The sequence below is a fragment of the Saccopteryx leptura genome, chromosome 7, assembly GCF_036850995.1.
Source record: "Saccopteryx leptura isolate mSacLep1 chromosome 7, mSacLep1_pri_phased_curated, whole genome shotgun sequence".
In the NCBI taxonomy this organism is placed as follows: Eukaryota; Metazoa; Chordata; class Mammalia; order Chiroptera; family Emballonuridae; genus Saccopteryx; species Saccopteryx leptura.
Genome location: NC_089509.1, coordinates 101,111,482 through 101,253,951, shown reverse-complemented (window position 1 = coordinate 101,253,951; position 142,470 = coordinate 101,111,482). Strand labels below are relative to the sequence as shown.

The window sequence follows — 142,470 nt, the reverse complement described above, 5'->3', positions numbered from 1 at the left end:
GGCTCCATGGCCTCCACCTCAGGTGCTAGAATGGCTCCAATTGCAGAGAGCAACGCCCCAGATGGGCAGAGCATCGCTCCCTGGTGGGCATGCCAGGTGGATCCCGGGTCGGGCGCATGCGTGAGTCTGTCTGCTGCACCCTACTTCTCCCTTAGAAAAAATAAAAATAAATAAATAAACAAACAAATAAATAAATAAATTTGTACCTATAACGGCATATAAACTCATAGAGAAAGGAAATTCAAAAACCCACAAATGTCTTCAGGGTCAGGAGTAAGGTGCAATACACTCTACTTTTTAATTGATATTTTCTGAATTCTTTGAATTTTCTTATAATAATCATATAGACCTGGTGTGAATTTTGAATCAGTAAATCTTTTTTTTTCAATGACAAAGACAATGGCCTGTTGAGTGACATTTAGTATTAGAAAGTGTTCAAATTTCAGTTTTACTCCTTTTATTGGCCACATAAACACAGTAATTCCATTTTCTAATCTGTAAGGTAGAATAGAAAACAATACTATTTAGCTAAATTTCCTTGTGGTGAGAACCAAAACAAGATAATACTGGAGAAGTGCTTAGCACACTGTGAAATCTCAGAACAGACACAAGGGATCCCAGAGACAACTAAAATCCAGTTTTTGTCCCTCCAAAAGGTTACAGTAGTTGGAGAACAGAAGACAAATAGCTAAAATTGTCAGATTTAGCAAATGTCCCAAATATTTGTCCCAAATATTGCATGGCACATGCTTATGCTATAAAAATACTTTGTTGTGCCTCTGAAATTCAGATTTAACTGCATGTCCTATATTTATCTGACAACCATCAAAACAGTTCACTGCAATTACCAGTACTCAGAACTTAGTTGAACAGCAAACAAATATACACTGATAGATGGATGATTGAGGGTATACAATATGTCCAATTTTAAAGCTAGAAGAGACTTGAGAGCCTATCTGGGTTTTTAGGTGGGCCGATAGAAGCCAGATGAGTTGCTAGTCCATATAGCACATTTGCGTGTTATAAAAGCTCAGAGAAGTTAGCGGGGCCTGATGTCACAGACCAGCAGAGGCCAGGCTGAAATAGGGAACACCAGTACCAATGTCAGCTCTTTCTAGACACCAATTAAACGTACAAATAGTTGTTGCAGGCTTGCCCTGGCTTGATGGTTTATATTTGCATACCAATGCCAGATTTACGTCCTTCTCCTTGGAGCTGAAATAATAGTAATGTAGACGGGAGGCTTCCCTCTTCCCGTTTCTGATCCCCTGGAGAAGGTTTGACAGGTCTTTGGGGAGGGAGATTTGACAGCCACCTCAAGAGCATGCCATCACTCAGATTAATTACATCGAGAGCACTGTGATAAGAATTGGGAGAGATGCAAGACTTTGGGTGGATAAGGAGGCTGTTCCCTCCTCTGTGCTGTCAGCCCGCGAAGGTATTTGCATATCCAAAGCACAGAGGAGCAATGAGAAGGTTTATAAGCCACGAAATTCACCTTCCTGAGCGGTTCCATTCTGATGGACTTAATAGCTTTGAGTCTGACAGTTCAGTTTTTCTGCCTCCTTTCATCTGCCTCCTCTAACCCTCCTCCTCCGCCTCCAAACTCCAAGTGTATTATAAAGACAGAAACTCCAGTATTACTTCTACATGGCGCATCCCATAATTTGGTGTAAGTTTTCTCTAAGCGTCTTAATTTCTCAAGCTGTTTGGTCTTGGTGGCTGTGATTACTTCACAAGCCTCTCTCAGATCCGGCACACTTTCTCCTAAGACGGCTTGTAAATCCTTTGCAAAAAGCATCGCCCTCGACTCCCTGCTCCTGTTTTCTTAGACCTGTAAATTTTCACTTTTTCGGTTCTTTTAATATGTCAAGTTCCAGTTTATTCATCCATTCGTGCATATATTCATGTAACAACAATTCAAGGAGCTACTATGAGCCACATACTGTGCAAAGGCACTGGGGTTGCAACAGCAAATAAAAACCCAGAGAGGCTAATCTTTCTTCATAAAGCTGTACAGTCTATTTGGTGAGCCAGACCAATAAATAAATAAACAAACAAACAAACAAACTGAATGATAAATGCTTAAAAGACCTAAACAGAGGGCCCAAATAGACACTTTCAGCGGTTCTCAACCTGTGGGTCGTGACCCCGGCAGGAGTCAAACGACCAAAACACAGGGGTCGCTTAAAGCCATAAAGCCATCGGAAAATACATATTTTATTTAAAAATGTATTGTATAATAAATATGTATTTTCCGATGGCTTTAGGCGACCCCTGTGTTTTGGTTGTTCGACCTCCGCTGGGGTCGCGACCCACAGGTTGAGAACTGCTGCACTAAAGAGATCAGGAATGGCCTCCTTAAGGGAGAGCATTGAAACTGAAACCGGAATAGGGGGAAGAGGCAGTGATGCAAATGTCAGAGGGAGGAGGGCTCCGAACCAGGGGAAAGAGAGCACATGGCACCCAGGCACGAAAGAGCTGAGTGTGTTTGAGGAACTGAAAGAAGGCCAGTGTGGCTGCAGGCGGTGTGAGAGGAGGAGAGGGGACCAGAGAGGCAGATAGGACGGGTAATTTCACTGTCCTGCAGGCCACGGGAAGAAGTTGGGATTTAGGTCTGAGAGCAAAGGGGAGCCCTGAATGGATTCACCCTGGAATGGTGTGCTCTTGCTGCTGAGCAGAGCCTGCTCTGGATGAAGGTAAGTGGGCCAGCACAAAGGCCTGCTGGGAAACCGTGCAGGGGTCTGAAGAAGAGATGGGTGGTGGCCTGGCTAGATAGTTGCTTTGGAAAGCTGCCTGGAGGGGAGAGGCCAGCATCGTGTCTCTTTCTCAAGGAGTCTGAATGTCTCAGTTCCGTGCACGCACGCGCACACACTTACACACATTCACACACTCGGAGCCTCATCACAATGAACATGAAGTCTGCTGAGAATGTTGGGATAGTAAACTGATCTTCCTTGTGAACTATTCTTTTTCCTTTGTACACTAGGCAGCTTCTTTACAGGAGTATGAATTGGAACAATTACATTCTTTCATGATTACTAGTGGAAAATGGAGGCAAAGAGGAGCTAAGTGCAAGGATATAGAACTCCATCTCGGGTGTCCTACCGCCTACTTCTCCTTCCCATGCTGCTCCATAGATTCCACAGCAAGGGGGCACCACCAGATTTGACCGATATTCTACACTTGATATAGTTTTATCCATCCCACAGGGAAATTCCCCAAGCTGTGTCTACAGATGTGATCATTTAACTTTGAATTGTCATTGGCTTGGTGCAATATTCGTGAAAACCACCAGAGGGCAAATAATAGTCCATGAAAGCCAGCCTGTGTCACTGTCACTGGTCTGTGGCCTTCTTAACCTCTTCGTTCTCTGTTATTTACGCTTTGTCTTCTAATGCCTTTCTTGTTATTTTTATGTTACATGTATTAGTTTTTTATTATTCTTTTTTTCTCTCTACTCCTCTAACCCCATATCCAGCCTGCCCACAACTAATGCTATTTTTAGTCGTTTGTCGTGTGTGTTAAATTGCTCCTTTTCAGTTCCAAAAGAGTACAAGTGGAACACGTTAGATTTCCCTCCCCTAGCCTTTCCCTCCTTCCCTGCTTCAATAGAAAAAGGAAGGAGATCCACTCCTGACCACCCCCCCCAAAAAAAAAAATCACACACACAAACAAAAGGTGGCTCAATTGTTCTGTGGACTTTTTAAAAAAATTTATTCATTTTTAGAGAGGAGAGAGAGACAGAGAGAGAGGAGAGAGAGACAGAGAGAGAGAGAAGGGGGGAGGATCTGGAAGCACCAACTCCCATATGTGCCTTGACCAGGCAAGGTCGCTCAATTGTTAAGGAATTTCAAAAGTAGGGGAAATAAATTTACGAGGCCTTAAGGGCTGCATCCTGTCTCCCTGTAACTAAGACAGCCTCTAAATAACCATCCGAAGTGTGGGGTTCCTGTGGGTCTGAGGGAAGGGCCGCTCCTTCCTTCCCTGACGCCAGTATTTCACATTTCTTGCTGTCGGAAGATTCTCTTTAGTGTCCACTCCAAATTCTCTGCAAGTTCAGATTTGTTCTGTCCACAGGAAGAAGATATATGGAGGTGTTTTATGTTTCTGTTGACCTGAGGGGCTTGTGATCAATTCCTTTCCACGGAGCCGTGCTGCAGGCTGGAGTTTCAGGCATTAGTAGTGGGCTGAGGATGCGAGGTTGGCCAGCTGCTTCAGACAGAGCTCTTTACATCTGCATTAGATGGAGGCACGCTCTGACTAATCAGAGAAGGACAGTCTCATTCATCACGAGGGCAAATCATCCTAATTGAGCGGTTAAGAGAACGAATGCTTTCTAGGTAGTTTACAGTAAGGGGCCTCCTACTCCTGGATGCAATAATAGAAAACCACGGGCCATCAGATCCATTTGGGAAAGAGCATTAGCATCCAGTCCACTCTCCTCTTTGGTCCTCCAGCACTTGTTTCCTGGAAATCAGCTCCCTCTTAGCAATCAGTTCAATATACTTAGAGTTTTTCTTTTCCTTTTCTCATGTAAACTTCTGTAAGAGGAGGAACTCACTTCTTAACCCTGCCTGTAGAGCAAGAGATGTGTGGTCTGAAGTTGTCTGTTTAATGGAAGCCAGGCAGTGGAAGGTGGGACTTACTTCCATCATGTAGACATAGAGAGTCATGCAGGAACATCTGAAAGGCTTCTGCATGTGACACTTACCGAATTTCTTCCCAGCGCCCCCTTCAGCTTGCTACAGGCACATCCTTCTCTGCTGAAATATAAAGTTACTTGCTTTTTGAAAAAGTTTAAAGTTCTATTTTATGTGGTCAGTCAGAGAGATGGCATTGAAATATAACCATTTACAAATCTCTATCTGTTTTGAACAGGCAGTGCATTCCCATGATTCTAACTCGACACACGTGTAAGAGCACAGCAGTGAACTGTTTTCTTCCTGGGGAAGCAGATGTAACACAAAGTTCTATAAGCTTTGACTTCAGAGACCTTTATTTGCATAGGCCTCTTCGAGGGTCCTGTGCCAAATTCTGTATTGTTTTTGTATGTTTTTTCTTTAAACGTCCACCCATACCCAAACTGCATGAGCTTTGGTGCCTTCAACATTTCAATCTGCCTCTGCCCCGATTCTTGTCACTTAACCGCTACATTCCCTTCTCAACAGGCAACAAATACCATCACTTTTTTCTTTTTTTTGCATACTTTCTGGTGTATTGCCTGCACATTTCAGTAAAGCATATTGATCCCTCCATCCCTTTTATGTAAATGGTAACATGCTGTACATATTGTTCTGCACTTTGCTGTTTGCATTTGTCTTGAAGTAGGTTAATTTTTCATATTTTGGTTTCCTCACCTATAAAATGGAAATAATTGTACCTATTCCAGAGACTTCCTGTTAGAATGAAATGAGCCTGGCCTGTGGTAGCATGATGGATAGAGTGTTGACCTGGGACACTTGAGTTCACCTGTTCCAAACCCTGGGTTTGCCTGGTCAAGGCACATATGACAAGCAATCAATGAACAACTAAAGTGAAGCAACTATAAGTTGTTACTTCTTGCTTCCTCCTCTCCCCCCCTCTCATCTTCCTGTAAAATCAATAAGTAAAATCTTTAAAATAAAAAAAAATAATTAAATGAGATCGTGTAAAGCCCTGAGCCCATTGCATGGAACATAGTAAGTTATCAACAGACGTGAGTTGTTATTCTAATGTTAACATTTAAAATATGCTACAAAGCTATAATAATGAAAGCAGTGTGGCCCCAATAAGTAATAGCAGGTGAATGAGACAAAATAAGAAGCCTCTACGGCCCAGCCTTCATTATTTGTGTGCAAGATGCTATTGTCCATTGAGTGAAATACAAACCTGAAAGAAGAAGTCTGTCTCGAGGAGCTCCAAGCCCAGGAAAAGAGAGCAGACATGTGGCAAAACTGTAATACAAAAAGAAAACACTGCTGTGGAGACGGGTGAGCTCCTTGCTGGCTGGTGTGACCCCAGGTACAGGGAGGGGGAGGGGGCGGGGGGGGCAGAACACCAGGAAGGCTGCTTTATCTGAACTGGCCCCTGAAGGGTAAGTAGGGATTTGACATCCAGAAATAATAGGGAAGACGGAGGTTACAAAGATGATTTGATCTGACAGGATCACAATGCTGAGGAAAATTTGGTTAATTAAATGAAATAACATTTAAGAGAGAGAGTTACAGATTGACAGGATATTTTCCTGAATAACATCACCTTTGGGGGCCTTTTGACAAGTCTGCACGAGGAAGGGAGGGCCAGGAGTCCCAGGTGGGGGTGTTACACGGACTTTGAATGGATTTGGCATTGCAATCTAACTCTCAACTGCAATTAAAGCGGGGGAGGGAGTATCAAAATTAACAAAACCAATCCCTCATGAACAAACTCAAAGTCTAAATCCTCAGCTAACGCTTTATCAATAACATGTTCTAATTACATTTGAGGCTTTGAAACTATGTTTCTGTATGATAATTGCTGTAAAGCAGATTTTAGTCACAGGGAATGAATTGCACAGAGGAAATAGAGAGCTTATTAAAGAGTATCATTTGATTGCAACTGCAGATCTTGACAATGCTTGGAACAGTGGGCAGCCCATCCCTCTTCTGCCACCGCCCCTATATGTCAAGCATATAAGTAAAGTAACATTATGTGTGCAAAATGGTCCATAGGCCATCTAAGCACTCCTAGGGCTAGCATTCCAGCCACCTATTCGACAAAATGGAGCTTATATCTCGATCCCAGAAATTCAAAACCCCTATGCTTAAGTCAGCTTTCAGACAAACACAGGGCCCAGAGAAGAGCCAGCACCCCAAGGCCCTGTCATTAGACTGAACACATCTCAGACCTGAACAGAGCCCCTGGAGCTGGCCCACCTGGCATGTGTCGGAGGAGCTGCCTCTGCCCATCTGGGACCTCTCCATCTAACTTCTCCTCTCAGATTTCCCCGGGTCCCCCAATCCATGCCCAACCAGTGTGTGCTGCTTGCGTGATCAGCAAATCATTTAGGGAAAAGCCTTTTAATTAAGAGGAGAGCAACACATTATTAAATCAGATTTATTTATTATGCTGCCATCTGGCCAGAACTCCTCCCAGCCCCCTTCTCCTCCAGGCCTGCACAGGCACAGAAAGGGACAAAGAGAAGGGACCGAGAGGACGCGCCTGTTTGCCTGAACTTGGGAGCGGACCCTCTGTGCCTTCCTGGAAGCAGGGGGAGGGTTCTCCGGATCTTGTCCTTACTGTGGATACTGAGCCTCCGTTTGCTTGCCTATGAAACGGGGACAGTGCTGCCTGCCTCCATACCTGAGAGACGGGTGACACGATGCCTGGCACGGTGGAGGCCCTGGGGAAGTGTAAGTTACATCCAGAGCCTGTAAAGAGCAGCTTGTTGTAAGGCAGGCGGCGTTGATGGGCAGCGATGGGCAGCAGCGGGGCGGCAGGAGTGAGACAACAAAGAATTTCCACCCGGTAAGACCCGCGGGTTCTCTTTCTGTTGTGACCCACGGGGGCATCCGTCATCCTCTCCCCACAAATGTGGGGAGCTCAGGGAACCCAGGCCCAGTGCTTGTCCGTCCCCACTCCCAACCCGGATGTCAGGGGCCATCCTAAGGGAAGTGCTCCCGGAGATTCCCGAGTCTGCCCTGGGCGTGACCAGAAGCAGGGCTGAGACACTTAGAGTTGAAAGTGGCTACGACATGGAAGAAGTGAGGGGGGGTGTATTTCAATAGGGCACAGTGCAGAGAGGACTGCGCTGGAAGATGTAAGGAAATGGATGTTAGTTCCTAAAAGTACGCTCGCCACCAGCGTGACCGCTGTGAGTGAGAACTAATAAAGGGATACTGGAGACGGGAGTTACCACGCGCATTTCTGTAGCGATGCGATTTCCCACAACAGTGAGCAACTCCTGGTAAAGCATTAAAGCCAATAAAGTATAATCTTCCTGCCACTTACATAGTCGTGTCCTTCTTAGTGAATATTTGGAGGACATTAAAAACATTTTGAAAAGTCCTGCTGTTTATATATAAGACCAAATCACATTGGAAAGCTCGGGTTATAAATGAGATTTCAGCCCTATAAATATCTAGTGGGACATTTGAAAGTTGTGTGGAGCACAGGGCACGTGCAGAATTGTCACACACATTGCAAAAGATCAAGGTGCCCGGGCCCCACCTCTACCCATTTGCCAGGAATGGGACTTCTACTCATCATCAGGACAACCCAAAACACTCCCCACTTTTTAAAAATGTCCCCCCCCGGGGGGGGGTTAATCCTGTGCTAGACTAAAGTGTGAATCAAATTAAATTGAATGAAAAATGTGAATCAAATTAAGTTAAATGTAAAAAATTAAATGATGACCGATACATTTTATTTTTTTATTTATTTTTTTTTCATTTTTTTTTTTTCATTTTTCTGAAGCTGGAAACAGGGAGAGACAGTCAGACAGACTCCCGCATGCGCCCGACCGGGATCCACCCGGCACGCCCACCAGGGGCGATGCTCTGCCCACCAGGGGGCGATGCTCTGCCCATCCTGGGCATCACCATGTTGCGACCAGAGCCACTCTAGCGCCTGAGGCAGAGGCCACAGAGCCATCCCCAGCGCCTGGGCCATCTTTGGTCCAATGGAGCCTTGGCTGCGGGAGGGGAAGAGAGAGACAGAGAGGAAAGCACAGCGGAGGGGTGGAGAAGCAAATGGGCGCTTCTCCTGTGTGCCCTGGCTGGGAATCGAACCCAGGTCCTCCGCACGCTAGGCCGACGCTCTACCGCTGAGCCAACCGGCCAGGGCATGACCGAGGCATTTTAAATGTAAACAAATACGCCCGAGACAATCAGGGGCTTCTGAACGGATGTGAGTTGATATGAAAAGATTTTTGTTCATTATGTTCGGCATGGTAACAAAATGGTTTTAGGTAAAAATACAAACATGCATACAATAATGCAAAAAAGTGAATCTCAATAGCAACCATCTCAATACACTACGTCTACGAGCTTCATAGAAAATACTTCCTGGGCTGGCTGCTCAGCTCAGGAAAACTCACTGGTCTCCGGGAACTTCCTCCACACAACACTCAAGGTGAGCCCTCAGTTGTGAAGGGTGTATCACATACCCCTCTCCCCAGGTGATCTGGGGCGCACACCTCACCCATTCAGCACATCAGATGCCCTTGCACAAGAACTTGGCATTTTGGACTTAGCATGGGAGCCCAGGGGGCGAGAGCTGAGGCTCATCAATGGCACTCGGAGGGACATCCCGGGACTGCAGGGACAGAGGTCTGCAGGAGCCCTGTTGCCCACCCTTCTCGGGGTTCGGCAATTCAGCCTTTTCATGGTTTCTAAAAGACACCACAGAATCCATCCCCAAATTCCATTTCTTTATGTTGAAGCTAGCTAAAGTTGAAGGCTGTATTTACAACTAAAGAATCTTAAGATGTTTCCATTCTGGAGACAAATAACATGTCGAAAGAGGATTTGCAGATTAAAGGTCGGCTACCAGAGAGTAATGGCGGGGTAGGAAGCGATACCGATAAATCTCCCCCAAAACTCAACAAGATCTTCAACCAGAAACAGAAAAACCTATCCTTGGAGCCTCCAGATGTTTTGCAATACACCCGAAGGTATGGTCGAGCGAAAAATTGGCTAAATATATAACCAAACCCCGAAGGAAATAGGGAGTAAGAAATGCTCCACCTTCCTCACTAACCTAAACAGGGTGGCTTTCACAGGGAACTGAGAATATAGAAACTAAGGCAGGCAAAGGGGGTGAATAGATCCAGGCCGTGGCACAAACGGCCAAACCAGGCTGTGGCACGGAGATCCAAGCTGAGGAAAAACTCTTCCTGTGGCAACCCGGGCAATACAAGCTAACACTCGCGCCAAACCCAGACAAAGAAAGACAAGCGGGGCAGCCATTTTCCCCGATCCCCACGTCGGCCCACGCAGATAGTGGGCTAGAGATTCCTTCCAAAGCCCCGGGAGTGGGCGCTCGTGTTACCCCACAGAGAGGCAGAGTCAGAGGCCTTTGTGTGGGCCGAAAGCGGAATCTCCGGACCGCCCCAGTGCCCTGGGAAAGCCGCGCACGGTATGGAGCGAGAACTAATTCCAACACTGGAACTTTTCCGTGCTGGTGGGGGTTTCACTCAGAGGGTGAGGCGGCCGGCCTGATATCCTGGTCTGCACGCAGATAGTGAGTGAGAGATTCCTCCGAGTGCCTCGGCAGTGTGTGCCCGTGTTATCCCACAGAGGGGCAGAGTCAGGGGCCTTTGTGTGAGCCAAAAGCGGAATCTCGGGCTGCCCCAGCGCCTTGAAAAGCCGCACACGGGGACGAAGCGAGAGCCAATTCCAATGCTGGAACTTTTCCATGCGGGTGGGGGTTTCACTCAGAGTGTGAGACTGCCGGTCTGATATCCTGGTCTGCGCGCGCACATAGTGAGTGAGAGTTTCCTCCAAGTGCCCCGGGAGTGGGCGCCCACCTGTGTTACCGGACAGAGTGGCAGAACCAGAGGTCTCTGAGTGGGCAGAAGCCCTGCCTGATTATGCTAGCAGCTCTGACTGACTGAGCCTTACCCAGAGCCCTGTACTGAGTGGGAATAGAGTGGGGAGTTGCCAGCTCTTTGAGCCTCTTACTATCCAGGCAAAGGTCGGCTACCATAGGTTAGGTCCCTTGGAAGTGTGAATTGGAGAATTATTTGGTTCCTCAATGTAGTTCTATTTCGATAAACCCTACCTACCAAGGGAGATGCAGTTGAACTTGGCCAGTTGTCTGTCTTTGCATACATTGGAAATCATATTTAAATAGAATAACGGTGGTAGTCAGCTTCCAAAAGAGACCCCCAATGTTGCTTGCTGCTTGACATTCATGTTTGTGCTTAATCCCCTCCCATACTGAACAGGGCCGACCTATGTAACCAAGAAAATTTGCAACATATTGTGTGTGGAATATGACTTCTAAGATCAGGTCATAAAAGACATTGAGGTTTTCACCTTCTTCTGGGGAGCTAGTCCTAGTAAAGGGAGGCCAGTCCCTATGTCATGAGGACATTCAAGCAGCCCCACGGAGAGGCCCCTCTGGTGAGCAGTTGAGGCCTCCTGCCACCAGCCAGCCCCACCGTCCCACCGTGGGAGTGGGCCACTGTGGGAGTGATTCCTGCAGCTCTGCTCAAGCCCCCAGATGGGTACAACGCTAGCTCACTTCTCCATTGCAATCTCAAGCCTGAACCACTGCAAATGTGTGGTAGTAATGTTTGCTGTTGTTCAAGCCACTGTGTCTTGAGATCATTTGTCAGACCCCAACTGTTAAATAATCCAAACAAATCAAACTCTCACAGTGACCTACAAGCCCTGATGGTCTGCTGTCCTCTCCCCAGTTGCTCCTTTGACCTCCTCTCCTAGTCGTTGCCTCCTCTTTCATTCCACCGCAAATATACGGACCACCCTCATTGTTCTGGAGCGTCCCAGGCACACTCCTGATGCTTTGCATTTGTGGGTTTCTCTGCCTGAACCGCCCTTTTCCCAGACACTCAAATCACTTTCTCCTTCACCTCCTTCACATCTTAGTGCAAACACACCTTCTCAATGAAGCCTTGCCTGATAACTGTATTTAAAATGAAAACCCTTCATCTCACTTGACAATTTCATCTCCTTCTTCTGCTCCCTTTTCTCCATAACCCTTATCACTATTTAACATACTACATATTTTATTTATCCATCTTCTTTATCTTTACCTGAATGAGGGCAAGGATTTTTGTGCATTTGTTCATCACGTCCTTAGGACCTAGAACAGTGCCTAGCACATGCACACAGCATGCTCTCAGTAACTGTGTGTTAAGTGAATGAATAAATAAATTAATCTAGTTAGCTTTAGAAGAGGTTAACACAGCCCTGGCCAGTTGGCTCAGTGGTAGAGCATCAGCCAGGTGTGTGGATGTCTCACGTTCCATCACCAGTTAGGACACCCAGGAAAAGCAACCATCTGCTTCTCTTCCCTCCCCCTTCTCTCACTCTTCCCCTCCTGCAGCTAGTGGCTCAATTGGTTCAAGCACATCAGCCAGAGTGCTGAGGATGGCTTCATGAAGCCTCCGCCTCAGGCACTAAAAATAGCTTGGTTGCAACCATGGCCCCAGATGGGCAGAGCATTGGCTCCAGACGGAGGTTGCTGGCTGGATTCCAGTTGGGGTGCATGCAGGAGTCTGTCTCTGTATCTCCCCTCCTCTCATTTAAAAATAAATAAATAAATAAATAAAAAAGGGCAACACATAATATTGGTTTCTTGTAGAAAAATTCGAAAGTATGATAAGCCTTAAGAATAAAGTAAGAAACACTGATATTTGCTATGTATCTTTGACTGCTCTCATCAATGCCCTTTGAGTTGTAAGGAATTGAAATGTACTCTGGCTGACCGAAACAGAAGGACGTTATCAAAGACCGCAGTGGACTCCAGGGAAGCCTACAGAGCGCAGAGCATCCATGGCCTCAAGGGAACTAGACTCTAAAAGACACCAAACCTGCTCTTTCTGGCTCCACGGGGCCTCAGGATCTCCCTCCCACTGTGTCTCTGCTTCATCTCTTCACTGGCTCTGACATTCTGTCTCTAAAAACCACAGACCTTCACTCATCCATTAGTTCACACGGAATCCTTCTGTCTGCTCTGGAGTTTCCATGGCTTTTCAGTCTCAGTGGCTCAGTCTTTTACTGTCCCAATTCAAGATCCAAGAAGACTGGGAGTCAGGGTCACGAATCTACATTGGTTTGCTAGGGCTATCATAACAAAGTACCAAAGACTGGGTGGCTTAACCAACAGGAATTCATTGTCTCACAGTTCTGGAGGCCAAAAGTCCCAGATCAAGGTGTCAGTAGGGTTGTATTTTCTGAGGGCCATGCCCTCCCCTAGTTTCTGGTGGTTTGGGAGACTCCTCGATTTTCCATGGCTTCTTCTGCATCAACCCAATCTCTGCCTTCATTTTCATATGGCATTCTCTCTGTATTTATGTATGTGTCCAAATACCTCTTTTTATTGGATTAGGGCCCACCTTCATGACCTCACCATAACTTTGTCATCTGCAAAGATCCTATTTCCAGCCTGACCGGGCGATGGCGCAGTGAATAGAGCGTGGGACTGGGATTCGGAGGACCAAGGTTTGAGACTGCGAGGTCGCCAGCTCGAGCGCGGGCTCATCTGGTTTGAGCAAAGCTCACCAGCTTGGACCCAAGGTCGCTGGCTCGAGCAAGGGGTTACTCCGTCTGCTGCAGTCCCATGGTCAAGGCACATAAGAAAAAGCAATCAATGAACAACTAAGGTGTTGAAACGAAAAACTAATGATTGATGCTTCTCATCTCTCTCCGTTCCTGTCTGTCCCTATCTATCCCTCTCTCTGATTCTCTCTCTGTCAGTGTAAAAAAAAAAAGATACTATTTTCAAATCATGTCACAATCAAAGGTATGAGGTTTGGGATTTCAACATCTTTTGGGGTGACACAATTCAACCCATGACAGTCACACTGAAATAGTCAATAGATTTGCACTTGTAAATGGCTGGGCGTAGTAGAAGCAATTATATGTATCTATCTGGTACCAATGTTGTTTTGTAATAAACAATGTTGTTATGTAAATAAACATAATTTTTCTTGCTAAAATGGAATCATACAGCACAGTTTTTCCTTAACAATATATCATGAAATTTTTCTCATACCAATAGCACATTTTACCTTGTTCTTAATGGCTACATAGTATTATATTATGCAGATACATTATAATTTATTTAAACAATGTTTTGTTAGATTTTCCCTTTTTTCTTACTCTGTACAGTACTGCAATGAATATCTGTGCCTCTCAATCTTTGAGCACACTAATAATTATTTCTTTAGGATAAATTCCTGGAAGCAGAATTAGCAGTTCAAAGAATCTGACATTTTAAAAGCTTTTGATATATGTTATCAAGCTCATTTTCAGGAAGTTGTTGAGAATGCCTGTCTCCCAACATCTTTGCCAGTACCCAATAGAGTATTTTTGGTCAGCTAAAGTCAAAGAGATTACAAAATATCTTTGCCTTCTATTTTTGGACTGAGATTGAATTTTTTCCACATAGTTATTAGTCACATGCCTTTCTTGTTTGGGGAAATTGCCATACATTTACATTGCCTAATTTACGACTGGACTTACCCTTTTCTTATTGAGATGATCAATTTTCTACCTTAGAGATATTAACCTATTATATTGTTGTAGCTGTTTTTCTGTGGCTTTATGTTGTTTACAATGCTTCTGAAATACAGAAGTTTTGGACCTTATCAAAATTTTCTTTTGCATTTTTTCCCCCAGTACTTTTATGCTTAGAGAGCTCCTCCATCCATCGAGGGAACAAACAACCATGCCTATTTATTTTTATCCCCTTCCCAATGCTTTGTATATTTATATTAAAAATCTTGCAATTTATGTTCTCATTACCTCTGGTAGATTAAGTATGGATGCTAATTCTTTGCAAATTCTTTTACCTTTGAAAGGTAGAGTCTAATTTTCCTCTTCTTGAATCTGGCTTTAGAGACTTGCTTCAACATGGTAGAAATGATATCCTGGGAATTCTGAAGCTAGGTAGCGTACTGAGTCTCCATATAAGTCTGACAACCTTAAGCCACCATGTTGGAGAGGTCATATGTAAGCATTTGACCATTCCAATTGAGCCCAGAATTCTAGCCATTTGTACCACTGCAAACAGAGTATCACTAAGTAACTTCTGTCAGCACTGAATGGAGCAGAAGACGAATGGAGCCTTGCCCAAGATCTTTGTCCACAAACTCGTGATATATAACGTATGCAGTTATTGTTTTAAGACACTATAGTGTAAGGTAGTTTGTTATGCAACAATAGATAACTAAAACAATACCTCTTGCCTGGGTATTATAACTGAAGCTGTGAGACACACAAAAAAGTACTGAGTTGCAGAAAAATGGGAGAGTCAAAAGCTTCAACAAGAACATTCTCATCAATTGGTAATGACTGATATTAAAAGTAGCAAGGTTTACAATTGACATGAACTTAAAGCAAAAAAGGCAAATTAATCCCACTCCAGCACATCTTGAGAAAAAGCTTTTTTTAAAAATAATTGAACTGCATGGAGCATTTTAAATGTACCACACACAGCACTAAGCCCTTGACCCAGATTCATCTCATTTAATCCTTAAGCAGACTCTTTGCGGGTAGCTGCCATTATTGTCCCCATTTACAGAAGAGGAAATGAAGGCTGTGAGAGATTCAAAAACATGCCCAGGGTCACAGAGCCAGAACTAGGATTTGAATCCCGAGTCTGGGCCAGCACACTTGGCCACAGAACTCACCTCCGTTTCAGGGAGACGCTCAGATATTACTTGCAGAAAGTGCCCTTTTAGCCCATGGGCAGGTCTGGATGCCCTCTTCCCCACCAGAGCTTACCCGTAAGTCTATAACAGCAGAGGGTTGAGACGTTCTCTAACCTCTCTTCTAGATCCTGTAAGCCGGTGGTTCCTAAACTCTGAGCCACGGGCCTGGAAATATGGACAATGGAAATGAAGACAATGCTCCCCGGAGTCCAGGATTCAGGTGCCTTTTCCTAACTGGGGTCCTCTAGTCCAGACACTGGGAGGGGCGGGGCGAAGCCGGGTAGGCAAGAAGGTCCTGAGGGAAGGAGTCGTGTCTAGTTCAGCCCTGTGTCCCTAGAGCCCAGCGCAATGCTGGGCCCCTCGGGCCGTGTTTGGTGTTGTAAATGAAAGTGCTTCAAGTCACAGTGACCTGAGCTGAGACCCCAGCCCTTTGAGACCCTCAAACCATTTCAGAGAGCTTCCCATGGGTAAAGCATGCTGCTTTAGCCCTGTCCAGGAACAGGTGTATGAGGTCATCTCCCTCTGCCTTATCCTGAGCCACTGCTCTGGCCATTGACCCGTATGCTGTTCCTACAGGATGCTGCCGCCCTGTGATAGCCATTCACTCCGCTCCTCTGGCCTCGCCAAGGCGATGATGTTCACTGAGCTGCTGCTGGGTCCTAAACAAGTATTAGCCGCTTCTCTCAGCCGTGACGGCATCACCCAGACAGGCTGCAAATCTTAAGGAGGCTTTCCTCTAAGTCTGGGATTTATGAAAAAAATTATGAAAACTCAGAAATATTAAAAACTCTTGCTCCCTATCAGGCTCATCCTTCGGATCTGTTAACTTGCTTGGCTCCTGGCTTGCCTAGGCTGACCAAGGGCAGCCCTCCCCCAGCTCCAGCAGGCGTGGACACTAGAAATATCTTAGGGCTGCTCCTGCCTTTGGGGTACCAGCCGGAGAAAGATTCTACTCTGGGGAGAACACATATTTTTTATTTCCCAATATATGCTCCCCCTTTTTATATCCTTATAGCTAGCACCCAATTAAATTTGTGCCAGGGACCTGTGGTGGCGCAGTGGATAAAGCGTCGACCTGGAAATGCTGAGGTCGCTGGTTCGAAACCCTGGGCTTGCCTGGTCAAGGCACATATGGGAGTTGATGCTTCCAGCTCCTCCCCCCTCCTCTCTCTCTGTCTCTCCTCTCTCTCTGTCTCTCCTCTCTCTCTCTCTCTCTCTCTCTCTCTCTCTCCCTCCCTCTTCTCTCTACAATGAATAAAAAAAAAAAATTTGTGCCAGGATGATTGACAATGGGAGTATCCAGTCGCATTAAGGACAAGCCCTCACCCTGCCCCCACAAGGTGTATCTGACCCAGATAAGACAATCCCAGAATGGTGGTACATGAATCCATTCCTTCAATCAGGCTCTTTAGTCCTATCCCCGTGCACTTTGCTAGTGAATGAATAAATTATCTGACCCATTTGAGGCACCCACCTTGATTCCAACCAATAAGGCTGACACCAAGCATCTTAAGTATTCAGAGAGCTTCCCTTTCATGCCAGAGCCTATAAATTCTTAGCACAAGTTCCTACCCCGTGAACGTTACCTCCCCTCTCTTTTGGCTGTTGTGTGCTCCCCAAGCCCAGGACCATTAATCACTCCGCTGCCTGGCAGACTCTTCCTGTCAGCAAAGGTTCCCTGTGACTCTCCTGTCCATCTTGCTCCCTCTCCCCAGCCTCCGACAGAGCAGAACGAAGGGTCACACCTGTCAGAACAGGGTGGATAGAATCAATCAATAAGGTCCCGAATCTCTCCCACTGCCCCTCCCTGCATCCCACCATTGTATCCCCATACTTCTCAAGAGCATGCCAGGATTTTTTATTTGTTTCTGGCATTGACCAAGGGGAAGTTTTGGCAAGAAGGAATGGGAAAAAGCTTAGGGGACGACAACAACAATAACTGGACAGCCCTGTAGTGATGTCTGGTGCAGCAGAGAAGAAAATGTTCTCCAACTTGTGATGCGGACATCCTGGGGGTCTGGGGACGCAAAAGTCTGTGACCCATTGTGGGTTTTTGACTTCACGCAGGAAAGAATTCAAATTCAAGCCAACATGGGGTTTAAAGTGAAAGAGAGCTTATTATTGGCCTTAGCCCCGTAGCTCGGTGGGTTGGTACTTATCCTTACATGCCGAGGTTGCGGGTTTGATCCTCTGTCAGGGCACATTCAAGAATCAATCAGTGATGGCATGGATAAGTGGAACGACAAATCAATGTCTCTTTCTCTGTCTCTGTCTCTGTCTCTCACCCTTCCTCTCTCTAAAAATCAATTTTAAAAGAAGAGAGAGTTTATTAGTGAAGCAGTAAGACAGGGAGAAGTCTACTCCAGGGACATAGTAGCCCCTCCATTGTGGGATTTACTTCTTTTATGAGGCTCATTTAATTGAGGGGTAAGGTATTCAATAAGGAGGAAGAATATTCAGGCTTTTTCTGGGAAAGGGATGGAGACTTCTCTGAAGAACCCTGTTGGCCATGTTGTGCCCTTATATGGGGTTTCACTCTATGATCACCTAGGTGGTATCGTTTAATATGCTATTGTGTTACAATGAGCGCATTATAAGGCTAGGGGTTATTGCATGGTGAAATTCGTTACCTATTGGATGAATGGTAACCTATTCGTTACCTATTCGTTACCTAACAGCTGGTATTCTGCTGTTTCTAAGCCATAAATCCCTTGGGGGTTGGTCTTCTCAGCTCCCTGATATTCCTTGGAGCTCTTACTGGTTACAGCCATTTCACCACATACCCTATTTCACTTGGACCCAGATCTCCACAGGGAAAATACCTAACTAGGAGTGCAAAGAGGGCAAACTATGATGCATTGCTTGTAGACCTCTGCCTTATTTTCATGAAAGCCTGCTGCCTAATTTCTTCAAGGCCCTGGACATAGAGGCATGAATGAATTGAGTGACTGATGTCTCAGTAGGAGGCACAATTGCAAAGTAGGCCACTCTTCTCTTCTCTCTCAGCTCCTGGCAGTATTAGGTCTTTGTGCTAAAAGGAGCAGACACAAAGGCGTCCCTTCCATTCCCAGGAAACCGGCTTGAACGGTGACCTGCTGGGAAACACACTCTAGCCTTTGTCGTCCAAAACCCTCGCGACTCTAACAGTAGGAATTCCAGGCCTGATAAGAGGGAGGGTGTCCCAGGCAGGTGGGGAGAGCAGATATTTTTAGGCAACCAGAACCCCAGAAAACCCATCAAATCCCAGAAAGCCCTCCCACTCCACCTGTGTGTCAGCTTTAAATTTGGATTCAATTTTTTTGGTGGCACAAAAGATTCTGTGCCTCCTGCCACTGGGAGGGCCCATCCTCCCACTCTGCTGTCTCCAGTTATTCCACCCGCCAGCATCCAGCTGGCTCCGACTCAGCCTGAAGGAGAGCGGGCAGTCGGACCAGCCTCGCCAGACTGGCCATCTGTCCCAGCCCAGGGTGAGGGTCCCTCCCGCCTGTCCCAGCGCTTCCTGGGGCCGCGGACACAGCTGCTTCAGAAAGATTTGAAAGTGTGTGTTCTTATGGATGCCACTGAGGTCTGGATGCTGGGAAAGTCAGGAAAGTCAGGCTAAACACCCAGTTTCTGCACGAACTGTTTCAGAAAACGGGACCCAAGGTTGGGTAGGTGAGGCGAGGGTGAACCAGTAGGGGTAGAATAGTCAAGACACGTGGCTTCTGGTCCTGGTTCTGCTACTTCCTAACTGTGTGACCTTGGAAATCATTTCCCCTCTCTGGGCCTCAGTTTCCTCGTCTGTAAAGTGAGAAAGTGGGATAGGATGTATCTAAGTTTCCTTTTAACTTTTTCCTTTTGTAGGCCCAATATCATCTAATATGACCAAATATCTGTAGGAAGCATGTAGGCAAAATCTAGAATGAGTCAGCAAAATGTGAAATAATGTGTTTATATTTGAGGCCCATTCTTTCCTTAATTTTGTTGATCTTTTAGGCAGAAGTGTTTTTGTTGTATTTGGGAAAGGTGGGCTGGGAGAGGTGAGGTGGTGACTCATTTACTTTACCTGCCAGTAGAGTCACAGCCAAAGGGTTCAGATTAATTTGAGTGCACTGTCATCCAAAGAACTTATCTATTTTGTCTGCTGTGATGTGACTTTCTGATGCTGGAGGCTCTATTCCTATTCCATCTGTATCAGTTAGATCACGTTTTACTGCCAGGGACAGAAAACCCGACTCTAATGGACTAAAGCCAAGCAGGAAAATGTATTGTCTCCTGTGTCTGAACCCTTGTCACTGAAATACATTCCTTCTCTCACCTCTCAGCTCTGCATCCTCTGTGTTTCCTCACGTCAGGTAGGATTTCCCTTTGTGATCACACGAGAACATCTAGACGTTCCCCGGGTTATGAACATTCATGTTGAAGTCTGTGTCAGAGCGGTAACTTGAGCTGCAAACAGCAGACAATCTGGCTCAAGTTAGCTTAATCAATAAGGAAACTTCACACCTCACATGAGAAAAAATCCAAAGGCAGAGTGAGATCCACATTGCTTAATTAAGTGCCTCATCGATGTCCTCAAGAACCCAAGTTTTTCTATTCCTTCATTTATTTTTACTTTTTGACAGAGATAGAGAGAGGGTCAGAGAAAGGGACAGGAAGGGAGAGAGATGAGAAGCATCAATTCTTTGTTGCGGCACCTTAGCTGTTCACTGATTGCTTTCTCATATGTGCCTTGACTGGGGGGCTACAGCAGGCCGAGTGACCCCTTGTTCAAGCCAGCGACCATGGGGTCATGTCATGATCCCACACTCAAGCCAGCGACCCTCAAGCTGGTGAACCCATTTTCCAACCGGATGAGCCTGTGTTCAAGCCGGCAACCTCAGGACTTCAAACCTGAGTCCTCTACGTCCCAGTCCAATGCTCTCTCCATTGCACCACCACCTGGTCAGGCTCTACTCTTTCATTTTCAATATCAACTCTTTGCTCAAAATGGTCTCCCTCACGGTGACATAATGGCTGTTGAAATTCAGCGTCCTATATAAACACTGCAATGTGCAGGAAAAAAACCTACCTATTTCTCCAGCTCTTCCTTCAGAAAGAGGAAATGTTTCCAAGAATCTCCTAGAAGCTTACTTGTGTCTTATGGAACAGAATGGCCCCATTTGCTCATTCCTCAACCAATCACTGACAAGTGGAATAAAGTTCCCACGGTTAGCTTAGACCAGTGGTTTTCAACCATGTTATCCCACACGGGCCATTTGACAATATCTAAAGACATTTTTGGTTGTGACAAATGTAGTGGGGAGTTTTATTGGTGTCTAATGGGGAAAGGACAGGGGTGCTGCTCAGCACCCTAGAGTTCATGGGACAGCCTGACAACAAAGAACTATCTGGTCCAAAATATCACTAGTGCTGAGTTTGAAAATCCCTTGCTTAAATAATCACCGAGGGAGGAATGACTAGTGGAGAGTCAGCTGTAATATCTTCTACAATGTTCTGTCTGGAAAGTCACAAATAGTTCTAGCAAACTCTCACTATATTTTATTGGTCAGACTGCATCACATGTCCATCCCTGAACCAATTATTGTGTACAGGAGAATAAGTAGCAGTGGTTGGTTTAAGTCTAGGTGACATGTTCCACCTCTGAGCCAGGGCTGAGTCAACTCAACTTGAAGACAGGAGCTGAGAGTTGGGGAGGAAAGGGCGATATCCCAGAGAGAACTGGGAATGAGAGTGGAGGGGAGGTGGACCGATGCGGGAGGCCCGCCATGCACTCCTCTCACCGAGGACAACAGAGGCAAAATCGTGTTTGTACCCTGACTCAAAATAGCAGCAGCAGCAGTGGGAGATCAATGGGACTGTCTAGGACCACTCTGGGCTGGTGCCTGTGAACTGCCCATTGCACATGGTGAGTAGAAACCCTGTGGCATTAATCACCTGTATCCAGGCAGCACTTTTCACATAAAGAGGTGCTCAGTCAACCTGGCAGAGTGAAATCAGAAGAAGCAGAAAAGAGGGAGAGAGAGGAGGAGGTGGCAGCTAAGAAAGGTGCAGAAAGAAAGAGAGCTGGGGTACAGACAGGTGTGCTGTGTGTCCCCAACCCTAGATGACTTCTGTGCCCTGCAGCTGAGCTCTTGGGACTGCATCACCCAGGCCGCCTGGTCCTCTGGCTTCTGGTTGGCTTTGGTTAATGATTGGTGCCATCAGGAGGTGACAGGGAAGGAGGAGAGATTCCGATATTCATGGCTCCTGATTCCTCCCTGCTCTGTCCTGGATCTGGCAGTGTCTCTATCCCGCAATGCCCAGCACTTCTGTTGGTGGTTCCCCTCCCATGCTGCTGCTTTTCATTTATGCTCATATCACTACCTCCTCCCTTTTCTCCTTCAGGCCTAAAGGTGGCATTAAGTTCCTGAGGTTACTTTCTTGGGTGACTCAACACTTCCTTTTGGTTCCCTTAATTTTAATTATAGGTCTGTTTACAGTACCTTTATTAGAAAGTTTCTGATTGTGTTGTCTGGTTCCCTCCCAAAAAACCCTTATTGACACAGCAGGCAGGTGGCAGGTATAAGACCCACTCATGTCAGCTTGTCATACCAGGGTATCAGGAGCCCTGATCACACCTGTGAGCCTAAGGAATAGCCACTCACAAACTGTTCCTTAGGGCCTAGATATCTTGGGAAGCCTAATAGTTAAAATGATGGGGTCAAGGGTTAGTCTCCCTCTCTCTTTCCAGTTCTCGTCAACCTTTTTTCTCTACTATTTCAGCAAGTAGAAAGTGTGCCTACCATGCTATATTTGACAATGGTGACTACCATTTCTTGAACGCTTATAATAGGCATAAACTGTGCCACACACTTTATATGCTTTATGTCATGTAATCCACACAAGAAAGTTATGGGTTCAATACTACTGTTTTTCCCATTTTACAGAAGAGGGAACTGAGGCTCACAGAGTTAAGTAACTTGCCCCACATATAACAAGGTATGGGGCTATGGGGGTTCATATCAGTGGCCACCAATGTTTCCTATTCTCTTCATCTTCCTTGCTCCATGGGAAACTATAATCCCATCTCTCTTTGTAGTTGGAGAGGGTCTTGTGACTAGTGTTGCCAATAGGTTGTGACTCCAAGTGACAAGGTACCCTTGGGCTGACACACTTCAGAGCTGACACGTGATTGCTAATGCTGGCTTCTTCTGCCACTGCAGTCCCATGAGCATGTGTTGAGTTGGGGGCAGAAGGTGCTGTAAGATTTAAGCAGTCTGGATTGCTGAACCACTACATCAAGTCAGCTGCTCTGCAGAGTCTAACTTTTATTATGTTAAGAAATAGAAAATGTGGCTTGGCCTGTGGTGGTGCAGTGGATAAAGCGTCCACCTGGAACACTGAGGTCACTGGTTTGAAACCCTGGGCTTGCCTGGTCAAGGCACATATGAGAAGCAACTACAGCAACTAGAAGTTGATGTTTCCCACTCTCCCCTTCTCTCTCTCTTCTCTCTCTCTCTCTTCTCTCTCTGAAGTCAATAAAATAAAATCTTAAAAAAAGAAAAGAAAATGTGGTGCTGTTTGTTATAGCAGCTTAATCTAACCTATCTTTTTTTTTTTTTAACAAAATGTCATTGTCCTTAGGCACTGAGCAATACTGCTTCTCCCTGGGTCATTATCCAGGAAGATTTCTTGAATAGAGCTGTGGCCTTGAAAAGATGAAACAAAGGGGACCTAAGAAAGAAAAGTGATATTCACGAGGACTCTCACGAGAGGAATCAAAGATTTAGGGAAGAGGTTGGCAGAGAAGCATACCTATCTTTTCTTTGCTCGTTGTATCTATAAAAAAGAAAGAAAGAAACGAAAAAGAAAGGATTCCTTAGAAAACCTTACAGTTAGGGCCTCCAGGATTTTGCTTGTGGCCAGGGAATTCATTGCAGCTGCTCCTCACTGAAAATAATTTTGCAAGCCATGTCTAGGGAAGCTTAAATGGGAACACTCTCTTCCCGGGAAGAGAAGTTCTCTATGGCCCTCCCGCTGCAAGCAGGACAGAGTCTTTGCTTGGGTCACTTCCTCCCAGTGTGGCTTCTCTCTTTCATGGTTCAATAAAAACAATTTATTGGTTTGAGACTGTTTATTAATCTTAACCAACCTTCTCCTTTCAGCTTTCTATTACCCCTTACTCCCAAATCCCAAGGATCGACAGGTCATGTCTTTGTATCTAAGTCTGGAAAGAACCCAGGTAATGAGGCCAGTGTCCCCAGATCTAAAGGCACTTTGTGTAATAAATCACACTCCTTCAAGGTTACTAGGGAACCCGAGTTTAGTTTAAAGCGATTACATTTGAAACCAAGGTGCTAAAATGACCTCATTTTCTTGACTGAAGAAGATAAGATTTTCTAATAAAAAAAAAGTGATTGACAAAGTAGGTGGTCCCTACTGCTCACAGATTCATCCGCCTGAGGGTGAGAACACAGCGCTGGCCCTTACCCATGCTCCCAGGCGTGTGTACGTGGGGCCCCAAACTGCCACAGCCATGAGAGGACTTGCTAATTAGCATCATGTTTACACATTTATCGTTAACTATAATTATTTGTTTATTAGAACAGAGGTCTTCCTGTTTAGCACAGTCATTATGATCTGTCAGTAAGAGATCATGTTTTTGAATTTCACGAGTATATGTATATTTGCACAGATCTTGCCAGCCTTAGCTAGGACCAACTCTCAATGAAAACGTTCAGAGAAGGTCATTCTCAAAAAGGCACGGGGTTTTATTTCGGTTAATATGGAGTTATCCTGCCCAGCAGAACTGCAAACACTCTCCTGCGCCAGGAATTGGCGAACGAGCTCCTTGGTCCCCACTAGTCCTTGTTTCTCCTCAGCAGTGCTAGAGCCGGGCACTGTGCTAGGCATTCCCCTGCTATGTCTGCTCTCGGTCCACCTGCACCACAACCCTCTAAGGGTCCCACTTACTAAATAAGAAAACTAAGGCTCAAAGAGGCCCAGTGACGCTCATTGAGGGACATACCTCAGATCTCTCTCCAGGCCCTTCTTACTACAGAGAGCCAGCTTTGTACACAAACATGCTCACACATCCAACTCACATGCATGGTCGATCCCCCACATAAGTGCATTGGAAGAAATTCTGGCTGGGCTAGTTCTTCTGGGGTACATCCTTGGAGGAACTTCTGGGGCGGGACCAGGACTGGGGGGTAGAGGCTTGAGATCAGGAAAGGAGAGCAGAGGTCTGACAGCATGTTAGGCAGCGGCGCCAGGGGTGGGAAGAGGTCGTGTTTGCTGAAGAAGTTGAAGAACTCAGTGCTCGCTGGGAATCTGGGGAACCAGAATTCATTTGTTTGGCTATTGTTGGATGCACAGGGCATTGAAAATCATCAATTAGATCTCTGGTTATATTTAATCTTTTCTTGATTTTGCAGAGATGTTGGGGGGGCAGTTTGTGGCACATAAACTACCTACCTCCATTGAGGAGTTGGAGGTTGTCACCAATGTAATGGAAATAGCCAACTGTGACTGAGAGTTGACTACGTGGCAGACAACATAGGAAGGACTGTCCACAATTTTCTTATTAAGTCTTTATGTCACTCTACAAGGATGGTTACCTTCTGCTTGCAGATGAGGAAACAGGCACAGAGAAGTAAGTGAAGTGGCTATGTTCATAGAACCATGAACTATCCAATGAGGACTCAGTGTCCTACCTTGTCCACACTAACAGAATTCTGAGACGTGCCCACATCCTAAGCACCCTTTACTATCCGGGTTCCGATGAATGAGAATGCATCCTGGATTTCAAGAGGCTACTTTGTGTTTTCTTACATTTTTGTACTGAAGCATTTGGTATTTACTTACACATAGCAAAGTGCACAAATCTTAAGTGGATAGCTTAATGGATTTTCAAACAATTATATACTCACGTAACAGCTCTTACTCTCCGTAACTATATAAATCTGAAAACACTGTAGAAAATGTAGGTACAATTTTAAAAATCTTCAAGTATTCTTACTCAGGACACAGCGATACAGCATGCATGTGGATGGTACGACAGCCCTCTTGTTATAATTCCTAGAACCCGAGTCTTCCCTGTTTGAGAGGGTTGTGAATTCAGGTGCTCTGGGTGTGTGAGGCACAGATGGCATAAATCAGGATGCTGTGGGGCTCAATCTGAGTTCATATTCATTCCGCCTCACATCACATGCACAGATAAACCTTTGTGCTCTCCGCACAGGGAAGACTTGACATATCTTGTGAATTTCTTGCGAGAATAAGGATACATAAATTCAAGGCTTATTATTGCTATGTATGTATCTAAAAATCAATATTTCTATCTGTCTGGCTATCGACCTACATAAGCACCATCGGTAGCCATTTAAAACAGGCTCTTTTTAAAGCCACGTTGCATTAAGCGGGCTCTCTGTTAAAATGGGTTATGTGCACATGGCTGAAGTTTGCAGGGCGTATCAATGCGCACACGCGAACTGGAGAAGCTTGGGTATAAAGACAGACTGCATTTCTATTTAGGGTGAGGTATGCATGTGTACCTATGCATTGTAGACATCTAGAATTTTATGATTAGTCACATGTCACTGAAACAAGACAAAATGTTACCAAAGAGGGCAGGTCAGTGGAGAGTATTTCCCCCCTCGTTCTCTGGGGCCACACTGGGACGGACACATCAGAGACACACTCAGAGGAACCTAGGAGCCAACCTTGAGCTGAGACCACCTCTCCCTTTGCCCCAGCCTGACTCTGAGCAGCAGGCAGCTGCCCTCACAGCGCAGTGGAGAAGTCGATTCCGTCTTTCATGTTCACTGCCTCGTTGTGGGCTTTTTGAATATTTAATAACACCACTTGCCTTCCCAGAAAAAGAGCTCAAAGAAGCCTGCACCGTCATCGGTACAGGAGATGGGCAGCAGGGCTGTGGTGGACACAGAGCAGGCCGGCCAATCACTGCCCTCCAGGAGCGTCCCCCAACTGAAAGCTACAGATGGCTCTGGGCTGAGGATGAGCCAGAAAGAGGAGGCTACGCAGGTGGTTTCAGGCCCCAGCCAGGAGCCTTGGAGAGGAAGAGGAAGTGCTGAGCGGGTATCAAGTGACCAGGGACTGAAGTGAGAAGGAAACCAGACTTATTTTCTACTCACACATGAGGATTTGGCTTGAATTCAGGTTACTGCTGTGTATGCCATAAAATGCTGAAGCTAGAATGAATCATGTGACTCTTCTGATCCCAAGCAAACATTTTACAGACTGGGAAACCGAGGCCCAGATTGTAACCAGTCCCTGAAGTCAAATAGCTGACGGGTGGCAAGCTATTTCTATCACCCAGGGGTCTGGTTCCATTCTTGGCATGGTTAAGTTATGCTGCAGTATTTAACAACGCCACACTCTCTGTTTCTTAACACAGTAAAACACAAGTTTATTTTGCCTTTTCTTACCACCTATTTCTGCCAGTCGGCGCACATGCCAGTTGCTCATTCCCCACCACATTACCCTGTTTAGTTGCTTTATAGCACTCACCACCATGTGAAATTAACTTGTTTGCCTACTTATCTGTTTTCCACACTAGGATCTGAACTTTATGAGACCAAAGCCTTCATCTGTCTTGCTCCCTGATGAATCCCTCTCACCAGGAATAATCCAGGCTCCGCTGATGAACACATATCTATCTTCTCTGCATCTTTTCCACGTCACTATCTTGCCTCTTTTTGATACTGATTTTCTCTTTACTCACTCCTGTCTGGAGAAGAATATCCACTCACAGCAGGGGAGTGGCCAGCCCTGCTCCTGTGGTGTCTGATAACTGGAGGGTAGGATTCTGGCTTTGGAATTCATCTTCGAAGCCAGTGTTCTCCATGGTGAAACTCAAGGGCCACTTGTTTCAGAATCGCCCGAGGAACTAGACAAAAATACATATCCCAAGTCCCACGCTGGAGAAATACATCAGACTCTCTGGAGGTAAGAACCTACCCAGTAATTGGCACTGTTAACAAGCACCGAAGGTAATCTTTAAAGCACACTGGCTTGGAAGGAGCTCACCTAGGTCTTAAGTTCAGCCCACCAATTAAGCACACCAAAATACTTATTTTGCCTGGTGAGCACTCAACATTTACGCTTGCATTGTCTCAGGAATGATCAAACTCTGTTTGAGGTCAGAGTAGAGTACGTTGAGGTACAGAAAACATGGGCACTGTGACTGGCGTAACCTGATCTCTCTAAAGAGACATACCATCACTTTTGCTGTCTTCTGTTTATTAGAAACGAGTCACTAGGGTCCAGCCGACACTCAGAAGGAAGGGCTTACATAAGGGTATGAATACCAGGAGGTGGCGATCACTGAGAGCTCTTTCAGAAGCTGCCTACCACACCGCAACCTGAATTTTGAACCGTCTTTTGACACGGCAGATAGGTAATAACTGTATGGGGTACTGAACCTGACACCTGAAAATTTATTTTACAAGGAAGTGTTGCGTCCTAAGAACAACATAAGCTTTAGGTTGAGAGGGGCTTTGATGAGAGTCTCAACTTTAGTGTTCATGAACTATATATAACCTTAGACTTGGCCCTGGCCAGTTGGCTCAGCGGTAGAGCGTCGGCCTGGCATGCGGGGGACCCGGGTTCGATTCCCAGCCAGGGCACATAGGAGAAGCACCCATTTGCTTCTCCACCCCCCCTCCTTCCTCTCTGTCTCTCTCTTCCCCTCCTGCAGCCAAGGCTCCATTGGAGCAAAGATGGCCCGGGCGCTGGGGATGGCTCCTTGGCCTCTGCCCCAGGTGCTAGAGTGGCTCTGGTCACAGTAGAGCGACGCCCCGGAGGGGCAGAGCATCCCCCTTGGTGGGCAGAGCGCCACCCCTGGTGGGCGTGCAGGGTGGATCCCGGTCGGGCGCATGCAGGAGTCTGTCTGACTGTCTCTCCCCGTTTCCAGCTTCAGAAAAAAAAAAACCAAAAAAAAAACAACAACAAAAAAAACCTTAGACTTGGTTTCTCTGATCCTCTGTTTTCTTTTATCCCAAAAATGTGGAAAATACCTACCACCTAAGTAGTTTTGAGGCTCGAAAAAATCACTTGGGCAAGGCACATGTAAAATGCAGATTCCCAGGTTGCCCCCCAAGAAATTCTTATCCAGTAAACTTGGGGTGGCACCTTAAGAATTTCTATTTCTAGTAAGTTCCCAGGTGCTTCTAAGGACATGTGAAGAAGGTGCATGGCTCAGCACATGGTAACTATTAATAATTTGCATGAGATTAGGAATTCTGGAATTATTTTTGAGAAACTTTATGTTTGAAGGGAGTCAACTGTACTAGAATGGACAGTAAAGTGTACTGAGGATGAGAAGGTGTATAGTTCTTGCCCTTGTCTAACATTTACTTTGCTGTAGGATCTTAGGCACCGAGCCACCTAATCTTTCTGGACCTTTTTTTTTTTCTCAGCTGCTGTAAAATGTCTTCTCGCCTGAACACTCTCCGCCTGGGTAAAGAAGAAACAATAGCTGCTAAATGGGATGCTTCTAGCGCTCTCTGGTTGGAGAAACCAGTGCAATGGCCTCCATAATATATCTTTTCAAAACTTAGTATCTCTTAATATTTTTTCCTGAAGACTATTCCTTGGAGGCCCTCATTTCTCTACTCTTGTAATTCACATGACCCCAGCATCTCTGTATGTAATGAAATATATCTGAAAACAACCTCGTTTAAAAGAATAAATCTATTAAGGAGCTGAAAACTTTCTGGCGTGAAATGAAAAATATTGATTGCTTCTCACCTGTTAGCAGTGAAATCCCATCCAGTTAATTAACCTGCTCAGAGATAAAGTTTATTTCTGCCCTTCACCTTCAGCTCCAAATCTTTAAAACCATTAAACCAAGTACCTAGTCAATGAATAAATCTTCTCCCAGAGTGGCGTTCAGGGCCTTCTGTGATCTGGCTCTAGCCCACCTTTCTGACTTTATTTCCAGCTACTTACCTTTAAGTACCTTCCATTCTAGTGGAATGGGAGAACTAATGTATTTAGCATTTCCCGCAGCAACAAATATGCTTCCCTCCACTGAATTCTACATATTTTAACTCAGTTCAGATGTCATTTCTTGAGAAGGACTTTCTGGAGCTCAGGCATCTTAACCTTCCCCCACTTTTCCTAATTGCTGCCTAGTTGTAAATGTTAATTACCATCTTATTCTAAACACTCCCAAAACTTTGTATGCCTTTGTAAGCATTTATTATTTTATACCTCCTATTATGTTATGTAAACATTTATAATACTAGACTCTTGAGGATGCGATTCCAATTTATTTTTGTGTTCCCAACACCTTCCAACACAATGCCTTGCCTATAATTAGTGTTCAGTAAATATTTTTTGAATGCTTAAATGGAGATTCATTGATTTAACATTTTCTTTATTGTGGCTTTTTCTCTTGAGGCTCACAAGCACCGCTTCATCATCAGCACAGAGAGACTCTAACTCAGTGAAGTGCTTTTCAGTATTTACATTATATTTAAAACAGAACTCTCAAGCCTTTCGTTCTTTCTGAAGACAGTCCTTTTGTTGCTTCCCATCCTTAGCAGCCTTCTGTTTCCAGAAATCATTTTGCTTTCAGTGGAAGGGTTGGGAAAGACAGTCTTCTTAGGGATATCGTCCTTTCTATGACTCTGAATACAGGTTTCATATGGCTTTTTTATCTCCAGTCCCAATTTACTTGCATGCCACACTTGGAGCTAGTATTTTGCCAGCACAAAAACCAAATGATCAATTTTAGGTCAAGCAGATATTCAGTCATGTATGAGAGCCCTCATATGTATATGTCTAGCTTGAAGGGGAGAAATATGATAGCTTTGCTAAACAAAAAGCCATTCATTCATTTATTCATTCATTCATTCTGTGTTCATTTTCTTGATCACGCACCAGAGTTTAGGCACTATATGATGTGCTGATGATACAAGTATAAATACTGGGTCCTGCCTTCAAGCTCTGAGTCTTGTAAAGGGAGATAAATGCATGATGAGACTATTATTACAGAGTGTGACTTGCACAATGTCAGAGGTGGGCACAGGGTGATGTGGAGCACAAAGAATTTTCTTTGAGAGCGGCTGAATTTTTTAAACAAAGAAATTTTCTTTGCAGCACAGTGGTCATGCTGATATCAATAATATACACATTATTTTGTACTTGTTAATAGCATCAGCATCATCTTCAAATCACTCACTATGGGCCAGTTCTCAACAGCCTTGGTGGGTGTTGAAGCATGATTCAAACAAATAGCCACACTCAGCAAAGGGGTAAATATTTTTTTATTCATAGGGCTAAACTTCACGCCAATGATATTTTGGTGCAGAGATTTTGAATGTTATTTTATCTGTGGCTCCAGCATTTCTAAGGACATTACCACAGCTGTGTGGATGACTCATTGGGATAGCTTGTCCAAGTCTATGGCTCTGGAAGGGTGAGGTGATGGGGTGGGGAGAATGTCTATGAGAAAAGGCAAGAAAGCAATGTGCGAACATTGAGTATTTGTACAGACCACTTCTTATTTTTCTTGCTCTTCACATTTGGGGGCTATTTTTATACTAATTTCCTACTTTTCTGCTCACTAGAAACTTCTTGAGAAGAACAGGGCAGGGTGACATGAGTCAGATGCAGAAATAAGAAGAGAAATTCAAATCTATTTCAAATGACCTCCTGTCAATGTCTCAGTGAAAGGCTGGAAATATTAGTTAAGATGAGGCTGCAATATTACTTTAGACTCTTCCACTCTACGATAGAAAGAGGTCAATGGCTCGGAGTAATGAATGATAACTGTGGTGATGGTGGTGGTGGTCATAATCCATTCAACAAATATGCATTGAGCACCTACTATATGCCATCACTGACCTAAAAAAGAATCTCTGGAACTTAATACTTTCCCTCCGTGTTGGAAGTATTTCTTTTTCATTAGTTCCTAATCATGAAGGGCTTGTTCTCCATTAAGTCCCCACATCAGCGCGAGAATCACAAAACTTTCTCTCTTCCAAAGCTTGCAGAGTGATGTCTGCTTAAAATGTTTATATGAGCAGGGCAATGTGCAGGTTGAGCAGAGCAGGTTCAGATGTAGAAGTCTGTGTATGTGCCTTGAGGAGGGTAGTGATAGTGTATAGTGGGAAGAAATTCTACAACCATGCTATCCACCGATACTTTCCAGCTGGGGGTGGAGGGTGGGGTGGGAATACACGTTAATACCTGAATCGCTACCCTCCAACCTACTTGCCTTTCTCCCTCTTCCTCCGCTTTGTTCCCTCCTCCCTTCCTTTCTAAATCCCTCCCTCTCCTCCTTCCTTCCATTTCCCTTGGTCCCTCCCCACCCCTTTCCCTCGCTCAGTTCCTCTCTCCTCTCGCTCTCACTCCCTCCAGTCTCTTTCCCTCTCACCCCCTTTCCCTCCTCCATCCCTCCGCGGCGTCTGCGTCAGGCCCCCACCTGCCCGGCTCGCTGGGGTCTGGGTGGGAGCTGTCCACTCGCCCGGGGTGCTGAATGCAGCAGCAGCAGCAGCGGCGGTGGCGGATCGCTCGCTGCTCTCTTCGCTCCAGGAACATTGTTGCCAGTCTTCGGACGGTCAACTCACAGCCCACGCCGCCTCTCTTCCAGCACCACCCCTTTGGGAACTGAGCCAAGGGGGGCAGCAGCCGAGGCGGCGGGTGCTGAGCAACGGCGGAAGACGAGACAACACCTGGAGACAGCCTGGAATCTGATTTGCTTTCTCTCGCCTTTTTATAAGAGATATATTTATCTACGGTTTTGGGGGGAGTCGCGAGGACCTCGCCGGAGCTAAGTGCTGACTGCATCCCACCTGGGCCACGCTGCTTCGTTTCCCTCTCCCCACCTTCAACTGGCACCGCAAACAAGCCTTACCTCGTCGCATCTGCGAGGAGAGGTAGCAACAGCGAGCCCAGCCAGCCAGAGGCAGTGGAGAGGAGGGAGTGGCGGCTTGGGGGTGGGGTGGGGGGGGCGCGGAGAGCCGGCCGAGGCCGCCCTTGGGTGGGTGGGGGGGTTAGCGGGGACAGAGCTGCCGTGAAGACCCGGCGGCCGCCCTCCGTCGCCCCCACCCCTTCAGAAGCACTCTTCCCCGATTATTTGAGAATCGAATTCTTCTGCTGCTGCTAGTATCATTTCATTTTTATTACCCCCCCCCCTTTCTCGCTCCTCAGCCGCCCCCACCCTTACGCCTGCCTCGCCTCGGGTTGCATGGCAGCCTTGCCCCGGCGCGGGGGCTCAGGGCCGGCCCCCCGGGAAGGAGGAGAAGGAGAAGGCGGATCATGAAGCCTGAAGTCGCGGCCGCGCCGGACGGCGAGCAGCAGCCCGAGGACGAGCCAGAGCAGCCCCCGCCCCGGAGACACCCGGACGCCGACCGGCCGTCGCCACCGCCTCCACAGCAGCCTCGGCGGCCGCGGGCACGCCCGGAGCCAGACGAGGAAGGCGACAGCCGCCCAGCAGCGAAGGAAAAGGAGGAGAACGCAAGGCCACCACTCGCCCGCCTGGCCCTGCCCTTCTCCCCGCCCTTGTCTCTCGCCGGAGAGGACCTTTGATGGAGCCCCGGGGAGGGGGCCACGGCTTTACCGAGGGCCGCTGGGGTAGACCGGGGGCCGAGATCATGTAACTACTCCTTCCTTCCGTCTCGTCCTCCAAGCCTCTCTTCTGCACCCCTTTTCTCTGCTCCGGTGCCTCCTGTCCCTCACACACACCCTTCTAGCTAGGATCTTAATACTCAAGAAGAAGGTGCTCTGCAAGGGTTAAAAGATCTTTTCTTTTTTCCCCTTTCTTTCCTCTTCCCCACCTCTAGCCTCCTAATTGGCGTCCCCTTTCTGGGCAGCCCTTTGGCTGCCGAGGCAAAGCACAAGCCCCTGGCCCGAGTTCACCTGCAATCCCTCCCCCCCTCCAACTGCTCTCTTAAAAGCAAGGCTGGTGCTTCTGGGGTTAATTGCCCCAATTTTCTGCCCAGGAGAATTAAAACTCGTCCCAACCTCCCTTCTTTCCCACCTTACCTCAACCCCCCCCCCCCACACACACACACAACCAATCTTTTGCTACCTGAGGAAAACAATCTTTTCTCTCACACGTGTAGCCCTCAATTCTTCACTGAGCTAGCTTGCCCTAATCCCAGCTCAGTCCACTCCAAATTTTATTTATAATCTTCCCCACTTTTTTTTTTTTTTCATACAAGAAAAAAAAGAATCCTACTGCCTAGGAATTTGAGAGCAACCCAATAATCATCTCCTGGGGAACTTTTTAACAATCAGACCTTCTCAAGGCCCTAACAGCCTATCCTCAACATTTTTTTTTACCCCTCTGCCCCTACTGGTGCCCCCAAGTCAAAGGCAGAAAGGAGGCACCTTGAGCAAAGCCTCAAGTTGGACTGGTAAGGGTGGAGGGCTAGAAAACCGTTTATTACTGGGCTTTTCCAGGTGAAATTCAGAGTCAGTGACTTGCAGCCCTCAGTCCTGGGGGCAATTTATTTGTTAGTTGGAGGGGCTCTAAGAGGAGCCAGTGAGAAAGCAGACTCCAGCATAACACAGATACGCGGTGGACCTCCCCGAACCATCCTGTTTTCTGTCGAGACTCCAGCTGCCCTTTCCGGGCTCTCTGCTTCCACTGGGTACATGCTGATGCCCCTGAGCGGGCTGCTCTGGTGGTGCTGCTGCTGCTACTGCTGTGCCTGGTACCGCTGTGGACTGTGCACTCCGGCTCCCCAGATGTTGCGCCACCAGGGTCTCCTCAAGTGCCGCTGCCGCATGCTCTTCAATGACCTGAAGGTTTTCCTCCTGCGGCGCCCCCCTCCAGCGCCCCTGCCCATGCACGGCGATCCCCAGCCCCCCGGTTTGACGGCCAACAACAACACCCTTCCGGCTCTGGGTGCCGGAGGGTGGGCAGGCTGGAGGGGCCCTCGAGAAGGAGTGGGCAGGGAGACCCCTCCTCTGCCACCGCTGCCACCTTCTGTGGAGGATGACTGGGGTGGCCCAGCCACCGAGCCACCTGGCTCGCTGCTCAGCAGTGCCTCCTCAGATGACTTCTGTAAGGGGAAGGCCGAGGATCGCTACTCGCTGGGCAGCAGCCTGGACAGTGGCATGAGGACCCCGCTGTGCCGCATCTGCTTCCAGGGGCCAGAACAGGTGAGCCCGTTTCCTCTTTACCTCCTTTCCTGTGGTGTCTCCAGATCTTGCAGGTGGCTCGCTCCTCACCTGCTTGCTCTGGGGAGCCATTATGTTGTGTCTAATGTGTGGACTGTAAGTTTTAAGGGTTTCCTCAATGATGTTTCTTCTGGTTAAGTTTTCCCAAGAGGTGTCTGGTGTCTGACAGAGCCTGTTTGGTGGCTCAGCTGTATCCTGGTTTTTGCATATTTCCTTCCAATGCTAGTATTTTCAATTCCATGCAGAAATTCCATAAGTGTCCTCAGAATAGAAGATCCAGAAATCAGAAGCAATGAAATGATGGAAGTTGGTGGTCCATTCGTGCTTGTTGTAAAGACACCCTTTTATCTGATTTGTTGTTAGTGACATTTACCCCAGCCCATCTTCAGCCCCAGGTTCCAACTTCTTCGCTCCATGAAAGTGTGCAGAGATCTTGTCCTCCTTCCCTATCCTCACAGACGGAAACCCTCCGAGCCTGTACCTGTTCTTTCGTTTTGAGACTGCCCCCTCCCATATTATATTGCATTTTCAGCAGTGGGCTTTAGTCACTGCAGAGGAAATGGAGAGAGATTCTCAGGCCAAGAAGGCTACAGTTTGCTAAGACACTTCTTGGCAGATTCAAGTTTTTCATAGGTTGAAAGCAAATAGGTAAGTGGAGTGAGAGTGAGTTTAAGGGAAACAGAGAAGCCAGTAGGGAATCTTGTCATATCCATTCCCCTTTTCAAGCCTGAAGCACTTCAACTTAGATTGTCCCTTCAACTCTCCCAGTCCAGGATAGGGCATGGCAAGTACCTCATCAACCAGAGTCTTCCCAAGTCTGAGAGTTCTCACTACCCCATTCATTCAGATTTTCACTGACATACTTACTCCACTCCTTTGAGCTCCACTTCCATTCTAGTGTCTGCAGTGATGGATAGCACGTTCACATTCTTCCAGAGTCATATTGTAACAACACTTTCCATAGCATCCCAGATCTGAAAGTCCAATCTAGTCAGTCATGCTGGCGAAACAATATTCACTTGCACCTTGGGCAAGGTTAAGTGATCACATCAGCCACTTCTTCTCTGATTCCCCGGAAGTGAAGGGAAGACTTCTGGGTGCCCCCCCCCCCGAACAAATGTCAGTGCATTAGGATGCCATGTGGTGTTCCCAGGTGGTCCTGGTCCTTGTTGAGGGCTGGCTCTGTGAGAAGTTTAGTTGACATTTTCATTCACTTGATCTCTGTTCTGAATGGAATAGATGATGACTAGGGTCACAGCCTGGGCATTATGAGGGGAGGAGATGTAGGTCTCAGGGAGAATGAATCATCTCTGAGAGGTTGAAGGCTGGATTCCTCCTACTTGTGATGAGGATTGCCTGAAGTCCAGGTGAAGAACTGCCCAGAGTGGAGGGTTCCTGTTAGGGGAGAAGGTCCAGCATCCCTACTCAGTACCGTTCTTACAGTCCTTCAGCTCCGGTGTTGGGCCTCAGCAGACACGGCGGAATGGCTCAGCTGGAAGCGAGAGGACGGCTCACTTTGGGAGCACACCTGGTCAGGACCTTGCCCCTATCAGGAGCCTCAACTGTTCCAAAAGAAGGAATTGTTTTTGGTTTCTTTCTTCTCCCATCTGTGCTGGCTCAGGTCTGCATGTCATAGGGGCTTCTGGCAGGGCGGCTTCTAGTAAGAGCATCCTTGTCTACAGAGAACAGCAGGACCTGAAGCCTGTTTTGGATGGTATTTCACCTGCTGTGTGAACTTCAAATAGCTTTATGCTTCTGGGTCCCTTCTCCAACTTCTGTGATTTCAAGACACCTTTTTCTGTCCCCTCTCATTTTCTTATACGTGTTGGGAAGATCCAGGAGGTAATGAGCATAAAAAATGCCTTGAAAGGGATTAAAATATAATAGCATGTATTTTGATCATGAAAAAGCAGTATTTTTGTTGAGAAAAGAATGAAATCATTAAAAATATTTTGAAACACTCTCATGTGCTACAGTGTTGGATCAGAGATTAGGAGCTTTTCTTTCTTGTTTATTATTTTTATGATGTGTCATAAAGAAAGCATTGACTTAAAAAGCTAACATTGAGAAAGAATGGGTTCTATTATTATATGGAAAAAATAAGATATTGTGTCAGCATTAAGATAGGATCAAATTAAATATTTCCTGCATATAATTATTATATTTGGGGTGTTTGCTTTATCTGTACAGGAACCAGGAGATTATAAGAAGACTGTGATATAGAAGTATTAAGAGAAACGTAGGTTAGATAGAGAACACATTTTTTCACTTTTTTGTTCATTTTCCTCCATAGCATTTCAATGAGGAAGGGAGACAAAGAGGGAGGAGGCGGGGAAAACTTTCTAGAGAATGGAGAGAGGGAGAGAGAGAGTGGGGGTGGAGAGAGAAGCTGAGATTTCAGTATCTTCGTTTTTGTCCAGGGAGAGAGCTGTCCAGCAATTGCCCCCACGTGTCCTGGGAAGGAGTGCAGACAGTGTTTAATCTTGGGGCGGAATGTCTTGGTCCTTTCTCCGCCTAAACAAAGGGACCGAACAGCTCGCCAGTCATTTGCCACTATTCCAAGGGCTAAAGGACTGCCAGAAATGACATGTGGTCTCTTTCTGCCAAGGGCTTATAATGTATGTGGTGAGGGGCGATGAAAGGGTCCAAATAGCACCACGTATTTTTAAAGGGTTTTGTATTATTCATTCATCCACGCGTTTAATACCTAAGGAGTAGGCATCTACAGTGTGTCAGGTGATGTTGTAGGCACTGAGTATCCAGGAGTGGACAAAACAGATGAAACTGCTCTCCTGAATCTGACAGTCTAGTGGAGATGCAGAAATTGACAAACTACCAGATAAATCAGGTGAGTTTAGATGGTGTTGAGTGCCCCGATGAAAGTGAAACAGAAAAATGAGAGGGACAGGAATAAAAGGGAGAGCTTGGGAAAGAAGCAGCTACATGAGATAGCGCGATCAGGAGCAGCCTTCCTAAGCCCTCTGAGCCGACACCTGCGCGATGAGAAGGACCCCCTGGCGCATAGGTCTGAGGAAGGACACTCCAGATGGAGGCAACAGCAGGCGCAAAGGCCTCAGTGTGAACAAGCTGAGCATGTTTGAGAAACAGAGGAGAGGACAAGAGGACAGGGAGGGACAGGTGTGAGCAAATGCTCTGAGAGACAGCGTGGCTTCATACTGGAAAGTTGATCGAGTGCCCACTCTTTCTCTCAGCCATTCATTCAGGTTGGACAGGGGTCAAGGGTCCATGAGAGTGTGAGACAAGAGCCCAGTTGCCATCCCTTCACTCTCCGTCCCTAGTTCACTTCGAGGCACAGTGAACCTTGGTGGGTGAGCTGAGGTCTCTGAAGCCGGATGGCCCCAGTTTGAGTCTGAACAAATGGCATAGCCTCTCTGTGCCTCATTTGTAGAACCGGGATAAGGATAATAGGTTCCAGTTCATAAGGTCCTTCGGCGCATCCGATCAGTCAACATGGCTAAAGCAGTATTGTCACAGTGTGTTGTTGTCTCAGAAGCAAGGGAATATACCCTCTGCCTCATTGAAGAGGCAAAAGTTGTTTCCTGGCTCCCGGTCTGGCAGGAGTACTGCTGTGATCGTGGTCTGGTTGTGTTCGTAGCTTGTTTCTTGTGCACTCGCAGTGCTCTAGGCAGAGTGCTGCTCCTGTTTCCACCATCAAGTGTCTTTATTAAGTGCCAACCTATTCCTGCTGCTCTGCTGAGCAGGGTCTAAAGGCACAGGGACAATGTGGCCCTGCCCTCTGGGAGTTGCACAGTCTAACCCAGACATCACAGAGGCAGATCGAGATCAAGAACACGCAGTGAGTCGCAGGTGAATTACAGTCAAATCGGGTCCAAGAAAGGGATGCATGTTTCAAAGCGGCTAGTGTGTGGGGTGCCTATTCAGAGAGGCAAGTGGGAGAATTCGCTACCTTTTCTCCAATTAGTCAGACAAGGCTTCTTGCCTGTTGCTGCTTGAAGACCAAGTGAGATGAAACAGACTGAGTTTAGAAAGCTAGAAGCAGAAGAGATGTGAGACACAAGGGTACCTGGACAAAGAGGTGAAACTGCCTTCCAGGCTGGGCCAGCTGTGGAGCACCTGGAAGTGGGTACCAGGATAAGATCCACCATGGCCGTGGTGGTGGAAGGGCACCTGCTTTGGACCTGATGGGAAACAGGAAATGAGTCTGGCAGAGATTAATGAGCATAGTCTACCTCTCATTCTTCCTGGGGTCTGTGTCCCTGGAGCTCCGTGTTCAAAAGCAGTAGGAATAGTGTGGAATATTTTGTGTTTTGGGTTCTTGGAGAGTAAGAGAAGGGTCTTTGCAGAGCTTTAAAAAACCTGGAGACCTCAAGATGCAATGAGAACCCTGGAAGTAGAGCTCAAATAGAGCATTTTAGAAGAGACCCAAATGGTGCATTATTTTCTTACTACAATTTGACATTTCGCTGTGTGATTAATTAATATTTGTCTCCACAAAGAACAGACCCAGCCCTAACCTTCATGGACCCTTGGGCAAGAGTATAGATAAAGGCTCACATGTCATGGGTCAAGATGCTTAAAAGTAATAAATCCAGCAAACAAACTGTTAAATAAAGTGCATCTTATTCTCCTACCCTGACAAATATACCTGCAAAACATCCTGGAAGACAGGTTTGAATTCAGAACTGTTATGAGTCCTCTTAGCTCTGTGCCAGCCCGGTAGGGATATCTGGCCTTGGACTGTAGACCACTCTGGTGCCCTTTCCAACTGCTGGCTCCATCTATGATGACCCTTGGACACACGCAAGTGGACATTCCATCTGGCTTGTCCAATCTCTATGCATGCCACTCCCAAACAGCTCTCCCTTGTCTCTCTTCTGTTTAACTTGAAGAATCTTGAAGGTCTTAGGAGCAAACTCATGGCCCAAGAAAGAGAAATTTCAGAGTCCCGGGTAATTGGTGCATGTCCTAGAAGAGGGGTGTGTCTCCTTGACTCTGCAGACTCCTCGCCCTCCGGGAAGGGTGCAGCTGAAGAAGAGGCAGAGCGGGGTCCTCTAAAGCTAGAAACCCTCTTGCCTGGGCCTCAGGGGGGCACTGCAGAGGGCTGTGAAACCCCTGGAAGCAGCAACTTGGTGTATTTACTCATCCTTGGGTCATCAGTTCCCAATCTAGTCCCTGACACCTGCTTTTTACTCTAAAACAGGGGTCCCCAAACTTTTTACACAGGGAGCCGGTCCACTGTCCCTCAGACCGTTGGAGGGCCGCCACATACAGTGCTCCTCTCACTGACCACCAATGAAAGAGGCGCCCCTTCCGGAAGTGCAGCGGGGGGCGGATAAATGGCCTCAGGGGGCCGCATGCGGCCCCGCAGGCTGTAGTTTGGGGACACCTGCAGTCTAAAGCATTTGTTGAATGAATGTGCCGCTAGACTAGAGCTCATTCAGTGGGCAGCTCCACAGGTAGAGGCACTGGGGAGAAAAGACCAGGGGAAAAGGTACTGATATCAAAGGCGGGAGGTGTGCTGGGCAGAAGAGGGGGCAGAAGATACCTGTTCTGTGGGACCACGAAGGGCAGGGCCTTGGCCAGTGATGGAATTTCCAGAGACGCCAACTTGTGTTTTGCTATTAGACCGCACTTCCTACCAAAGCTGTGCCCAGAGAGGGCGGGCTGTTTGGGAAGGGGGCTCACATGGGTGACTGGGATTCGTGATCTTCAAGATCCCTCTGAGCTTGAGAGCTGGGCTTCATTTCAATGACATGTAATGGGAGGGTCCAGAGAGATTTTTAATCCAAGCAGAAAGAGACGAGCCTGCAGCCCTTTCCAACTCCAGGGGTCATTCTCATCCCGGGGTATCTAGTGCCAGTGTGTGTGGTACCCGGCACGTGCAAATGTGTCTTCAGCAAAGATTTCAAAGGACGGTCTCCACCCTGTGTTCATAAAAATCCACCAGTGTTCCAACTCTTCACTGGGAGATGATGTAAGAATGTTCATACCCAACCATTGGTTCCCTAGTATCTCCCAGATTTAGCTCTCATTATTTACAGGTGCACACATGCACATGCAAACAAATCAAACACTGAGTGCATCTGTCTCGCTTCCACGAACCAAATTAGATATTGGAATAGAGGAGACACCTGGTGTCTTGACAGTGGGGAGTGATTGTCACCTCAGTGGTCCGTAAATCCTCTAACAGTAGACACTTTGGGATAATCCTTCTTCTCTTTCCAGCCTGCATCTCCTTGTGGTGGGCTGGCTAATTTACTGGGTGTGGCTTCTAGCTGAGATCCCCGTACAGAGTCACTTTAATAAAACTGGTGAGGGCAAGAGTGAAACATGCATTTCAAAGGAGCCTGGGAGAAGAAAGAAGAGACATTGAAAATTCTCCCTCCCTCTCTCTTTTCCCCTCCCTCTGCCCCCTCTCTTTTCCAGCTGGTATGTTGGAGAAGCCCGGTTGAGGCTTGTGAGTTGGGGGAGGGAGAGTAGGTTTGACGGGGAGAGGATACTAGAAGGAGTGTGGGAATGAGCGAGCTGCTTCTTGTTTGCTGGGATGGAAGCCAAGTTGGAAGCGAGCCCGGACGTAAAGGCGCTGGCGAGTGGATGCTGGTCAGCTGCGCTGCACCCTACCCCCCTCTGAGAGGTGCCATATGTAAGACAGCGTCGACGTGTGCAGCTATGCTGAGTACACATGCGACAGCTCCCTCTGCATGGGTGAAAAGTGAGGTTAGGGTGCACATGGAACTGACTGCCTCGCGACACAATAGGGAAAACTGAGTGATACAAACTGTTAGAAAAATAGAGGGGGTTCTGCAAATAAGGCTTCTGTCCCTTTCCAGGACCCAAGCTCATGAGGGGAACATGTGGGCCCCAGTCTTGGACCCAGCTCACTGTTCTAATGAGGATTTCTCCAGGGGGCTGTGCTCAGAGGTGTTGAGGAGCACAGTTCAGATCAGTTTCCTTCTTCATGGAGAGGTTACTTTGGATGCGAACGAAGAAAATCAACATCAGTTTCTCCAAAAGAAGCCTGTTGCAGCCACCATAGCAGCTAGCCTAGGGCTGTGCATACAGTAGGGGCTCAGTGTTTGTTGACCCCTCCCCTCCTTCCTGGCACATGCTCACTCCAGACTGATATTTGGTCCCTCGTATACACATGGTAGAAGGTATATTTGTGTGTGAATGCAAGTTAAAGAACCAGGCAGAGGGAATAGGGATGAGCCCTTACAAGTCCTTCTACCCTGTCCAGACTCATTTTCTGATTCTACAAGGACACATGGTGATGATTCTTGTCCTAGTAATCATAGTATCATTACGCTGGCTGGAGACCACTTGGCCAGGAACAGAGTATTCTCCTTCTATCGCAGGATAATGAGAAGAAGAGAGGCTTCAAAGTCAGAAAGACATGGCCAATCTGGGCCCTTCCCAGCTGGGTGGTCTTGGGCAACTTACTTAACTTTCCTAGACCTATATTTCCTTGTTTACAAAACAGGAATACAATCTGAGCTTGAACACTTGTTGTAAGGTGTGGACATGTATGAAAGTCTGGGCACGCAGCAGCTGTTCATTAAAGGGGAGCGATATCCCCATTCTCTCAGTGTGACTCAGAGACCTGGCGTGGGACCCCTGGAGCACACTTGCTGCTCTTCCTACTACTAACGCCTTAAAGACATCAGATGCTGTTATCTGCAACCACAGTAAATCCCCAGCTGTTTTTGTGCCTGACACCAGGGATGCACATTTAGAACCAGTGTCTCTGTTCAGCAGACATTTGGCTCTGGCCTAACGACCCAGCTGAGCTTCTTTTTTCCCCTGCCTGGGTCCCTCATTCCCAGCGTAGCTGTCCTCAGCCATCTCCGTCACCACCACCACGTTCCTGACAGAGCTTTAGTAGGCAGCACTCTCTTAGCATGAACTGTGTAGAAAGACACTTTCCCAGGTTTCCCAGGTTCTGAGTCCCTAGCGGGCAGGAGAAGACCCTGCACCCAGAGGAGTGTGGAGAGGAAGTGGCAGGAAAAAACCCTCAAATTGTGACAGCAAGATGTTTGCATCCCTAGACTAGTGTCTCTGAGAGCCTCAGCTGGGATGGCTGCCCCAGACAGACATGACGTGAAGTTTAAATAACGTTGATCCTCAAGTGAGAACATTGTTCTTTTCAGTTTGCTCTCATGCCTTACGATTATGTCCGGGATTTTAAAATCTCATTGGAGTGATAATGTGTCTTTAACACCTTTCTAACACTTGTCAATCTCTTTTGTAAACAAAGAGAGGAGGCACCAGGCTCAGAGCCTTTGGATGCACTGTAATATCTAGCTAGACTTTGTTAATCTTGTTTTGTTTGTATTTGTGTGTAGCTATTCTTTAAAAAAAGAAAAAACTAATAGACTTTATATTTATTTATTTTTTTTGTGTGGCAGAGACAGAGAAAGAGTGAAGGACAAACACACAGGAAGGGAGAGAGATAAGAAGCATCAATTCTTTGTTGCGGCACCTTAGTTGTTCATTGATTGCTTTCTCATATGTGCCTTGACCAGGGGGGCTACAGCAGACCAAGTGACCCCTTGCTCAAGCCAGCAACCTTGGGCTGAAGCTGGTGAGTTTTGCTCAAACCAGATGAGCCCACGCTCAAGCTGGCGAGCTCGGGGTTTCAAACCTGGGTCTTCTGCATCCCAGTCCGATGTTTTATCCACTGCACCACCACCTGGTCAGGCTATAGATACATATTTTAAACAGTTTCAGGTTTCAAGCAAAACTGAACTGAAAGTACAGAGCTCTCATAAACTTTCCTGCTTCCCACTCCTCAGCTTGCCTCCCTGACCATCTACATCCTGCACCACAGTGTGCATTTGTTACAGTGGATGAACTAACATGACACATTGTCACGCAAAGTGTCTGTGTTTACACTGGGGTCACTCCTGGTCTTGTATATCCTAAGGGTTCTGACAAATGCATAAATGGCTTGGATCTACCATTATAGACTCAAACAGAGTGATTTCACTGCCTTAAAAATACATCTATTCATCCCTCTGCTCCAACCTGGAACTCTAGGCAGTACAGACTGGCCTTTTTCAGACTGTCATGTAGTTGGAATCAGACAGTATGTAGCCTTTGCAGACTGCTCCCTTCACGTAGTAATATGCATTCACAGTTCCTCCATGTCTTTTCATGGCTCGATAGCACATTTCTTTTTAGCTCTGAATAATATTTTCTGATACGGATGTTCCACGGCCTGTCTGTCTATTTATTCTTTCTTTGGTAAATGATACCAGTTTTTAAATATATATATATGGTAGTGGCAAAAAACTCTCCTTTATAAGTAAACTTATAAGTAAATATGTAAGACACTTAAGAAAAATGTTAAGTATAAAGAAGGCACGCGAATCAATTGAAAAGAAGTGACTGAAGTTTGGGTCACACTGACCTGAGCTGCACGCTTTCCAGCAGTCGTTCTGAGACATTCGTGGGGTGCCCAAAAGGGCCTCGGGAAGGGGCGATGCAAAGTCTCTGGCCATAGTTCCAGGGTGCCGCCCCGGAGTCTGCACGGTCAACTCAACCCGACAGTTCTGAAGTAGGTGATCGCTTCAGGAATACAGTGTGTGGGGCAAGTTTGAGGAGGCAGCTAAATGGGGAGGAGAAATGCCTCCACCCGCCCTGAGGTTCCCAGACATACAAGGAACAGGGGTGTGCGCACCGGAGAGGAAGGGAGGGCACCGGACCACGTGCCTGGAAAGGAAGTGAGGCGCGTCCCTCCACACAGAGGCGGGAAGGGAGGCCTCTTTCAGCTCGCTGTCCCTGCCTCCGTGACCTGACAGCTACGCATTTCGGGTAGGGGGGCCGCAAGGTGGAAGAGTCTCACCCACATGGGACTGTAACATGAGGGAAACGCAAACTAGACTTGCGTTAAGTCAGAGAGCACTGGGGGTTTCTCTGCTGCCCTGGTTCATTTGCCTGGCTAAGACAACCAGCAGTTCCCACTCCTGAATCACCGTATCACCCATGTATAAGACGCTCCCATAGAAAACATGCACCTTAATTTTGGGGCCCAAAATTTGGAGAGAAAAAAAAAAAAACAAGCGGAAAAAAGTGGGAAATGCACGTTAAAAAAAAAATCTATAACCGCTGTATAAGATGCACCAAGTTTTTAGACCTCAAAAAATTTTTTTAAAAGGGTGCGTCTTAACATGAGAAAATATGGTATGTTTGGAGGGAATTCTTGAGCAAAGTCAAATCAGGGGCCTCCCTGGGGAAGCCCCAGAGTCCCCCGGCAGGATAGGACAACAGATGTTACACAGCGCGCTCCCTCACAGCTCACTGAATACAAACAATGAGGTGCTTCTGCTCAGGAATGAACGACACCATTTTTGCCTACAACTCATTGGCTGGACCTAAAAACATACCTCTGCCTAATAGCCATAGGGGTAGGGGGTGTTGTCCTCTTGGGTGTCTGGACAGAGAGGAAATCAGGTCTGAGCGAGCGCTTCCCGTCTCCCCCTCCACAGTGTTAGTACCTCCCTCTTAGGGTTGTTGTAAGAGTCAAATGAGATCACACACTGCCTGACCACTGGAAGCACTCAATGAACAGTTTTGTGTTTTGCTATTTCCTCACTTATGAAAGGAGGAGGTTGTACTCAGGAACGTCCAGTCCTTCTTAGTACTGTTGTCTTCTTCTCAGCCACATCAGGTGGCAGCCAATCCTGGGGCTGGGATGAATCCTACCCCTGCCTCTGCTGATAGACTAAGTCTCCCTGGAAGAATGAACTTAGAACTGGATCTGGAAGTTGGATCAGGGAAAGAATTTGGAAAACAGGAAATGAAGACTGTTCCAGGCATAGAAATAGCAAAAGCAAAGAATCAGAAAGGCTTCTGAAGAAAATGAACACAGTGGATAAGAACAGGGGCTTTCGTGGCCAAGCAGAACTGCTTTTGAATCCCAGTGCTGTCGTGCAGTAGGTGCGGGACGTTGAGCAAGTCACCGACAGACTCAGAATCTTCCTGTCCTCCCTTGTAGAATGGGAATGGTAGCAGTAGCATCTGTCTCGCAGGTTGTCGTGAAACTCAAATGGCTCAAATGAGATAATGCAAGTCTTGGCACAGTGTGGAATACAAACATACAATAAATTCACAATTAATGTTGTTATCTGACCTCACCAGCTTTCTATTGTCTTCCAACTTCCTTTGAGAATTTCTGCGTTGGTGTACGAATAACTGTGGGCTAGCCTCAGGTGGAGCTGCCAAGACATTATGGGAACAGATGAAACTAAATATGCCCACACCCCGCTGGTAGCCTAAGTGAAAAGTACCTCACAAATCTGCATACTTTTTTTTCAATTGCATATGAAAGCCATTGTGATGAACACATTCAAAAGCATCCTATACTTTAGTGCAGCATTGTGTCAATAAAGTATTATACTATACATAGTACAACTAGAGTCACTAGAAGCTTTGGGAAACTTTAGACATGAAAAGGAATCCAAATTGAGGGACATTCTACAAAACAACCAGCCAGTACTTTCCAAAAGGGTCAGGGTCATGACAGATGAAGAACAATGGGAGAAATGTCCCAGACTGGAGGCATCTAAGGAGGTATGACAACTAAATACAATGTGTAATCTGGATTGGATTCTGGACCAGATAAAGCACATCGGTGGGGCAGTTGGTGACATTCGAATAAGGGGGGTAAGTTAGTTAATAGTATCATGTCAATGTTAAGTTCCCAGTTTTGATCATTGTATTACAGTTCTGGAAGATGTTACCTGCTGGGAAAACAAAGTGAAGGGTTTGTTGGAATTCCTGGTGTTTTACAAGATTTTTTTTAAGTGAATGTGAAATTATTGAAAAATGAGTAATTAAAAAACAAAAATCATTTAAATGTGTATGGGGGGAGGGATGTTCTCATACTTGGAAAAACTGGGAATTACCCGTATAGGAAAAAGCGCCTGGGTTTGGTGGTTACAAAAACTTGGCTTAGAGTCCAGGCCCTATTACTCCCTAGTTGCACGGCTTTGAGCAAATCAATAAATCCTCTGAATCACAGTGTCTTCTACCTGTACCATTGAGTGAATAAACAGACTACTTCATAGAGCTGTTGTGAGCATTTAAGTAAACAGCACGTACCACAGAGCATGAAAGGAGCTCCTGACACACATTAGCTTTCTCTCCGGTCTCTCCTGTCCCCTCTATCTAAGGAGGGTTACAAGCATGCCTTCCACGCTTTCCCAGGTCTAAGGACAGGGTCTAAGTGCTTTGAGAATGGCCCCTGAGCAGTGAAAAGGCTTGAGTGCGCAGGGAAGTTTCCCCAATATGGGATCTTATGCATATAAACAGAGTTAATCATCAGCAGCATAAACAGCATGGGCCATTAGACAGTGTGGTGTTTTGTTTTTTTTAACACTTTTAACCTCACACACCCCAAAAGCAGCACTTGGGCACACTGAGTGAGTGTGGGTTGTATATTTTGATTGATCCCGTGGTGATCCCTCCAGGAGCCGTAGACTTAAGCCTCTGTGGAGCAATGTGCTACTTAAGAAAGAAATGCTTTCGAGTGCTGGGGCTCTGAGTTTTCCAGCGTGTTTAGAAAACAGCTGTCCCAACTAGGCAGCTGCAGGTGAATGAGAGCAGGTGTGCTTGAGAGTGCAGAGGTGTCCACTCCTGTGGTGTGTGCATTGGTGAGTGGGAGTGAGCAGGAAGCCTGAGGCAGAGAGGGAGTGGGTGTGTGTCTGCACGTGGAATACAACTATTTCATTCAGAAGAAAAAGGCACTAGACGGTGTTGGTCCATTTGGCTGCTGCCGCCTCTTGCACATCTTTGTTCCAGAGACTCTAGTCTTTGCAAAGTCAGTGCTTACATTTTTGCAATACCTGAGGCCTTCTTTCTTGCCTCTGACATCCAGTAAGTGTTTGCCAGCAAAAACAAAAACAAATTAAAAAAAAAATCTCCAAACCTCCTAGAAACCATTCAACCAACCAACTAACTAACCAACCAACCAAATCATGGGCTCTGGAGAAGTATATGATATGATTTCAAACTTTCTTCCCTTCCCCTTCAAAAAAACATAGAGTGAGGCTCCTCATGATTTAAATTAATTTTCATCCTTCCTATGAATGCAATTCAAGTAGAAAAGTGTTTGTTAGTTGGAATCTATCTCCAAGTAATCCAGTTACTATAGACAATACAGGACTGGTTCTGTGTTCAAACATGCTGAAATTGGCTGATGGCTACATGGTTTATTCTATAGTACTATTTGCTCTACTTTTATATGCCTTCGAAATTTTCCATAACAAAAAAGGTATGCCATATTGTTTGGCTAATAAAATGTTACAAAAAGATGATTGTTAAACAGGTTTTTAAAAAGGGGAAGTAGAGCTAGCCGAGGGTGAACCAGACAGCTTTGGGCACAATGATGGCGAGGATCTGAGTCAAAGACAGACAGGACCTGAGTGCATCCCACTGGGCACCTCATCAGTCGCACTCAATGATTAAACCAACTTTGATGACCTCTTACGGGATCTTTCATCTCCAAAGATCATGAGTTAAAGATGAAAATGTTCTGTTGTGCATTTCTTTTCTGGTTCACCTGGTCTAGTGACAGCAAAAGGACCAATGTGACCATTCACTCAGGAGACAGTGAGTCAGCACAACTGTGTGCCAGGCTCTGAGAACGTGGCTATCAGATGGGGAGCTCAGAGTCTAGTGCAAGAGACCAGCATGCTAAGAAGCAACCACAAGGCAATAGGCTCAGGTCCTTGGGCCAGGGTTCTTGGACCATTGTGCTGAAGGACCACATGGGGCGCAGGGTGGGGGGTGACTGGTAGTGCCTGGGAAAGCTGGAGCAGGATCACCAGAGAAGCTACTCTTGAGTAACCAAGTAGCGATGGTAGGTAGAACTCTCCAGGTGGTAGTGAGTGCTGAGATATTGCAATACGAGGTCTGCCCTCTCGCCCATCATTAGAAGCATACTCCTCTCCACTCGGCCGAATCCTCTCTCCTCATTGCTTTTCCAATCGCCCTGCTATGCTTTAAGACCCAGTCCAGGCCCTGGCCGTTTGGCTCAGTGGTAGAGCGTCGGCCTGGCGTGTGGAAGTCTCAGGTTCGATTCCTGGCCAGGGCACACAGAAGAAGTGCCCATCTGCTTCTCCACCCCTTCCCCCTCTCCTTTCTTTCTGTCTCTCTCTTCCTCTCCCGCAGCCAAGGCTCCATTGGAGCAAAGATGGCCCGGGCACTGGGGATGGCTCCATGGCCCCTGCCTCAGGCACTAGAGTGGCTCTGGTCGCGACAGAGCGACGCCTCAGAGGGGCAGAGCATCGCCCCCTGGTGGGCATGCCGGGTGGATCCCGGTCGGGCGCATGCGGGAGTCTGTCTGACTGCCTCCCTGTTTCCAGCTTCAGAAAAATACAAAAAAAAAAAAAGACCCAGTCCAAATGTCTTCAGAGAGCTGAGTGGATCAAAGTGTGGGCAGGGTACAGAGCAAGGAGGGGGCATTTCCTCCTCTCTAGCAATTACTTCCTCAGTGCCAGCCTCTCTGAGCTTGGTCTTCATGGCTTTTCTGTAGGAACCCCATGGTCTGGCTGTGCTTGGGGGCCACCTGCCTGAAGATAACAACTCCACAAAAACTCTCTTATTTATTGAACTGGGTTTTCATCTGTTAACTGCAGGGGGGTATGGAAGGAGCCTGTGGGTCTAGGAGCTCCCTCACCTCCCATCAGGTGCAGAGATCCTCGTTCATATTGCTCTGGTAGGGATGGAAGAACAGACATTATTTTCCTAATTTTTAGAAGTGACAAACCTTTGTCACCTCAGATCCAGAGAGGTAAGGTGCCATGCTCAAGATAGGAGCGGAATCGCTGGGCTAGTGAAACCAGCATCCAGTAGGACGCAGGAGGAGTGTCAGGACACAGAGGGCAAGGACCAGAGGCACCTGAGCATGCCCAGTTTCTTGTCTTCCCTACAGTAAAGAGGTCACTCCCTGACTCCACATAATAAGGAGTGCTGAGCAGTCCACTCTCCCATTTCTTACTGTCATGAAAGAAAGTTAAATGCTCTGTGTGTGTGGTATGGTCACAATCAAGGATTGCCGGGACTTGGACCTCACCTCTCCATCCAGCCTCCAGGCTCATCGCCTCTACTTCCCATCAGACACTCTAGCCAATCCCTGTTGCCTGCCAGTCCCCAAATACATCCTGTGACTTTGCATTTTGATTTCCAACCCGGATATCTTTTCCCTCTTCCTTTACCAGCCCGAACCTTAACCTCCTCCAAGCCCTACCTCCCATGTCACCTGTCCCTTCCTACAGCTCATCTCGCGTGGCTGGGCTCCCATAGCCTTCATTCACCACAGGCTGCCTGCCCTGCCATCGCCATCGACCCCCTTTCCTTCTTTCTAGTAGACATGAACGAGCTCAAGGGATCTTGTTCCCCATGTTCAGTTCACCTTTTATTACTCACCATGCCTGGCAGTTGTAGGGCTTCCAAAAGGTAATGTAATTAATGAAATCCAAACCCATTAGGTATTTGAATACTTTCATGGATCTACTCAAAAAGCCTTTTTTTTTTCCTTTAACCAACATTTCCCTCTTTCTTCTAAGGTGGGTGCTATGAACTGAATTGTATTCTCCAAAAATCCAGGTGTTGAAACCTTAACCCGTCAACATGATGGTATTAATATTTAGAGATGGGGTTTTGGGGAACTAACTGGGTTTAGATGAGGTCTCATGGTTGGAGCCCTCATGATGGGACTTGTGTCCTTATAAAGAGAGACACCAGAGAGCTGACTAGCTCTCTCTCTCTCTTTCTGCCATGTAAGGGCACAGTAAGAGGGTGGCCACCTGCAAACCAGGAAGAGAGTTCTCACCAGAACTCAACTATGCAGGCACCGTGATCTTGGACTTCTATCTTCCAGAACTGAAAGAAATAAATTTCTGTTGTTTAAGTCACCCCGTATGGCAGCCAAGGAGACTAATACAATGGGGAGGGCGGATCAATGAAACTTATGTTTCTAACCATCTTAGTAGCTGGCACATCACCCCTCTCCCTCAATTATTTTTTCAACACACTGAGCACTTATAGTGAGTCTGTTACTGGTTCTGGTATGGGGAGCAGTCAGTGTTTCTCCCCTCAAGGAGCTTACTTTCTCGATGTCAGAGGCAGAAACCTGAAGATACCAGATAGGCTAGAATTGAGGGATAGTCATCAATAGTCTTTGGGAGTGTCAAGGTCCTGCAAACCAAGAAGGACTGAAGGACCACTGCAGACTGCAGGAGACCAGGAAGAAATAACAAAATGCAATGCGGGCCCCTGTAACAACAACAACAACTACAGCAACAACAAAAGGATGTTAATGAGGAAACTGGTAAAGCTTAAACGGTACCTTTTGTTTGGTTGTGGTGGTGTAGCATGATTGCCTGGTTCCGACAGCTGGATAATGAATACGTATAATGTTAACATGGGGAGAGACTCAGTGAGGAGTATATGGAACCTACTGTTTTCGCAACTTTTCTATAAGTCCAGAAGTAGCTGAAAATAAAATGTTAAGAAGAAGAAACCTGAACATAATCCTCAATTCCTCTCTTCTTTTCCCTTCACCCTTTCTCTACCGTAGGCGTTTTCCAATCAACATGTTCTTCCATTTTTTCTTCCTTCTGAAACCTCTCTCCAGTCCAGCCACTGCCCTGGATCTAAATGGCGACCATCTCAGTCCAAGCTGCCCTCATTTCTCTCCTGGATTACTAAACCTCTACTTTGACTCCCAGCTTTCACTCTTACTGTCTAGATTCTTTCCCCTACAGAATTATAGAGTAACCCTTCACTCTAACTGGCTTCTTAAAATCGTTTTCAGTTCCTCCGTGGATCTGCTTCTTTCAGGACCATGCCCAGCTCCTTGCCTTATTTTACAAGGCCTTTCACGAGACTCCGGACTTGTTAATTGCCTGTCCTCACTCCCACATTCTGCTGCATCTTCCCTAGAGATAGAATCTTCTTTCAAGTTCAAAAGAACCATGCTCTCTTTTACCCTCGCCTGTGGACCCCATTCCCTCTGTTAGCAAGCTCTCTGCCCCCTCACACATGCCTTTTGTGTCTCATTCCATTAACTTCTCCCATCCTTCAGAAGTCCCTGACCCTGTGTATGGGTCGGGCATTGCTCCGGTAAGTTTGTGTGTGTCCCTACACTCATCCTGGTGACCACAGCACTCACCCACTGCATTGTCATCACTCCTGTGTTCCCCTCTAGACTACCGCCCCTGAAATGGCAGATGTCTTGTCTACTCAGTGTGGTTGCTCCCAGCACCTTGCACAGAGGCCGACACACAGAGGACACTCAACAGATTTTTGCTGAATGAAGGAAGCAACATCTCTAAGCACTTACATGTACAAAAACTACCGTAGCTCCTAACTATATGTATTTATTGGGATGTTGAGTGCTAGAGAATCAGAAGACCTTACTTTGATGGTGTGTATGTCTATTTGTGTGTGTGTGTGTGGGGGGAGGGTAAAATCAGTTTTAAATGTTACTTAACATAGGATGACCAACCATTCCAGTTTTCCCAAGGGCTGACAAATTTTCCATGATGTGGGATGTCCAGTGCTATAACTGAAACAGTCCCAGACAATCTTAGACCGTTGCTCACCCCACAGGAACGCTCCAACTAGCTACAGTGTAGACTGTTAAACACAGGACAAACCCCCTTCCACCGCCCGATACTCAGTGTCTGCTTACTGTAAGTTGGGAAGCACTGTTGATTGGCTGATAGGTGCTTGTTTTCACACTTTAGGAGAGAGCAGCCATCAGAGCTTACCAGACTGCTAGAATCAAGGAGGTGTGATCTCTGAGATCTTACACAGGGCAGGAGGGAGGGCTTAAGACATTAGATTTTTAGCATGGAGCTTCTCAGACTTTAATGGACATACAAGCCACCTGGAGTCCTTGTTGAACTGCAGGGTCTGCAACGGAGCCTAAAGTTCTGCATTTCTACAGGTACCCAGGTCAATGCTGCTGCTTCTGGTCCCTAGATCACACTGAGTGGCAAGAGGCTCAGTGGCTCTCATCCCTAGCTGGCATATTAGAATTATCTAGGGGCATGCAAGAGTTGCCCAACCACAAACCCAAACCAATGAAGTCAGTCTGTAAGGGTGGGATCAGGAATTGGTATTTTTAACTCTCCTCATGCAAGTCCAACGTGCAGACAGGGTTGTGAATCCCGGGAGGGGAAGGGGAGAGAAACCCCGCTTGATGGTAAGGGCTGATTGATTGGTCCAGATGGGCTAGGCTGTGCTGTCAAGAGATTTATTGGAAATGCAATCAGAAACCTAAAAGAGGAACTTATTTTGGTAAGCGTAGAGGCAAGGTTCTCTTTTTAAAATAAAAAATCAGGACGTAATGATTTGTATTCTTTGGCCATTTAGTAGGGAATCAAAAACATCTCTTGACCCCTCTGGGTGATGGAACCCAGTGTGCATCTCTGGAGAGAAAAAGGAGCCCCTGCTCTGGAAGAATCTCAAAGGAGAGAGAGAGCAGGGGTCTCGAAACCAGCAAACCCATTTCACAGACCGAACCACCCAGGCTGGTCTCCAGTTATTCAGAATGTCTCTTAGTTCCTTGTTTATTGGTGCTTCCTAGCAACTCTCCCAAACATTTCCCATTCTCAGCAAGCGTCAACCTCCCTCTCAGCAATGGCCCTGCCTCCTACTTCACTGAGAAAATTGGGGCCTGCCACTCACATTCCATCATCTCCCCCGTCCACCTGCCATTGCTTCCTCTTCACTTCCGCAAATGTCTGTCTTTCCCTGGTCCCTCCCTCCCCCTTCTATCTGCCTCCTTCCCACACTGATCACACAGCAGCTCGTTGTCCTGGCTTACCCTAGCATCTTCCCCCTCCACAGGGACTGCACTTCATCCACAGCCACGGCCCCTGCATCCGCACACCTCCCTCTCAGGCATTTCCCGTGGTTTCTTCTTCCCCAGCTCTCCTCTGCATCCGGGCATGCTCAGGTCTTCCACACCCCTGGAAGGTGCAGTGCTCTGTCCTCCTTCTCCCCATGCCCAGCACACATCCACCAATGGCTGAAAATAGTGCTTGGGAGGCCCCTGATGACCTTTTTTAAAAACAAGTGGTATTTTAGCCCTGGCCGGCTAGCTCAGCAGTACAGTGTCGGCCGGGTATGTGGAAGTCCCAGGTTTGATTCCCGGCCAGGGCACACAGGAGAAGCGCCCATCTGCTTCTCCACCCCTCCCCCTCTCCTTACTCTCTGTCTCTCTTCCCCTCCCGCAGCCAAGGCTCCATTGGAGCAAAGTTGGCCCGGGTGCTGAGGATGGCTCCATGGCCTCTGCCTCAGGTGCTAGAGTGGCTCCGTTTCTACAGAGCGATGCCCCAGAGGGGCAGAGCATTGTCCCCTGGTGGGCATGCCGGGTGGATCCTGGTCGGGCTCATGCAGGAGTCTGCTCTGCCTCCCCACTTCTCACTTCAGAAAAAACAACAACAAAAAAAACAAAAAAAAATATGGTATTTAGAAGCCCTCCCTTTAAAAATTGTTTCTTTTCATTGAATTTGTTGGGGTGACACTGGTCAATAAAATTATGTGGAGTTCGGGTGTACAATCCTGTAATGCATCATCATATATTGTATTAGAAACCCTCCCTTCCTGATTTCTCTGCAACTGAGACACTCTTGAGTCCCCCCCCCCCCCCTTGCGTGCATCCTTTCCCTTCGGTTCTGTTCCTGCGGGTGTCATGTGCAGTGAATACGGACACTGGCTGCTTGACATCCATTCCATCTGCTTCTGGTGAGGCCTTTCTAAACTTCGGGCCATTCCTCGTTGGGGTCGTGAAATCAACTGCATGATTGAGCTGCAACCAGCACTCTCTTTCTCCACCTCCTGCCCTACCGTGAAATAGGCCAGAATAGAATAGGAAAAAGATTTGAGTACGTCCCATGTCCAAAGAGTAAGTATTGTGAAATGTATGTTTTTGCTACAGATTGGTAAAATAAAATAAAAAAAGTTGAGAAGCTTCTGTTCTATGGGAGTTTGCCTTTCTGTACTGCCCAACTGGGAAGTGAAAAAAACACTTCCCATACTTCTGCCACATTCCTAAAATCACAGTAAGGCTGTCTTCTGAAAACCCAGTCCTGCTCCCCAACTCCCTATATTAATAATGATTACTCTGGCGTTCCTCTCCCCCTCCTGGGCCCTTTGTGACTTCTCCCTCTTGTTCCATTCATACCTAATTAGTTGCTAGGTCCCACTCTGAGGATTCTATCATTCATCTGTCCTTACACTTCGCCTTGCTTCATTTGCTGATTTTACTATTCAGACTCAGACTATTATAATAGCCTTCTAACTATGCTCCCAATCCCCAGTCGGTGACACTCCCGACCTGTCATTTATAAGCTATATGACCTTAGGGATGTTGTTTGACATTTCTGACCTTCAATATCATTACCTGCAAAGTGGAAATAGTTAATACTTTTCTCGCAGAGCTGTTTTCAGGATTAGTTGAAAGATATATAAAGAATATATATAGCCCTGGTCACTGGCGCAGTGGATAGAGCATCTGCCAAGGTGCCAAGGTTTGCCAAGGTTGCCAGTTCAAGCCCAGGGTCTCCAGCTCAGTGCTGGGGTCACTGATCCTGGGTTTGCTGGCTTGATCCTGGGCTCACGGGCTCGATCCTGAGGCCCCTGGTTCGGGTGCTGCCTGACCCCTGAGGTCACTTATGAGAAGCAATCAATGGCACAACTAAGTGGAACAATGAGTTGATTCTTCTCTCCCTCTCTATCCTTCTTTTTCTCTCCTCCCCTCTCTCAAGCAAACAAAGAGTATATCTATAAAGCTAAGTAAAGGATATATAGAGAGAGAGGCTGGCGTAAATTGGGAACTCTGATTTAGCTCCTAACCTTCATCAGACCAAACCTTTTAAGGTCCCTTATTGCCTAAATGAATAAAGTATTTCTTTTTTTTTTTTTTTTTTCATTTTTCTGAAGCTGGAAACAGGGAGAGACAGTCAGACAGACTCCCGCATGCGCCCGACCGGGATCCACCTGGCACGCCCACCAGGGGCGACGCTCTGCCCATCAGGGGACGATGATCTGCCCATCCTGGGCGTCGCCATATTGCGACCAGAGCCACTCTAGCGCCTGAGGCAGAGGCCACAGAGCCATCCCCAGCACCCGGGCCATCTTTGCTCCAATGGAGCCTTGGCTGCGGGGAGGGGAAGAGAGAGACAGAGAGGAAAGCGCGGCGGAGGGGTGGAGAAGCAAATGGGCGCTTCTCCTGTGTGCCCTGGCTGGGAATCGAACCCGGGTCCTCCGCACACTAGGCCGACGCTCTACCGCTGAGCCAACCGGCCAGGGCCATGAATAAAGTATTTCAACGTTGGTCCTAGTGCCCTATGGGTCCTTCAACTTGGCCACAGCCTGCCATTTGGGCTTTCACCTTCCACAAGTCCCTGTCCTGGATTGGGAACAACTCGCCGTTCCTTCCCCAGATGCGCTCGTTCCTGTCTCTGCTCTTTCCTGGCTGGCCCTTTCCTGTTATCACTGTCATTACAACACCATCTTGCAGAAGGTGGTCACAAGAGCCCGCTTACCAGGTGATCACAAGAGCCCACCAGAGACCTGTGGAAGCAGAGTGTTCAAGCCCAGATGCAGCAGACATCTTCACGGGCGGGTGTACCGTCGCATATGGTAACCAGCATGTACCTGGAACCCAGTGCAGAGAAGAAAGTGGCATGTGGCCCTTTTCGGCGGGCATACAGAAAATAAACCCTCAGTGTACCTCCACTCTCTTTGCAGGGTCCGGACTGCCCCACCCTGACCCAAATTTACCCATTTGTCAGGCTGGAATAAACTCCTGGAGCTCTCTAGAACACCCACCCCATTCTCACTTCTAGAGAGATTCACGTCTCCTTCCTCACAACTCCACAGGCATCCTAGACCAGTCATGGCCACCCCAGCTCCCCTGCTGGTCCATCTGCAGGTCTGCCCTTAGTGCCAGTCCATCCATCAACAGGACAGGCGCCAATGGGAGCATCAGAACACTGTTGCATCCAAAGGGGTCTTTTCTCCTCTCGGAGATGGGCAGTTTGGGGTTCCACTGGCCATCCTGTCTTGTACCAGACAGGTACCCTTGTGGGCTCCTGCACCCCACGGAACACTCATCTTCAGTTTTTCTTATCTGTCAACTGGAGGGAGCAGCATTGTGGGTGGCTGTGAGGATGAACTGTAGTTTAACCTGTAAAGCCCAGCAAGTTTCTGGTGTCCCAAGGCTAGAGGGCTCAAAACGGGGGCTCCCAGGGATTGTGTGGGCAAAGATACGCTTTTTTGACCTGAGCTGGGGATACAATTTAATTTTAATCAAAAGAACACACAGGCCCTGGCCGGTTGGCTCAGTGGTAGAGCGTCCGCCTGGCGTGCAGGGGACCCGGATTTGATTCCCAGCCAGGGCACATAGGAGAAGCGCCCATTTGCTTCTCCACCCCTTTCCTCCTTCCTCTCTGTCTCTCTCTTCCCCTCCCGTAGCCAAGGCTCCATTGGAACAAAGATGGCCCGGGCGCTGGGGATGGCTCCTTGGCCTCTGCCCCAGGCGCTAGAGTGGCTCTGGTCTCGGCAGAGCGACACCCCGGAGGGGCAGAGCATCGCCCCCTGGTGGGCAGAGCGTAGCCCCTGGTGGGCGTGCCGGGTGGATCCCGGTCGGGCACATGCGGGAGTCTGTCTGACTGTCTCTCCCCGTTTCCAGCTTCAGAAAAATACAAAAAACAAACAAACAAACAAACAAACAAAAAAAACCAACAACACACACACATACTCCAGAATGCACTGCTGAAAGATTGGAAATCCAGAATCTTTGGGCCCCTTCCTCCCAAGAGACAATTATGAGCTGTTGCCTCTAACTATGGGCTGCTTGCTCAAGTTCCTCCCCAGGCTTCTAATGGGATCCTCTGTGTGTGCGGTTGATATTCAATATTGCTGTAATATTGCAATTCCTGTGTCGACTGCTGAGCAGCTGTTGTCTGGGGCTCCACTCCCTGGCTTCCCCAGGCCCTCCCTTGGGACCCCACCTCTCTGACCTTACTGAAACCTAGCAACGGGAGTGGCGCTCTGGGACCCTTCTCAGGCTAGAGGGCAGCTCCGTGGTCGGTGTCCATGCAGGTATAGTTCTTAAATGTTCTGAACCACACTGATGCCCACATGTGCTGGAGTTGTGCCCGTGTTCACCTCTGATTCCCCAGCACTAGGAGCAGGGCTTGGTAGAGAGTAGGTGTTGTTTGTTGATTGACAGACTGACTCAGCCTTATGCTCTCAAAAATGTTAGTTTCCTCTCCTTCCCCACACCCTCCCCTTCTTTTGAGGCTAAGAGGAAACTGGCTCACCCTGAATCCTGTCCTTACACTCAACTCTCCCTCCACCCTTCACTTCACACCCAGTCACCAGGGTGGGGTGGGGTCTGGCCTGTCCCTGGGTCCTCAGCAGAGCACAGGCCCCTTCCAGAAGCCAGGAGCCAGTGGCCGAGAAATACAGATGGTGCCTTCTGCCTTGTGAGCAGCCAAAATGTAGTCATGCAGGAGAGACTGTGAGTGTAATCAAAACCATTTCATTTCTCAGACAATAGAAACAAACAGAACAGCACTCTCAGTCAGGGCCAGGGAGGACCAGCAGGGAGCCGGCAGACTGGAGGAGCTGCGAAATGGTGTAAATTAATGACGACCATCCTCCCGCTTCTCCCGGCCTGCCTGCCTGCCTGCCTGGCATGGCTCTGGGACTGCTGCCCTGGGCCTCCGGGCACTTGGCGGGCCTGACACTTGGGGAGGCCCAAAACTTGGAGATTTGATAGCAGAAGAAAGGTCATTAGTTCTTTGAGGGGCTGAGTGACTCAGGGAAGAATAAAGGGGAGGGAGAGGGAACAGACACCTGGGAAGCCTGGAGAGAAACATGCAAATATCCAATTTGAGAAACCTGAGGCCTGAATGCAGTCCTCACCTGCTCCTGGCTGGCGACCTTGGGCAAGTTGCCTCACCTCTCTGGGCCTCAGTTTTCGCATCATGGAGTAGACTGGGACTCAATGCTTCTGCGTTTCTGCCAGAAATATGCTGCTCGCAAAAATGAGGAGATATTTCAAAATGAATATGAAGCGATAAAATATCCCCTCATTTTTGTGAGCGGTGTATTTGGTGGGCCCCCACCCAGGACTTCTTTATGCACACCGCTGCCCGTTTCCTCTGCTGAAATTGTTTGGATTCTATATCCCTCTCCCACAGCCAGGAACTCCACCTGAGGGCCAACAGTAACTCCTTCCCCCTGTTTGACTGTGGGGTCCTCGGAGCAAGGCGGGTGCTTAGTCTGTGCTGAAATGAAGGGATGAGGGACGGACAGGGGTCAGCCGTGGGGACCCGGGAAGGCTAAGGCTAAGGCTGGCTGAGGCAGCAGCCACGTGCGCTGCTCACAAAGGAAGGTGAGGAGAATTAGCTGCAATCACGGCTGTGACCGGATCCGGTGGGGTTCCTTACATTCGCGGTCGCTGCAGGCTGGGAGGGCCCCTCCACCTCTCTCTCCCCCAAAGACAGTCAGGGTGAAGGCGGGGAGGGCATCGCGTGTCCGCTCCTGCTTGAAACGGAACTGCCAGCCCTTCAAAACACTTTGGGGTTTCATATTCATGTGTCACCCTGGATTAAAACAAACAAGGCAGATGGGAAAACTCGCCCCCCACCCCAGCCCACCCAGAGGCCCCTCATTTGGGCCGTGAAAACGAAGCCTGGTTCCCCGAGCCCAGGCTGTAAAACCCATCTGGCTTCGCGATGCTTGGGGAGCCAGCGCCCGAGCAGCAGCCCCACCCTCTCCACTTCCTGTTTCCTTTGTTTGGGGCGCGGGGTGTGAGGTGCGGGAAGCAGGGAGGCAGCTCTGGCTGGAAATTCGGCTTCTCCATCCAGGCCGCCGGGGGCGGGGGTGGGGGAGGGGCGCAGGGGGCGGAGCCGGCGAGCCAGGTGCTGCAGGATTTAAGTTGTTTCCCAATCATCCCAGCAGGAGCCCAGAGAGACGGTGGAAATTAAATGCACAATTCCCTTGGGGCTCCGTGGTCTCCTGTCATCCCCACAGAGTCCTGGGTGATAATGGAGTCCCCTGGAGGGTGTCCTTTGGATCCTTCGTGATGCCTGCTTTGTACTTGAGAGACCCCAGTAAAACGCAACACCCAGTCCCAGCCAGTGCCTGCCCCGCAGTAAGCAAATGCATGAATGAATAAGCAGATGGGTGAATGGCCGTAAGGGCAGGTAAGGATTTGAAAGGACTGTAATACTAGCAGACTCTCCTGTCCGTGCCACTTCCACTGCTGCCCAGGAAAGGCACCTCTCTGCTAAGCAGCTAAGAGAGAAAAGTGTGTGTTGAAGGAGAAGGGGGTTGTTGTGTACGAAAGAATGAATGGATTTTGTGTTTTGACATATTTACTAAGAAACGTGGAAACTGTTTAGCACCTGTTAATTAGAGTCAGAGCAACCGGAAGTCCCTGCCACGTGCAAATGCCAAGGGAGCAGGAGCTGGGAGGGTGGCGGGACTTTCTGAAGGGGGTCATGGCTTTTCCCAGTGGAGAACTGAAGACCAGAGAGAGGAGGACCGCGTGGAGATGAAGAACTGAGGCCCGTGCTGAGGGGGCCGGGTCCTGTAACCCTGTGCACCTTGGATTTCTGGCAATCTTCTTGTCTGTTAGAAGCCAAGCACTTTCTCCTCTCACAGATGTCGGCATGATGGGGCTCCCGCTGAGGGGCACCTGGGAGGGGTCTTGGTGACCAGGTCTGTCTTCTGTAACTATAGCTCAGAAATCACAATATTGAAGGTTGAAGAGTAGTCCAAGGTCATGCGGGTGTTCTACCTTTGGGTTTAAACCTCTCTTCTCTTGAGACTCTCTTGATCTCCTTCTTCTCTGTTCTCCAACCAAGGAACAGCAAACTGGTTAGGAATATAGGTCTCAGACTATCTGAGCCCACTTTTTCCTTCCCCCATTTGCTTGCTGTGTCTTTATCAAAGTTACTCTATGTGCCTCAGCTTCTTTTACTGTTACTGGACAGATAAGGTAATATTTTGCTCACCCTGTTAAAGATGGCCGCTGCCCACTTGGGGCAGCTGATTGCCTTCTTGCTTGGGGAAGGGGCGTGGTTATGCCAATATGTGTTGGGGGAGGGCTTTCGGCCAAAAGGTTTTAAAAGGTGGAGCTAGGAGACCATTTTGGAAGAGAGTGATCGCGTTCTTGTAGAGAGGAAGAGCCAATGGTGTAGCAGGGCAGGGAAGCCACGTGGAGGAGGCAGCCAAAGTGGCGGAATGAAGGAAGGAGAAGTCAGTTCATGGAGGAGAAGGAGATGGGGAACAGAGGTGAATAAGACTGGTGAGGTGGAAGCTTTTGATTCTAGGAAAACTCAGATGAGTCAGTAGCTTTGTGAGCGCTGAACGAGTGGGTTTTGGAGCCCAGTGTGTTTGTTTTTACTGGCTTGCTGAGTGTGAGTCTCTAGAATAAAAGAAAATGGACCACCAGTTTTTGGCTCTGTTGATTCCTTATCATCTGTCCGAATCAAATGCAAACCTGCGTTAGCCAGGCAGCTGTGATGGTGGCTGCAGGTACTGGCCATACAACTGTGAATGGGAGATAAAAATAGCACCCACTTTATGGGTTGTTGTGAGGATTAAATTGATGATCCATTTAAAGATTCATTTAGTAGCTGCTCAATGGATGTGGACTACCTCATCCTCCCAGAGTTGGGAGTTCAAGAGCTGTAAGTGTCCTAGCTCAGTGATGATTAGCTATGTGACAACAGGGATGAGGGCCTGTTCAGGAAAAGCAGAGCCCACGCCTGGCAGTTCATGGGGGAAGTAGCTATGCAGGTATTGGTGGAGCTGTCAACCCAAACAGGAGATGTTGAGGTAGAACAGCAAAGCCATAGAGCAAGGCGGTATCATCCATAAGCTGGAGACACGGAGGGAGGAGGCAGGTGGCTGCCGCCCGGGAATCCAGGCTTCCTGGGATCTGGGACCACGTGGAAGGCTTAGGGGCAGGGTGAGCAGAAAGGGCTGGAACTAAAGGAGGTCCCACAGCTACTGCTGACGTTGCTACTTGAAGCTGGGAGAGAATGAGAAACTACCCTGGCGTTGCCCTAATCCCCACACTCCAACCTCCCACATGGCTGAACCAGGTGGCAATGGAACCCGGGAAGCATAATTTCTAGGGGTCAGTGTCCTGTGACATAAAGCAGAACAGGGCAAGGCAAGGAGTGACCCACACAGGGATCTGAGGCACCACCCTCTAAAATTTGAGTGTTCTCAACTGCTTAAGAAAAAGTGGAGAGAAGATGCCTCATGATTGCCTTGGTGAGAGTGTTGTGAGGTTGATAAGAGATAAGGTGCCTGGTTATAGTAAGTATTCCATAACTGGGCTCATGCTGTTCTTCCTGTCAGGGTCCAACTCCTGCCTCACCTCTTCCAAAGTCACCACTGACCTCTGTGATCTTATTCCACCTTGCTCATACTTTTAGTGGAGCATTTATCACATTGCACTACCGTTGGGATCAAATATTTGTCTCCTCCTACTACTTCCCCTGCTCCTGAGTGCCTGTCACTCAACATTACTGGGTGAAAGCTCTGTAGGTCAACATACAACATGTAGCTGTGCCTCGCCTGTGGTGGCACAGTGCATAAAGAATTGACCTGGTGCTCACTTTGGCAGCACATATACTAAAATTGGAACGATACAGAGAAGATTAGCATGGCCCATGCGCAAGGATGACACGCAAATTCGTGAAGCGTTCCATATTTTCTGTTTGACTACCTCCCTGTTTCCAACTTCAGAAAAATACAAAAAAAAAAAAAAGAATTGACCTGGAATGCTGAGGTCACTGGTTCGAAACCCTGGGCTCGCCTGGTCAAGGCACATAGGAGAAGCAAGTACTATGAGATTTTGCTTCCTGCACCCCCCCCTTCTTTATCCTTTCTATAAAACAAACAAACAAAAAAATCAATAAATCCTAAAAAAAATGTAACTATTCAATACAGTTGCCAAGCAATGCCAGAGTTCATGAGCTATAGATTCCTAGTAGTGAGTCCCTAACAGACTTAGTGGAGGTAAAGGGCAAGACCAGGAGGAAGAGGTGTGAAGGTCAAGGGGAATGAGAAGTATAAAGGTTTGGGGCTTATTCAAGGTCACACTCATAGTGAGGATTGTCAGATCTCCTGGCTTCTGAGATAGTGGGTGAATAAAAGCTTTTTTCCCCTCTTTATTAAAGAAACACATATTCAGTGTGGAAAATTTAGAAAATTCAGATAAGCAAAAAGAAGAAAATAAAAATTAACCATCATGGCTACCCCAAAAATAACCACAGTAAATATTTTGGAATTTATCCACTCATTCATATACATATGACTACAGTAGGGTCAGTGTGTTTCATACCTTTTTTTTTTTTTTTTTTTTTTTTTTACAGAGTCAGAGAAAGGGATAGACAGACAGGAATGGAGAGATGAGAAGCATCAATCATTAGTTTTTCGTTGCGCATTGCAACACCTTAGTTGTTCATTGATTGATTTCTCATATGTGCCTTGACTGCGGGCCTTCAGCAGACCGAGTAACTCCTTGCTCGAGCCAGCGACCTTGGGTCCAAGCTAGTGAGCTTTTGCTCAAACCAGATGAGCCCACGCTCAAGCTGGCGACCTCAGGGTCTCGAACCTGGGTCCTCGGCATTCCAGTCCGATGCTCTATCCACTGCGCCACCGCCTGGTCAGGCCATACCTATTTTTTAAAACATAATTTTTGACAACTTTCTAAATCATTAAATATGATTTTACAACACAAATTCTAAAGCTTTATAACAGTTCATAGTACACTTTCACTGACTTATTTAACTAACCTAGCTAGTACTGAAATGTTTAGCTTGTGCTTAATATTTTACTGCATTAGTAAGTTTTATTATGAAATCTGTGTAGCCTAATATTTTTGTACATTGTCATTATTTCTTTAGGACAGTATTTTTAGAAGATATTTAATATGTATAGTTCACAACTTTTAACCAGAATCGCAAAATTGCTTTCTTTAAAAAATTATTTGCATTCCCTATTTGCCATATATATAATATATACTAGAAAGCCCGGCGGTCATATGAAATGACCGCTGTTCTAGATATTATAATTGTAATTAAAATGATTTGTGCAAAGGTGTCTGCTAATTCAAACTGAATTACCCAGGGCAGGCGGCGAGGACACCCCTTTGCTTACTGCCCCACGGGGTTTCCCCCTTCTACTTGCTTAATTGCTTAAAGTAGAGTGCAATGAAGGAAACCACTGGCGGTACATTTCTTAAGAGCCACGGCTAGCTCAATAAATAAAGGTGATTTAAATAATAAAATGTTAATTCACATGTCAAAGATCTCTTTGTACACAACATTTCTTGTGTAGATCTTTCCATCATTTTTAAGCTCGCCTTGCAGAGGACCATCAATTATTTTTAATTTTACGTCCGTTCTTTCACAAACTCTTGAACAGGCAACATAAAGTTGACCGTGTCCAAATGCAGGCTCAGGTAAAAAAATGCCAACACGCTTAAGCGTTTGGCCCTGAGACTTATTGATGGTCATAGCAAAGGCAAGTTTTACAGGAAATTGTCTACGTCTCAGTTGAAACGGCAACCCTGTTTGAGATGGAGCCAAATCAATTCTTGGAATGACATGTATTTCACCTTTAGAGGAGCCAAAGACTTAGCTATTATGACATTATTTTTCAATTGGAGAACCTCTAGTCTTGTACCATTGCAAAGACCCCTTCTGGTGTTAAGATTTCTTAACAGCATAATAATTGCTCCAATCTTTAACCTCAATTTGTGAGGTGGCATGCCAGAAGGTGGGACTATTTGAATGCCGTGGCAACTTCACCCCATTGGCTAGTACAGTTACGCAAGCAACCAATAAGCTATCGGCGACAAACAGACACTTAAGCCGCATATAATAAAGATATATATATATATATATATATATATATATATATATATATAATGGTTCTAGGTAAACTTACCAACACTGAGTTGCTATTTTATGAAAATCAATTAATCAAATGACCAATTCACCAAATGGCTAATAAGGAAGACAGAGATAGATAGATAGATAGATAGACAGATAGGGCAAGCCAAAGCCAATTCTCCAAATGACCAATTAACAGCATAAATAATTTATCAAATCTACTGCTTAACATTGTAAAGAAATTTCTATTGCATGGGGAAGGTATTCACATAGCTTTTGGAGGTCACCCTCAAGTGTGAGCAGACCCGTTGTTATTTTGTCCTTATTGCAGGAGTTTAAGAATTAACTCAATTTATTGAAAAGATGGGGTTTGGTGTGTGAGTAGCTTTAATAATCAAAAAGTATACTTCTTCATGAGAAACCACCATGTTGGCATTTTAAACAGGCATCTTTCAGTTTTTACCAATTTCTTTTGAATTCTCCCACGTTTTCTGCTGCCCCACTTTTAACATTTTTTATGAGTTTTTCAGCTAATTTCTCAACAGTCCCTTTGCTTTACTTCTTGCAATTAGTAAACAAAATTTAGTATGTGAAGGGGGTACCATCACTTCTAAATTTCTTTCTTAGTTTAAAACTGTCCAGCATTTTTAGGATTAGTAGGCAGTTGAGTTTTTTACCCTTTCTCAGTAATGTCATATTGATGGCTAGTGTCCACCCAATTTGAGGCACTCATCATCCTGCTCGTGACTCTCTTCTAGAACCCTGTGTTCTTTTTCTGCTGCAATGCTCTTCCGGGCCAAGTCTTCTGCAAACTTCTATGAAGTTTTCATATCCCCATTACTCCTGTTTGGAAACTAAAATGTCAAGATTTCACATGAGATGGGACTATTTCCTCGTATTTCTTTAGTAAGCTGCTGAATATCATTTTCATTTCTTCAATTATGTGTATTTTTAGCACTCACTTGCTAATTCCCCAAATTGTATCAGCCTTAATGCATGTACAGCAGTTAAGTTTTTTAATTTCAACATTTCTTCCGTGATAGGACTGTCTTGGATACTTTTGCACATCATTTTCTGTTTATCCGATCTTGACTCATGTGGGGCATTCTTTCATCGGCTCCTCAAATGGCGTATCGTTAAATTTGAATGTCTGGAATTAATTGATGTGATTGTTTCTGCCTTTTTTCTTGTCTAACCCATCTTCTGGAGTTTCTAAGATTTGGGGCCAATTAACATTTGTCTTCTTTATTAGTTATTTCATAGTTATGGCTAATATGATCATAGATTTTGTGATTCTATTCCATTATTGCTATCTCTAATGCTTTGAACAGTTTTGTCCTGAATCATACATTATATAAATTTTCTTTAAATTGCTTCCAAGATGATGATGTTATTTTTCCAACATATAAATCATACGTCATTACCAGAAATAGCACCTAGCTATCTGAACAGTGGGGAGCAGTCCTGAAGTTTCCATCTCCATACCAATCCTCACAGTACTTCAGATCCACAGGTACCTTTTGGGGTGAATTTGGTCAATTTGCTGACTTGCTGAACTAACTGGCTATTTAGCAAATCTGCTGTTTTAGCAGAACCTTTCCTGATGAAACGGCATGCTGCCTTGTGGAAGCCCCATCTCCTTGCATCCTTGTCCCAACCTTAGTTTTCTATTGCAACAAACTAAGTACATAGTAGCCATAAACAGCACCAGTTAACTGTCTTACAGTTTTGTTTTGTTTTTTAATTTTAATTTTTTATTTATTTTTTACAGAGACAGAGAGTGAGTCAGAGAGAGGGATAGACAGACAGGAACGAAGAGAGACGAGAAGCATCAATCATTAGTTTTTCATTGCGCGTTGCAACACCTTAGTTGTTCATTGATTGCTTTCTCATATGTGCCTTGACCATGGGCCTTCAGCAGACCGAGTAACCCCTTGCTGGAGCCAGCGATCTTGGGTTCAAGCTGGTGGGCTTTTTGCTCAAACCAGATGAGCCCGCGCTCAAGCTGGTGACCTCGGGGTCTCGAACCCGGGTCCTCTGCATCCCAGTCCGACACTCTATCCACTGCGCCACCGCCTGGTCAGGCTGTCTTACAGTTTGCAGAGTCACCGGACTAGAATCAGTATGTTGGCACATTATGCCCCTTTTTGGAGGCCTCAAGGAAGAATTCATTGCTGTTCATTCAGGTTGCTGGCAGAATTTCTTGAGATCATAGGATGGAAGTCCTTGTTTTCTTGCTGGCTATCAACGGAGGGCGTTCTCAGCCCAGAGGCCACCACATTCCTTGTCTCACGAACCCCTTTTCCACCTTCAGAGCCAGCAACATCAGTCAGTCTTTCCCAAGCTGAGTGCCTGATCCACTCTTCGGCCTTCTTCCACTTTTAAGGGCTTATGTGATTAGATCTGATCCATCTGGATGACCTAGGATAATCTCTCTAACTTGAGGTCAGCTGATTAGGAACCTTAATGACATTTGTCATGTAATATATTCACAGACTCTGATTTAGGATATGAATATCTTTGGGGGGACCGTATTCTACCGATCATGCCAACATTAGATATTGTGAAAAAAGCAAATCACTTTGGATGGGCATACTGTAGCCCTAAATTGAGAAGAGTGTGGTAGGGGACCCAGCAATTGCTTTGGCACTGTTACAAAATCATTTGTTAGACTAGGAACTTTGACGACTCTTAACCACCATCTTAGTTTAGGCGACTATAGCACGGGACCACAGACTGGCAGCTTATACACAACAGGAGTCCATGTCTCATTGTTCTGGAGGCTGAGAGGCGAGATGGGGTGCCAGCACGGTGAGAGTCTGGTGAGAACCTTCTTTCGGGTTGCAGACCATCTGCTCTTTGTATCCTCACAGGGCAGAAAGAGGACAGGAGAGCCCCCTGGGGCACTCGCTCTATTCAGGAGGCTCCATCCCCCTGACCTAATTACCTCCCAAGGTCCCATCTCCTAATATCATTACATTGGGGGTTAGGATGTCAACATATGAGTATGGGGGTGGACATCAACATTCAGTCCATTGCAACCACTTCTGGCTGTTTTAGTTATTTTTATTATCAATGTCAATTCTGCAAATATTCAAAACCCCATAAACATCACTGTTTCTGTTTTGTGCAGTCAGTATTTAGTCTTACTTATCCACATATTTATTCTATGAGTTGTTCCTCATTTCTTCCTGCATAAACAACTCATAAACTATGGGTGACAGACAGACCCATCCAATAAGATGTAAACAAGGGTTCTAATGGCCCCTGGAACCAAAGCTGGGACAGAGCAGGAGAAACAGTTGAACAGAACCGGACGACCTGGTTCTACCAGCTGTGTTGTAGGAACAACTCGTGTAATACATCTGAGTCGCCGTTTCTCCACCTCTTAAAAACTAGGTTGCATGCCTGCCTGTTCTACAGGTATATTCAGTGTTGAATGAGATAGGACATGTGAAACCACTGCGTAAATTCTAAAGCAGAGATTGTAAACTGACCCACAGGCTGTATGCTGACAGTGGGCATTTTTTTCCTTTTTGGCCTAGAGTGTGCTTCCTTTTCCTTTTTTTTTTTAACCAAGCCAATGTTTTTTAAAAATTGTATTTCACAAAATACAGATTTTTGCCTTTCCCTCTGGGGAAAAAGAAGAGATCTGGCAACTAGATCAGCCTGCACACACGTGACCGATGGCTGGAGCGGAGTAGAGCTCACTCTGCCGGAACTCCGTCTCCTCCGGGTCACGCCCTCCCGTTCCCAGCATGTGCGCATGGGCCGACAGGCTGCCCAGTTTACACGTCTCTGCTTACCACTTCTCCGTCTGGGGTCCTTGCTCAATCATTTGATCAATATCAGTTGTTATTACTCATCTAAAAGTCAGAAACACACAGGCACAGAGATCTCTAGAGCTGAGGGTTGCTAAGTGCTGAAACAGGTGATGAGGGAGGCTGCAGGAACCCTTTCCCTGGAAACCTAAAAATAAAACAGATTCAGGCACAGCTCTCCTGGATGCCGGGTAGGGCAAAATGACTACACTAGGTTCCTTCCAAGTTTTTCTTTTCTTTTCTTTCTTTTTTTTTTAATCTGAAGCTGGAAACGGGGAGAGATAATCAGACAGACGCCCGCATGCACCCGACCAGGATCCACCCGGCACGCCCACCAGGGGCGATGCTCTGCCCACCAGGGGGCAATGCTCTGCCCATCGGGGGCGTCGCTCCGTTGCGACCAGAGCCACTCCAGCACCTGGGGCAGAAGCCAAGGAGCCATCCCCAGCGCCCGGGCCATCTTTGCTCCAATGGAGCCTCGGCTGCGGGAGGGGAAGAGAGAGACAGAGAGGAAAGAGAGGGGGAGGGGTGGAGAAGCAGATGGGCACTTCTCCTGTGTGCCCTGGCCGGGAATCGAACCTGGGACTTCTGCACGCCAGGCCGACGCTCTACCACTGAGCCAACCGGCCAGGGCCTCCTTCCAAGTTTTAACCTGAGCTGGGGGTGGGGAGGAGCTATTTTAGAATCCGTATGTTGGAGGCAGAAAGGGTGGAGATCTTTCATAGATAAGTTATATATTGCAATATAATTCAACACTTGGGAAACAAAAGACATTTCACAACCGAGACGACAGAAAAAGTATGTCAACTGTATTTTACAGGTGTTTGTAAAAACGTACCTCCATTTCTAACAGCACGAAGTAAAAACAAAATTTAAACACAGAGGCAGGGGGTAAATTACAAGTCTGACCTATATCAGGCACCGACACTCTACAAAGTACCTCACATGGATTCATTGAATGATTTTATCACAATAATACCTTTTAAGGTTGGTACTGTTATCATTTCCATTTTCCAGGTGTTGAAACTGGAGCTCAGGGTGATGACATAATCTACCAAGGTCTCCAGCTGGTACCTGGAAGAACCAAATGTTGAAGTCCAGGTTGAAGGACTCCAATGTCCAGACTCTCGTCCATTCTACTCTACATTCTTCTAATGATCTATTCATCTGGGTGGTTGCAAAAAAGGGGAAGGGGAATTATTATAACTTTGAGCAGGCAAAAGTGATATAAATGTATCTTACTGGAGTACCCTTTTAAACATACATTGATGAACACATTTTGCTTATTTATGTAGTTTTAGGTACACTCATGCAGAAAATTCAAGCCACTCAGAGTGATCATCGGATTCTTATAGGCAGGGTGGTCAAATTCCATACAAGCTTGAAAGGGTCCTTCAAAGTCTCAGTAAGTCCTTCTCATAGAAAATTACAACTTCCTTGGTCTTAATAATGAAGAGCTTTGTTTTTTGAGAGGACCTCTTGTGACAAGATATTTGAAACCAGCAGTTCTTAATTTGAGCATCCGATGCTCAAATCTAAATGTTAATCCCCTCCACAGAATCAGTGCGCATGGGCACAGATGTGGAAATACTACAGTTTCAGGAGGTTAAGAGAGCCCCTGAAGCTGATTCATAGACTCCAGATCAAAACCCTTTGCTCTAAGCCAGGATGGGGCCTGATTCCAGGGATCCCAAACCCGCTGACCATTCCAATGATTCCAAGCGCCTCATCCCCAGTCACCAGTCATCTGGTTTCTGTTTTCTTGTCTCCTAATCACTTCATGCCCATTGCTTGCTTTCTGCTTGCCTCCTGGTAAGTTGGTCCTGGGAAATAAACCCCAGGAAGTTTGTTTGTTCTCATTTCCATTTCTCCCCTGGGACTTCTCTCGCCACCTTCAGTAATTTATGTTTATTTACCAGGACTCACACACACACACACACCCCCTCTGAATAGGCATCATTGTGCGCACACTTTGAATCATCTAGTCCTCTCGCAGCTCTCTCAGTTACAGAGGCTGTATAACAGGTCTGCTCACAGGTCTACCATGGACGGCTGTGACAGCTGTCACTGGACAAGGGTACCTGGTTTGAGTGGGGGAGCTGGTCACTGGGGTGTAGCCCGTGCTTTACTCCTCAAGCCAGGTGCTCCGGCCCCAGGCTTTGGCCTCCTTCTCTAGCTCAAACCCATGAAGTGGATGGCATTGTGGCAGTCCTGCCCGATGAGCAGGGTTGCCCAGGAGTCCAGGAGACAGATGAGAGGATAAAATACTGATGTCCCTGTCCTGGTTTTGTATCACCTGTCACTCCATCTTTTCTTTCTCCTCAACGAATAAAACTTTCAGTGTTCCCAGGACTGCGTTGTCTTGGAAGAATGAGAGCAGAGGGATCCATTTCCCGCACCGCCCCGTCTCCATTTCACGGGGATTCAGGTTTCCACTATGGCACATTGGGAGGGAGAGAGGATGGGAATGGCTGGGTAATCCCATTTGTGCCTGCTCTCCTTTTGGCCTACTCACTTCCTAGCCCTCACTCATATCTTGGCTCGAGCATCCCTTCTTACACGCTTTCATAGTTCCACACAGCTCCTTTGTATTGGACTTACCACCTTCACAATTTAATATTTACTTTGGCTGTTGCCAAATAGTCAATGATACATATCATTGAATATGTATATTATTGAGCATATGTGTCCCTCAGAAAATCTTAAGCTTCATGATAGTGGGAAGCATTCTATTAGTATTTATCATTCTATTTCTATTGCTTGGAACATGGTAGGTGTTTCATTAAATATATGTGTTGGTTGGATGGATGGATGGATGGATGGGCGGTTGTTAGTAGTCTGTGGGAAGCCTTAAAGTTTCTATGAGGAGTTAAAGCCCTTCTATGAACAGTAGGGGGCCTATTTCCTAGGTTAAATGACTCTTGTCTCACACCAACCTTCTGTGTTTGAACTATGTATACATATTACAGTGCTGGTATTCCAGCATAATCATTCCTCTCCAGTCTTACATAACTTCAGAGAAGTTTTTCAAAATCTTACATAAAGGAAAAGGCTACATAATATATCTTTATCTGCTCTGGGAGGCTATTTAGTGGTGGTGGTTTTAAAACATGGGCTTTGGAATCAAAGCAAACTAGGTTTCAAACCTGGGTTGTCCATTTGCTGGCTGTGTGATTTTGAACAAATTGTTTAATGTCTCTTAGTCTCGGTTACTTCAATCTGTAGGCTGTGGATAATAATATCTTCTTCATATGATTAATTAAGCTGTATGAAATGTTTATCAGAGAATTTGAACTATAGGTGCTCAGTCAGTAGTGTTTTTCTTAAGAGTACTGGATGCTCATAAGAGAGTGGAGAATTAAGTACCCATAGGAACCGGGCCGAAAAAAAGTTAATATGTGACACTCGCCTTTCCTACTTATTTCCCAGAAAACAGAAAAGGAAAAATATCTTCACAGCTGGTAAAATTTAAGATTTGTTTACTGTTGAGTCCTTTGTGCTCTCTGAATCCTCCTTTGTGCCTTTCCATGGTCTAGGTTGTAAGTAGATTTTTCACCCACCCTTTGACACCACCCAGAACACTGGAGAGATGAGGAACTTAACCAAGGCATTGTCAGCTCATATGCTCATATGGGCTTTCAGATTGGTCAAGTAGCTAGGCAACCAGCTTGTTGTAGTTCCCAAAAGGCCAATAAGAGGTCTAGAGACGCTTTGCTCAACATCACCCTCTCTACAGGCATGGCTACTTTGAATATCACCAAAATCCAAGGATGAAGTGCGGAAACTAGGATTATATTAATGAAATTCAGGCAGGACCTGGAGAGTTCTTATTCTCCTGCAACGAGGAGAACACACAGCCCATGTCAAGAGGCTCAGCTCATTGAGGCCACAAGCATCTATGAACGTCCGGCATGCGTTGGGTACTAAAGATATGGTAACATCATCCTGTCCCTGTGAACTTGTTATAAGGAAAGCATATTCTAGAAGAATTGCAGCAAACAGAAATTTATTTCTCAAAAAAATAAATTCCGTAATCGCATCTCCTTCACATAAACTTACTTTCATTTCTGTACTTTCTTTCCTAACATCTGTTTTCAACAATCTCTACAAGTAGGGGGTTTTTTTTGTTTTTGTTTTTTTGGTAAACAAGTAGTTTTGATGATTTTCCGTAGTCATATCATTAAAGTTTGCGAGAGAAAATCTCTTAAACTAAATGCTTCTCATTAGCGAATCCAAAGTCCCACCCGGGTCCACAAGCCCCAGGCTGCTCCTCTGCTCTCCTCCTTCATGGGGGCCTCCCTGGGGGTCTTGGCCCACACCCTGCTGCTCGGGGCCTCCGGCCTGGGAACTGTGCACTCCCTGCCTGGGGCGGGGTCTTGGCCCACACCCTGCTGCTCGGGGCCTCCGGCCTGGGAACTGTGCACGCCCTGCCTGGGGCAGTGTTCCCCCTGACACTCATGGGGCTCACTCCCACACTTTGGTATCACCCATCACTGCTCAAGTTTCATCTTCTGAGAGGGGCATGGCCTTTCTTGATCACTCTCTAGAACAGGGGTTGGGAACCTATGGCTCGCGAGCCAGATGTGGCTCTTTTGATGGCTGCAATTGGCTCGCAGACAAATCTTTAATAAAAAAAATAATAACGTTAAAAATATAAAACATTCTCATGTATTACAATCCTTTCATTTCCTTCCGCTCATGTTCATGGTTGCAGGTGGCTGGAGCCAATCACAGCTGTCCTCCGGGACAACATCAAATTTTTATTGGATAATGCGTAATGTACACGAGTCGTTGTATGGCTCTCATGGAATTACATTTTAAAATATGTGGCGTCATGGCTCTCTCAGCCAAAAAGTTCCTGACCCCTGCTCTAGAAGCTTCTATCACTCTATCCCTTTATCCAGATTTAACGATCTTCACAGGACCCACGACTCCCTGGCCCGTATGGCTAGTACATGTTTGTGGCCCACCTCCTCTCGTTGGACTGAGTCAGCAGAGAGCCATGGTATTGTCCGGTCTGTTCGTTGCTGTATCAGCAGCAGCGAGAGCAGCGGCTGGCTCGAGAGACGCTCTTCTGACCCTGGACTGATGCTTCTGCTGTCACCGTTCCCCTTACATTTCTGTTCAGAGGAGGTGGCCTGCCTCCCTTGGTGTAGCAGTACCTTAGGGACGAGCTGTGCATAGGTGAGCAGCCTCAAATGTAAGCCGGCAGAGCCTGGAGAAACAAACATGGGGACCGCTGCTTTCTGTGGGTGACCTGCGGGGAGCCTCCCGCTCCGCGGCGGGAAGATGATGCTCCGGTGAACAGCGCCCCTCATGGCCGCAGCTTGCCTCTAAAGTCAGCTGGGGACGCCTGGCCGTGTTTGCTTGGCCAAAACCCTTCTTCTTCCTGGTAGCCTTTTTCATTTTTTTTTAACTGTAGTTAGAACTTTTGACATGCGATCTACCCTCCTGAAATTTTAAATGCACAATACAGTGTTGTAAAGTACAGGTGCTATGTTGTTGAGCGGCTCTCTAGAACTTACTGGTCTTACGTAACTGAAACTACACCCAATGAGCAGCAAACTCCCCACGGCCCCATCCCCCCAGCCCGCAACAACCACCGTTATACTCTCCGTTTTGAATTTTAAATAAGTGAGACCATGCAGTATTTGTCCTTCTGTGATTGGCTATTTCACACAGCATAATGTCCTCCGGGTTCACGCAGGTTGTCACATCTGGCAGGAGTTCCTTCTTTTTTTTTTTTTTTTTTTTTAATTTTATTCATTTTTAGAGAGGAGGAGAGAGAGAGATAGAGAGGGAGAGAGAGGAGAGAGAGATAGAGAGAGAGAAGGGGGGGGAGGAGCTGGAAGCATCAACTCCCATATGTGCCTTGACCAGGCAAGCCCAGGGTTTCGAACTGGCGACCTCAGCATTTCCAGGTCGATGCTTTATCCACTGCGCCACCACAGGTCAGGCTAGGAGTTCCTTCTTTTTTAAGGCTGAGTAATATTCCATTGTGTGTATCTACCACAGCTTCTTTACACATTCACACACATTAGTTTGTTTAGCATCTTGGCTATGGTGAACAATCTTGCAACTACTTGATAGGGTCAGAAGCCACTTCTGGGTTGGCTTGGGCTCAAGAAGCTAGAGGATCATATCGCGACATCCCATCCCCTTCGTCACAGGCAGTCTTCCTCCCCAACCCCATCACATCCTTCACGTGCTGTCCCCTGGGTTCCTCTGCTGTGCCTGCAGCCAGTCGCCCACACAGGTCCATCCTTACCCTTCAGGCCAGGATTCTCAAAGGCGTGTGCACGGGCAGCGTGTTCCAAATGGCCCCAGCGGCTTCTAGAGTGCAGATTTCTGGGCAACACCCCCGAGTTGCAGAAATCGGAATTTCTGGGGGTGGGGCCAGGAGCACATGGCTGTTTGAGAACTTGGGCCCCAGTCTTCAGACTTTGTGCTTTGTAGTTTCTGGCCCTGCTTTTAGTTCATTACTCTAAAGCAGTTCCCTCTTCTACCCGGCAACACCCTTTCCTAGAAATTCACCCTTCATCTTTTTCTGGAATCAGGGAGCTTCTCTGTTTTGCAAGGTTTTACATTCCTCGGCATTTCTTTTTCACGGTCAAGAAGAACTGGGGAGAGGGTAGGGCCTTTGTATTATACGGGGGAGAGCAGCAGCACCTTCCCCCGACAGGGAGCACAACTAGGCACGGCCCCAGCAGGAAGGCCGCTCCCTGGGAAGCATCGGGACAAGTGACCTTTCTAATCACTCCTGACATTTCACAGCCCCGAAGGCAAGCGGAAGGGCTGCCCTTATTCTGGGGGCGTTGTGTCGCATGGTGGCACCCCAGACACCTGCGTCTGAGGCTCCAGTGACTTGGTCTCCAACTGGGTGATGAATCAGAGCAGGCAAAGGGCTCTGATTCTCAGGAAAAGAGAAAACATTGAGCAGGGGGCTTATGTGAGTGGCGTGACTGTGTCTAGACTGGGGATAGAAAGGGATTGGAGGAAGATACCGCTTCCTGGGGGAAATGGGCCCCGTTCCTAAGGGCTCAGGTGATGCTGATCAAACAGGCCTGCTCCGAGGATGCAAACCAGACAGGATTATCTTCCAGTCCCTTCTGGCCCGAGGGGACTCTGCTGACTCACTTTTTACCCACCTCAATATGAAAACAGCTTTACTTTTTTCTGAGGATAAAAAATAATGCCATCTCATTCTGCAAAGGTCATACAACACATGACGCTATAAAGAAGAAAGTAAAAATTACGTGTAATCCCATCGCTCGGAGTTAACCATTATTAGCATTTTAAGGACATTGCTCTGCATATGTACGATATTTTAAAACAAAATGCAGTCCTATCATAAGTACTGTTTTGTAACCTGCACCTTTCACATCTTGAACACATTTACATGTCAATAAAATATAAGTTTAACAACATCCTTCTTAATGATTTTTACCATATTCTATTGTATAAATGAACCCCTTGAAGTTGTCTCTTTTTATCATGATAGGATATATTATAATGAACAATCTTACAATTAAATCCCTCTGCAGGACTGAGAGTGTTTCCTTATAGTAAATTCCTAGAAGTGGATTGCTGAGTTGAAGAGTATGCTTATTTTTAAGACTTTTTGCTTTCTGTCCTCTAGAAAAGTTGTAACAGAGTACATTCCCATTGCCAGGGTCTAGACTACCTGCCTGTCTTGACCCTCCTCAATTATGAGGATTATTTCAACCTTTGCCAATTTTGAGAGTGAAAAATGGTTTTTACAATCGTTTTTGTGTGCATTTCTTTATTGATTAGAGGAGTTTAGCGGTTTCTTTCTACTTTATTGGCCATTTGTTCCTTGTTTTGTGAATTCCCTTCTTTAGAAGTGTTAACCTTTCTGATATTTAGTTAGAAGTACTTTTTTTTTAAGTGAGAGGAGCGGAGATAATGAGATAGATGAGATAGACTCCCACCTGCATCCCCACCGAGATCCACCCAGCAACCCTTGTCTAAGATCAATGCTCAAATCAGCCGAGCTATCCTCAGCGCCCAGGGCCAACACTAAGAACAGTCGAGCTAGTGGCTGTGGGAGGGAAAGAGAGAGAGAAGGGGGAGAGGGAGGGAGAGAGAAGCAGATGGTCACTTCTCATGTGTGCCCTCACCGGGGATCGAACCCAGGATGTCTGCATGCCAGGCCGACACTCCATCCACTGAGCCAATTAGCCAGGGCCTAGAAGTACTTTCTATAGAATAAAGATAGTGACTTATTGTCATATAAGTTACAACAAATTTTCCTGGTTTGCCATGTGTCTTTAACTTTATGTGGTTTTGGCCATGAAGAAATTAAAAATTCTGACACGGTCTACCTTCTGTGGTTTCAGCTTTTTTGGAACCACATTTGGGAAGGTTTTCTCTGTTCATATGGTTGAAAACCATATTTTCCCATGTTTTCCTTTTGTGTGCTGTAGCTCTCTCCAGCCTTCCGGTCTTCTGGCCCTGTCCCCTCTCCTGGAATGCTCTTTCTCCAGCAGCGGGCGGCTCCCCCTCCTTTCCTAACTGTCAGCTCAACTCTCCTCTCCCCACGAAGCCTTCCCCAGTTCAATAACCTGAAGAAGGTGCTCCCAACCCCCATTTCCTTTCTCTTAGCACCCTGTTATTTTCCTCCATAAGTCTCATCTAGAATGGCAGTTGCACATTTTATTTGTCTACTCATTCAATATTTGCAGCCAGGCTGTAAACTCCACGGAGGGCAGAAACCATATCTGCTCCATATTCCCAGCACCTAATTTGATGTCTCTGGCACATAGTAGGTAAACAAAAGGTATTTGTTCAAAGTTGTTGAATGCTAAATTCACTTAGAATTTGTTTCGGTATAAGGCATGAACTAGAGATCTAATTTAAGTTTTCCAAATAGTATCTTGTGATTACAACGCACAACGATAACGCAGACTAGTTCTCTGCTACTCCCCATTTCACTTGGAACAAAGAAATGAAACCTGGGAGGCAGGAGGGGGGGAGAATCAATGGCTCGCCGGCCCCATCAGCTCCTCTCTCTACCAGGACTTCCCTATCTCCATTGTTGCTTTAGCGCTAAGTGCTTCCCATAATGCCTGCTTTAGGGCTTCGCTGAGAGTGGATCCTTAATTAATAGTATTTACTGGCTGGTTCAAATCGCTTAAATGGCAGGGGAATCAGATATCTTTGATGTGTTTCATACAATATTCACATCAGCCTTTGGAAGCCCTGAAACATCTATGTTCCTTCCAGAATCCTCAGAGACTGGATTTCTCTATACCTTTAGCGACTGTTAGAGGTGGTTCCAAATTTAGGGACCACATCTGACAGTTGTGAACGAAGACAAGAGAAAATGGAGAGTTAGTGAGAGACAGACAGGAAGAGGAAGGCGGTGACAACTGCTTACATGTGCTTTTACAGTTTCCAAGCGCTGCCGTATCCACCTGCCATTGGCTCCTTCAACACTGACCATAAGAGTAGCTATGAGAGGAAGCTTTACCCTCAGGCTCATGGGGCCCAGAACTTTCAGCCTTTAAGATCTGACTCCAGTAATTTTTCCCAGTTTATGAAAGGAACACGCGCTGCATAAAATAATGGAAGTCACAAAAGAATTGATTGTACTCTATTTAAAAACCGTCGCAATAAACTAAAATGTTCAACTTTATTAATAATCCAGGGAATGCCACTTCAAGGAGCAATTAGAGACCATTTACCTCTAAAACATGGAAGAAGTCACAAAAGGGGAACTAATGTGACTGCATTTAGAAAATGTTTTATTAAACCTAAAAGAATTTCAACTTTCCCAATAATACCGTTTAAAACCACAACTAGGTATACCATTTATCCCTAATAAATTCATTGCAATATAAGAAATTATAATATATAGTGATGAGGCCTGACCTGTGGTGGCGCAGTGGATGGGGCATCGACTTGGAAATGCTGAGGTCGCCGGTTCGAAACTCTGGGCTTGCCTGGTCAGGGCACATGTGGGAGTTGATGCTTCCAGCTCCTCCCCCCTTCTCTCTCTCTCTCTGACTCTCCTCTCTCTCTCTCTCTCTTCTCTAAAATGAATAAAAAATTAAAAAAAAAATTAAAAAATATATATATATAGTGATGAGCTGAATGTGGTAAGGCAAGGGCTTCCTTTGCTACAGATGGGAGAATAAATGGATACATTTCTGGAATGGAATTTTCCAGGAAGAAGAAACTGACAAAGGTCCATCCTATAATGGCTCATAGTCATAGTTCTAGAAATCTCTATCCCAAAGGCTCATCAATGGTTCATTAAAGTAAAAATGTAAGAAAATCTAAGTGTTTGACAATAAGGACATGAAAAAAATCAGGATCCAGCCACAGTACGGACTATTAGGAAATCATGACCAATAATGTTTCCAGGAATTAATTAATGGCACGGGTGGAATATGATCCTGAATCTAAGAATACAGGGCTTGATTTCAAATTTTATTTTTAAGTCATATTCATGTTTTTATAGGAAAAAGATTAGAAAAGAGAGGATAAAGTGTTGACAACGCTTATCTTTAGCTGGTAGGATTTTAGATAATATTTTGTTTCCTTCTTAATATTTTCCATAACCTTTTTATTCCATTATATTGGTTTTTATTTAAAAAGAGTCTTTTCTCCATTCCCATCACCTGTTGGTTGTTAATGCGGTCTGGGGCTACATTCATTGAAGTATAGAGTCCAGGAAATGGCAGTGAGAGCCTTCCTGCATGAATCTCTCGCCAGACTGACCCCTGTTCTGTGCGGGATGAAGCCCTTAACAGCATACACCTTCAGAAGTGGGAGAAGTGGGTGAATAAAAGGGCGACATGATGAAGGGACATAAAGCCGTGGGACAGGAAAAATGACTAGAATACATAGGCAGGATTGGAAGGCCAGACTGGCTGTCTGGAAGTACCTGAGGTTATTATGAAAGAAAAAGAGCCAGACATTCTGTGTCACCCCTGAAAGCAAGGCCAATAGCTGGAAATAAGAGACAACTGGACCTGCGTTCACTGTGAGAAAGAATTATCTGATGACTGGAACTGCCCCAGAGTGAAAGCGCGGCCTCAGCGGGAAGGGACACCCATTGCTGGGGGCACAGCGAGGTGATGACCCGGTGACAAACTTGAGAGTGATCCGGCATCACTTGAATGGTTGTCTTGGTTAGGTGCTCTCCAAGGTGTCATAGGGGCCGATGATTCTATGCTTTGCCCGTCATAAAACAGGGAAGAGAGTCCTGGAAATGTCACTTTGCCATTTCTCCTCCTCTTGCTAGCTCCTCAGATGTGAGCAGAAAGGCACCAGAGCCATTTGAGACACGTGGTGTGTGCATGTGAGTGTGTGTGTGTGTGTGTGTGTGTGTGTGTGTGTGTGTGTGTGTGAGTGAGTGAATGGGATGGGATGGGGCTTGGAGATCAGGGAACTGGAGCTCTATCAGTTTGCACTCCTGGTTATAAGCGACAGAAAGCCAACTGAAACTGTATCAAATCAAATAAAAAGTGTATTAAGTCAAAAAGCAGGGAAGCCACAGTGAATGGAACTGGATACAATGTGGCCGGAGCCAAAGGGGCTTATCTCCAGCAATTTCAATGTCAATTAATCTTTAAAAAATTAATACCAGTTCCCAATGACAATCAGTATTCATGGGTTAATTCCAATCACTTCAATAGCAGGAGAATCAGATTTTAAGTTTGACTACTTGATCCATGTAGCTGAGTCTGGCTGCGTGGCACAAGCCTCTTCATGTGGAAGCAGGATGGCCTCTGACAGCCCTGAGTGTGTGTTGTACTTAACAGCTCATGAACTCACACGAAGACAGTGTCTTCCTCCAAAATCTAAAATAGGAAGACCTCCTTAGATGGTCTGGGTCATGTGACCCATTCTTAAACCAATCATTGCATCCCAGGGTAGTTATCCACTGACAGGTTAGGCTGGGTTATATGTACATACCTGAAAACTGGGCGGGGTGGAGGCAAGTTAGCCTTTCATGCACCTTCTTCATTTAGCAGGATATGCGATGGAAAGTGTCTTATATCACCTATAGGTAGTTCTCCCCTATTTAAAAAAAATATTTTGGAAAAAGAGATGCAGCAGCTGCCGCAGAAATCTATTTCACATCCACACCATCTGGTAATGCTGCCTCTCTTCTAGCTTGATTCCTTCTGCTATAATTTCCACCCATCTTGTTCCGTTCCATCTTCAGGGTAGATGTAGATAAAAACCCCTTCCCTCACAGACACACTGTGAGGATTAATTAAGTTTTCCAGGAACCATCTGTAGAGTGCCATGGGATCCTCAGAACCACATGCTTTGTGAAGATACGTTGCCATTAGAGTCAGCTCTTCATTTTGTATGCTTACGGGGGATGAGTGTGAGGAAGAATCAAAAGGCAAGGAAATGGAAGTCTACAAACAGTCCTGGGCGTCATTTTGGCCACAGTAACTACTCTCTTCCCTCCCCAAATACTTTATCTCTGCCATTCACAAGAAGCAAACACGCAGAACAACCCGGATAGGTTTGAGTGTCCACACCCTTCTCTGAAAGGAGTGGAAGACAGGAACAGGGGGCCCAGAGTGGGTTGTAGAATTCGAATCAAACCAGGATCAGTGCCCTGAGGATCAGCAGCTGGCTATGTCGAGTGAGCGGCTTCTCTTTTTTAGCTTGGGTTAACCAGCTATGAGTGATGTCTACCTGTAGGGCAGTACACACATGTCAACGGCAGGGCTGCTCTGTCAACCTGTGAGCGAGCTCTCTTCCTCGGGACTCTCGGGAACCAACTGTGGGAAGGGCAGTGCTTAGGGGGAGAGCTGGACACGGGGTTCAGGAAGCAAAGTGTAGTCCTAGCTCACAGGCCACACCTCAGGCAGGGCTCTCCTCTTGTTCAGCTGCTTGCTTACCTAGGTTACACGGACCCTTGTCAGCCCTCAGGAAGCTGGTTTCCATGGCTGCTGCAGAGAGCAAGGCCTGGAGTCCAGGAAGGAGCTACCCGTACCTGACATCTTTTTCCTTTAAAAAATATTTTTCCTAAGTTTTCATTTTAAAAATATTCAAACATCTATGAAATAAGTAAATCAAAAAAAGCTAAGAACTATATAATTTAACACACAGGTGAGTTATAAAACTGTGAGACTCATGGACATAGTCAAAAGTGGGATGGTTACCAGAGGTAGAGGCGTTGGGGAAAAGGGAGTAAAGGAGGGACAAGTATATGGTGACAGAAAATTATTTGACTTTGGGTGATGGGCACACATGCAATCAACAGTTCAAATGCTATAGAGATGTCTACCTGAAACCTATGTATTCTTATTGATAAATGTCACCCCATTAAATTTAATTTCTAAATAAAAAGAAAAAAGAGAAGTTAAAAGAATAGGACAATATCTTGACACATTGTATAATCTATCTATCATCTATACACCTATAGGTAAATAGCTATACATATTTATCTGTATACATATATATGTGTATAGATCTAATGTGGGTATATATGTACTCATGAAAATATATATATACATCTATTTAGCCAGCTAGCTAGCTGTCAAAAAATTTCCCCTAAACCTTTTAAAAGTAAGTTGCAGACTTCATGATACTTTACCCCTAAATACTTCTTTATGGCCCTCCTAAGAACAGCATATTCTCCTATATAAGCACAATACAATTATCACCCCCAAGAAATTAGTATTTATATAATACTAAAAGCTAATACACAGTCTATATTCAAATATCCCCCACTGAACCCACACTGTCCTTTAAGCTGATTTTTCTCTACCTGGCTCTCCCATTCAATACTTGAACATTTTTGAAGAGTGGAGAGTCCAGCCAAGTTGTTTTGTAGACTGTCCCTCAACTGGGATTTGTATAATCACTTCCTCAAGACTAGACTCAAGTTCAAGGCATGAATTCTTAGCTGTGTAGCCTTTAGCGAGTTGCTCAGTGATGCATAAACTGAACTTACTAATACTATTATGTACCTCATAAGGTCATTATGAGAACCAAGAAATATACTGTCTAAAGTTCTTAGCACAGGAACTGACAAAAAAGCTCTTAAAAATTGTTTGCTCTATGATCAGCAGCATCATTGACTGCACCATCCAGAGCCCAATACATACACAGACCCTCTTCCCAATAGGTTTTCATCTCCCTGGGAAACTTCCAGAGCTCTGAATCCCACCCCCTACATCTGCAAATGAGGAGTAAGCCCTGCTCGGAACAGCTTATTGGGCTGTTGTGAGAATCAAATGAAAAGTGTAACCAGAGGCACAGTGCAGAGCGAAATATGATAAGAAAATATAGAGAAGCATCATTATTATTTTCTGTGTTTGCATACTTTTAAATGACCTTCATGTGTATCAGAAAAACCCAAAGTGGGGGTTAAAATGAAATTAGCATCCAACCAAAACCTAATTCCTCTGTTTAACTAATGTAATGGTTTTCAATTTTTTTTTTTATGAGCAGAACTTAATTTTCAAATGAAATTCATGGAACCCGAATATATAAAGTAGATTAAAATCGAGCTACACTGAGTGAAGTCTGGATGAGATGGAGTTGCCCAGGGGCCACAGGTCGCCTCTGCAGAGCTCCCGGGCTCTGTGGAGCCAGAGCGAAACACTGAAGACAGCCTCTAGATGCCATGATGGCAGGGCCTGCTTAGGGCTGCCTCAGTTTCCCCATTGGCATCTGCTCACAGAGCCATGCCAGGATTCATCACCTCTTTCTCCTTCCTGGCCCATTCCTGCAAGGGGTGGGAATCTCTGTAGACCCCAAAGATGCTTTACTCAGCTCACCATTAATCATTATTAATTATTATAAACGTCCTGTCCTGGAAACCATGATACATGCTTTGTACTCAGAGAGGAACACGGACAGATCACATAAGGAGGCACCCATGATGACTGTGACAGAGCAGCCCCTGCTGGGAGCCTCCCAGCATGCCCCCTGCCCCTGCAGGCTTCACACCCTGAGCTGGAGGCCGAAGGTGCCTCCAGCCCGCCTTATCTGCAAACCACCAAGCCTCACTCTTAACACGTAGGACTTCCTGTGACAACACGCTCAGGCACTGCTTACATCAGAGCAGGACCACATGGACAAGGACAGAAAACTGACCTGAACCCAATTTCTACAGTGTGCCAGCCAGATCACCTATTTTTCTTTTCATCTTTATAACCAATCCCACTAGGCAGACAACAAAATCCTGCCTTAGGTCATTTGTTCAAGGTTACTCTGCTGTGGAGGAGTCGAGTTCAAACCAGGATCCTTAGACTTCAAACACTGTGCACCCCCTTCCTGAGGGTCATGCACCAAACTTTTCTCTTAGAACTTCCAGAAACACTGTGACACGTGGTATTGATGATTCATTGCCACGGCAATCTCCTTTCATTTTCTAATATCGTGTAAATTGAAGTATTAACAATATGAGCTAATGCTTATTTGTGACCTGCTATGTGCCATGTGCTTTCTGTACAATGAACTCATGCCACCGTCTCCAGGACCCAAGGAGGACGGCACTATTTACTTTGCATGTGAGGACACAGAGGAACCGAGAGCTTCAGGGACATGCGCAGAACACCACCCAGCTGGGGCTGCACACTGAACGCTTGCCTCTCTCCCCCCATTTCTTTTTTTTTTTTTTTTGTATTTTTTTTTCTGAAGCTGGAAACGGGGAGAGACAGTCAGACAGACTCCCGCATGCTCCCGACCGGGATCCACCCGGCACGCCCACCAGGGGCAACGCTCTGCCCACCAGGGGGCGATGCTCTGCCCACCAGGGGGCGATGCTCTGCCCCTCCGGGGCGTCGCTCTGCCGCGACCAGAGCCACTCTAGCGCCTGGGGCGGAGGCCAAGGAGCCATCCCCAGCGCCCGGGCCATCTTTGCTCCAATGGAGCCTTGGCTGCAGGAGGGGAAGAGAGAGACAGAGAGGAAGGAGGGGGGGTGGAGAAGCAAATGGGCGCTTCTCCTATGTGCCCTGGCCGGGAATCGAACCCGGGTCCCCCGCACGCCAGGCCGACGCTCTACCGCTGAGCCAACCGGCCAGGGCCTCTCCCCCCATTTCTTATGTGGAAATTCTAACCCCAATGTGATAATAGTAGGAGGTCTGGCCCTTGGCAAGTGATCAGGTCATGAGAATGGAACTCTTGTGAATGGAATCAATGCCCTCTTAAAAGACACCTCTGAGAGTTCCCTTGTCCCTCCCGCCACGTGAGGACACAGTGAGAAAGATGGCCGTCTGTGAACCAGGAGCGGGCCCTTAGCAGACACTGTAGCTGTGGCGCCTTGAGCTTGCACTTCCCAGCCGACTGGGATTTCTCTTGTGAGAAATAGCGTTTGCTGTTTATAAGCCACCCAGCCTCTGGCATCTGCTATGGGCAGCCTGAATCAACGAAGACAGCTAGGGGGGCGGAGCTGGGATACAGACCCAGGGAGTTGAGCAATCAGGGTTAGGCTCCTCATGAAGTGCCGGAGTTGGACGGGGATTCATTCCAGACAAGAGAACTGAGAGAGTCGGGTCAGAGAGCTGGGTGAGCTGCTCCAGAACACCCTGCCTTCATCGCAGAACAACCTGCTGCGGGTCGCGGGGTCACGTGGACAAGAGGCCCAGGCTTGGTCTCTGAAATCTAAGTGGATTCTTTTGCACTGTTTCTAGTCAGGGATAGACTAGCACAACAGGAGCTGCCAAAATAGAGCAAGTATGCCCAAGGGCCTGTCCAGTAGACAAACTGGGGCAGACGAGGGAGACCCGGGCGCCAGAGGGACACAGCAGAGTAGGCAGGGTAGCATGCCTTTGCCACTGGCTGGATAGGGAGGCTCAGACAAGACAAGCCCTTGGCCCAAAGTGCCTGGGCGAACACGGGTGGGCACGGAGGCATGCCTAGTTTTCAAATGGAGCAAATGTGACCTTTGACAGTATATCTAGCTTCTGTCTTAGTATGTTCGGGCTGCGGTAACAAAATAGCAGAGACTGAGTGGCTAACGAGCAAGAAACATTTATTCTTAGTTCTAGAGGCCGGGAAGTCCAAGACCAAGAAGCTGACAGATTCAGTGTCTGTGAGAACCTGCTTCTTAGTTCACAGATGACTGTCTACTTGCTGTGTCCCCACATGGTGGAAGGAGCAAGGGAGCTGTCTGGGGTCTCTTTTATAAGGGCACTAATCCCATTGATGAGGACTTCACCCTCATGACCTCATCACCTTCCATAGGCCTCCACGTCCAAATACCATCACATTGGGGGTCAGGATGTCAACTTGTGAATTGTAGGGGCACACAAACCTTCGGCGTGCAAGCTGACTGTCTCAGCCGAGTCCAGCTCTCGGTCATCCTCAGCAAGGCCTCAGACGTGTCAGCAAAGCCACTTTGGACCTTTTGGACCAGCCAATCTGCCAATCAAACGCCACCAAGCTGCCCAGCCAATGCCACATAGAGCAGAAGTGCCCGGGCTTTGGTCCACATCTCTGACCCGCAGAATCACGAGAGCAGTCAGAATGGTGACTGCTTTAGGCCATGGAGTTCAGATGAACTGCGAGGCAGGAATCCCTCGCAAGATCCCCTGCTGTGCTCTCTCTTGCCACAGGACCCCAGAATCTGCTGTCCCCTTTTTCCAGAACGTTCTTCTTCCACTCTCCATCTAGTCAGTGCCCGTCTTTCAGGCCTGAGCCCACACACGCTCCCCTCAGGGCTGCCTCCTGTCAGGTCACCGTGTCCTCTTTTCCACAGCCCTTGTCAAAACCGCAGTTTTTCATTTGTTTATAATCATTTCATGGCCCTGGCCGGTTGGCTCAGCGGTAGAGCGTCGGCCTGGCATGCGGGGGACCCGGGTTCGATTCCCGGCCAGGGCACATAGGAGAAGCACCCATTTGCTTCTCCACCCCCACCTCCTTCCTCTCTGTCTCTCTCTTCCCCTCCCGCAGCCAAGGCTCCATTGGAGCAAAGATGGCCCCGGCACTGGGGATGGCTCTGTGGCCTCTGCCTCAGGCGCTAGAGTGGCTCTGGTCACGGCAGAGCGATGCCCCAGAGGGGCAGAGCATCGCCCCCTGGTGGGCAGAGCGTCGCCCCTGGTGGGCGTGCCGGGTGGATCCCGGTCGGAGGCATGCGGGAGTCTGTCTGACTGTCTCTCCCCGTTTCCAGCTTCTGAAAAATACAAAAATATATATATATAAAAATGAATAAATTTATAATCATTTCATTAGTTTAGAATCATTTTTGTGATTATCTCATGAATATTTGTTTACCCTCCTAGACCGTAAGAGAGACCAGGGTCTGTTTTATCTGCCACGATAGCCCCCATCACCTGGCATGGCAGTTGGCACCTATTCTGCATCCATGAGCATTTCATGACTGAATGACTGAATGACTGAACAAATTCCCGGAAATGCGCTCCCTTTCCTGCACCTTGTCTGATACGGGGTTTCAGCCTGTGTTTAGCGGAGCTCACACGTGCACAGGGAAAGGCCGAGTGGGTGGGGATCTGGAATCTCCCCCTCTCATGCTCGTGAACATGGCTCCCCTTTTGTTTTAAATAGTGGCATTCTTCATAGGATACATTGAAGAAAAGGTTCCAGCTGCTTTAAAAATATATGGTTGGAAACCACTCTCCTAGAGCTGCTCCTCGGTCAGCTACCCTTGCTCCCTCCCCTCTTCCCCTGTCTTCCTTTCTCACAGAAATTTCCACAGAACGAATGCCTGGCAAGGTTTTAAAAACAAGCCCCTGTCCTGCTCCCTCCATTTCCCTTCCTTCCCATCCCCCTGTAATTTGCTATAAAAAAGGAAACTGCCTGGAAGTGTTCCACTGAAAAGACATGCTCATCCTGACTACGTGAAACAACCACTAATGGGTCTCCCTGCCGGGAGGCTGAGGCGCTGTGGGTCACTGGGGGTGGCTGGGCTGAGAGGCCTGGACCCCCCCGGGCTGCAGCCTGCTCCCCTGCCTTGGGTAGGATCAGTTTGCTCTCATGCACACGCACGCATGCACATGCACACACACTCGGCTGCTTCATTCAGGTTTCCACTGGAACTTGGAGGCACATGTGGATGTGAACCTAAGGCCCCCACTTAAGATGCTGCCTGTAGGAGCTCCTCCTGGTGGTCCCCTGGGATGGCTGTGAGTCTCCCCGAGAGAGAGGAGAAAGTGAGACCTGCTTCTGGGGGCAGGGGGCAAGGGAGGCATTGGAAAAGTGTGTCTATGTGTGTGTGTGTGTGTGTGTGTGAGAGAGAGAGAGAGAGAGAGAGAACAGGAAATTGGTAAGAGCAAGGTGAAAGGTGTTAGGAGTGCTGTGTGCATCCAAGAGACACTGTGTAATTATGAATGAGGAGAAAGACACTGCAGTACAGTAGAAAAATATTAGTGCTTTTAACACTCAAAAGTAGTCTTCAAGGCCCTGGCTGGTTGGCTCAGTGGTAGAGCGTCAGCCTGGCGTGCAGGAGTCCCGGGTTCGATTCCCAGCCAGGGCACACAGGAGAGGCGCCCATCTGCTTCTCCACCCCTCCCCCTCTCCTTCCTCTCTGTCTCTCTCTTCCCCTCCCGCAGCCGAGGCTCCATTGGAGCAAAGATGGCCCGGGCGCTGAGGATGGCTCTGTGGCCTCAGCCTCAGGTGCTAGAATGGCTCTGGATACAACAGAGCGATGCCCCAGAGGGGCAGAGCATCACCCCCTGGTGGGCATGCCGGGTGGATCCCAGTCAGGCGCATGCGGGAGTCTGACTGACTGCCTCCCTGTTTCCAGCTTCGGAAAAATGGAAAAAAAAAAAAGTAGTCTTCAGTTCCCAGGTTCATCACATGGTCACTGTATGGCACTGGGCAAATGACCCTCCCCTCTCTCCGCCTCAGTGAGCTTACCTATAAGATGGGGTAATAGCAACCGTCGTCTGTATTGTGGGCTTAAATGAGATCACACTCCTTTGAAGCCCACTCGGACTCGACAGTAGCAAACCACCTGGCTTGTATGCGCCAGGACACCTTTACTCTGACGAAGTTTAGAAACATTCACTACAAGAAACCTGATAGTGGCTAAAAACTGCCCCCAGTAGAATGTATTATTTATTAAAATCTGGCAGAAGACTCACAGCTTCTTGACAAATTCAGATCTGAACACTTTGATCCAGAAAAAAAAAAAAATTAAACTTGGAAGAATTATAAAGGCCACAAAAATAAAATCTTCAGTGACAGAAGCTGTAATTAGTGAATTTTAATGCACATTTTACTTATACACATCTTTTACTTACAAAATGATTTAGCCTACTGAAAAGTTTCAATAACATTAAGTGAGAAATAGAAAAAAAATGGAAACAGTTTAATTGCTCTATATTAAAAAAGATTGATCAAAAAGTAAATTGGCTTAATGGCATTCTCTTCGGAAAATGCATTCTCAAGGAGAGTTCATCAAAGCACATATAATTCCCATTAAAGCTCTGCGATTGTAAACGCAGAATCAGAATGCCCTGGGGGCCCAAACGGTGCAGTCGCAACAACTGCCACTGGGATCATAACGAGGAGGACGATGACTGTCAGAGAAAATGTTTAGATGAGAGAAGGGCGGGTGCAGCTAGGCAGAAGTGTTGGGATACCCTGCTAAGAAAGAAGAGTGCTTATGTATCGGGATGCCAAGTTAAGAGGTATGTGGTCCCTCTGCCTCTCTATTCTTGAGTGTTTATAGCAGGGGTCCCCAAACTACGGCCTGCGGGCCGCATGCGGCCCCCTGAGGCCATTTATCCGGCCCCCTCCGCACTTCCAGAAGGGGCACCTCTTTCATTGGTGGTCAGTGAGAGGAGCATCTGCATCCTGTGCTCCTGGAGTACTGTATGTGGTGGCGCCACAAAGCGCTGAGTCGCTCACGTACAGTACTACTTCTAGTGACACAGGACGCATGCGTCACGGCTCCGGGAGCACGTCATATCACTTGTTACGGCTAGCAGTGACAAATATGGAACCGGATAGTGACCATCTCATTAGCCAAAAGCAGGCCCATAGTTCCCATTGAAATACTGGTCAGTTTGTTGATTTAAATTTACTTGTTCTTTATTTTAAATATTGTATTTGTCCCCGTTTTATTTTTTTAATTTAAAATAAGATATGTGCAGTGTGCATAGGGATTTGTTCATAATTTTTTTATAGCCCGGCCCTCCAACGGTCTGAGGGACAGTGAACTGGCCCCCTGTGTAAAAAGTTTGGGGACCCCTGGTTTATAGCATGGTATGCCCCTGAGAGGTTCCGGCTAACGGGAAAGGGATGAGTACGGGGAGACGGTTGGCCATGACCAGCCCTTGATCCCTGCCATGTGCCTGGTCCACCCAGGACACCCCCAGCACAAGCTGCTCAGTTTCCGCATGGGCTTATGATAAATGACTCGGAGCTGAGGGCTGGCAGGCTAAAGGCTTGTGGAAGCGGAGCTCTCCGCAAAGGTCCCAAGTCTGTGCGTGTGACGTTTGCCAGTGTGGCAGGGCAATGCGCGGCCTGCCCTCCGTTCCACTCCTTTCCTTGGTGAGTCTTTCAGTGGCTCGTAAGCACCCCAGGTTGATTCTTCCTCCCATCCAGGTACTAACCCGGTCCGACCCTGCTTAGCTTCCGAGATCAGACGAGATCGGGCGCGTTCAGGGTGGTATGGCCGCAGACCCAGGTTGATTCTTTTGTCCCGTGCTCCCTTCTCTTCTTTTCTGCCTCTCCTCCTTTCTTCTTGCTTCTGATATTTTTGTCTAAGGGTTAGGGTCTAGGCTTCTACGGCAATGTTCATGGCGAACAAGAATTTATTATAGAATTTATCAGAGGAATTGATTCCAGAAGAGGGAGGTGGGGCAGGGGATGGGGAACAGTCTCAGAGGTGACGAGAAAGGACACTCGGGCCATGTGCCCTGACCACAGGAGCATTCAGACAAACCCGTCATGCACAGCTTTATTTTATTTATAATTATTATTTTTCTTAATTGACTTTTGTGAGAAAGGAAGGGGGGGCATAGATCTGTTCCTGTATGTGCCCTGACCGGGGATTGAACCCGCAACCTCTGTGCTTCGGGACGATGCTCTAACCAACCGAGCTATCCGGCCAGGGCAGCAATACACAGCTTTAAACTGACAGCTGCTGCCTCCTTTTTGGACCCCATATACATACCATTCTTACCAAGACAGGTGCAATCGCCGTAGGGCTTAGCCATCCTCGGGGCTTCTGTAGTGACTCTTCTCCATGGCTTGCGCACAGCCCTGCCCTCCTGCAGCCTGCAATCTGATATTTATTACTTCCTCAGCAAGCATTAGCTGACTGAAGCCATTTAAAAAAGCAATTGGATAGCCTTGTGAGGTGGGGAGGCCCCTGTCACTGAGGAGCTGGTGAGTGATTAAAGATGGCACAAACGGGAAGCGTGCTGGTTTGAATGGTTTCCATGGAGTCTATCAATGTTTTCCACACTGTTCTAGAGTCTAAGACAGACTTGGCTGAGTGGGGTGTACAGAGTAACGACAGAGGCAACAGACTAAAAACAAAATGAACATCACTGACCTTACACTACGTACATGTCAGGAGGATGAGGGGTCAGGGAGGAGGGAGCAGGAGAGGAGGGGCGACCACCCCTTCAGAGGAACTGCCCTGCCCTTGCGAAGTTGGGCTAAAGGAGCCACTGTATTCGCCTTTGGTCATCGAACCCCTTCCTCCCTTATGGGATCTAGGTAGTTTGTAAATCTGGAACCTTGATTTAATAACGTTTTACTCTAAGGGATATTTTTAAAAGGTATAATTCAGGTCAAAAAAAATCTTGTAAGAAACTAAGACAGAGATCAGAAAGCTGATTTATGTTTACAGTGGAAGACACTTTTCTTTTTTATTTATTTATTTTTTTTACAGAGACAGAGAGAGTCAGAGAGAGGGATAGACAGGAACAGACAGACAGGAACGGAGAGATGAGAAGCATCAATCATTAGTTTTTCATTGCACATTGCAACACCTTAATTGTTCATTGATTGCCTTCTTATACGTGCCTTGACCGTGGGCCTTCAGCAGACCAAGTAACCCCTTGCTCGAGCCAGCGACTTTGGGCTCAAGCTGGTGAGCTTTTGCTCAAACCAGATGAGCCCTCGCTCAAGTTGGCGACCTCAGGGTCTCGAACCCGGGTCTTCCGCATCCCAGTATGATGCTCTATCCACTGCACTGCCGCCTGGTCAGGCGGAAGACACTTTTCAATACCTAGACTGCCTGTGTCCCCATGTCAAGGAACTTCATTCTAGGACCTTAGAGAGCCGAGAAGCTAAACAAAAGATAAAAAACTTACTTAGTGACATGGGGCATGTGGACGTGAATCAGAAGATCTGTAAAAGTAATAGGGGGCAAGTGATAGAAATCTACCCTTCTGAACTCTCAGAAGCAAATCTTCCCTGTGCCTGAGGACTCCTGTGGTTACATAGCTCTCCCTCTGCGGTGTTGCAAAAGTATAACCCCAAATCGTGTTCTCTGGGCCCTTTGCTTCAGAGTTCTAGGATGGACAGGGAGTGCCACTTCTAGTAGATCTCCTCATCTGCTCATGGAGTGTGCTCACTTCAGTTATAAAAAGTTCCTTCTATGCCTTTGGCCTAGTTCACCTTTAAACAATTCCTGGAATCTCACATTGAGTTGTTTTGCACCTCCAGACCCTTTGTATAATTTATAGACTCATAAAAAGTCCAAAACTTTCAGTGACTTGTAGAGATGATTTAATCCAATGCCCCATTTAAACAATGAGAAAACAGAGGTCTTGGGCCCTCTTTGGGATGCTAGCACTGTCACCAGTAGCCTCACCCCTAGGTAAGTGAAAGCCATGTTGTTCAATACCTTGGATTAGCAGAGAAAGACAGGGATTTTTGTCTCCACTGATCCTACTAATCTGTGACAGAAGCAGGAAACAAGAAAAACCATCCCTTGAAAATATGAGCTGATTTGTACTTCTTTAAATGGCTCTCCTGTTCATTTCCCAAACACTGAGGGTTCCAGTTGGGAGAGATTAGGCACAGGAACCTGGGCACGCACGTGTGACCTGGGGATTAGCTTTGGCGGGGGAGAAAGCTATTTCTAATATGGCTCTCCTGTTCATTTCCCAAACACTGAGGGTTCCAGTTGGGAGAGATTAGGCACAGGAGTCTGGGCATGCACGTGTGACCTGGGGGTTAGCTTTGGCGGGGGAGGAAGCTGTTTCCAATAACGAGAGTCCTGTGAACCTTGTTCTGTGGGTATAAACCAATACCATCTTCACTGGGTTTTTTTCCCCAAAGGTCAAAGACTTCTGGCTACTTGTTTTTTGTTTTTTTTAAAATTTTTTTAAATTTATTCATTTTAGAGAGGAGAGGGAGAGAGAGAGAGAGATAGAGAGAGAGAGAGAGAGAGAGAAAGGAGAGAGAGAGAGAGAGAAGGGGGGAGGAGCTGGAAGCATCAACTCCCATATGTGCCTTGACCAGGCAAGCCCAGGGTTTCGAACTGGCGACCTCAACATTTCCAGGTCGACACTTTACCCACTGCGCCACCACAGGTCAGGCTGTCTACTTGTTTTAAGAGATGAATTTCTCACCATTTCAGAGCAGATGTTGTTATTGGCCACTTCTTTGATTCTAACTATTTTCATTTCTAGGTTCTGAGTTTATACTAGAAAGGTGGCTCATTCCCCAGTGAGAAGACCGGACCTAAAAATGAGGGAGGGGTGGTGAGACTGGGAGTGGAATTGAGTTGTTCTGTCTCTGTCTTCGTAGCTTGTCTTCATAGCTTTATAAATTATAAAAATCCCATTGTCAACAAGGTCCTTCAATGCATCTCCCGTTCCCTAACTAAATTTGTGATAAACTTTCAATAAAAATTTTATAATAAGCATCAAAATATATAATAAAAACAAAACTGCTTGGTAGTTATAAGTGATGGTTTATCCTGTTAAGTTTTAAAATATTAACCAACTCATAAAGTAATAATAAAGTTTTAAAGTATTGAAAACCCTGAATTTTTATCAAGCTATCATCTCACAAAATAGTTTTCTGAGAGCACTGAGTTTGCTTGTCTGTTTTTTGTTTTTCTGCTTTGCTTTCTGCCGACGGGTTCACTATACCACGAGGCTTACAGAACACAATGGTCAATGACCAGCTCCACCTCCCGCTTCACCGGAAGTACTCCTGAAAACACATTTATTGAGTCTCTGCATTATTCTAAGATGTCTACATTTCATTAGGTTTTCCAACAGTTCTATTACCATTGCCTCAATTTACTGATGAGGAAACTAAGGTACAAGGAGGTTAAATAACTAGCCCAACAGTCTTCGAAAACCACAACATGCCTCACTGTGTTTCTATGCTAACACGTTTACAATGTCTTATTTTTCATAGTCACATCCAGTGACCTGCCCATGTCATCGCATGTTACATGTGTGTTCTAGGAATTGCCGTGGCAGAAAGGGCACACACGTTGCCTCAAGAACATATTTCCCCCAACATGACCACATTGATTTGTTTGAGTGAAAAACTATTAACATTGCTCTGAGACAAGAGAACAGAAATGCTGTGCCATTGCTTCAACCACACAGATGGACAAGTGGGCACACTTGTGCATGCACACACACACACACACACACACACACACACACACACACACACTGGGGGTTAAACAAGTCGGAGACCTCTCCGAGGTAGGGGACACTGGTCATCTTGTCTATTCGGGTTACAGTAACTACCTAGTGCCTTGCCCGTGAAAGTCAGAGGAAGCGCAGAGATAAGAAGGTTCACAGGCCCAGCACTCCTGGGCGGACCACCCCAAGTGCACTGTGCAAGAGGGTCCCTGACCTTGGCTGGAGTCCAGCCATGCACCTGGAACTGTGGGTTTGCAGCCATGGCCCCAGAAGGCGGAGGGTCTTCACTGTCATGCCTCCTCAGGGCCTTTTCCATGAAGCTTCTCCCACCTGCTTCAGGGGAGAGGACCTCCTGCCATGATGCTTTCACAGCCAATTAAAATTCTATTCCATTCCCAGCAAGGGAGCTGGCAGCCTTGAGTCTCACCAGCAGGCTGAACTGGCTGCAATTAATGTCTCTTCTGGAGCCTGATTAGCGAAGGAGAGGCCAGGATATTTATTCTACCCCCAAGGCCACCTTTAAATGAGGAAATGGAGGTTCCCATCCTGTTGCCTCTTCTTAGTCATCAGTTAATGCCGCGTGTTAACCCCTATTTCACTTTGGTGGTAGAGCTGGATCAGAGAGCCAAGAGAGCATCCCTCAAATGAACAGTCCCAGAAAGAAAGGGAGGAGAAATCCCTTGACTCTCTTACTGTTCAAGTTCCAAATTATTAGAATGAATTGAGGGCCTGCTCTGTTAGGCACAAACTAGGAGCTGGAGAATCAACAGAAACCACAATCATAATGTTTAGTGTTATTATGTTGAAGCTTTCAATGTAGAGGATAATGCACAGGAATAATAGATTTAAGAAAAAAGAGAAAATCCCAAATGAGGAAAAGGAGAAGAGAAGGAAATGAACACATATGGAATGCTTACTGTGGCAGACATTTTATATATATCATAGCAAGAAATACCACAAAAACTCTGTATGTTTACAGAGGATAGAAATAATAAGGCTCAAAAATGTTCAGGAAAGTGTCCAAGGTCACAGAGCTAATATGATAGATCGATTGTACTAATGGCCCTTGATCTTTATGCTTCCCAATTGTCATTTCCTTTCGGTAATGCCTGCTCACACTGACTCTAAGTAGGCTGTGTACACGACTTGCTTTGACCAATGGGATATATACAAACTATGTAAGCAGAGGCTTAAAAAGTGTTTGTGATCAGGGTTTGCCCTTTCTTGCTCGTGGGAACTCTCCCACCGTGGTGTGAACAAACATGGGCAGTCCTATCGGCTGACAAGAAAGATATGAGCAACCCTGACCAGGCGGTGGTGCAGTGGATAGAGTGTCGGATTGGGATGCAGAAGACCCAGGTTCGAGACCCCGAGGTCACCAGCTTGAGCGTGGGCTCATCTGGTTTGAGCAAAAGCTCACCAGCTTGAGCCCAAGGTCACTGGCTCAAGCAAGGGGTTACTCGGTCTGCTGAAGGCCCGCGGTCAAGGCACATATGAGAAAGCAATCAATGAACAACTAAGGTGTTGCAACGTGCAACAAAAGACTAATGATTGATGCTTCTCATCTCTCCGTTCCTGTCTGTCCCTGTCTATCCCTCTCTCTGGCTCTCTCTCTCTCTCTATCTGTAAATAAATAAATAAATAAATAAATAAATAAATAAATAAATAAGAAAGATGTGAGCAGGCGTAGACCCTCCCATCCTAGATCAGCCAACCGCTAGACAACTCACAGGTGCATGAGCAAACTCAGCCAAGACCAACTAACCCAAATCAACAGAACCATTCAGCCAACTGGTAGACTTGGGAAACATAATAAATGGTTGTTATTTTAAGCCACTGATTCTAGGGTACATATTCAGGAGCATAGTTAGGTAGCAGCTAGAACTAACTAATACTAGTAAATGGCAGAGGCAGAAGTTATTTGGTCTTAAAGCCTGTGAATTGTCCACTTGTCATAAAGAGCTAGAAAAAGGTTGAAACTGTAGCAGGAGAACATTGGTTAGATTATGGCATGTTTTACACAACAAAGTTAACCAGTCACACAAGGGCATTACTGGGAGGAGTGTGGCATTCCCAAAATTATGTGTCTTAAAGGGCAGCCGTGGGCAATCATCCAGGTGCAGAGTGTTTAATGTAGGACCCTTCGCCCTAGGTGTCTTAGCCATGTAGTTTGCCATCGCAGAGACTGGGCTGTGCTGAGACTCTTGACAAGAATATTCCGAATCGTCCCTCCCATTCATCAGTTCCCTGGAGCAGAAAAAGCGCCCCCAGCACCCAGACTAAGATGCGGTCGCCTCCAGCTGGCTAGGTGCTTCCGATTCTGTTTCAAAGCTGAAACTCCCCCAAGACTGTCCGGGTTGCATTGCTGCAAATTCCCGACTTCCCTCTGCCCCAGCCCTGCAGCCACTTCCTGCTCCTTCCTGATGCTGGAAAGAAAGGCCTCCTGCATTTGTTGGGTCTCCTTTTCAGGGTCACAGCTGTCGTACTACTAACAGTTGCCCATGAGAATGTGAAGAGAAGATATTGAATACAGGGCAACAGCAGCTGATCCTGACATGTTATAAGGACACGGATGGAAACCGGCGCCATCTTTCTGAAGACCAATTCAGCAACATTATCAACAGCCTTAAACATGTCCATCCCCTTTGAATTTGTGATTCCATGTTTGGACTGTCTTTTAGCATACAAACATGGGTCTGATCCATGAAATCATGGATCACCATGAGAAATTTTTCATGACAGAGTGTGAATGGAAAAATACAAGTTAAAAACAGGCTGCATGTTTCTGATTTGGGGGAAATTAAGTGTGTGTGTGTGTGTGGGGGAGGGGCTATAGTTATGAAGAAATTTTTGATTTATAATAAATCTACATATTTTTAAGAGATGGCCTTTTCTCCTCCAGACTCTGGACTCTCTTGGACATGGCAGGAAAACTTACCATAAAAACCTGAGATTGGTGAAGGTCTAGAAATAAGTGATTGAAATGGTGCATCACATGAGAATGGAGTCTAAAAATAGGACTTTTCAGCGTGGATAGATGATTGCCGAGGGGAGGATGAATGAATTTTTAAACAATCACAAAGTACAAGCAGAGAGGGAACATGGTCTTGGGTTGCCAAATCCCAGAAAACGACAGAAAATAGCATCTTGATTGCTTACTCAACCACCTGGTCATGTCAAAGAGGTTAAAGGCAAATAAAAGGAAGTCATATTTTACAGACCAGACACTAAATAAGTACAATGCAGACCTAAAAGCTGAGACCCTGGGCACGTTTGAGAAAGCGTGTCCTCGCGCATGCGTGTCTCCGGGGCCGGCGCCATCTCGAGTTCTCTGCACCAGGGCTGCACGCTCACCCAGGGCCGCTGATGGCTTCTAAATATATGGAGGAGACAGTGGACTGCCATTCAGTCTTTTGGAAGAAACACTGCTGGTCCATAACCCCCCTCTCCTCCCCGCCCCAATCCTTGTGTCCAGAGGCTGGGGCTGTTCTGAGCTTTAGCCTCGCCCTGCACTGGTTTTCACATGTAGATATAAAGGGAAAACTGGTTGGCACTGGTAAGTGTGGGGGACTCTGGGGTAACCCTGGCCCCGGCATCACCTCTATGCAGGGGCCCCGTCTGACCAGAGGCTGCGGGATAGAGAGGAGGCCTTTGAAGACCCTCCTTCCCAGTCCCATAAGTAAGGAAGATAGAAAATATTTCAAACTAAAGGTAAAATTGCCAAGATGACAGAAGCTACAACCGCTCGGAGCCGCTCAGCAGAAGAAGCTTGGAGTCAACAGACTGGAGTCTCTTCGCACGCCATAGTAATTCAGATTCCACTTAGCGCGCTTATTCCTGGCGGGCACTGGAGCCAAGACGTCAGGAATAGTACACTTCCTTGAGAGGTGCGAAGAGAGCTAGGCCGAGTCTGCAGCAGGCTCCGGGGCGGGTCTCAGTTCGTGCAGAGGCACGTGGGGCGGACTCTTTGACGCTCTGAACCCAGAGGGGGAGGGGCCCGTAACTTCCCCCCATTTCAGTGCTGCCTCAGTGCTCAGCCCCAGGAAGACCACTGCCCTCTCTGGGCTCCCGCTGGTTCAGCCTAAATGGAGAACGATCTGAATGAAGCGCACTATAAGGAAGAAATGCAAGTCCCATACAGAGAAAGAACTGAAAACTATTTCAATGTTTACTGCCATCTCTTTATAAAGCAGGCAGAGCAAATTATAGGACAAAGATCTCTCTCTTTTTTCCTCTCGTACTTCCCTTTCCTTGCTAAGATCTTCACAATAAAGATCATTGGAGTGTTCCTGCCTGTTTCTTTTCTTTCTTTTTTTTCTTTTTTTTTTGTATTTTTCTGAAGCTGGAAACGGGGAGAGACAGTCAGACAGACTCCCGCATGCGCCCGACCAGGATCCACCCCGCACGCCCACCAGGGGCGATGCTCTGCCCCTCCGGGGCGTCGCTCTGTCGCGACCAGAGCCACTCTAGCGCCTGGGGCAGAGGCCAAGGAGCCATCCCCAGCGCCGGGGCCATCTTTGCTCCAATGGAGCCTTGGCTGCGGGAGGGGAAGAGAGAGACAGAGAGGAAGGGGGGGGTGTGGAGAAGCAAATGGGCGCTTCTCCTGTGTGCCCTGGCCGGGAATCGAACCCGGGTCCCCCACACGCCAGGCCAACGCTCTACCGCTGAGCCAACCGGCCAGGGACCTTTCCTATTTCTATGTCCCCTGCATTCCTGTACTTCCAAGGGAATCACAGAGCACGCACTTGGCGCCGTGAACACACAAGTTCCCGGGCTTACCTGAAAGGGGGAGGGGCTGTAAACACTCCAAGCTTAATACCTTTCCCTTTACCCCATCCCAGGAGATAGAAACACGTGTGGGGGTGGGGAGGTTTGGGGAGGGCGGTTCCTAAAAGACACCCAGGCAGCCAGGTGGATGGTAGTCGGGGTGCCTGTTTGCACTTTTCTCCCCTGCAATAACGGGGCAGAGAGCAGCCCCGGGAGGCTCCTGGAATTCAACAGGCAGGCATCCCAGCAGCTTACTGCAGAGACCCCTGGGTCACCGTGGGAGCGAGCAGCCGCCTCTGCCCAGTGCTCCTTGTTATGACGTGAAGAGATTGAGTCAGGACCTACAGTGAACTCTCACGGTGTCAGGCAGGGTTTGAAGTCCTTATTGTGTATTATCTCATTTAATCCTCAGGAGACCCTGAGGTGGCAGGAAGTATCTTTGGTCCCAGTTTACTTCTGAGGAAACTTGCCAGGGTCACACAGGTCATCAATGGCTGAGCAAGGATTCCAAGCAGCAGTCTGGGTCCCCTGGCCCCAGTATCCACGCTGTCCCACCTCGTGCATGTCAAGTGCTGAGCACAGGAGCTGGCTCCCAGCACATGCTCAGTAAGTGTGAGCTAGTAAGAGAGGCAGCTATGGTAGCATTTGCAAATCAGTACGGCTGCAGATGATGGGGCTGGGGCTCCAAGCGGGTAAGTAACTTGTGCAGCGTTCCTCATCGAGTAACCGAAGAATCAGGACTTGAACCCAAGGGCCAATGCCTGCATATAGGGCTGGGCACATAGTACGTATTCAACAAGTTCTAGCTATTGGCATTTATTTTTATTTTTGTAGACACGAGAGTCTTCAAGTGATGTGGGAGACAGGAGGTTTGCTAGGGAGTGTCTGATCCAGAGCTTTAAAAAGTGAGTCTTAGCCATCCTTGATTCAAGAGAAGGGCGGCCTGCACGGAATCGGGATCTCTGGGATCTGACTGCTGTCTAAGCTTCCCCAGCAGATTGTTAGGTTCAGGTTCCGAGACCCCAGGAATCAAGGCTGACAGCTTAGACCCACGGCCACCAGCCAGAGGGTGGCAGAGCTGGAGCTGACACCCAGGAAAGACACTTCTTTTCTGCTTTGTAAGTCAGCCCCACACAAGGTTCTAAGTGTCTAGGGCTGTGACTCAGAACCTTTCTGAAGTGTAACATGTCATCGTAGCTTGTTTACACTTGTAACATCTGCTGTATCCCCCAAACACACTGAAAGATATATTAATTACAGTGACTGAAAATTAATTTTTGTAGAAATCCATCACAGTTCCTTCAAATAACGTGAAGCTTTTTGCACAATGGAAGTGGGGTATCCGCTCTGCCAGTTCATAGGGACTGTGGAGGGCAGACCGCAGGGGACCACTGGAGTATCTGCCCCTTAACTGGTCACTGACTTGTGTCATTGGCTTGGCCTGACATGTGGGAAAGAAAAGGGTACAGGGCCTGGAGGTTCTGAAATTTCAGCCGGAACCTTGAAAGCAGGCCCAGCCCGCTGCTCTATGCAAATAGCCCAATTCTAGCCTGTTAAGGTTTATCAAAATTATGTTTTTCGATTGAGTCCAGCAGAGGTCTGAGAGGAGATCAGCCTTTAATTTGACCTCCTGGGTAACGATGGTTATGGTAATGATGAGTTATACTGAAAGACAGACAGTATTTTACACATTTAGGTCATTAGTAATACAGACATGATTATGAATATACACATAAAATACGACCTTTCTTTCCACCAGCCCTGGGATAGCCCGGCTTGTTTACTACACAGATCATGCTTGACTTTATGGAATTGAATGTTATTTAAATTCAATTATTGTGAGGTTAAGTTCTTTCTAGCACCAGTTGAGTAAATTTAGAGGCAGTTAGAGAGAATAGGTACATTTGTCTTCTACCAGTTAAATTCTAGGGAGAAAAGCACTGTTGGAATAAAATAATTGTCATGAAAATGAAAAAACATGGTTTAAGGTTTGGTTTGGGTCTCAGTGTGTGTTTTCCTTTTTTTTTTTTCTTTGTATTTTTTTTTAAATCTGATAAACAGGAAGGCTGGAAGTCTTTCCATGAAGAGGGAGACGTGTGTTTGTGTATGTGTGTATGTGTGTGTGTGTGTGTGTGTGTGTGTGTGTGTGTGTAGCTGCTGGTAAAAGAGTAAGACTAGAAATAATTATGCAGTTAATTGGATTTAGTGTAGATAACTACAGCTCATTAAGGCCTTAAAAATTTTTTTCTACTTAGTAATAGAGTTTTTTCCTTTTAAATCAAATTATCTTGCAACCACTCTTATTTCGTTCTGCCAGTATCGATACCCTGTTAGTCTCCTGAAGCCAAGGTTTGTTCTGGGCGCCTCTGAGAGTGGAAAAGAAAGGACCGGCTGGGAAGGGAGCCTGGGAAACGCTGGGGATGGGTAGCAGAGCGTTAGCATTAGAGAGCCGCTGGGCCACAAGGGCTCCAGGTGGAATACAAAGAGCTGCCCGTACACTGCCTGACATAACAGGCAGAAAATTGAGAACAGCTTATCTGTGTATAATAATGTCTCCTAGGGCCATGAGGATCGTTGAAGGTCATCTTGAGAATCAGCCTGCCTCCCATAGATAAGGGGGGGAACTTGTTTAATCATCTTTCAGCAAGGCAAGAGTCACACCCTCTCCTATTCATCTTTGTATCACTGCCTCTGTTGGTAAGTAGGTCTTCATGATAGGTCATTTTTCTTGATCCTAATACCAGTAAACACGACTTCTCACGACTTCTTGATTTCTGTGGAATCAAGAAATCCTTGTCTGGTCTCCTTCAGAAGAAGATGCTTGGGATCTTCTTGGTTTCCTTCAACCACTGACCTCCACCTGTGCTCCCTTTCTATCTCCTCTGCTGGGCAGATAAAATATATTATGCTCACTTTGTTAAAGATGGCGCTGCTCACGTGAAAGCTGTCGCCCAGGTGATATTAATGTGTGTTGGGGGCAGGCTGTGGGCAGGCAGAATTCTTGTAGCCTGGGGCTTGGTTTTGGGATTAAGCCTTTCCCACCCTTTTTGATGTGGGGTGGTACAATCCCATCATGCCTCAGATAAGTGACTTTGTATTAGAGACTTCCCTATTTTGTATATTGGATTAAAGGTTTGGATTTCTGTCGGGAGCCGATCCACTAATGCTGGCTAACTAGGTCACAGCAGAAGAAGATCCACAACTGCTGGCTGACAAAGTCACAGCAAAAGAAGATAGAGTCACCGCAGTAAGACCAACAGCTGCGGGTTGACAAAGTCACCGCAAGGAAAGGCACAACGACACTTCCCCCTTTAATCTTTTGAATTAATCTGGCCTTATATTCCCCCCTTTTTCTGGGTGTGTGCTATTATTTGTGGCACAGGGATAATAGTACCGTACTTTCCCTGTAGATTTGTAGTAATTTCTTTGGAAATGAGACAGAAGGTGTAAGTTCCACAGAAAAGCCTGTAAGCCCCTTGATCTGGGCTCATAAACATAAGAGGCTGGCTATAATATCCCTCGTAAAGGGTTAAGTTGGTAGGAGAATTTCTTATTAATCATGTTAGAAAGAATATAGTTAGAACTTAGCTAGTATATGAATATAGTAAATAAATAAAGTTTAACTAGACATTAGAATCTTAGGTAAAGTGTAGTGGAATGGCCTGTTGCATGGCCTTGAATAGCAGTGCAGCTGACTAGTAAAGAATGTTTTGTTAAAAGACTTGTTTTATCACTAAAGGCAGTTACTGGGCTTTTCTCAGTAAAACATTCTCATGAGATTTTTGTATTTTCCAAGAATAGGAGAGGTATGTGGTGGGATTCATAGCAGCAATAGCAACTAATGCCTTCTGATATTATGTTGCTACTAGCTATCTTGCAGGTGCACTCTATGTATCTTTAAGTAAAAATTACTCTTTATACTATGTCAGTTTCTTAATAGCAACCCTTTGGTAGTCTTGTGAGAAAAGAATTAGGACACTACATGAACTCAAGGCTATTTCCCTGAGCAAGCGGTGGTCCTCTGCTAGTCCTTGATGATTTCATCTGCTATCTCTTTCTGTGCACTTGACTCACAACAAGAGTAAAATAGAGTTATTAATTAGTACTAATCTTTTAGAAGTTTGTACCAATATTATTATTACTATTGTATAACTGTACTTTAAATAACTTACCACCTGACTTGTAGCTTATAGATATGAATTAACTGTTATCTAAAAATATGTAACCATAGTGAAAATAAAACAATGATGTATTCAAAATACCATGTGATTGTAACTTAGTGTGTGTGCATAAAAAGTAATGTTAGACCAGCCATTGGGAGAGATGCCTGGCAGTAAATGCTAACTAGAGAATAAAGAGAAAGAAAAGAATTCGGCTCTCTCACTCGATTTTGCCGACGCCGTCTCCTCCTGTGGGACCCCTGGATCCCCCCCGGGGCTGGACCCCGGCAGATTTCTACACTATAAAATAGGGGCAGAACGGGAGCTTGCTCTCCCTCTTGGTTCCTGAGATTAGCATTAGAGAGCAGAGCAGAGAAAGGCCACGTGGAGTAGGCCAGGAGAAGCAGCCAAGATGGCGGAGTGTTGAGTGAGAAGCCAGTTTGTGCAGAGTTTGTGCAGGGAGAAGGAAGGAGATGGGGAACAGAGGTGAATGGTGAGCTAGAAACCTTTGATTCTAGGAAACTCGAATAAGTCAGTAGCTTTGTGAGCACTGAATGTGAGTGGGTTTTGGAGCCCAGTGTGTGTTTTTACTTGCCCGCCGGGTGCAAGCTAGGATTAAAGAAGATGGCTGTTGGGCAGATAAAATGTATTATGCTCACTTTGTTAAAGATAACACAAGAGGCCATCGCCCAGGTGATATTAATGTGTGTTGGAGATCGTTGTAACCTGGGGCTTGGTTTTGGGATTAAGCCTTTCCCACCCTTTTTGATGTAGGGCGGTACAATCCAATCATGCCTTAGAGAAGTGACTTTGTATTAGAGACTTCCCTGTTATGTATATTGGATTAAGGGTTTGGATTTCTACACTATAAAATGGGGGCAAAACGAGAGCTTGCCCTCTTGGTTCCTGAGGTTAGCATGAGAGAGCGGAGAGAGTAGAGCCAGCAGCTAAAGGAGGCCATGTGGAGGAGGCCAGGAGAAGCAGCCAAGATGGCGGAGTGCTGAGTGAGATGCCAGTTTGTGTAGAGTTTGTATCTGGGATAAGGAAGGAGATGGGGAACTGAGGAGAAGAAGGCTAGTGAGCTAGAAACCTTTGATTCTAGGAAACTCGGATAAGTCAGTGGCTTTGTGAGCACTGAGTGTGACTGGGTTTTGGAGCCCAGTGTGTATTTTTACTTGCCCGCCGGGTGCAAGGTAGGATTAAAGGCTATGGCCCATCAGTTTTTGGCTCCGCTGTTTCTTTACCGACTGTCCGAATCCAATGCGAACCTGCATGGACCAGGCTGCTCTGATGGTGGCTCTGGCCGTGACTTCTGGCCTTACATTTGGTGTAGTCTGTGGCAGGATTCAATACAGATCGGCAAGGAGCCTTTGAGCGGTGGAGTAGAGGACTGCCTAGTGTTATGGTTCCCCTTGGCTGTCCTTTTGGGGATTGTAGGCTGGCTGACTTTTACAGCCATGCGTGAGGAAACTGAGAGCTCTGTGGAAGAGGCTGCCCAGGACCTGCAATCCGAGCAGTGGAAGGAGATGGAGCAAACGTAGGAGAAACCGATGCTGACCCTGGAGCTGGAGGAAATGCTGGAGGAGGAGGCCAACCAGGTGTTCGAGATTCGCCTGGAAATGGAGCAAACGCTGGAGGAGGATTCAGAGGTTCGTGAGTTGCAGCTTGCCCTGGATGTTGCGGAGAGCCAGCAGCGGCAGGAGGCTGGGGCTGAGGCTGAAGCTGAGGCCGGGTCCGGAGCTGCAAGGTCTGCGGAGCAGAAGGCGGCGGCAGCCCAGGGCTTGAGCCTGGCAGTGGGAGCTGGTATTTTCAGTTCCTCTTTGGAAGATGAGGAGAATCAAGCTGGAGTTGTGATCTACAGTCTCCAGAAGATGAGAGCCCAGCTGGAAGGAGCACCTACTGCGGCCCCGGTAGGTCTGCGATTTTGGGACATAGGGCTGGACATGCTATCCGGAGCAGAGATGGAAATGCTGACTGCCATTGCCATGTGGCCCTCTTTGGGACAGTGTAAGACCTGCGAGGATGGCAGGGATGAGGGGGGTGGCTGACGCCCCATGTGCTTGGACTGATTTCCTGGACTACGACCGGAGTGGGCATTGGCTCCTTTGTTGGATGGACTACGGATTACGGATTTTGGACAATGTAAAATACCCTGATGGGGGTGGGGGTTGGCTTTGCTGGAAGCACTCCCCTGCCCCGGGAAGCTTTTCCCATGGCTAGAAAGAAGGCCGAGGACATTTTGGGCTTGGGCTAAGTGCTCAGAGACTGGTGAAGTGTACCTTTGTAATTGTTGAAACTGTATTATTTTTGCTGTTGTAATTTGTATAATGTTCTAATTTCCTTGCACAGGGATGCCGGTGGTATAGATTGTGCGTAGTAAAGTGAGCATAGGGGTGGATTGTTGGGCAGATAAAATGTATTATGCTCACTTTGTTAAAGATAACACAAGAGGCCATCGCCCAGGTGATATTAATGTGTGTTGGAGATCGTTGTAACCTAGGGCTTGGTTTTGGGATTAAGCCTTTCCCACCCTTTTTGATGTAGGGCGGTACAATCCAATCATGCCTTAGAGAAGTGACTTTGTATTAGAGACTTCCCTGTTATGTATATTGGATTAAGGGTTTGGATTTCTACACTATAAAATGGGGGCAAAACGAGAGCTTGCCCTCTTGGTTCCTGAGGTTAGCATGAGAGAGCGGAGAGAGTAGAGCCAGCAGCTAAAGGAGGCCACGTGGAGGAGGCCAGGAGAAGCAGCCAAGATGGCGGAGTGCTGAGTGAGATGCTAGTTTGTGTAGAGTTTGTATCTGGGATAAGGAAGGAGATGGGGAACTGAGGAGAAGAAGGCTGGTGAACTAGAAACCTTTGATTCTAGGAAACTCGGATAAGTCAGTGGCTTTGTGAGCACTGAGTGTGACTGGGTTTTGGAGCCCAGTGTGTATTTTTACTTGCCCGCCGGGTGCAAGGTAGGATTAAAGGCTATGGCCCACCAGTTTGTGGCTCCGCTGTTTCTTTACCGACTGTCCGAATCCAATGCGAACCTGCATGGACCAGGCTGCTCTGATGGTGGCTCTGGCCGTGACTTCTGGCCTTACAATGGCTCTTCAGTTTTTGGCTCCATTGTTTCTTTACCGACTGTCCGAATCGAATGCGAACCTGCATGGGCCGGGCTGCTGTGATGGCAGCCCTGGCTACTGGCTTTACATCTTCCCTCCCTAACCCTCCTCCATCAAATCAAATGACAGCCTCACAAATAGTCGGTCAATATTATGGACCAGTTTGGTTATGTCCATAAAGTTAAGAGGAAGGGTTATTGATAGTTTTTACTGTTAGCTGGTACCCCACATATGTGAAGTCCAAGGAGTATGTAGGTCAAATAAGTTTGTAAATATGATGTATATGTTTGCTCGCTTATAGTTTGCATTGGGTGTGGGGGACAGGCTGTAAGCAGGCAAGGTCCTTATAGCCTAAGGCTTAGTTTTAAGACTAAGCCTTTCCCACCCTTTTAATACTAAGATCTTCTTAACACTAAGCTTTTCCCCACACCCTTGACTGTTGCATGATGTGGGGTGGTGCACTCTTACTGAGGAATCTCATTTATGCCTCAGATAATCGGCTTTGTATCAGAGACTTCCTTATTTGTATACTGGCTTAAAGGCTTCAATTTCTATACTATAAAATAAGGGAGACCAGGGTGCGCTCTCTCTCTTTCTCTCTCTCTCTCACACATTCCTGAAATTAGCATTGCAGAGGAGAGGCAGCCAAGATGGCGGAGTGCTGAAGGAGAAGCCAGTTTGTGCAGAGAGAAGGAGATGGGGAACACAGGTTGTTGGGCAGATAAAATGTATTATGCTCACTTTGTTAAAGAGGCCATTGCCCAGGTGATATTAATGTGTGTTGAGAATTGTTGTAGCCTGGGGCTTGGTTTTGGGATTAAGCCTTTCCTACCCTTTTTGCTGTAGGGCGGTACAATCCAATCATGCCTCAGAGAAGTGACTTTGTATTAGAGACTACCCTGTTTTGTATATTGGATTAAGAGTTTGGATTGCTACACTATAAAATGGGGACGAAGTGGGAGCTTGGGCTCTTGGTTCCTGAGGTTAGCATGAGAGAGCAGAGAGAATAGAGCCAGCAGCGGGAGGAGGCCACGTGGAGAAGGCCAGGAAAAGCAGCCAAGATGGCGGAGTGCTGAGTGAGATGCCAGTTTGTGTAGAGTTTGTATCTGGGATAAGGAAGGAGATGGGGAACTGTAAAGCCAGCAGGCAGGAGCCAGAGCCACTATCACAGCAGCCTGGCCCATGCAGGTTCGCATTGGATTCGGACAGTCGGCAAAGAAACAACGGAACCAAAAGCTGATGGGCCATAGTCTTTAATCCTAGCTTGCATTCGGCGGACAAGTAAAAATACACACTGGGCTCCAAAACCCATTCACATTCAGTGCTCACAAAGCTACTGACTTATCTGAGTTTCCTAGAATCAAAGGTTTCTAGCTCACCAGCCTTATTCTCCTCAGTTCCCCATCTCCTTCCTTATCCCAGATACAAACTGTACGAACTGGCATCGCATCTCACTCAGCACTCCGCCATCTTGGCTGCTTTTCCTGGCCTCCTCCACGTGGCCTCCTTTCGCTGCTGGCTCTACTCTCTCTGCTCTCTCATGCTAACCTCAGGAACCAAGAGTCCAAGCTCCCGCTTCTGAGGCATGATAGGATTGTACCAACCCACATCAAAAATGGGTGGGAAAGGCTTAATCCCAAAACCAAGCCCCAGGCTACAAGGATTCTCAACACACATTAATATCACCTGGGCAATGGCCTCTAACAAAGTGAGCATAATACATTTTATCTGCCCAACAGGAACTGAGGAGAATAAGGCTGGTGAGCTAGAAACCTTTGATTCTAGGAAACTCGGATAAATCAGTAGCTTTGTGAGCACTGAATGTGACTGGGTTTTGGAGCCCAGTGTGTATTTTTACTTGCCCACCGGGTGCAAGCTAGATTAAAGACTATGGCCCACCAGTTTTTGGCTCCATGGTTTCTTTACCGACTGTCCGAATCCAATGCGAACCTGCATGGGCCGGGCTGCTGTGATGGTGGCCCTGGCCGTGGCTCCTGGCTTTACACAGGTGAATAAGGCTGATGCGGCCTTTGATTCTAGGAAATTTAGATGAGTCAGGGGCTTTGGGAGCCCTGAATAGAAAGGGAAGTATTTTCCCACTGTGTGTATTTTCTCACCCACAGGGTGCGAGCTAGAATTAAAGGTAATGGCCCATCACTTCTTGGCTCCATTGTTTCATTACCGTCTGTCCGAATCAAACCTGAACCTGCGTTGGCCAGGCGGCTGTGATGGCGGCCATGGCTACTGGCCATACAGGGTGATACACAAAGTTCTTTACTTTCCCTATCAAGTCAATTATCCATCCTCTCAGTCCAGAGACTACCTAGAATGGGCACTCAGGAGCCTCTACTTTCTTTGGCATCTCTCATTCTTCTTGTAAAGCCAGGAGCCACGGCCAGGGCCACTATCACAGCAGCCCGGCCCATGCAGGTTCGCATTGGATTCGGACAGTCGGTAAAGAAACAATGGAGCCAAAAACTGATGGGCCATAGCCTTTAATCCTAGCTTGCACCCAGCGGGCAAGTAAGAATACACACTGGGCTCCAAAACCCAGTCACACTCAGTGCTCACAAAGCCACTGACTTATCCGAGTTTCCTAGAATCAAAGGTTTCTAGCTCACTAGCCTTCTTCTCCTCAGTTCCCCATCTCCTTCCTTATCCCAGATACAAACTCTACACAAACTGGCATCTCACTCAGCACTCCGCCATCTTGGCTGCTTCTCCTGGCCTCCTCCACGTGGCCTTTCTCTGCTCTCCTCTGCTCTCTCTTCTAATGATAATCTCAGGAACCAAGAGCGCAAACTCTCGTTCCGTCCCCATTTTATAGTGTAGAAATCCAAACCCTTAATCCAATATACATAACAGGGAAGTCTCTAATACAAAGTCACTTCTCTGAGGCATGATAGGATTGTACCACCTCACACCAAAAAGGGTGGGACAGGCTTAATCCCAAAACCAAGGCTACAAGGATTCTGCTTGCCCCTAGCCCACCCCAACACACATTAATATCACCTGGGCGACTGCCTCCTCATGTTATCTTTAACAAAGTGAGCATAATACATTTTATCCGCCCAACACTTCTCTACAACCCCAGTAAACTTTTTCCACTCTCCCCACCCCAATACACACAGGTTCTGAGTCTACCTTGGAGGGACATTCTGATTTTAAGGTCCTCTAGTCTTCACAGTAAAGCATATACAGGCAACAGTAACCTTCTTTATTAACTGTCAGTCAAATAAGTTTGTAAATATGATATATATGTTTGCTCGCTTATAGTTTGCATTGAGTGTGGGAGACAGGCTGTAAACCAGCAAAGGCATTATAGCCTAAGGCTTAGTTTTAAGACTAAACCTTTCCCGCCCTCTCAATACTAAGATCTTTTCAAAACTAAGCTTTTCCCCATTGTTGGGCAGATAAAATGTATTATGCTCACTTTGTTAAAGATGGCATTACCCAGGTGATATTAATGTGTGTCTCTGGGCAGGCAGGATCGTTGAGCCTGCGGCTTGGTTTTGGGATTAAGCCTTTCCTACCCTTTTTGATGTAGGGCGGTACAATCCAATCATGCCTCAGAGAAGTGACTTTGTAGTGGAGACTTCCCTGTTTTGTATATTGGATTAAAGGTTATGGATCTACACTATAAAATGGGGGCGGAACGGGAGCTTGCCCTCTTGGTTCCTGGGATGATTAGAAGAGAGAGCAGAGGAGAGCAGAGAAAGGCCATGTGGAGGAGGCCAGGAGAAGCAGCCAAGATGGTGGAGTGCTGAGTGAGATGCCAGTTTGTGTAGAGTTTGTATTTGGGATAAGTAAGGTGTAAAGCCAGTAGCCAAGGCCAGTGCCACTATCACAGCCGCTGCCAGTCCCATGCAAGTTTGCATTGGATTCGGACAGTCAGTAAAGAAACAGTGGAGCCAAAAACTGGTGGGCCATGGTCTTTAATTCTAGCTTGCACTCGGCGGGCAAGTAAAAAATACACACTGGGCTCCAAAACCCAGTCACACTCAGTGCTCACAAAGCCACTGACTTATCCGAGTTTCCTAGAATCAAAGGTTTCTACTCACCAGCCTTATTCTCCTCAGTTCCCCATCTCCTTCCTTATCCCAGATACAAACTCTACACAAACTGGCATCTCACTCAGCACTCCGCCATCTTGGCTGCTTCTCCTGGCCTCCTCCACGTGGCCTTTCTCTGCTCTCCTTTAATGATAATCTCAGGAACCAAGAGGGCAAACTCCCATCTTGCCCCCACTTTATACTGTAGCTTCACAACCTCTAATCCAATATACAAAGTAGGGAAGTCTCTAATACAAAGTCACATCTCTGAGGCATGATTGGATTTTACCACCCCACATCAAAAAGGTGGGAAAGGCTTAATCCCAAAACCAAGCCCCAGGCTACAAGGATTCTGCTTGCCTTTAGCCCACCCCAACACACATTAATATCACCTGGGCGACGGCCTCTTTAACAAAGTGAGCATAATACATTTTATCTGCCCAACAGAAGGAGATGGGGAACAGAGGTGAATGGTGAGCTAGAAACCTTTGATTCTAGGAAACTCGGATAAGTCAGTGGCTTTGTGAGCACTGAATGTGACTGGGTTTTGGAGCCCAGTGTGTATTTTTACTTGCTCGCCGGGTGCAAGCTAGAATTAAAGACTATGGCCCATCAGTTTTTGGCTCCGCTGTTTCTTTACCGACTGTCCGAATCCAATGCGAACCTGCATGGGCCAGAAGGCTGCTGTGATAGTGGCCCTGGCCCTGGCTTCTGGCTTTACACCCATACCCATGACTGTTTCATGATGTGGGGTGGTGCACTCTTATGAGAAATCCCATTTATACCTCAGATAAGTGACTTTGTATCAGAGACTTCCTTATTTGTATACTGGCTTAAAGGTTTTGATTTTCTATATTATATAATATGGGGCAGACCAGGGGCTTGCTCTCTCTCTGTTCCTGAAATTAGCATTGCAGAGGAGAAGCAGCCAAGGTGGCAGAGTGCTGAAGGAGAAGCCAGTTTGTGCAGAGAGGAGATGGGGAACAGAGGTGAATAAGGCTGGTGAAGTAGAAACCTTTGATTCTAGGAAACTCGGATGAGTCAGTGGCTTTGGGAGCCCTGAATGGAAAGGGAAGTGTTTTCCCACTGTGTGTTTCTTGCCTGACGGGTGCGAGCTAGGATTAAATGTAATGACCCACCAGTTCTTGGCTCTGTTGTTTCATTACCATCTGTCTGAATCAAATGCGAACTCACATGGGCTACTGGCTTTACAAGGGGTTTAGAGGCAAGAAGATCTGCTATAACCCATGCTATTACCCCTTACATATTAACCAGAATTGCTGAGAGCTTGCTGTGTGCCAGACATGGTGCTAAATATATTCTTTTACTTAAATATGTTCTCCAGTGTTACAGATGAGCCATTTCATTTTAATAGAAAAGACCCTCCGTGTTCCAGTAGTCATTCTTCATTTCTCTAATCACCAAACTCTCCCGGATGCGTCTTTTATCCCAATTCTCAGATGTCTAATACCTCCTCCCCCACCTTCACTTCCAGCTCATGGCTTTGCTTCACATTTCTCCTGGAAAACAGAAGAAATCAAAAGGAACTTGCCACATCGATGGTTAACTCTCAGTTCTCATCCAACTTTACCCTCAGCAGCAACACTGGGCAGGGCGGATCGGCCCCTCTTTTTCAAAACACTTCGTCTTCTTTGGGTTTTGGAACTTCGTGTTCTCTTCTCATCTCCCTGACCTTCCCTTCCTACTGGTGTTGTCCCATCGTGCAAGCTCTGACATCCTGGCGTCCTTCAGGGGGCAGCCCTGGTACCTCTTCTCTCTCCTACCTGCCCTCCCTCCTTCACCCAAGCTGTGGCTTTACCCACCATCTGCTGGGCATGGACTCAAATCTGTATCTGAGCCTGGACCTCTCCCCTAAGCTCCAGACTATTTATTACTACAGTCCCTCTTTGATGTCTCTACTTAGACATTGAATATGCATCCCAAAGTTGACATGTTCACGGCTGAGCTCCTGTAAAGCCAGTAGCCACGGCCACCACCATAGCAGCCTGGTCCATTGGATTCGGACAGTTGGTAAAGAAACAATGGAGCCAGGCCCTGGCCGGTTGGCTCAGTGGTAGAGCGTCGGCCTGGCGTGCAGGAGTCCCAGGTTCGATTCCCGGTCAGGGCACACAGGAGAAGTGCCCATCTGCTTCTCCACCCCTCCCCCCCTCCTTCCTCTCTGTCTCTCTCTTCCCCTCCCGCAGCCAGGGCTCCATTGGAGCAAAGTTTGCCCGGGTGCTGAGGATGGCTCTGTGGCCTCTGCCTCAGGCACTAGAATGGCTCTGGTTGCAACAGAGTAATGCCCCAGATGGGCAGAGCATCCCCCCCTGGTGGGCATGCTGGGTAGATCCCGGTCGGGCGTATGCGGGAGTCTGTCTGACTGCCTCGCCGTTTCCAACTCCAGAAAAAAAACAAAAAAAAACAAAACACAATGGAGCCAAAAACAGATGGGCCATCATCTTTAATCCTAGCTTGCACCCGGTGGGCAAGTAAAAACACACACTGGGCTCCAAAACCCACTCATTCAGTGCTCACAAAGCTACTGACTTATCCGAGTTTCCTAGAATCAAAGGTTTCTAGCTCACCAGACTTATTCACCTCTGTTCCCCATCTCCTTCCTTCTCCCTGCACAAACTCTGCACAAACTGGCTTCTCACTCAACACTCCGCCATCTTGGCTGCTTCTCCTGGCCTCCTCCATGTGGTCTCTGCTCTGCTCTCTAATGCTAATTTCAGGAACCGAGAGAGCAAGTTCTGCCCCCATTTTATAGTGTAGAAATCCAAACCTTTAATCCAATATACAAAATAGGGAAGTCCCTAATACAAAGTCACTTATCTGGGGCATGATGGGATTGCACCACCCTACATCAAAAAGGGTGGGAAAGACTGAGTCGTATAACCAAGCCCCAGGCTACAAGAATCCTGCTTGCCCACAGCCCACCCCCAAAACACACTAATATCACCTGGGCAACAGGCTTCCATGTGGGCAGCGCCATCTTTAACAAAGTGAGCATAATATATTTTATCTGCCCAACAGCTCCTAATCTACCCTCCAAAGCCTGCCCTTCCCTCAGTCTTTCCCATCTCAACTGAAGGCCATTCTTTATCCTTCTTACGGCTCAGGTCAGAAACAGCTGCATTCTGGACTTTTCTCCTTTCATTCACCGTATCCAGTCCATCAGCAAATCCTAGTATCTGTATCGTAGAAATATATTCAGAAACTGCCCATTTCTCAGAACTTGCACTGCCACCATGCTGCCCCTCTGGACTGCTGTATCAGGCTCTGCCTCCCTTCTCAGCCCTTACTGCCTTTAGGTCTGTTTTCCACACAGACACCAGGGTGATCATATCAAACATGGTCAGATCAAGTCACACCCTCTGCTGAAATCACTCTCATAATTTCCCGTCTCATTCACAGTAAATAACCCACAAGCCTCGCCCGATCGGTGCCCTTTTTGATCCCCGTTACATTTCTGACCTTATCTCCTCCTCCTCTTCTCCTCATTCTCTCTACCACAGACACACGTGTCAGCCGCTTTGGTGTCCCTAGGACATGCCAAGCATGCTTCTGCCCCAGGGCCTTTGTCCTGAACGTCCCCTGGGCCTAGAGTGCTCAGTCCCCAGACACCTGTGTGGCTTGCTTCCCTACCTCCCTTGCGTCTTCCCTCAGAGGTCCCCATTTGGCGAAGGCGTCCATAGCCACCGGCGTTAGAATTCCAACCCACCTCCTCCCAGTGCCCTGCCCTTTTCCCTACTCATTGCCTCCGTAGCACAGGCCAGCATCTTAGACACTTACAGTTCTAGGGTTGGTTTTTTTTTTGTATTTTTCCGAAGTTGGAAACGGGGAGGCAGACAGACACCCGCATGCGCCTGACGGAGATCCACCCGGCATGCCCACCAGGGGTTGATGCTCTGCCCATCCGGGGCATCGCTCTGCCACAATCAGAGCCATTCTAGTGCCTGAGGCAGAAGCCACAGAGCCATTCTCAGCACAGGGGCAAACTTTGCTCTAATGGAGCCTCGGCTGCGGGAGGGGCAAAGAGAGACAGAGAGGAAGGAGAGGGGGAGGGGTAGAGAAGCAGATGGGCGCTTCTCCTGTGTGCCCTAGCTGGGAATCGAACCGGGGACTCCCGCACGCCAGGCCGACGCTCTACCACTGAGCCAACCGGCCAGGGCCACAGTTCTAGTTTTTATTGTCTGTCTCTCCCTACTAGAGAACTTTGATTAGTTTTACTCAGTGCTGTATCCCTGACACCAAGAACAGAACTTAGAACACACTAGATCAATATTTAATGACTAAAACAACGATTGGATGAAGCCCAGAGCGGTTATGCAACTGGCTCAGGGTCCCACAGATTGTAAGGGCCTGGATGCACTCAAGTCTGTCTGGGATGAGAGCCCAAACTCAACTCCACCACACTAGTCTCAAGGAAGGAAGAGGCCTCCAGGCGCCACCGGAAGGCTGGGGTTCCTGTCAGCTCTGCTGTGATCTCCCGGAACTGCACACTGCAGCAGGGCTGCGGCTGCCTTTGCTTTGCTAGACTGGATTTGCTTCCTTCCGCTCGGTGGCAGGGATGCCTGGTGCCTGTGTGGGTGGAAGGGGAAGTCTTTGGCTTACCTGCCACGGCCGTGGCCACCAGGTAACCTAAGGACTCTAGAAGCAAGTCCTTTCAGATTGAGAGGCGGGGAAAGAAACGAAGCAAGCCCAAAATAAACAGAAAGAAATCTGTGAATGCAGAAACGACGGGAGATGGGAGCCTCGCGCCTGCCGCTTGCTGTGTCACTGGCAGCAGGGAGCATCCACCCTGCTCTCTCCCCACACTCCAGCTCAGCACAGCCAAGGGCTCACCTTGTCCTGCCTCCCGCCTCTAGCATGACCCCACTTAACCCATGCCAGGGCTCGCCCTGTTCTGTTCAGCATCCCCAGGGATGGGGGCCCCAAGTGCTCTTGTGAAGGACAGTCCTGGGCCAGACGTCTGGGGGTCCAGGTTCCGACCCCTCACCCCCCTCAGAAGGGCAGACTCTCAGCAGCTCTTTAATTTCAGCCTCTCTCTGAGGCTCAGGTGATCCTCAGGCTTAAAGCATGGCCCCCTTCCTTCCCTCTCTGCCAGGATAATCAAGTAGAACTGTAGTAGAAAAAAAATTTACGAGTCCTGCCTGACCTGTGGTGGCGCAGTGGATAAAGCGTCGACCTGGAATGCTGAGGTCGCCGGTTTGAAACCTGCACTTGTCTGGTCAAGGCACATATGGGAGTTGATGCTTCCTGCTCCTCCCCCCTTTCTCTCTCTCTCTCCTCTCTAAAATGAATAAACTTAAAAAAATTACGAGTCCTTAAGGAAGTGCGAGTTAGAACGGTAGTATCTTCACAAGAGGAGTCGCCTGTGCCAGAGACCGTGTTCGGCATTTCTGTGCATGACCTCACTCAAACGTTACAGTCACCATTGAGAAGGTCAGAGTTGCCCACGGTGGAATGATGAGGAAATGCAGCCTCAGAGAGGTGAAGAAACTTGCCCGCGTTTGCATAGCCAGTATGTGGCCAGGAGACATTTAAACATAAGGAGTCTGTCTCCAAACACCATGCTCTTCCCCCTCCCCCACACTGTGTCCCGTGGGGTGCTGCGGATCATGGCAGAGCTGATTTTTCTGGCCCTAGTCATTCCCAGGGCAGTCCCTGGGCCCCAGAGCTCCAAGCTGATCATCCAGGAAGTGTGTGGTGCCCTTCACGTCTCATAAACCCCTTTGATCTGCCGAGTTTGCCGAGCTCCGCAGACAAGATCATGGTAATCCTCCCAGTCCTAAGGCCAGAGCCTCAGGGGCTGGGCCAGGGGGGCTAGCCGTCCTCTCCCACACCCTCTGCCCTCCAGTCAGTGTGCCCAGGTCTACAGGGTACACGGGAGCAACCCAAATCCCAGAGGGAACCACTGGAGAATAATTCAGTGCCAAACTGTGGGTGATGGCGTGGCAGAGGAAACATGGCCGCATCCTGGGGGCGGGGCCTGAGCTGGGCCAGGGAAGGGGCGGGTCTGGAAAGGAGAGACAGGGAAGAGACCCATGGGCACAGGGGCAGCGGAGACCAGGATGCAGACAGATGGGAATGAGCAGAGCAGTGTGGTGAGAAACTCTCAGTCTGACGTCACAATGACCTGGCTGTACATTTGGCCATGTCACTGGCTGGCTAAGTGACCTTGATTTGGCCATTTCACCTTTCTCATTGGTAGAGGTCCCTCTTCTATGGAGATGTTTAACACCTGTTGCCACGTTCCACTGTTTTGGCCTTTAACAGAGTTTCCTGCAAAGAACATCTGTAAGTCTAACCTGAAGCCAGCTGGCTGCTGGCTCACTTCTGTTCCTCTAGGGCTTGGAGAAGCACAGGCCTGACCCGTGGAAGATGGTGAAGTGTCCAGGTTAAGGCCTCTCCCAGCCCTAAACACACACAAGAAAAGATTTTGGCTCTTCCCCCAATGTACATACAAATACACTAAACCCTAAAATACAAAACTTGCATGAATGCCAAGGTTAAAATAGCTTCTTCTCAGATTTTCTAAAAGTCTGGGTTGCTTCCTTCAACAACGTTAACCTTTTCTAACAGTTTTGGTGCCCTTGCTTTCTACTGTGTGTGGTGCCTGAAAAGTCCCTATTCCGCCTCTTGGGTTGCCCAGTCCTAAGGGAGAGAGCCGGGGACCAGGAGCTCCAAGGGAAGTAGCGCACCTTTGACCTCTTGGCCCCATTGCCAAGCCCTGGGACCTGGTCATGCCTCCCCTTCTCAGATAAGTCCACTGAGGCTGGGTGGGGGGTGGGGGCTGCAGTAAGCCCTGGTGGACGCACAGCCAGAGCCACGATAGAGCCCAGGTCTCGCCGTCAGTGGTGATGGCTCTTCCTGCCCTGCCTCGTGGCTGCTATCTGGGAAGCGAGGTGTGCAGCCCTCACTGTTCACTGGGCACCACCGCCAGGTACCGGGAGTAATGTCTCTTACCTGATCAGCAATTTGACATGGCTGCTTAACAACCCGATTAATCAAACCCAGCTCGTCCTGTTGGAATAAATGAGCCTGGAAAACGCTGCCATGAATAATGAGGGCTCTTGCTTCTCCCCTAGCACCTCTCCCCACCCCTTCCGATTTCCTTCCCGGAGCCAGGCAGCCGCTACTCCGTACCACGGGCTCTCAGGCCTTCGCGAGAGCGGTGAGTGCCCAGCGATGTGGGCATCTCCTGCCTTCTCTACTCCTCTGCCAGGTGCCACAGCTGCCCACCTGGAGCCAGAGTTGGCCATGTCCTCCCTAGAGGAACAACACCTCTTGTTCATCACCCAGATGTGAATGCATTCCACCGCCAGCATTGGCTGCAGTGATGGTTTCAGGCACTACACTAGGTGCTAAGGAGGCAAAGATGAGTAAGATATAGTCCCAGTGAGATGGAACAGTGTAGTGGCTCAGGGACAGTGGGTAGAATGCTATAACAGGAGTGTGGGAAGGGCCTTGAGCCACAGTGAAGATGGCTTGTCGTTACTGGAAAAGTGGAAGGGGTCCTTTGCCTTCCTGCTTCCAGTTCCCCTGGACCAATCATCCCAGCCACTCTCAGCAAGGCCCGAGGCCGCCTCCTAGGCCCCATGGAGCCAGGCCTGCCCTGCTTTCATCACTCAGTGCCCGGATGGAGAGGCTTCACAGAGGGGACCTGGGTCTCTGAGCTGACCTGCAGGCAAACGCAAAGGCTCAGGGCCAGAGCTCTAAACTCTGGCAAAGGGCCCCATGAAATATATATATAATTTTTTTTTTATATAGAAAGAGACAGAGAGAGAGAGAGTCACAGAGAGAGAGATAGATAGGGACAGACAGACAGGAATGAAGAGAGATGAGAAGCATCAATCATCAGTTTCTCGTTGCGACACCTTAGTTGTTCATTGATTGCTTTCTCATATGTGCCTTGACCGCGGGCCTTCAGCAGACCTTCGAGACCCCGTGCTCGAGCCAGCGACCTTGGGTCCAAGCTGGTGAGCTTTTGTTCAAACCAGATGAGCCCGCGCTCAAGCTGGCGACCTCGGGGTCTCGAACCTGGGTCCTCCGCATCCCAGTCTGACGCTCCATCCACTGCACCACTGCCTGGTCAGGCTCACAATATATTTTTAAAACTGCACTGCTGTTAATATTTGACTATTAGGAGATTTTACATTAAAATTACCACATAGTCTACCATGCCCACAGCTGGCTGGAGCTGATGGTGGCTGTCCCTATAACTTGATTCTGGGCCCTCCAATTTGTCCCATTCCCCACCAACTGGCTTCTGTCATTTATGGTGCCTGTCTGGCCCTGAGGGAGTTTGACTTTGAGACCTCTGGCTGTGCCTTTAAAGAGAAACCAGCCAAGGCTGATGCCCCCTTTGGATGGCAGAAAGCTTCCATAGATAGCAACTCACTCATTTTCACATAAACTCTGGGACTGGGGTAGCACCGAGGAGTGGGACCCCGGGCTTAGAACTCTTAGTCAAGTTCACTGAAGTTGCCTGGCTCCCACGGTCAGAAGGCTGGAGCCCGTCTCCTCTCTGGGGTCTCGTGCCTTCCAACAAAGACTGTGGCCTGGTTTGAGTGGTATGGTCTGGCCTGCGTGCCTGCCCACTGGACTCTGGGCCTCACCACCCTGTTCCTCTCTGCCTGCAGGGGGAGCTGCTGAGCCCGTGCCGCTGCGATGGTTCCGTCAAGTGTACCCACCAGCCTTGCCTCATCAAGTGGATCAGCGAGCGGGGCTGCTGGAGCTGCGAGCTGTGCTACTACAAGTACCACGTCATTGCCATAAGCACAAAGAATCCTCTGCAGGTACAGCCAGGGGCTGCCCGCCGGCTGGGGGAGCGGGGGTGCTGGGCCCCGGGAGGAACACTTCACCTGAGAGTCAGGGAAGTCTGGAGAAAAGGAATGAGGTGGGCTAGCTGGGCAAGGCCACGCATGGCACTCGGGCAGGAGGAAATGAAAGAACTTATGTGTTTTTTTTCTTAAGCCTCAGCAAGAAGAGGAGAAAGGAATGAGGCAAAGAGGGAGAACTAGATACAGAGGAAGTGTGCAAAGTCAGATGGAGAGAGAATAAGGGAGAGAGGGAGGGAGGGAGGGAGGGATTTGTGGATGGATGGGTGAAAGCAGAAAGGAAAGGACACGAAAAGAAAAAGGAAGAAAGAAGGACGGAAGGAAAAGGAAGGAAGAAGGAGCAGAGGGCAGAGGAGAGCAGGATGGAACACAGACAGAGGGTGGGCAGGGTGAGGAGAAAGACTGAGGTAAGCTAAGGGCGGGAAAAGAATAAGGGGAGAGGAGACCCAGTGACACTTCCCACCCTTAAATGTGCACACAGTTCACCTGGAATCTTGTCAAAATGCCCACATGATTCAGGAGTTGGGGGCGGGGCCTGAGATTCCGCATTTCTCATAAGCTCTCAGCTGCTGGGGGTACTGGGGCGCTCTGGCTCACAGAGCACACTTCTTGTGACAAGCGGCCAGAGAACAATGAAGAAGAGACAGGACAGGGAGGCAGAAGAAAAGAGAAAAATGGGCAATAAGGAAGAAAGAAAAGGGGAGAGGTTACTGAGAAGGGTAAGGGCAGGGAGGGCCCGGGCTGGGGGTGGGGTCTACCCTGCAGATTCAGACAGGGCTGGAGCTGTAAGAATTGAGGCGTACCCCATGCCCATCACCCCCCGCCCCCCACACTGCCACGTCCATCATTCTGGAGGAGCTGGCAGGCGCTGTACCACCTCGTAAATCCTCCAACTCAAACAGCTTCCCATTCGAGGCATGCGCATACAGAGTGCTTGGCTTCTGACAGTACCTCCCCGTATGTATGCATGGTCAGCCAGCTAAAGCGCCACGTAATCAATTAGCCAGCAGGCTAGTGAGGGCCGAACCTGAGCTGCCGGCAGTTGTTTCACTCCTCCTCCCTGAGGGGGAGAGGAGAGGAGATCCTGCAAGCCCAGGAGGGCCGGTGGTCTGGTGGTGATGGTAGGGTGGGGTCTCTCCATGGAGGGGTGGGGGCAGCTGGAAACCTGGAGCTGTAGTGCCCAGGACACCCAATTTCAGACACTATGTAGTTTACACGGGGCACTGCCAGAAATGTGTGTGTATGTGTGTGCACGTGTAGTACATGCATTTGGACCGGGGGACGGGGTACATTTTCTGGAAGGAGACATTAAAACTCGTAGGAACCTCAGCTATCCTGATGGTGTACCAAGGGGTCAAAACAAGAGGTGCCTCTCCTTGTGCTGGTTCCATCTTTAGTCATTCATGTCAAATCTTTCAGTGTCTTAAAATAGCAATGCCGTGAGACAGCTGATTTTATGCCCTGGGTGTATTAACTCTCTTCTTCTTTCTCAGCTAATTCAGGCCTTGGAGAAGGGTCAGTGTCTAAATCTACAAGTCTACTCCAAAGTGTCCTCATGGCTCATAAAAAGGCACTGGCCCTTGACTCATAAAATGAAAAACCATTTAAGGATAACTCTTCCCTGAGGAGTTAAAAAAAAGAAAAGATAATTCTAATCTCATAAGTACAGTAAGCAAATGGCAGTATTGACAAAATCGATCTATTAATTTGATAAGTTACTACCATGATTCTGTTGCTTTTGGAAAGCCGTGGTGTATACTCAGCAAATACCATTTCACTTTTTCAGACAACACCAGAAGAAGGAAGTAGTTTGGACTAGCAGCAGTGTTGTCTGGTCGTGGCCCAATTTGCTCCAGTTGTGTGTCCTGAGCTCCTTGGGTCCAGCCAAGTGTGAGACAGTTACCTGTTGAGCTTCATTGGGGCAATTTCTGCTCTCACAGCCCAGCCAGACCACCTGCAGTACAGGGCAGGCCCCCTGCGAGTGAGCAGAGCAGTGGATGGGGTGGCCGGGGCTACCTCTGCTCAGTGTGGGAAGCTTCCTTCCTGGCCCCACACAAAGGTGTGAGAAACAGAGCCCATGACAGCTGTTATCTCAGTGCCCCTCTGTAAGCTCGGGTTCTAGCAGAAGAGCCACTGACTAGGGAGGAGTTTCAGGGTGGCTCTGTGGTCTCAAGACTTGTGGCTGTTTCTTACCCTCTCTGCTACACCTGAACTGCAACTGTATTAATGTTTAGTTGATGCTTCCTGGGGGGCCAGACCCTATTCTAAGTATTCATATATACGGTATATTATCTCATTTAATGTGGCAAACAACCAAATGCAGCAGCTACTGTTATTATTCCTAATTTACAGCTGAGACAGACAATAGCGGCACAGAGGGGTGGGCTGCATGCTCAAGGTTACCCTGGTGACCCTTAACCTCTACCCTACAGAGCACAGCACTGAGTTTGCTGAGTACACTTACCTTTAGGAAGACCACACCTAGACATTCGTTAACTACATTTTTGCTGAAACATAACGAAGAATAGAAATGATGGCAGCCCACATCCTTTAAAGCACTGATTCAAGAGTTACTTCATTTAACCCTTATAATACTCTAGGAAATGGGACCAATTCTTTCCACTTTTATGAAAGGGAAACTTGAGAGTCTTGATGATTGAAGGACTTCTCCTAGGTCACACTCCGTAAGCGGGGACAAAGCTCGGCTAGAATTGGGTCAACAGGCCGAGTGCTCAGTGCCCTTTGTTAGAAGGAAGAAAGCAGTCCACGCTTCAGGCTCTTGTTCCTTTGTGCGTTCGCTGCGCGGTAGAATACGCAGTGCACGGAGACTCTCTGGATAGATACTAGATTCAGAATCTCGCGATACTGAATTTAGACTCTCCTGATACTGACGTCAGAATCTCGGATGGTGGCCGACCTTGGAACCGCTGGTGCCCTTCCTTTCCCAGCCTCCCCTGAGGTGTCTCTGTGCTCTGCTTCCTCCTTGCACTTCTGCTGCCACGTGCTGGGAGCCGCACCTGGACAGACAGGAGGAGGAGCCTTGGCAGGGGCACGCCCCTCCACACTCCCCCACCGCTCCTCCTCCATCCTGCTGCCCATTGTAGTCAGGAGCCCTGTTTACTTCCCATAGGTGGCTTGGGGGTGGGTAAGATAGAACTTTCGGAATTAAGAGAACCTTTCCGTGCCTCTGGATTTGGGATTTTTGAAGTCCGGAGCAAGGGAAGGTGAGCGTTATTGATGTCTTAGAGGTAGAACCAAAAGGCTCGGTCAGGAACCCTCTTCCCAAACAGTGGAGCAGACCGTGGAAAAAGCAGTTGGTTGCATATGAGTCAAGTCTGTGGGATCAGGCCATCTTCTGGAAAATTCCCTTGTTATGTGTAACCCTAGGCTGGGGGAAGCAGTGGAAACTTTAAAGGCCCAATTATCTGTAATGGGACACTCTCTGTATAATTAAATGTAAAGGCTGATGTCCTACATCTAGACTAGCAAGCGGAATGTTTTCCAATGGCGCATTTCCGTGGGGGCCACGGCTGGAACCGGCATCGGTGCTCCCATGCAGGCCAGTGAAGGCGGAGTGAGAGTTTGCTGTTAGATGGAAGACGTGGTCTGCCTACCTCCAGTTCTGGCTGATCCGCTCCTCCAGGGGCGTTCTCTGCAAGGTGTTACGCAAATTCCTACAATAAGGAGATTGTCCTTCCTGACACCTTCCCAAATCTGATCAATTTCCTGCTTAAAATTGTCCAACTTCGCCTGACCTGTGGTGGCGCGATGGATAAAGCGTCAATCTGGAATGCTAACGTCGCTGGTTCAAAACCCTTGGCTTGCCTGGTCAAGGCACATACGCACATATGAGAAACAACTATGAGTTGATGCTTCCTGCTCCTCCCCACCACCATCTCTCTCTCTCTCTCTCTCTCTCTCCCCCCCCCCCCTCTGTCTCTCTCTGTCTCTCTCTCTGTCTCTCTCTCCTATCTCTAAAAAAATCAATAAATAAAATCTTTAAAAAAAATTGTCCCACTTCCCTGCTTAAAACTGTTCAAAAGCATCATATTTCCTCTTAGGATAAGGTAAAAATATCTGTGCATATTCTTTTTTTTAAATTTAATTTAATTTAATTTTATTTTTATTTTTTTACAGAGACAGAGAGAGAGAGAGTCAGAGAGAGGAATAGACAGTCAGAAATGGAGAGATGAGAAGCATCAATCATTAGTTTTTTGTTGCGCATTGTGACACCTTAGTTGTTCATTGATTGCTTTCTCAGATGTGCCTTGACTGCGGGCCTTCAGCAGACCAAGTAACCCCTTGCTTGAGCCAGTGACCTTGGGTCCAAGCTGGTGAGCTTTTTTGCTCAAACCAGAAGAGCCAGCGCTCAAGCTGGCGACCTCGAGGTCTCGAACCTGGGTTCTTGGCATCCCAGTCCGACGCTCTATCCACTACGCCACCACCTGGTCAGACTTCTGTGCATATTCTTTAAGATTCCACGTGGTCTTCCTTTCTTACATTTCCAGCTATCTCATCCTACCATCTCTTTGCTCTCACTGCTCCACTCACTCTAGTCTTCTTCCAGGTTTTCATACTCACAGGGCCTTTGCACACGTTCTTCCCTCTGCCTGGAGCCTTTTCCCTCCTCTCTAGTCAGCTCAAGTATCACTTCTTCTGGGAAGTCAAATCCCCATTTTATAGACATCACAGTGCCATAGAGCTCCCTTTCTTACTCCTGGTAAATTTCATTTGTAAGTAATTTTAATTTGGTCATCTTGAGTTTTCTCAATTGTAACCTCTGTGAGAGCAGAAACCTTGTATATTTTTGCTTACTGCTTTGCCTCCAGCCCCTAGCAGAGTGGCTGGCACATAGAGAATGCTCAGTCCATAGTTGTTGAATGGCAGCTTGAAGAAAGCCCAAAATAAAATCTAACTCCAGATTTGTTTAGGCCCTGCTACCTAGACCAGCCATAGAATAGCAAAATTTAAGAGTTGAAACTCGCCTACACCTTAGCCTTCAATCTCTCCATCAATACTGCTATTAGCATAACACTTTTTCTGTTTAAAAAAAATGAAATAGCAGTGTTCATATATAGTCAGTAGATTATACTGTTTTTCTTATCTCTCACCCACATCCTTTGTCCTCTCTTTGTCTGTTGAGTTGGTAATATCTAGCATGTATATTAAATGGCGTGCCAGGTGTTGTTATAGGAGAAAAAAAAATCAGTATTTCTTAGGAATATTCTGGGCCCTGGAATGCCACCCACATTAGCTTTGCATTTTATTTCCTCCTTCCCTTTTCTCTATCTGTATCATCATCAACTATAAAGGCCTTCCTTCCCAAGCATGCCTGCCCAGGACCCCATCCCTACAATAATTTTTGGTCATTTGGTGAGACATAGTTTTCCTCCACATCCAAAGCACAATGTAAAATTCAGAAACTTGCAAAAATATCAGTTGCATCGCTAGTTGGAAAAACCTGGTTTAAATCCTAAACCAGAGGTGAGAGTTTGGGGCGACGGAAGGAAGAGGGATGGAAATGGGGTGAAGGTGTCTGAGCAGCAGCTAACCTACTATTCTCGTCTCTGCAGTGGCAGGCCGTCTCTCTGACAGTCATCGAGAAGGTGCAGATTGCAGCCGCCATCTTGGGCTCCCTCTTCCTCATTGCCAGTATCTCTTGGCTCATCTGGTCAACCTTCAGTCCCTCGGCAAAATGGCAGCGCCAAGACCTCCTCTTCCAGATCTGCTATGGGATGTACGGATTCATGGATGTGGTGTGCGTAGGTGAGTCTGGGGGGCTTGTCTCTGTGGAAAGTGGGAAGCCACATGATGGGTGGTTAGACAAATTCCACAGGAGCCCACCCTCTGGAAGGTCAAAGCACAGAAGGCACCAGCCTTCAAACCTGTGCGCTCAGGAGGGGCCAGTGGCATAGATTTGAGAGGCGGATGGGGAGGAGAGGAAGCAGGGAAAAGAAGGAAGATCTAAATCTCTCCCAAGCAAATCTGTCTTGCTTGGTTGAAGATAAGGACAAGGAGGCTTACCACTAAGAAGATTTGTGAAAAGTCAGTTGGTCAGTCTATCTGCCTCAAGCAGAATGTGGGAAGCTTCTCTGCTCTGTACCCCACGTCTGCCAAACCAAACAAAGGAGGCCTCTACATTTAATCCCCTTCTCTTCACAGCGAGATGCCCAGAAACGGTATTGATGATGTTTGCCCCCTTTCTTCAGCTTTCCACAAGCCTGTCTCTATGGCCAAGATTTCTCTAGTCTAGTGGATGCAGCCTTGGGCTTCCACACACCGCCGCTTGCAGGAGGGGGAAATGCAGGGCCGCCCAGGTGGGCGCTGAGTCTTCACCCCTGCTTCACCCTGAGCTTCTGTCCTTTTACCTATTTACCTATGTTTCCTTTCCAGGTAAGATTCTGTTGAAAAAGCTTTGGTGTTTGAGAAAAAAGTTGGAAACCCACCACTTGAGTCCCTGCTTATCCCATTCCCAATCTACATTCTCCTCTCTTCCATCATGTTCGTGTGGTTGGTGGAGGGCTAGGTCTTTTTGTTTTTCCCAACAAATGATTGTGACTGTCAACTCTGAAGTCTTTGTTCAAGTCACTGAGGAGGTGGGAATGGTCCTGATTTTCTCTGAGCGACGTGAAGCATGCCGAAGCACTGGCTGCCCACCCTAACCCGAACTCTCAGATCACCCTCCCGGCCACCGTGCTGAGAGCACTCGCGTTCCACAGCTGCCTTCTCTGGGCATCAGCGTGTGTGTTATATCAAAATGCTACATTGCTTTGTTTGGTAAAAAATAAAAAATCTATTAGCTAGAATTTGACTGGGATAATATTAATGGCAGTTTCTCTAGGTCCTTTAATATCGGAACCAGAGAGAGCTTGGAGACTTGCATACTGATTACAGTAGCCAGAGGCCAGTGATGCCAGAACTTGTAAGCTTGTCTAAGCATCTTGCTGCCTCTTCACACTAGTGAGACTACTGTGTAACCCCCAGTGCAAGAGGCTCAAATACGACGTGTAGGCAGTGAATGAAACAGGCCAGGTTTGGAAGACTGTGGAAGAGAAAGGACTGTTAATGGGAGAAATTTGACTTTGAGGCATTCTAATGTAGTTCCCTCTCCCACAAAACTCCCTTCCTACTCCTGCTGAGGCCTGGTTTATTGATGCCAAAACCCAGGTGTGTCACCAGATGGAGGTACGGGGCTCTGGCTTGGAGGGGGAAGCAGTGGCGGACCTTCCTGTGGGGCCCCTCCCGCTGCCCTTCCTTCTCCTTCAGGCAGGCTTTTGATCTGTCCCTGATGTGAGCGTCTCTGAGACATGCCTTCCTATCACGTGGTGTGTTAGTCAGCTTTGGCTGCAATAACAAACAACTCTAAAATTGCAGGGCCTTACAACGGCGACCGTGTATTTTCCATTCACAGGTCTATGAGTTCACTGTGGCTCTGCTGGGTTTGGTCGGCTTAGCTTCTTACTGTGCATTGGGTTTGGGCCTGCTCTGAGTGTCACTTCCTGCTGGGTCCCAGGCTAAAGGAGCAGGGACGAGGGGGGTATATTTTCCTAGCCAAGTGCAGGAGCACAGGAGGACTGGTTACACTTGCAGTGCTTCTCAAAGCTTCTGCTCAGTCCAGGCGCACCGCTCCTTCTACTCACAGACATTGGCTAATGCAAGTCACCAACAAGCCTTCTATCAAGGAGGCGGTGGGGCAGAGAAGGATATTCCCCCTCTTCTGGTGGGAGTGCAGATGAGAGGGAGGCGCATCAATACCATCTACCGCTCAGGGCTCCATAGATCTGAAGATGGAGAGAACTGAACGTAGAAGAGATTGTTCAGTCGTCCAGTACAACTCCCTGTTTGCAGCTGAGAGAGCGGGGCCCAGAGAAGGGTCATCTGCTCAGGGTTGCCCGTCCGGGATTAGAAGCAAGGTCTCCTGACTGGCAGTCCCGTGCTCCTTCTATTAGCCCTGGTGCACCAGATAGCAGGAGTCCCATGGCCTCTCTTAGGGGACACCTGCACTTAGGTATATACCTGGGCCCACTTACAGGAGGAGCCCTCACCTACAGGCCTGCTCTGCTCCCCGTGCTCTGAGCCACCCAGCACCCCCACTCTGGCCCGCCCGGTTTTCTCCTGCCCGTAGAACCTTCTCTTAAGCAGGGCTCTGCAGTACTGTCTCCTCTTCTGTCTCTCCTGGCTGTCTCCTCTAGCCATTTTGATCTCTCTAATTCGTTCTCTTCTTATACCCACATCACATGCAGTCACTCAGTTTCTGGGAACAGTAAAGCAGGCTACAGCTGGAGAGTTTTTGCATTGTTTTCCCTCCTTCTAAGCTTTTAGGAAAACATCATTTCCTTGATGCTCAGCCACACCATGATCTGTTCATTCTGCTGTGACAAGCCTGTGACTGCTTGGAGGCAGCCATTGCACGGAAGAGGAATGCATAGGGACACTAATTGCTTTCCGTGCCATCCAAAAGTGGTCAGATCTATTTATATTTAGACTATCTCATCTTTAAAGAGCTTAGACTGTTCTTTCATGTCGTTGGTTATCACTGGAACTAATTCGGCGTCAGAGCATGTCCCTAGGGGCAAGGATTATTCTTGCCATTTTGCTAACAGTAAAACTCTGAGACTGAGGATTTGTCTGAGGCGGAGTCAGGCAGCAGAGTAGGGTCCTCCATTCAGTGGCTTTCTAGGAGAGGCTGTCTGCAGGAGAAGATGCTGGGAGACGAAACTGAAAAGGCAGTGACATGTGGCCCAGAGAAGGGAGAGGGAGGCGACAGGCAGTAGCTGAAATGCACAAGCAGATTTTTAGGGTGGTTGCGACGATGGTGATTCTGCTGATGGTGATGCTGGTCAGTGGCGAGGACAGTGGCTTTAAGGGTAAGAAGGTTCAAGGAGAAGTCGCTTCTCCTCTGCAGTGTGCTGGCCAGTGGAAGAAAACCGCATAGCACTGTACAAGCGGTTGGAGAGGATCAGCTTTGTAGGGACTCTCTGCAGGTGGAGAAGCAGGCAGGGCCTGCAGCCTCTACCAGTGGTGCCTTCATTTTCAGGCTCAACTAGATATTGAGGCTCACAGGACTCCCAGTGAGCACACTTGGCACGGGATTCCCGTAGGGGGATACAGGATGGAAACCACGGCCTCCACAAGGCAGGTCCGGCTTACCCCCGCAGGCGAGTCTTTGCAGGACACTCCATATCCTAGTCCAGGCCTAGTCTCTCGGCCCCCAAATAATAGCTCAGGAAGAAGGAGATGAGATTCACAACCATGGGTGCAGGGTCCCCGCGAAAGTCTCTGCTGCCTCTCCCTTACCTGTGACATGGAATAGGAACACTCCCTTCAGAGTTGTTGAGAAGACGGAAGAAGATGGCCCAGGACAAGGAGCAGGCGCTCCTACGTGTCAGTGACCAGGGCAGGAGGCCCCTGATCAGGGTGGATTCTGCTCTCCCAGGCACTCAGCCAGGCTGTGCCCCATCCAGTCAAGGCCCGGAGAGCCTGACCCCGCGTCCCAGCATAATTGAGAGTCTCCTGTTATTCAGAGCAGTGCTCCTTCTTGAAGATTGTGGGTTCCCTCACCCAGGTCCCCTCAATGAGAAGATCTGATTGCACTGAATGTCCTTGTTCCACCTGCCTCCTCCTCTGTCATCTCTAATGACACCGTCAGCCCCAGCAGAGGAGCCGACAGAGCCGCCCAGAAAACAAATGGGACGTTCTCTGCACCAGTGGGTCACGTTATTAGAATTTAACAAGAGCAAATTAATTAAGGTCTTTGGCACCAAAAACATTTTTTTTCAGTCCACAGACCCAAGAGATTGACTACCAAAAAGTCAACTTGGCAAGAACGAGGACCGCATCCTCACCATGTTTGTTCTATGGGGTCAAGGGGAGCAGGGGGCCACACTTCTGAGCTGCTCCGTACCTTTAAAATGGTGGAATATGGTCATTAACAGAATTATTTTAATACATGGTTTTTTTATGAAAGCTTCCTTTGTATGCTGTTTATTCAGGCTCTTTCCTGTCATTTAGAGAGACCTGGTGCCTGCCTTCTCACATAAGGAATTCAAATCCTGATGTATATAGTAAGCGAGCAGCAGGTGGAGGCAGCAGAACTAGAAACAGATGACTTTTCAAACTTGATTTTAATTCACATTAACTAAAAATACAGGCATGCCACAGAGATCCCTTCCTTTCTTCCCTCCTTTGGGCTAGAAATGACCTGCCTGTCAAACCGCTTCGCTCCCTGACTAGGAACCTTTGAGACCGTGCAGGGGCAGCCTGATGCAGAGGGGACTCTGGGAAGTAGGAGGAGCCGGTCTGAAAACCAGCTCGGCCACTCACTTCCTCTCTAACCCTGGGCCAGTCTCTGCCTCTTTCTACAACTCAGGTAACTCATCTGTAAAATGACAGGGTTGGACCTGATCATCTCCTAGGTCCTTCTAGGTCTGACTTTCTAGGATTTTATTTTTCCTTTTTTTAAAATTTTTTATTTTATTTTATTTTTTTTGAAGCTGGAAACGGGGAGAGACAGTCAGACAGACTCCCGCATGCGCCAGACCGGGATCCACCCGGCACGCCCACCAGGGGGCGACGCTCTGCCCACCAGGGGGTGGTGCTCTGCCCCTCCGGGGGCGTCGCTCTGCCGCGACCAGAGCCACTCTAGCGCCTGGGGCAGAGGCCAAGGAGCCATCCCCAGCACCCGGGCCATCTTTGCTCCAATGGAGCCTTGGCTGCAGGAGGGGAAGAGAGAGACAGAGAGGAAGGAGGGGAGGGGGTGGAGAAGCAAATGGGCGCTTCTCCTGTGTGCCCTGGCCGGGAATCGAACCCGGGTCCCCCTCACGCCAGGCCGACGCTCTACCGCTGAGCCAACCGGCCAGGGCCTACTTTCTAGGATTTTGAAGTTACTTCCACTGTGAGAAGATGTCATCCTTCTCAGAGGCTGACAATTGTGACTGTGGGGGGACTCTCAATAACAGTGGGCCAGGCCAGGCAACCGATAGGCATTGACCACGTAAATGAGCGAGTGAGACTCAGTCCATGTTCTGTTATCCGCAGGTGGCTTATCCAACTTTTGGAATTAACTGTTAACTCACATCTCACCTGTGTCCTCCTTCACCCCTCCCAGCTCTCTGTATACAAGCACCTCTCTCCACAGCTGAGCTGCTAGGTGTTTGGAGGATGAAGATGACTGATTTAGAAGCAGACACACCAAGTGAGCATGGTCCCCCTCAAAGGAGACCCGTTGGGAGGTAATTCACTTAATGCAGTTGTGCTGACAGGCTCAAAATAGTTTAGGAACACCTCTTGAGAACAGTCTTTGGAACAGACTCAGAGTGGCTTCTCTGTTGACAGTGGGTCTATGACTAGAAATAGCCCAATATGATAAATAAGGCTGCTAATTCATTTTGAAGACCAATGAAACATGCCCAAATCTGCTTTTCTCTTGTGGACTCTAATCTAGCACTGAAGTGGTTTTAGTTCAGGTAACTCTAAACAGATATATATAAAAAATAACCCCCCAAATTTCAGTGGCTTAATGCAGTAAAAGTTCCTGATCAACGGGAGGTTCTCCTCCACACAGTGATTCAGGGACTCATGCTCTTCCATCTGGGGCTCCACAGTCTCACAGGGCTTTTGAGTCTCCACCTAACAGAAAACAGAGAACATGGATAAGGGACACACACACTTTCCCCCTCAATACCCATATCTTACATCTTGGCCATGTTTGCATAAATAAACTACTTCTGTAACTTTATATTAACTCTTTTAAAATGAAGATATGTGACACTTATTTAATAATAATGATCATAAAATAACTAATATTTATTATTATGTACCAAGCACTATGAAAAGCGCTTTACAGACATCATCTTATTTGCCCCTTACAATCCTATGATATAGTTACTATCATAGTGCCCATTTTCTTGATGTGAAAACTGAGGCTAAGGGGTAAGTCACCCAAGATCATACAACTAAAACCCAGTTTCATCTGACCCCAATGCCCGCAACTTTAACCACTCTGTTATAACAAGATAACACATATATTAAAACACATCTCGCCTGACCTGTGGTGGCACAGTGGATAAAGCGTCGACCTGGAATGCTGAGGTTGCCAGTTCAAAACCCTGGGCTTGCCCGGTCAAGGCACATATGGGAGTCAAAGCTGCTTCCTGCTCCTCCCCCCTTCTCTCTCTCTCTCTCTCTCTCTCTCTCTCTCTCTCTAATGAATAAATAAATAAAAATAACTTAAAAAAAAGAAAAAACAGGAACAAATACAATATTTAAAATAAAGGACAAGTAAATTAAAAAAAAAACCAAATACATCTCATGAATTCAAATAGAAATCCTGTATACATATACATATATGATTTCCAAAAAAGTTATTTCCTTCATAGTATCCTCTCTCTGAAGGCAGCACCTGACCTTGAGCACAGAGGAGAAAGCAGCCCAGACACATGGCACTGTTCTGTTTCAGATAAAACCTGGGTTTAGGCCCTGGCCAGTTGGCTCAGCGGTAGAGCGTCGGCCTGGCGTGTGGGGGACCCGGGTTCGATTCCCGGCCAGGGCACACAGGAGAAGCGCCCATTTGCTTCTCCACCCCCACCCCCTCCTTTCTCTCTGTCTCTCTCTTCCCCTCCCGCAGCCGGGGCTCCATTGGAGCAAAGATGGCCCGGGCGCTGGGGATGGCTCCTTGGCCTCTGCCCCAGGCGCTGGAGTGGCTCTGGTCGCGGTGGAGCGACACCCTGGAGGGGCAGAGCATCGCCCCCTGGTGGGCATGCCGGGTGGATCCTGGTCGGGCGCATGCGGGAGTCTGTCTGACTGTCTCTCCCTGTTTCCAGCTTCAGAAAAAGAAAGAAAACAAAATATCTGGGTTTATGTCCTACTTCATGGATGAGCCATGTGTCTTTGGGCAAGATATTCAGCTTCTCTTAGCTCAGTTTCCCCTTCTGTGAAGTAGAGGTAATATCACCTACCTCATAAGGTTTCTATGAAAAGTAGACTGTATTTGCATTTTTGAGTGACAGAACATAGTAAGCATTCAACAAATAGTGACTATCATCGCCATCAATCACCGTCAATGCCATCACCTTCATCCTCACCATCCAGAGCAGCTGAGGAACTCAATCCTGTCTATATCTGTCCAGATAGTGAGAGCTCTAAGCCTCAGAAAGAAGCCCCACAGGAAAAAAAAAACCCACAGTAAAAACCCCACAGTATCGTAGGGCATAATTCACACACACCTCTGGAACGGACCTCTCAACTGCACCAGAGCAAAGATATCTGGAGCTCTTTCCTGCATCGTCCTTCCGAGTTCATCTCGCTTCATGACAAAGAGTCAGCACGCAATGGTTTCCCAGCGAAGGTCTCCTCACAGGTCTCTGCGATGCCCTGGCTGAGAGGAGTGCCAGTCTGAGGCACTGAGAAGCATCCTGTACGGCTGACCCGGGTCAACGGGCCCAGCTGGGGCTCTGCTAGGAAGGGAACTCTTTCAGAAGTCGTCTCCCGGGGACAGCCTCTCCCCAGGCACTGAAAGCTGGAAACAGAAGGTGGCTTTGCATTCACTCTCATGGAGTGCTTTCGGCGGCGTCCTCTGTCTTCTGAGTATCTGTTGAAAGAGTCAGATGACTCAAAGCACTCATCAAACTAAGACAAAGCATTGGAGTCGAGGTGAGCCTGCCCGGATGGGGCCCCTGGAGCCAATCTCCCCGAGAGGCTTAGCCCGGCTGCACTTGTGAGAACACACAGCTGCCCCCCTGGAGAACGTTGGGCAAGTGGCACTGCCAATCCGGGCGGTCCCGGCCACACCTTCTGAACCCTCCCACAGAGCTGCTTATGTTGATTTCTTTCCCACGCCCGCCTGATAAGTTCTTTGCTGAGGGTTCTGCCAGGGCTGGCCCCCCGAGGTAGCCTCTGGAAGGTGAGGGTTTGGCAGTGGGGGGCCTTCGGAGGCATCCTGGCCCACAGCTGTCTGTAATTCTGCAGGGGGCTGGCAGCATCTGGCCGGGTCCCTTCTGGAGGCTCCTGGCGGTGGGAGAGGAGGCACAGCTGGAAGGCTTCTCTCCCCTCCTGCTGAGCTGGCTGGTCTGAGGGCTCTTGGCAGCTCCAGCACGTTACTCATCCGTAAACAGTGACTCAGACTGACGATCGGGAAGGACAGTTAGGAGACGGGAGAACAGGTGCCTGTGTTTGGGGACTAGGTTGGCAGTGAAGAAGGAGGAAGAGATATGAGCGGGCCTTTTCTATCTTGTAGTCTCCCCCAATCCACAACAGACAATATTGTGTAGTGCTGAGTGTTAAATGTGTGCCTGGCACTGTGCCAGGCTCAATACCTCGTTTAATCTCACAATGACCATATAAGGAAGGGGTACTGGCCCCAATATACTCAGACAAAGAAAGTAACTTAATGTCACAAGCTAGTAAGTGACGGTGCTCTGAATGTTCCATATGTGTTGCGTGGTGAGCTGACTAAATTGTGGGCCAGAGGACTTGGGCTCTCAGAGAGAAAGAATCCTTTTCTCCAGTTTTCTGACATTCTCTTATCTGTCACACCTGAAAGTGGAGTATTTTTTAAGTTACTTATAGCTCCTCTGTTTGTTCAAATTGAGAGCCTCCCGTGAGGCAGTCGGCCAGGATAAGGCCCATGTCCTAGGCGGCGCTGCACAGTGTGACCCATACCCAGGCAGCATTAGCATTGCCTGAGAGCTTCCTAGAAATGCAGGTTCTGCCTGACCTGTGGTGGCGCAGTGGATAAAGCGTCGGCCTGGAAATGCTGAGGTCGCCGGTTCGAAACCCTGGGCTTGCCTGGTCAAGGCACCTATGGGAGTTGATGCTTCCAGCTCCTCCCCCCCCCTCTCTGTCTCTCTCTCCCTCTCTGTCTCTCTCTCTCTCCCCTCTAAAAATGAATAAATTTTAAAAAAATTAAAATTATTAAAAAAAAAAGAAAAAAAGAAATGCAGGTTCTTAGGTCTCGCCCCAGACCTACCAGCCAGACTCTCTGGGGGTGGGGCCTGGGAATCTGTATTTTAATAGACTCCCTGGTTGATTCTGGTCTGTGCTGACGTGTGAGAAGCACCGTTGGAGAGCTATCTGCAGCTTTTATACCACTTAACCGGATACCAGCAGGAGATGGGGTCGGTGAAGGGGGATTCTAACACTAGGGAGGGACCAGAGGCTTCTTCGTAGGTTTCTCAGTTAGCTTTGGCTTCTTAACTCCACACATGATGGAAACCAGGTGCTCAGGAGCGCATAGTAGGTACTCAGGAAACACCAAATAGAATTAAGTTGTGTCTCATTGATGTGGACACAACAAGAGCGAAGACCAGGATTCAGCAAGGGCGGGCTGGGATGCCCCACCAGGAGGAACTCCCTGACACAGCTGTGGTGAGCTCCGGGCATGGGAGCCGTGCGGGCAGGACTACCCGCTCACCATGGTCACCCTCCCTCCCATCCTTAGGGGCTGAGCAAAGGGCCATTTCAGCTGGAAGTCAGGGGGAGAGATGTGATGACAAAGGAAAGGTTCTGACCATCTGTGGAGCCAACAGTTTTGCGAGGAAGACAAGGCTGAAAAGGGAGAGATGTTAGACAAAGGCGGCAATGCTTCTGACATGGGTTTCCCACAATGACAGCTCGGGGCTGGGCACCTGTAGGTGGTTTCCAGGCATCTGTTCAATTCAATGGGAAACCCCAGAAAAGGAGTCAGTCAAAACTTGCTGGGTTTCGAATGTTCCCGTGCCTTCTGATTCTCCATTTTCTCCCGCCGCTTCTCTGCCTCCCTTCACCAATTGCTTTCTTTCCTTCTATTCTAACTTCAGTCTCTCTTGCTCTCTTTTATCTTCTGCCATTTCCCACCCATCTTATTTCTCTCCCATCTCTGCAACCTGCCCGCTTCACCTCTTGCAATCAGATGAGCCCCACCTATCTTACTCCTTTAAAAAAAAGAAATTCTGCCACTCAAAGAATCAATAAGTAATTTGTAGCACAGGGAGCAGAGGGTGTGCTGGGGAATAGATGTGAATGAGGTAGTTTGTGCTCTTCCAACTTTTGCCAAACAGGCATTATCTACAGAAACAGGTGTACCTTCCTCCCCTTCAGCCACCTATCCATTAAAATGGTTTAATTACCTCCTGAACACTAGACAGTTAGGTAATTAGAAGGCAGCATTCAGACCAAAAATGTAAGCCACCCTATTTAATCAGGGTGAAATTGTCTGATCAAGAAGCTCATTAAGAATCAAGTGGAGTGGCGCTTAATGGAAAGAGTTAGTTTAGGGTCTTCAAAAGGTCCCCGTTCTCTCTCCCCCAGGTCCCTGTCTCCTCCATCATCACCAAGGCTTCCTTGGCCTTCTGAACTGTGTTAGGTGCCCAACCCTCAGTCAAACCTGGCCCCTGTCCTCAAAGGGCCTGTGATCGAGGGGAAAGAGTGTAGCAGTGTGCAAATGAATGCTACAGTGCCAAGGGTGCATGGGCACGTATTCAGAAGGTTGAAAGACGTGATGAGAGTTGGCATATTGGGAGAGGGTGAGAGAGGGGGTAAAGAGGAAGTCTCCTTGTCCGGAATCAGGCAGGGCCAATCAAGGGGTCCACAGGTTATCCACAGAAGATTTAAGAACTCCCTAAAATTTAAAATTACAAGGATATTTCATGTATCTGGGTTGTTTTTTTTTTCCAAAAAGATGGTCCTTAGCTTTCATGAGATCTTCAAAGGGGTACATACCCCACACATTGAGACCTACTGGGCTGCAGGGAGAAAGTCTCTCATTCAATGAACTCTTGAAGACATGTTACACGAATACAATTTCAAGACCTGTTGGAATACTGGAGAAAAGAGTGGCTGTGGGGAGCTGTCCTGCCTCCTAGTACCACAGTGTGTTGGAGGTTGGAGAGGCTTTGAAGTGTTCCCATCCGGCCCCTTCCTTGGCTTCACATCGAGGAAGCTGAAGTGACTCATTGCTCTTCGCTCCTGTGAGCCTGCTCTTCCCCCTAGGGGCCAGACCAGCCTCCCCGAGATTTACAATTGCTGTAAATCCCATTGTGTCCCATCCACAGCCATGTCACTCCCTATCACAGGCCCCAGCCTCCAGGACCACCCTCGCAATGTGGACAATCATCCCTTTCCTGTTTTGCTCATCCCTTACCTGGTCCCATCCTCTCAGCCCTCCTCTTGTGCCTTAGGGACCTCATAGTCCGTCACTGGCAACCTGTTCTCTGCATGTGACTTTCATCTTCCCTTAACTGCAACCTAGCTGTCTTCCTGAGGGTATTGTTTCTCGCATGGCTGCCTCAAGTGTTGGCTGCTTTTTCTCATGCACTATTCTGTGGGGTCTGGAGATGGGGACCATGTCCTTCTTGCTACCCATTACCACTTCCAAACCACCTCTCTTCCTTATCCTTCAGAAGCTCCATCCCCTCTGCAGAGCATGTCATCATATACTTCCATCCCTTCCCCCTTCTTGATGCTGTTCAGGCTGCTGGGCGCCCACTCACGTTCCTTGATGTACCTGGTTCATACACCCCCTCCCATCAGTCCTGACTTCAGCATCTCTATACATTAGTGATTCTCAGCAGAGGTGGTATCCTCCCCTAGGGGGAATTGTGGAAAAGTATGAGGTTTTTTTCATTTGTTTTCAAATAGAGTTGTGCTCCAGCATTTATATTGAAATGTATATAGTCTTGTTATAAATGACTTCCCCTTTGTTTTTCTTTATTTTATCTGTTAGGGCATTATGTTATTTTTTTTCTTTTTCTTTTTTCTTTTTACAGAGACACAGAGATAGTCAGAGAGAGGGATAGAGAGGGACAGACAGAAATGGAGAGAGATGAGAAGCATCAATCATCAGTTTTTCGTTGCTATACCTTAGTTGTTCATTGATTGCTTTCTCACATGTGCCTTGACTGTGGGCCTTCAGCAGACCGAGTAACCCCTTGCTTGAGCCAGCGACCTTGGGTCCAAGCTGGTGAGCTTTTGCTCAAACCAGATGAGCCTGCGCTTAAGCTGGCAACCTCGGGGTCTCGAACCTGGGTCCTCCGCATCCCAGTCCGACGTTCTATCCACTGCGCCACTGTCTGGTCAGGCGTTTACTGATTTCTTGATCAATGCATGGAAGAGGCAAGGAATGCAGGCGACTTCTAGAAGTTGAAAAGGCAATTCTCCAACATCATAGGGACCTCTTATCATTGACCCTATTGTTTTTCTATTTTCATTTTTCATTATGTCTTCCGCCTTTTGTGTCCTCACTTCCCTCCTCCTCAGCCTAGACTCCATGGGCCAGTGTAATAACTATTCCCTTGCAAACAAACACCCATAATTATCACCCTGTCTCCTGTCTTACTTGCCTGAAGAAACAGTCTACACCAGGGGTAAGTCAACCTTTTTATACCTACCACCCACTTTTGTATCTCTGTTAGTAGTAAAATTTTCTAACTGCCCACCGGTTCCACAGTAATGGTCATTTATAAAGTAGGGAAGTAACTTTACTTTATAAAATTTATAAAGCAGAGTTACAACAAGTTAAAGCATATAATAAGAATTACTTACCAAGTACTTTATGTCAGATTTTCACTAAGTTTGGCAGAATAAGTCTTTATAAAACAACTTACTATAGTTAAATCTATCTTTTTATTTATACTTTGGTTGCTCCACTACCGCCCACCATGAAAGCTGGAACGCCCACCAGTGGGAGGTATGGACCAGGTTGACTACCACTGGTCTACACTAATTGAACCCAACTCTTTTCTTACTTCACAAATGCACCTAGCAAGCAGTTAAAGGTGTAGAGAAAAGTCACAGAACCAATGACTAGACTCACTTCACACTTATGGGCACCCAACACCTTCGGATAACTCGGACACATCATCTCACTTGTACATTCACTTTCCCACTTTCCAAGGTAATTATTTCCCAGTAATTGTCAACGCTTCCCTCCTAGCTGATGACTCCATGGAAGAAAAAGATGCATTTGGATGAGAACTGCCTGGTTTTCCCACTGTCAATTCTATCGTCTTTCCTCCGAGGTGCCCACCAGGCCAATGGCCACTCCTCATTTCCCTGACCTCTCAACAACACTTCTAAGAGTTATCCCACTCTCTTTCCCAAAACATGTTTTTCTCTGTACTCTGGGTCTCCACACTTGCTGGTCTTGCTTCTACACCATTTACCGCTCCTCCAGAGCCTCCTTGGCTGGCACCAACACCAAACTGCCACCAAATCTCTGTACATCAGAAGCCCTATGGCTCTGACATTGGCCTTCTTCTCTTGTTTACCTTGTCTCACTTCAAATTCTACCTCTGCACTGATGACTTCTGTCTCCTCTCTCTAAGCTTCAGACTTATATGTTCAACTACTTAGCTGGTCCTTGCGGTGAGATTCCTACCAGACATCTTCAGTTTACCATGAGTACAACATAACTATCTCTGCGGCTCAGTAGCCGCCCCCGAAGACCTCCAGGTCAGACTCCCTTTCACCTGTTAATGTTACCTCATATGGTGAAAGAGATTTCGCAGATGTGATTAAAGAATCTTGACATAGGGGGAGTATCCTGGATGGTCCAGGTGGGCCCAGTGTCATCACAATGGCCTTATGGGAGGGAGGCAGAAGAACACCTGAAGACAGAAGAGCAGTAGCAGAGGTGACATTGGAAGAAAGAAGTGGACTGATGGGGAGAAGGAGCAAGGTGACTTCTAAAAGTAGAAGAGAGCGTGGAAACGGATTCTCCCCTCAAAGCTACCAGAAAGAACCAGCCTTGCTGACACCTTCAAATTCGCCTAGTGAGACTGATTTTAGACTCCTGATCTTCAGAACTATAAGAGAATACATCTATTTTTTTTGTTTGTTTGTTTTTGTGGTTTTTGTTTTTTTTACAGAGACAGAGAGAGAGTCAGAGAGAGGGATAGATAGGGACAGACAGGAACGGAGAGAGATGAGAAGCATCAATCATTAGTTTTTTGTTGCGACACCTTAGTTGTTCATTGATTGATTTCTCATATGTACCTTGACCGTGGGGCTACAGCAGACCAAGTAACCCCTTGCTCAAGCCAGCGACCTTGGGTCCAAGCTGGTGAGCTTTTGCTCAAACCAGATGAGCCCACGTTCAAGCTGGCGACCTCGGGGTCTCGAACCTGGGTCCTCCGCATCCCAGTCTGACGCTCTATCCACTGTGCCACTGCCTGGTCAGGCCATTTGTGTTATTTTAAGCCACAAAATGTGTGGTAATTTGTTATAGCAACTACAGGAAACTAATACAGTCATGGCCACCACCACACAATTCCACAGCCCCTACCCTGTGCGTTTCACCTTCCAATAAATGGCACCACTACTAACAGTGGAGGCCAAAAGCTTCCAAGTTGTTCAGATTTTTCTCCTGACTTCCACCTCACCTGTCAGCAAGTGGTCAGCTCTACCTCCAACATACATCCTGATTCCAATGATCTCTCACTGTCTCCACTGCTATCACCTGAGTCTCGGCCCCCCTCATTTTCAACCTGAATCGTTGCATCACTTCCTGCTTGGTCTTCTGCTCCGACTCTTGTTCTCCTCGGGTGATTGCTTCTCAGGAGCCAGAATGAACTTTCTGGAGGGTAAATCAGATCACATCCCCCCCCCCCCCAAACCCTTGCCTGGCTCCCATTATACTCAGGATAAAATATGAAAATTCCTTGTCATGGCCGACAAAGCCCCTGTCCCAGACTGGCCTCTGCACTTACCTCCCTGACGTCCCCGCTCATTCCCTGCGCCCTGGTCACACCAGACTCTTCTCTGGCCCTTTGCACGCATTCCTACGCCTTGGCCTTTGAACTTGCAGCTCCTCCCACTAAAATGCTCTCTTTTCGGATCTTTGCGTGGATCCCACCTTTCATCGTTTGTCTCAAGTCAACTATCATATCACCTCCCCCAGAGGCCTTTCCCACCACCGTCTTGCTAACACGGGACCTTTAACGTCTGTAGCCAGGGGCTGCTTCACCCAATTTTATCTTCCTCGTAGCATTTTGTCAGCACCTAAAATAGTCCTACTGGCTTGTTCACATGTCTGTTGCGTCACAACTAGAATGAATGTAAGCTCTCTGAGGGCAGGACTCTGTCCTGCTCACTGCAGTATCCCTTCTGCTTGGCACACAGTAGGTACGCAATTGATACTCATTTGCCTGACACTCTCACATGGCTTGTTTCTGACTCTTCCTTCCCACTGGTTAGTATAACGGTATCAAAGTTCGCTCTCCCAGGGGGATGTGTATTTCAGTGGCACTGGGCTACTTGTACGAAAAGTTAACCAGTGGGATTTCAGACATCATCCAGCAGGTACGGCATGAACATGGGTGTTTCTTTTTTTTTTTTTTTTTTTTTTGCATTTTCTTTTGCATTTTTCTGAAGCTGGAAACGGAGAGACAGTCAGACAGACTCCCGCATGCGCCCGACCAGGATCCACCAGGCACGCCCACCAGGGGTGATGCTCTGCCCACCAGGGGGCGATGCTCTGCCCATCCTGGGCGTCGCCATGTTGCGACCAGAGCCACTCTAGCGCCTGAGGCAGAGGCCACAGAGCCATCCCCAGCGCCCGGGCCATTTTTGCTCCAATGGAGCCTTGGCTGCGGGAGGGGGAAGAGAGAGACAGAGAGGAAGGTGCGGCGGGGGGTGGAGAAGCAAATGGGCGCTTCTCCTGTGTGCCCTGGCCAGGAATTGAACCCGGGTCCTCCGCACGCTAGGCCGACGCTCTACCGCTGAGCCAACCGGCCAGGGCCAAGGGTGTTTCTTTTATGGTGCCTTTCAAAGCGTATGATTCATTCAACATCAGCTAAGTCCCGGGTGCCATGGATGCGTGGTAGTGGGAGGAAAAATCACAGGGTGGGGCAGAAGTAGGTTTACAATGGCAAGTACTCGAAACAGAATTTGTTTTTGTATTATTACTTATTCATCATTATATTGTTTTCTTTTTTAATGGAAAGGACATGGCTCTGTGAGATTTCATCTTTATTTATTGACTTTTTAGAGAGAGGAAAGGAGAGCAAAGGGGAGAGAGAGAGAAACATCGATCTGTTGTTCCACTTATAGAACCCGCACCCTGGCCATGTCAGGACGATGCTCTATAGAGCTACCCAGCCACAGGGCCTATTTTATTTTCTATATGAACAACTGTAAACCTGCTTTTGCCCCACCCTGTATTGATATTATGCCTCGGTGGACAACACGTTTGGGTTTTGTGAAGCCGAGATGTGGCGGGTAGAGCAGAGGCAGCAGAGGCGTCCCGTGGAGGCACACAGCCATCTCCCAGACACGGTGCCCCCACTGAAGACTCGCTGCACCTAGGAACGCAGGGATGGGGACACGTGGCTCAGAGCTGACAGGTCGGTTTGAAAAGAACAAATCAAACGACATCAATCCAGCTCGCTCCACACCTCACTCTGTTTATAAATAAAGGGAGACTGAGACTGTGACTTGTGTCCCCTCACTTGGCTTTTGTCCTTCCTCTCTCCCCACTGCCTCAGGTCTCATCATCCACGAGGGGCCCTCTGTGTACCGCATCTTCAAGCGGTGGCAGGCTGTCAACCAGCAGTGGAAAGTGCTGAACTATGACAAGACAAAAGACCTGGAGGACCAGAAGTCGGGAGGCAGGACAAACCCCCGGACCTCCTCGTCCACCCAGGCCCACGTCCTCCCCTCCGAGGAGGAGGCTGTGGACACCCCTGCCCCCGAGGAGGGTCCTGCCCGGGCAGCCAGCCACCCCTCAGGCCCTCTGTCCGATCACCACTGTGCTTACACCATCCTGCACATCTTGAGTCACCTGAGACCTCATGAACAGCGGAGCCCCCAGGGCGGCAGCCGAGAGCTCGTCATGAGGGTCACGACAGTGTGAGAAGAAAGCCCTGGACGGTTGGCCGTGACCATGCGCAGGAGGGGGGGGGCAGGAGGAGCTGGGCTCCCCGGGGTGCTGGTCTAGGGAGCCAGCCTGGGGAGGCCAGGGGGCTCCCTGGGGGCCAGAGCCGAGGGCAGGCAGAGGGTGGGGGGCCTGGAGGGGTCTGGGGGCAGGACTGGAGCTGGAGTGAGGGTCGCTGGGGTGGTTTTGTGGTTTCCAATCAGTCAGTACCATTCTCCAACAAGTGCAAGGAACACCAGGACAAACTCCACAACCAAGTGCAATGCGGACTGAACCTAACACAACACCACGACAACGTCGGCCAGATGTGCCAGCGCACGACGTCCCTGCGAGAGGCGGAGGCTGCAGGGCCGAGGCCAGCCTGGGGGTGGGGGAGAGATCGTGCAAAGGGTGCGGGTCGGAACCGCACTGGCAGCCGGCCCTGCTTTCCCCTTCAGTTTGTTCTGGTTTCTCTCTGGGCCCGACCCGCTGGCGGCGTGGGAGGGAGTGGGACGATGTGGGCTGGCGGGGTGATAGTTTCTGCAGCCCTGGGCTCGCCTGGGCGGGCCAGCTTTCTAACTCAGATGGCTTTAGCAAGGCTGGGGTGGGCAGTGTAGGGAGGGAAAGGTTGGGGCCAGAGGGGCCAGAGGGCGGGGAGTTTTCTTCTCTTCCAGACCTTCCAAAGTGGAACTCCCAGTTTCTGGTGGGCTCAAAGAGGGCTTAGGTTTGGAGATGGATGTGTTTTTGTGCCCTTGTTACTTTATTTTATGGTGATTTGGCTCAAAGATGTTTACAGGAGACACATACACACACACACACACACACACACACACCCTAGAGAAAAGTACAGATCTCCTATGGGTATCTCAAGCACAGTCCTGTTGCTGTGGCTTCAGCCTTCAAAGCTGTCAATCCAGGAGCAAGTT

The 142,470-nt window shown here is 47.6% G+C and overlaps 1 protein-coding gene and 1 non-coding gene across 2 annotated transcripts; both read left to right on the top strand.

The window, feature by feature from the left end:
• The first annotated feature begins 31,703 nt into the window (after positions 1–31,703).
• MARCHF4 (membrane associated ring-CH-type finger 4) lies at positions 31,704–141,567 on the top strand. Its single transcript, XM_066345133.1, has 5 exons — positions 31,704–32,235; positions 32,510–34,468; positions 118,522–118,677; positions 124,293–124,485; positions 141,177–141,567. The coding sequence occupies exons 2-5, from the start codon at positions 33,959–33,961 to the stop codon at positions 141,542–141,544; spliced, it is 1,227 nt and encodes a 408-aa protein (XP_066201230.1). The 5' UTR covers positions 31,704–32,235; positions 32,510–33,958; the 3' UTR covers positions 141,545–141,567.
• On the top strand, positions 62,129–62,235 carry LOC136379189 (U6 spliceosomal RNA). Its single transcript, XR_010746686.1, has one exon. It is a non-coding gene; the product is annotated as a U6 spliceosomal RNA (small nuclear RNA).
• Positions 141,568–142,470: the final 903 nt, after the last annotated feature.

What these genes read in the sequence shown, in the direction of transcription:
- MARCHF4 (XM_066345133.1), top strand. Translation starts at nt 33,959, where the DNA reads ATGCTGATGCCCCTGAGCGGGCTGCTCTGGTGGTGCTGCTGCTGCTAC. An exon ending in GCACAAAGAATCCTCTGCAG is followed by an intron (nt 118,678 to 124,292) that starts GTACAGCCAGGG and finishes TCGTCTCTGCAG; the next exon opens with TGGCAGGCCGTCTCTCTGAC. An exon ending in CATGGATGTGGTGTGCGTAG is followed by an intron (nt 124,486 to 141,176) that starts GTGAGTCTGGGG and finishes CCACTGCCTCAG; the next exon opens with GTCTCATCATCCACGAGGGG.